This window comes from Centruroides vittatus, unplaced genomic scaffold (genome assembly GCF_030686945.1).
Source record: "Centruroides vittatus isolate TY-2023 unplaced genomic scaffold, ASM3068694v2 contig_1154, whole genome shotgun sequence".
Classification (NCBI taxonomy): domain Eukaryota; kingdom Metazoa; phylum Arthropoda; class Arachnida; order Scorpiones; family Buthidae; genus Centruroides; species Centruroides vittatus.
Window position 1 is genome coordinate 2,819,827 of NW_027120741.1, and position 138,517 is coordinate 2,958,343.

At 28.3% G+C, this 138,517-nt stretch overlaps 2 protein-coding genes across 2 annotated transcripts; both read right to left on the minus strand.

Moving 5' to 3' along the window:
- Nucleotides 1–429: 429 nt before the first annotated feature.
- On the minus strand, nt 430–87,847 carry LOC136979143 (GRIP1-associated protein 1-like). Its single transcript, XM_067275073.1, has 23 exons — nt 87,621–87,847; nt 81,645–81,711; nt 76,616–76,677; nt 71,204–71,338; nt 68,237–68,387; nt 63,469–63,517; nt 60,868–60,962; nt 60,279–60,349; nt 60,111–60,158; nt 59,805–59,836; nt 59,686–59,733; nt 53,819–53,996; nt 50,930–51,064; nt 47,504–47,599; nt 45,491–45,637; nt 41,647–41,871; nt 38,418–38,549; nt 37,868–37,970; nt 31,504–31,631; nt 31,317–31,427; nt 24,358–24,460; nt 3,518–3,666; nt 430–1,117 (listed from the first exon to the last, which is right to left on the minus strand). The coding sequence occupies exons 1-23, from the start codon at nt 87,660–87,662 to the stop codon at nt 1,025–1,027; spliced, it is 2,400 nt and encodes a 799-aa protein (XP_067131174.1). The 5' UTR covers nt 87,663–87,847; the 3' UTR covers nt 430–1,024.
- Nucleotides 87,848–100,070: 12,223 nt separating this feature from the next.
- LOC136978962 (mucolipin-3-like) lies at nt 100,071–102,296 on the minus strand. Its single transcript, XM_067274827.1, has one exon. It carries the CDS (start codon nt 102,186–102,188, stop codon nt 100,545–100,547), a length of 1,644 nt encoding a protein of 547 aa, XP_067130928.1. The 5' UTR covers nt 102,189–102,296; the 3' UTR covers nt 100,071–100,544.
- Nucleotides 102,297–138,517: the final 36,221 nt, after the last annotated feature.

Here is a 138,517-nt window from a genome sequence, read left to right on the forward strand (position 1 = left end):
TTCAGGTTTTCATCACATGCCTAATGCCTAAATAGGGACTAGATTTCTATAGAAAGTTCTCCTGGCAGGCACCACTCTTCCAGTGATAGATTGCCCATGTGTTGCATTGTCTTATTCCATCAAACCTACAATCCTGTTTTGGATATGTCAAGTCCTGTCCATCTCCACCTAGCCTGGTCAAATCTATGATGAGTATGATTAAAAAAGTTTTCTTAGTGCCCATAGAATGGAAAGTAAAAAAAAAATTGTTTTGAATTTTAATAAAATTTAAGATTTTTAATAAAATCTTAAATTTTGTTACTTAAATAATATAATAATATAGGGTAGTAGGGTATTATAAACAGAAAGAAATTTTAATTATTAATTAATTAGTAATACTACAGTTACTATACTACAGTTAGTATATAGTTCTTTAAATAGAAAAAGAAATTTTATTTAAATATTAGATTTTTATTAAAGATTATAACAAATTAGATAACATATTAAAAACAATAATCTTTTACAAATAAAGTAAATACATATATTTATATATTTCATTATTATTTTCTTTATTGAAATCAAAATCATAAAGACTGTCATAAATAACCACTGTTTTTGTAAAATAATTATAAAAAAATTTCATAAGTGAATTCTTTTTATAGAAAAATATGAGAATATGCAATTTATTCCTAATTTTATTTTCACACCAAAAGGCTTAAATTAATGAAAATTAAATGATTTAAAAGATGAATGGATACAATTTGAGTTTGTCTTGTTAATACTACCCTGTGGAAGTGCTTGCAGTATTTTCATATTTTTGAAACAGTGAAATCCTAATATTTTACATTAACTAGTATACAGTCTTTAAAAGTAAATAAATAGCAACACATTTGTGATGTTAAGCCAACAAAATCCCAAGTCAAGGAATATACTTTCCCTCTTATCATATTGCATTTTGTAATATCTACAAATTTTATACATAAACAAGCTTTTGTTTTAGTTTTATATTAACAAGCATTATTACAACATTTAAACAAATATATTTCTATGTTGTTGGTCCCATGGAAATCATCAGTTCTTCGGGTTCTTCATTAATTTTATTCAGACGAGATACCTCGTTTGAAAGAAACTCTAAATCCTGTAAAAAACATAAGATGATGGTAAATAAATAATATTTTACAAAACTTCATACTATAGGCAGGCCTCTACTTACGAACTTTCGAAGTTACGAACAAAGCCGACAGATGGCGGGTTAAAGTGCAGTTGGCTATTTTTTATGTATAGTCAAGTTTATTTTTGAAGTTTTATGTTAAAACATTTACAGTACATACATATGTACATTTGTAGATGTTTTAAATAAGTAATTTTAATAAATAATGTACTGTACATGTGATTGATTTGAATTTATACTTCCCTTTAACAATCTTAATTCAACATTATTCAAGTAACCTAAACAGGTTACTTGAATAATGTTGAATTAAGATTGTTGAATTATGTAATGTTTATTACATAATTGTAAAAACAACGTTGTATTTGAGTTTTTGCGCCAAACATCGTCTTTTTGAGTTACAAACTTTTCGACTTGCGAACGACCGCTACAAATGGATTAAGTTGTAAGTAGAGGACTTACTGTATTTATTTTAGATTTTTTTGTATCTACTATACTTGAATAAAAAATTTGGCCACATAAAAAAATAAATGTGCTTTTTTAGAAAAAGTAATATACTTTTTTCAAAATATTTGATAACAGCTTTACTATATTGAAATAATTGTTTTTGTTCTAATTCAAAAATTGTAACAGTAACATTATTAGAATTTTCAGAGTAAAAAAACAATTAAAACTTGAATGACATTGAGAATTTCCAATGAAATTCTATAAAGCTTTACCAAATCAAACTGATAAATACTCAAAGGCATTCCTCCAAAAGTGTAAAATCAATCTATTATACCAGTGTTTCGATGTATTTGAAAATTATTTAACTTTCTTTCAAATAACTTTTTCTTTACCAAATGACTACGTCAGCAACAATTTCCTGGAGGTTTATAAACAATTGTTAACTGGCATCAAAGGGGCATTAATAATTTTAGTTGATAATCTATAAATCTGTAACTTTGAAAAAGGCATTTCTATGAATTTGTGTTTTTGAATAACTTTTTCTTCTTTTGAAACAAATGATAGATCATCTATCAATTAAGAATCTAAACTAATAATAAGTGTGTGGCAATTCTCAAAATAGAACAACATCAACAAGTATCTCAATATAGTGAAGCTGTTATTAAATATTTTGAAAAAAATATATTACTTTTTCTGAAAAAAATAAGCACTTTTTTTTTACTAAAGTGCAGTTTTTACAAGGAAATTCTATAATAATAATAATTTTTAACACCATTTGATCACAAAAATTTTGATTATTTAAAAAGAGTTTTTAATTTTTTAACTACCATCACATCTTTAAAAATCTAACAAAAATATTTTTTTCTACCTCCTGGAAATACATTTACCGAAAAAAAAAATAGAGACAGTAGTGTCGTATTTTTGACGAGAAAAATGTATTTACAATTTTATTTCTTTTTTTTAAATTTGCACCCAATAAATTTTTTTTTCAGATATAAAATAATAATGTAAATGATACCATATTTAACAAATTTTTTTAAAATGTTCATAAAGTAAATAAAAATTAAAAACTGAAAATCATGTTTGTCTCAATTCCTGTTAAACAAAAAGGGTTAATTGCTACATTGTGGTTTAACACCAAGACAAATCATATGCTATATAAAAAATTCAATTTGGTTTGGGGTACTTCTCACATTTCACTTTGTGGAGGTACTTTACTCAGCTATACACTTTAATGCAATTGTATCATGTAGTTTAATTTAAACAATAACATGTATTAATATTTATTAGATTTGTTTAATACCAATTTTCTGATTTTATAATTAAATTTATAAAAATTATGGAAATATTTTTCAACAAGGCTATAAAATGAGAAATGTGCCAATGAAGTTTTATTTAGCTTGCATAAAAATCAAATGAATGATTAAATAATTATAATTCTAACAATTTTACACCAGATTAGGTAAGGAATTTAGAATTATCATCATCCATTTTAATGAAAATTAATTGAAAAGGAAAGAAACCTATTTTTTATTTTCATATCTATTATTCAAATTAAAAATATTAAAAGATCATTACATTTTTTTTTTGAAAAACTGCTATTTCAATTTAATTAGTATTTTTTCTTCCATTAACATTTAACTTAAATTATCTATTTTTTGTTAAGAAAATCTTGGTATTATTATTGCAAAATTGTTTCATATTTTAAAATTTATTTTTTAAGTAGAAAAAAAAAGAATTGTTTTTTGATATTTCAAACATTTCTCAACATCAAAGAATAGCAATTAAATAAAAAATCCATTGAATTATTTTCAGAATATCATAAGATTTAATAGACAAATATTTTTTAAATTTCAGTCCTTATTTATTGAGTATGAAATTATTTCATTCACTTATTTTTTAACTTTAACAAAAAGTTCTTACTTTTTGTAAATGCATATTTTTTGTTAAAGTCTCTTCTAACATTCTTTGCATGCGACGATTCCTTTCCCTCAAATTCTCATCTCCTTTATCCTTGATAAAATCCATAACTCTTCGTACTGTTAATTTATCATGTGAAATCAGATGAGAATCTAAAAATTTCAATAAAATAATGTATAAGTTAAAGTATCTTCTATAAAAGAAATATATATATATATTAATCAAACAGACAAATGAATAAAAATACTATACAAATTTTAAAACACTTCTAAATACATACATAGTATAAACATAGATATATCTTCTATAATAATAATATATTATAATTATTCTGGTATTCTAATTTTCAATTTTATGAATTTCAACGAATTCCCAAAATGTATGACACTATTAACTAAGTAACATAACAACACACATACACAATTTTTGTTGTTACAAAATATTAAATATTATATATATATTCATTATTATATTTATATACCAAAATTATTGACATGTATATAGGTGCTATAAGACAAATGCTAATATTAAATTTTCTTTCTGAAAACTAAGTATATTTTAATTTGTATAATTCTTAAGATTTTGTAAAGTTTTGAGTATCATTTAAAATAAAAGAATTTTCATTTAATAGAATTAATATGAATAATAATATAGTTTTATGAAAAAACATTTTTTATTTTACTTTTAAAATAAAGTATGAAGATTGTATAAAATATAAATTAATGTTGACCAGTGTAGATTTCTATTACTGTGTGGTTTAAATTAAAGAATAGGTATAGTGCATAAACTGAAATTTACGAAAATATTGTATTATTTCTATTAATTCATACATGCAAACTACAATTTTTTCATTAATCTATAATCCTGAGTACAACTTTTAAATTTCAGTGTATTGTTTGTTACATATTTTGATTTTTCTAACATGCCTCTCTAAAAAATTTCTGATCTGTCCACGTGACAGATGATGTTAATCCCTATTTGCTGCCTCCCTTTGATTTTAACTTTTTCATTATTAACAATCTTTGAGAAAATAATGACGAAAAATATAAAATTTAACACTCAATTTTTTATTCTCATGAAGAATGAAACAACTTCACTTTTTTTTAAACTTAAGATGATACTTTTTTCCTTAAAAGATTTGTAGCATCTGTTACAATCAGATTTGACATTCTGGTTTTAAACTTCAAATTTACAGAAAATTATGGTTATTGGGTAGTTAAATACATAACTGAATAAAAACAACACACAGTGCCATTCACTTCTGTGGTGAAAACATGCCATGGTTACTGGTGATGTGACTGTGCATCATATACTGTAAATGCTTGTCATTAGGTGGGATTTGGGCTTGAGTGAAATGATTTGTGTATATATATTGGGTTGTTTGGAAAGTAATTTCGTTATTTTACTACCAAGGGATTAGTTGTATTTTTACTCGCAAACTTCATTTTAAACCGTATTGTCATTATATATTTTGACAGTTGACATTTCAAGGTTTATTTATAAAAAATTTTGTTTGATTCTGTACAATTTTTTTTTGGTGTCCCATCAAATATGGAAAATCGAAAGCAGCATTTTCGACATATTTTTTTATTATTATCAAAAAGGTAAAAATGCTGTTCAAGCAAGAAAAACAAAAATATTGTGTGACGTGTATGGAGAAGGTGTGTTGACAGAATGAGTGTCAAAACTGGTTTGCAAAATTTTGTTCTGGCAATTTCGATATTGAAGATTCACCACATTCTGGAAGACCAGTTGAAACTGATGAAGACAAAATAAAGGTATTGATTGAAGCAAACCACTGAATAACAAAATGAGAATATTGCTAAGAGATTAAATTTGTCAAATTTCAACCATTTATGATCACTTGAAACAACTTGGTTTCATTTCAAAACTTGATATATGGGATTCTACATGTTCATAAAGAAAGAGATTTGCTCCATCACATTAACATCTGTGATTTGCTTCTCAAATACCAAGAAAATTATCCATTTTTGAAGCGAATCATAACTGGTGACAAAAAATGAATTGTTTATAACAATGTTGAACGCAAGCAATCACAGAGTAGAAGAGATGAGCCAGCTCAAAGCACTTCGAAAGCCGATATTCATAAAAAAAAAGTGATGCTCTCTGTTTGGTGGAATTTTAAGGGAATTGTTTTTTTTTTTTTGAACTTCTACCAGACAATTCCACAATTGATTTGAAAGTGTACTGCCATCAACTGGACAAACCAAGTGATACCATCAAACAGAAAAGGCCAGAATTGATCAACAGAAAAGGTGTAGTGTTTCACCAAGATAATGCTAGACCGCACAAGTTTGGTAACTCATCAGAAACTGTTACAGCTTGGATGGGATGTGCTACCACACCCACCATATTTGCCAATCTGGCACCCTTGGATTATTACTAGTTCTGGTCTTTACAAAATATTTTAAATGATACAACATTTACTTCAAATGAAGATGTCAAAAATCACTTGAATCAGTTTTTTTGTAAGCAAAGATCAGAACTTTATGAGTGTGGAATCATGCTACTACCAGAAAGATGGCAAAAAGTATTGGAACAAAATGGTCAATATATAATTTATAAAATATTTATATATTATAAGAAAATTGTTTTTTCCCCCCATAAAAAAAAGCAAAATTACTTTCCAAACAACCCAATAAATCAACCTGATATGTTAGTCTTGCCAAATGATCTGCTAGATTATTAATTGGGCTATGGGTGTATTCAAAAATTCAAAAAAGACACTTCTGATTGCTGCCAGCAACCTGCAAGTGTCTTTTTTGGAGCTCAAGATGGCAGCCACCACAAGACTCATAATAGCTCTACTTTACATTGACAATTTTGAATTTAATTTATTTGTTGATGAATGTACTCTGAATAAATTAAGATCAAGTTAGTACATTAATAGAATATTATAATATACCAGTATAATTACATAACATATCACATAATTTTTTAGTTGTTAAAGTGCAATCTTAGGATTGAGTTCATTATGTATAACTCCTATGGAAATTAAAAAATATTCATCCCTCTTTCTCTTTTCAAAATATTCATTTTTCATTAAACCGTTTTCATTAAATAAGTTCTATTTTACATTAAATTTATTTTGGAAGTCCACATCATTTGCCATTTTTCTTGTTTTTCTTTTCTGGTGTCCCAACAATCAGCATTTGCATTCTCTCAGAAATGCTAGCAGTTGCATCACTTCAGGCAATATACCACTGGATTGATGCTGAGATTTTGATTATTATTATTAAGGTCTTATATTAAGGTTAATTAATAAATCAGAAATAAAGCAACTTGGCTAGAGGTAAACAGATGGTTAGGCCACCTTCTACTAATAAATTTAAAAATTATAAATAAGTTATCAAATACACTAGTATTACCAAACAATCTGCTGGAGTAACCATTATGGTTATATCTTTCACCTTTCCACTGGACTTACTGTATAACACACCTCATTAAACCTCACTGGTACCTAGTGACAAATTTCATAGGTAAACAAATGTTTTCAGGCTCCTCCTGAGCTCAGAAGGAGCCTGAACATGCCTAAATTAATTTGATTTAATACCTCTGGAAACAAAGATCAAAGGGATGTTCAGGTAATGTAACTGTCAATGCATCTGCATGGTAAGCAGGAGTTACAGTTAAAGTCCTAAGCCATTTTTTTTCTTCCAGAATATTCTAAATTCAAATTAAATTTATCATTAGATGATGGGCCTAAATGCATGCCTCTAGCCAAACTGTTTTGTTTCTGATTATTAACTAACCTTAACATAGCCTGCTAAATAATCTGGTAGATTGCTTCATGTATGATAATTTTGAAGAAAACATAAAATAATCAAGTTTCTCAATAATCAAAATATAATATTTCTAAAATTATTTCTGAATTATCTATAAATAAATACTTCAAGATATATTTTATTTAGTGAAAAAATTATAAAATAATTAGAACAAACATGTAGCAAATTAAATAAACAGAAACTGATGAAAGATAATTAACATAATTATTCAGTTTGAATAAATAAATAAATTTCATTATTACCAAAAGAAAAATGAATAGGAATGAAGATTACCAAGTAAATTGAATAGGAATTTTTCAAGATAAAAATATTTAAACAAAAGAGATTGTTTATGTACAGTACTCAGAGCCGGATATAAGGGTGGGCAAGCCAGGCGACTGCCCGGGGTGCCAAATTTTGAGGGGCACCGATATAAAAATAAAATTTTTTTACATTCATTATTTTTTTAGATTTTATAAATTAAAATTGATCATTTTTCATGACACATCGATTTTTTTAGCAAGCAATAAATTGTTTTTTCTTTAATAATACCAAATAAAGGTCACAATGCTAATTATTTTATTATTGTCAACAGATATAAATAATATTACAATTATTCAAAGAAAACTATTTGTATAGTCAGAATTCATAACAACTAAAAAAAAAAACAAAAAAAAATTAATAGACAAAAACAAAAATTTACTAATTAAAATAATGAAACCTAAGAATTTTTATGGCTTTTATCACACAACATTGATGAGACAAATGCTTTTTAATCTCTAAAAAGTTTATTTTTATTTATTTTGAAAAGATAATTTGTAATCAGTATCACATATCACAACAATCTACTCAAAAAATGGACGAGATCAAATTTATAAATTACAAATATCAACAAAATTATGAATAGTCAAAGTGATACTGGTGTCTGTCATATGCCTTAATGGTTAAATAATTTTGTCTTTCTGTAAACTTTGCATTAACAACACTTGCCGTGCTTTAATTAACTATGTTATTGAAATTTGACAAATAGCATTACAAAAAATCTTGTATGTCACACGTTTGCAACAGGAATAGCATAACTTACTTTTCAAAGTTCTCGCTCCTTCGTTGCTCGAACTTCAAATGCACTTGTTATGCTATTCCATATGTCGCATCACTTGTAAGTAAATAACTATTGTATTATTTTTTAAATAAATAAATTTTTTACACAGTTCTTTATTGTGTAATTTTGATTTTTTGCCTTTTTTTACTATTTTTTTTAATTTGCAGTAAATTTGTATATTCTTGTATGAAAGGGCACCAAATTTTGTTTTGCCCGAGGGTGCTAAAAACCCTAGAACCGGCCCTGACAGTACTTTATAATTTCTAAACCATAAACAACAAAAAATAAGTTTTTCTGTATTTGCATTTAAAACATATTTAAGTGGAGTTTCTCTGTTCTTTATAAAATTTCAATGGAAATGCTTTTATGTGCTCAAAGTATGTCTAGTTTATCACATTCTCTATTTTAATTGTATTAACTCCTATAAATTTATTTCCATTGAAATATATAATAATACAGACTTTAGTTTTAAAATATTATTAATTAATACATGTAACTAATAATATGTATTATTTAAATAATTATTTTAGTATTTTATTTTTTACTTTAGTAATTAATTCAGTTAGGACTACCATTTTCAATGGATACATAATTTTCCTTAAATGCTTATGACAATTGAACAATATACTTAAAACATTTAGTAATAGAGCCTATGGGTTTTTTTTAATTATTTAAAATATTTCTACCTAAGTGTTTTGGTGTTTCACATTATATTTTTATGCATGTATATTGTTTAAATCCAGATTAACAGGTTGCTAAATGATCCTAACATGCTCAAGGTCAAATGTTATTCTTGAACAAAATGAACTACTGTGATATGCAATTTTTTTGTTTCATTTGCTCTTTGCCTGAGGGCATTAAGAATGCATTTACATATGTTATATAGACAAATCATGCTCACTAATAGTTCAGATCTGTCCCAGTTGCATAACTTCACATGCCTTCATTGAGCTAGTTCAGGAATTTTTTTGATCATACCTTGTAATTGTAAGAAACAAAATATTCCATCATATTAAAAATGAATTTCAATCCCTCAATGATAAGCTCCAAAAACCAGCATTAGATCAACTAAAAAAATAAAAAAGGAATAATTTTAAAATATAAAAAATATTGTTGTCAAGTTATCATGGACATATATAAGATATGATTATAATGTCATTCTGCACCAGACATCACAAATATTGTTATATTTCATATTTATTAGAGTATATAACTCATTCTCTAGAAATGCTCCTGATTTCCTTTTTTTGTGAGATTAAAAATCTGAAAAAGATTGATTTGTTTGTAGTTTCTTCAAAAGATAAATCAGATGACTGTTTTAAATCATTACCAAGATAATATATTATCTTGGCAATGATTTAAAACAGTCATTTAATATATTAAACATGAAATATTTAAAAGTCAGGTAGTCATTTGGTTGTCTTTCCTTGTAAGTAATTTGGATGATATTCATATAAGGCAGGGGAGCCCATTATGATCCACCAAGTTTGGACTATTATTTTGAACAATTCCAACTTTTTTTTTTTATACAAGAAATGACTAAGATGCATACATCTATCTTACAGTCCAAATTACACATTGACAAAAAATAATGCACCAAGAAACATTTGTTGGAATCAAATGAAACTGTATGTGTGTGAATGTAATATAAATATATGTAAGTGATTACAATATTAGAGTGAAAGAAGTTTATTGGAGAAAGCTGTACACTTCAAAGGAAGTTCTAGTACCCTTTGGTACTAGGGTGCCTCCAGCCTGCAAGATATGCTGCAAGATATCATAAGTAACCTGTATGGCTCCAGGTTACTTATGATATCTTGCAGCACATTTGTCCACAGATGTTGCAACTGGGCTTCTAGATCCTGTAGACTCACAGACTGCTGAAACTGGTGACCCAGCTGGTCCCGTTAATACTGGATTAGCAATAAATCTGGAGACTGGGCAGGCTAAGGAAGTATGTCAACTTGGCAAAGGCATTCCTGAAAATCCTTGCTATGTGTAGGCAACAATTATCCTGATGGAAAATGCCTGTTGGAAGCCCTGCCATGAGAGGCAACACGTGTCTGGATGCAGGAAGTCTGCACATATCACTGAGCTATAAGTGCTCCTCATATCACTACTAAGGATGACTGACTGCTGTATGTGATGACCCAGATCATCACACTGGCAGTTGGGGCAAGCAAAAAGCATACAAGTCTCCAATGGCTGGAATTATTTGCTGGAAGACTGTGTATGGTGTGTAGTTTTAAATGAAAAAAGATGTACACTAACAAAATTTAGCCTCTGAAAACTTTTTTATATGGGGGCAGAAGCAGCACTGTTATGTCCTCAGATGGAAAGACCCAGTATCCAATCATACCATAACTGCAATCATTTACATATCTGCCTGAGATATAACTGCATGCTGAGTTTTGCAGAAATTTAACATTTCTATGTGGATGCATTATTTCTTTTTTGTCAATGAGTGTACTTATTTTCAAAAATTTTTAAAGTTAAGCAAAAAGTTAAAACCATTTTAGGAATATTTAAGAAATGACTTGCCTTGTGTTAATTAGTGATTATTTTAAGATAATAATCATAGCTCTATAGTGTTCAGTGCTCTATAATGTGGTAAAATAGTTTCCATATTTAGTTTCCATGTAATTTCTTTTCTTTCTATAATGCTAACTTGCTAAATTAGCTAAAATCTTGTTTCCCATCCTGTTCATAGATGATGTGTAGACAATATGGTAGTCAATAAGACATTCCAAAGAAACTTCAATAAGACTTTCTATAAATTACACCCAGAATGTGTTCTTTTGTTAACTAAAGCCCTCAAATGTCAATCATTTCTGTGGGTTTTAACATCAAAAAACAAACTGGTGCAAGATGTATTTGTGGATAGTCTCAAATTAGCAAAGTTGAACAAGTCAGCAGCCAGGGCTTTAATAATTCTATTAGTTTTATTGATATGTAGTACAAACATGTTACATTCCATTACAAGTTGACTGAGAATTTACTACATAAAACCAATAGTTATTAAAGGTCTTAATTTTCATCCAGAGAGAGAAAAGGACTAAGATTCAAAACCCAATCAAGAAGCTAGATTGAGAAACCTAATTTATAAAACCCATGTCCAAGAACAAGGCATGCTCCTTGTTCAGTTCCATCCATCCCATTGTTATATCCTTTGTCCAGCTGCTCAGTCCATCACCAGTTCTTTGCTCTTTTCCCATTCAGCATCTCGTTATTGCTGGCTGAAGAGCTGGCAACAACACAGGAGGTTCAGTGAATCAGCTCAGTGAATCTGACTGATACACAATCACAATACAAAAATCACATGATTACATCATGTGATTTTTGTTAAAATATGCCAATGATGTGATTTATCATCATTTGGACACTGAAATTTTCAGTAAATTATGCATGTATTATTACTACCTGGAAGTATAAGAAAAATTTGAGAGATTATATTTTATTTCTTTGTTTTTTAAGACTTTCACTGCTACCATTGAAAAAAAAAAGTTGCACTGAATATGCTGATTTGTTTTTTCATAAAGTACATCACTATTATACACAAATTAAGAATTTAAAAAATTTTTCATTTCCAGTAATCTTTATAGAATTATGTGATGATGCAAAATTGAGTTACCCACAGGGACATAAATAATGAAATTTATCAGAATTTGAATTTATGGGAAATTTTTATATTCTTAATACAAATAAATGTATAAAGCAAGTATATTCTCTTAAGTAATTCATATTTAGAAGTCATATTATATTTATTCATTAAAACAATTGAACAATTGCATTTAATAGTTTTCAGGATTGAAAAATTTGTTTTGATTAAATGTTTTTCAAAATTTTTACAATTTTACAATTTCATCTTCAGATATATATATATATATATATATATGTTTAAATAAAAGTAGATATAGTATAACCTCTGAATAGCAGACACCATTGGGACTGAGAAGTTTGCATGCTATTTAGAGGTGTCTGTTATTATGTTATCTAAGTCACCACAAAGCTGTTAAGATCATAAATGACATCATAAATGCAAGAATACCAAATATATCTTCTAATACTTAAAAGTGGCTAGCAAATTGCCTTCATAATACAGTCTTTGAACTTTCACCACATAAACAATGTTGTGGTAACAACCACTCACCACACCAGTATATAGTTAATCATGCACTCTGAACCAATTATGATGTATAGATAATGAAAACAAACAAAAATGAAAGTTTTCGAATTCCTTCTGAGTTCTTCATCAGGTTTTTTAATGATTCCTCAATGGTTCTTTGTTTTAAAATAAAATTCGAATAAAAATTTGAATATAAGTTTGGAAAAATTATTAAAGTCACATTGTGCCTGCGCAATGAGTTGCCCTAAAAGGAGTCAACAAATGGCTAAACCGTGTTATCAATCAACTCCTTCTAGGCCATTGACAACTGTTTCCTCTTTATAATTTATGTACATAGATGTAAAACTGGATTTAAAAATGTGCATAGCCTCCAACCATCTGAGGTGTTCCGTGGGGGCATAGCGAGGATGAGCTTGGCCTGATTAAAGTCTGCTAAGATGTCTGGATCTGTTGCATAAGTAGAGAGAGCCATGGTGGTTCTCGCATGACATATATTGGCCAGACGTTCTGGTAATCTGATCCCCATGGAGCACTAGTTGACCTTATGTATACCAGGTCTCTATCATATCTGTTGTCCCTTATGGAGACACTATATACACTGAGGAGTCTGTTCGGGTTGGGAGAGTCCTTCCCATTACGTAGCATGTCAAAAATAGTTGGGCACCTCCTGTAAGTGAGACTCACCCAGTGTTTCCTGCAACTTCAGCACATTAGGATCTTAAATACAGGTTAAAGATGATGGGGACCCATTCTACGTTGTCAGATTGGTTATTGGTCGGCAGGTCAACTCTGGGAATGTGTCCTGAGTGCATTCGTTGATAACATTCTATCAGCCCATGCGTAACATTGCAATAACTGTATTCTGTGGCTAAGCGCTCTATACGATTATTGCATGAAGAAATGTGATTTCTTCATGCACACAAATGCAATTTGACATACCTGAAGAGCACTTTTGAGCCATCCACTGTGAAGTCTCTCTCGGCTAATTTTGCTCCCTTCTCCCACTTCTGCAAAAGTTCATACACAGAACTTTTATGCTTGCCCATTAAATTCCCTAGTCTGTAACTGAATATAAAAATTTAAGGCTGCTCAAACTTCTACACTTCACACTGTTGCCAGGTCTTGAGAGGAAATGTCACCAATAATTTATTAAAAAAGTAGCCAAAAAGTTACTGAATAAAATTAAATTAGCTCAAAAGATAGCCAAGACGCTAATAATTTTTATTTTTGTCAATTTAAAAAAAAAATCTGAATTTGGCATAAAGTAATTCAACTTGGCAACAATGTTTAAAAAATGACATCTGGAGGTTTGTCTAGCTTTTGTTCTGAAATTCGAAATGGTTTCTTTGGTACCTACAATGACACCAGTGACTGCATATATGATGGTATTCTTCCAAAAATTATGAATGTATTTTAAAAAATTGCAAGAAAATCCAATAAATTGAGCATTTTTGCTGGTTTTTGTTCAAAAACTATAAAAGGTTTATTTTCGTTGGTTAGAAGCAAAATGTGTTATTTTCAGAACTCTCCTCGGATTCTCATATAAATATGGGGACTACTAATCACAATATATAGAGAAGCCCATAATGACAATAAATTTAAATTTTCCCAACAGCACAAATCCAAAGAATTAGTGATAACCATGAGATCTGTTTCTATTTTAAATAAAAGGACACGAATCTCTGGTTCTAGCGTTTAACGTTGGAAAAATGTTGCTATTAGTTAAATTTTCTTTGTATTTTTACTAGTGTTTATTTTTATTTTAAATAAGTAAAACAGCAAAGCCATTTTTGGGATGAGAATATGTCTCAGAGAGTGCGAGCAACACATGAGCAAATCTTGCACTCACACCTGTTTGTAGAAACAGTCTCAGCATTTTGTATTTTTTTTTGACCCAGTTCTCGGTTTCCTGACTACCTACAAGTCTGGTTTATTTTATGTGTGCATGATTTGGGATACCAAATACCCTGGGCCAAATTGCAACTCCTGACATGTACTCACTCCTTCACACCTCTAAGGTGTGTAGCCATTGACAGCAGTGTGATTTTAGAAACATAGTCTTGTCAAAAATATTTTATAATGTATGCAACATATTTTAAAACATACATTAAAATATTTTTTTTTGTTTTTGTAAGGATCTTGAAGAAGCTGAGTTTCAAAATATATTTTTTACTCCTGAAAGCTACTAAGAATGATTATTTTAGTGGATCAGTTAAAATAGAATAAAATTTATTATATCACACATATATTATTTTTATGTATTATATTATACTAATTTATAATTTGTTGATAATATATATATATATATTTTTTTTTATAATTAAATTATAAAATATATATATATATTTTTATAATTTAATTTAAATTTAACACAGATGTTAGTCATTTCACTTTTAAGCAAATAATACACTTAATAATAATATTAATGTAACTTTTTTTTTCTTAATTAATTTCAATATTCACTAATACTTAAATATAAGTTTTAAGAAAAAATGCACCCAAAATTACAGATACAATACAATAGATTAATATTTTGAAAATTATCAAATTCATTTTATTTTTCTGTCTGTTCTCTGTAAGCTTTACACATAAGTCTGAGAATTTCACTACAACACTTCTAACATCCATTTCCAACGACAATGACTTTATCTCAATAAAGTTTTTGTCGACAATGTTTCCAACGACAATGACTTTATCTCAATAAAGACTTGCAGATAAAAGAAAGAAAGAATTTCAGCATCTCTTACCCACATAATTGTTTTATTTTTATTATACATTGGGAGATCAGTTAATGAACAAATCAGATAATGAACACGTTAGTGAAAGATTTTTATGTTCAGACAACGAACACATGTTCAGGTAACAAACACAAGAAGAAGCGACATAAAATAATGAATACCAATTGGTCTTCCCTTGTCTTCAGGCAACAATTTGAAACTTTTCAGAGCACGGGAGACATTGACATCGACAGTCAACCTGGTATATACTGGTCGGATAGTATTCCTCCAAACTTTGAAACTCTCCCTTGTGATTCCAGCCATTTATTCTTCTGACAGAAATAATTCTTTTATAGTATTCATGAGACTGTTGGGTGAGCATGCTTTAAGTTTTGCATGAGTTTTTATTTTCAAAAAGTGAGTGTATAATAGCAAAGGTAGAGAGTGGGCAGATGTCTGATGTTGCTGGGCAGTATGGCTTGAACAAGTCTACAGTAGGCAGCAGTTCAATCTTATCTAAGAAAGATACTGTATTATCAACAAGACCCAAGCAGCTTAAGGAATAACAAAAATCACATCTGAGAAATAAACATTGAAGAGCTCATAATGGAACCTGAAACTGATCTGATGACAGAAGAATGCCAAGAACTCTTGAATGAAGAACACCAAGAAACTCAGTGAGATATGCTTTCTTCTGAAAAAGAGGATTAATGCCGATATCTGCTATTAAAGATCTTTTTAAGAAGTGGGAGGATGTCAGAACAATGGTATTAGAATGGCATCCAAACCAGATTGAAGTTAATAGGCTTGGGGATCTCTACAATTACAATGCAATTAATTACTTCTGAAAAATTCTGGAGAGAGAAAAGCAATCGACATTAGACAAATTCTTTAACAACCACAAATGGAAAAAACATGACTAATAAAAATGCAAGACTGTGTATATATGTATTTTTATTATTACACATAAATAAACATAGTAAGAAAGTACATATTTTTTATTTTTTGGGGTCTCCAGAACAAATTAATCAAATTCCCATAAAAATCTATGGTAAATCAATAATTGGTTAACGAACAATTCGGATAGCAAACAAAGTCTTGGAACAGATTATGTTCGTTAACCGATCACCCACTGTACACAAAATCATAGCAAAACATTCTTCTTTTTAAATTCATTTTAATTAATAATTTGTAACTGAAATTAAATATTATTTTCAGGTTTTAATTTTGATAGATAAAGAGAAAGAGAATGAATTATTTATTTTAAAAAACTAAATGACTATTCAATTTGATAACCTGATAAAACATTTGAATTTACTATTCAAAAGTTGGGAAATCAAACAACATTATACACTGTATTTCCTTGATTATAAGACTTTCTTTTTAACCATTTTTACTTGTCCAAAATAGCAATCAGAAATTATGGTGAGTAAACCTTATGATATGTTATTTATCAATAACAGATATTTTTGGCTAGATTATTCAATGATCACATTAGTTCAAATTAGGTTTGCTGGTAATGAGAATTTCATTTAAATTTCTTTTAAAATTTAAAATGCTTTTATGATGACATTATGATAAAGCATTAAAAGGAAAAGTTATTATAAGTACAGGAGATTGCAGAAATTGGGCTGCCAATACAGAGTCTTAAAATATATTGTTTTTCTAGCTTCTTGTTATTTAAAAAACCTTAAAACAATCAGTTTTAAGTTTTTTCCCAACTATAAAAATTTTGAATTTGATTCAAAATTGTGATGTATTGTAGAATCAATAGTATCTTACGAATCATACTCAGGAGGCTTTCCCAAATATCAGCAAAATTTACAGTAATAAAAATACTCTTATAATGATTGAATATTCAGTGCACGAATATTCTGCTGATATGTTGATATTCTGTTGTTTGTACAGTGATTTGTTTTGGTATTGTACAATATTAAATTTATTTTGTTACATAAAATAAAGAAATGGCAAAAATTAACTCTTTAAATGTTGCAAAACCTATTTGATGAAGTATCATCAAATTATTCAAAACTGACTCCAATCAATTAATCATAGTCAATTTTAATAATTTTTAATTCAATTTTCTAACAATTGTAAGGAAATTGAATTAAAAACTGAATGAAAAGATCAAAATGTCTTAATAGCTATTTATTACCTTTATAAGCCAAACGACTACCAGATTAAAGTTGGCAACTTTTTCTGTGACTATTTTAAATTAATTTCTAAATAATTTGGCACTATAGGGAAGTGTTAAGCACCATCTTTTATTAAATTTAATAATTATAATTAAATTAAATAATTTGGAGCAGTGATTCCCAAACTTTTTTGAGCCACCACTCCTTGGTTCCATAAAACTTATACCCCAACACACTCCAACTGTACTCAAACACCCTCTAACCCATTTTTCCTTGTGTGAAAAAGACTTGGAAATATTCTTAGAAAAATTTTTCTGTGAACTTCACACTTTGTGTCCTTACTGTAAATTGTTCTCCCTCACCTATGGTTACTGTTTAGTACCTTACTTCCAGCACCCACTGCTGCTCCCTTGTTTCTTTTTGACCCGTAGATGTACTCATTGTCCACAGGGGCAGTAGCATCCACTTTGGAAACCACCATTTAGAGTATCCTGGAAGAAAAGAATTGGCCCAGAGTGGGACTCAAACCAACAACTCCCAGTTACCATGTGGATGCATTGCCTGTTATGCTACCTGAGTCTCCCCTCTTCCAGATATTTAATTACAATATAACTATCCTCAGTTACTTATGGTGCCAAGTGGGGATGCCTTCAGCATCCTTGTCCCATAATCACACACTTATGGCACTCAGCTGACCATCATTCAACCCCAGCATGGTGTGTGTATATATATATCAGTGGTGTGTGGTGACATTTGATAATAGGGAAGCCATGTTTCCATAAAAGTTTTAAATAAATACTGGAAATGACAAAAATAAACAGTTTATGTATTTTAATTCTAAAATAGATACATTGACATGAAACAATATTATTTTTTTAAACTAACTCTATTTGGTGAATTTTTTCCGCAAAGTCACTAATTACTTTATCATAAAAATCGCTTGTCATTGATTCCATCAAAGTATTTAAAAGTTCTTTTTCTATTGAAAGCAATGCTAGTGATGAAAATATTTCCTCTGACTCAGTGTTCCTTGCAAATGTATGAATTCGCTTCATGGTTGAAAAACTGCACTCAACAGAGGCACCATAAAAATTAATGATATTTAATCATATAATTCTTTTAGTACATCTTTGTTCAGATCATCATTAATTATAATATGTTTTATGTCTAAGAGTGACTTGCCAATAAAGTCTGGGCATGAATATAAATATTTAAATTCAATACATATTTTAAATAAATCAAAAAATTCTCCATAAAATTTACTTAAAAGAATTAAAACTTGCTTCAGAAAATTGTTTCTTTTTTTGTTTTAAATAATGTTTAAAATTATTAACATCTAAACATGATAAAAATTCTAAAAATTTTATGTATGAAAATCTGTCAATGTAATTATAATTAAAAGAAAATTATAATTAAATATAGCTTTGTAAAGAAACCTACATAAAAATAAAATTGAATATTCTTTACTTTTTAAATCTTAAAACAATGCACTTAGTCAAACAGCTCCCTATGAGTGGCTAATGGATGGAATGATTGGAAGTGTCATACGATATTTTGGTGTATAGCATCCACCAGCTAAACCGTGAGAGGTTAGTGCTGGTTTAGCTGGTGGATGCTACAATTTAAATACAGCATGAGAGGTTAGTGCTCTGTAGAGCACTAACCTCTCACGCTGTATTTAAATTGTAAAGTAGCCAGATTATAGCGCTAACCTAGCACTATAATCTGGCTACTTTACACAATTCAAATATTTTTGCCATGGAAGCTGTCCCGTATTCGACAATACAGCACTTCCATTGGGAATATGCATTCAAATATATAATAGCAATCTTATCATTGTTTTTCACATGTATAGAAATTTGTAATAAAATGCATAATGTGGTTATAATAAAATACTAATTTTAAGTAATTCAAAGTATGTTAAAATATGAAAATAATTGCACAATATGTATTTATATTTTAGAAAATACAAAGAAAGCGGCGCTTCCACAGCTTTCATGGATGGCATGCCACTGATATATATGTATTTTGTGTAGGTTTTTGTGTTGTTTGTTTGCTTGTCACAGAATCTATCAGTAATTATTCTTTGAGATACATTTTCTTTATAATGCCTGCATTGAGTATTTTTAGAGCACTGGAAGGAATGATTGATCTGTATTAGGTAGGGTTTTTGTCATTGTTTTTAGATTTCGTGTGTGATGTCTGTGTAAGATGCTTTGGCATATCTTGTGAGTTGTTTGTTGTGGGTGTAAAATGTTTAGCTAGGTCCTGGTGCAGAGATTCTTTTGTACCAAAAGTTATGAATGTTTTCTGCACCAAATATTTTTCCAACTGTGTATTCATGGTACTGCATGTTGAATGTCATGTGTGTTATTTCTTTATTTATTGTACAATTAAAGAAATGTCCATGGACAATTGATTTCCACTCCCATTTTAATAATTATACCCACATTAAAAACTATACAAATAATTCAACAAGAATTATGATAAAACAAAAATAATTAAAATTAAATATGTATAAAGTTATAAAAATAATAATATATACACAACTAGTTATATTTAAAACTGTTTGCTAATGTTGATTGTTATTTCTACCATTAAAACATAAAAAAATAAATTACACAAGATGAACATTTAGAAGAATTAAAAACACATGAATAAAAAGGATTTTTTAAAAAATCATGATTGTAATAAAAAAATAGAAATGTGGATGAAAGTTATAAATGCTAATTAAAAAGTGATTAGTTATTGGTTTGTATATAAAATTCGTTTGCAGGTACTTTTAATAGTAGTATAATCTGTATGTAATATGGGTTCTATTAGTTTTGAGTTTTTGGCTATATGATAAAAGATTGATCTATGGGAAATGGATAAATGATAATATGCAGTATGTATATAAGCATCATTATGAGTTCTTTTATTGGGGACTATCAGACTAAGCCAATAGTAAATAAATAAATAGTATACAATAAATGAATAAAATAAGTATTTTCAAGACAGTATGATTGGTGTCTTGTGCATGTTTTCTTTTTCCACTTTGATCCAGCTTGCTTCATAAGACCAGACCAGTCTGTGAGTTGTTTTTCTGTTTTGGTGTGTCATTGTACTATGATTGTATGGTGGTCTGGTATACAGTTCTCTGTAGAAATGTGCCTCATTGTTTGTGAATAATTTATTTTGTTGTTTCTGTAGTGTATGCTTTGTATTGTTTCAATCTGTGGAACTTGGCTGCTAGTTTTTATTTGAGTGTGCCCATGTATTCTTGTACGTGTGCATTGCTATGTGTGTACTTTAATTTTCCTGAATACATATTTGTGTTTCTAGTCTTTGTCAGACAGGCTTATGATTTATCTGTTTTGATAGTGTCTGCTTGTGATTATAGTTTAAGACCATGGTACGTAACTGCAGTGATTGCACCAGAATAGACTAATTTATGTATGTCTGTAAGTGTTATTTCTAGTTTAATGTGTTTTGGTAATGTATGTATTTAGGAAGAATAGAGTTCTCAAGTTCTCTCTATTTGTTATGTATGTATTTTGGGTATTCATGGTATTTGTGCAAAGTCTAAGCCTGTACATTTAGTAAATACTTCTTGAAATAAATTTTTGTGTGTATTAATTAATTTTGTGCCATAGTGTCACTACTTGTAAATGTTGTATATGTTACTGGCAAAACCCGATTTTACACCAAACTAGTTTTGCCTAGGCCAAACTAGTTTGGCGTAAGCATGTCAGGCCGAACTAGTTTAGAGTTATTATTCAAGTATATTAATGGTTAAATATATTAATGTTTAATTTAAGTTCATCATAAAACATAAATAAGTGTATTTTTAATTTTAGTTTGATTTTAAAAGTTATTTTTATTATTTCGTTTGAATTTTTGAAAATATTTTCAAAGGTTAATTACCTTTAAAAGTGCATGGCTTAATAAAAAAAAAAAATACAAACTAATAAGTATTGATTAGTTTATTTTTATTTTACAGTTTTGTACAAGTGTTGTGTCATTTCTAATCAATATCGTTTTTGGTTAATGTTACCCTAGGCATCGAAGATGGAGGCTCGTCTCCGATTCCAGTGATCAGAAGACAGGGAACAGTGCAAACGCATGTTCTAACCTAACCTATTCTAATAATTTGGTTGCTAATAATTATGGTAATTTATTAGAATAGGTTAGGTTAGGTTAGAATGCGCGTCTCCATTGTTCCCTGTCTTCTCATTGCTGGAATCGGAGACGAGCTGCCACCTTTGATATCTAGGGTAATATTAACCCCGTTTTTTATAATTAAGTAGACTATGTTTAAATAAATATTGTTCATCTAATTGATTGCCTTTTAATGTTATTTTAACCATTAATAAACTTGAATAATAATTCTAAACTAATTTGGCCTGACACGCTTACGCCAAACTAGTTTGGCGTAAAATCGGGTTTTGCCGGTAACATATATATAATATACATAACCAAATACATAATTTATAGCAAAAATCTGCTGGTTTTATCAGATTATATTAAGACTAATTAATAATCTGAAACAAAGTAATTTCACTAGAGGCAGATGGTTAAGCTGCCATCTCATGATAAATTTAATAATTATAAATTAATTAATTTTAATTTATAGTACTCTGGAAAAAAAGATTATTACCTGCATGGTTATATCTAAGGGCCAGATTTGTGTGCAAGTGTTTGTGTTTTTCTTAAATGCTATGATATTGAAACCTCAATATAAACACAATTTGAGTCCAAGTGGATCAATTAAGGTTGTTCGATTTTTCACATTTTTCATATGTATTTTTAAAAGTGCATATAAAATATGCATTTATGATTTTTACTGTATATTTTTCAGATCTGACCATTTTCAAGACTAAATACATTTTTATAAACTTTATAGTTTGTTTGCATAATTACAAGTGCTATTTTTTTCAAATGATGTATAGTCCATTTCTGCTATTTGTACAGTTCACATCAGAAATATCACTATGCCAAGCAATTACAGATGAGCAAACAAAATTCAAACATTTTAAATTTGAACTAATATTCTTTCAAAGTCAAACAAATGAACATGTTTCGCATCATCATGGAAATCTCTCATTTTCAAATTGTTAAAATCCTATAAATGAATTGAATTAAAATTATTGTAAACATTATATTTATCAATTTAATAATGTTTTTGAAAGTTTAAATCTTTCAAAAAATTGTGAAAATGTAACATTTATTGATTTCCCTTATATTTAATTAAAATAGTCAAACTTCTGCATATGAAACATGCAGAAAAGATTTTGCTATATTGAGTTTAAGTCAACAAACAGTATGGCAAGACAACAAAAACAAATGCTGAAGTGCTAAGAAAGTGTATACAGGAATTTAGATCCTAAACACCTAAAAGCAGATGGAAAAATTCTTTATTGTAATGTATATCACAAATCATTTCCTCCTAGAAAATGGCTTCAAGTGTCTCAGCAAGTTGAAACATTCTTACATCAGTACAATATGAAGCATCAGGATAAGGCAAAACAGCAATTGATCACAGATAAATTCTAGTTATATTGAAACTAACTTAGTTCATGATATCAGTTGGAAACCAAACACTACTATCAACTTCAGCACTAAATTTATAATTAGTTAATAACAATACAGCATTTACTCCTTTCTCATCAATTATACAGGACTATACAAAAATGTATAACTATTTTAGACCAGTGATGTATGTAACTTTAAGATGAGAGAAACTAGGTTAATGTGGTCTTCCTCAAATATTGATATCTTTTGCATAAACAATTGTATATACAGAAATAAATTCAATAATGATCAATTAGCTAGTGTATAAAGTTATAAAATTTTACTCATGTGTACTTTTATTTGTAATTAATTTGATTGTGTACCTCCTACAGGAAGCATTAAGAAGTGTTGTGTAATGTCATAATTTTTAAATCCCTCGTGTCACCTTTGTCATATCTTTATCTCCTCTCATCTAAAAAGAGTGATGTAATAGAAATTAATAAGTTTAGTAATAGGACTAAAGTACATATTCGATTCAACTAAAAATTTCAGTGTATATTGCTGGCATTTTTAACATGCATAATGCATATTTCAGGCATTTTAATGTGCATATAGCAATGCATATATCTAGTATTTTTACACATTTATATGAGCATATTTTCTGATTTTACATGAATAAAAGTCTGACCTTTACTTGTATCTAATTAATTAATAACTCTGAAAGTGAATATTGGAAGGAGTTTAGGTAGAATAACTGATAATGCAACTGCATAATAAGTAGGAGTTGTAGATTTGAATTCATTCTGAGTAGTTACTTTGTTTCCTGAGTATTCTAAGTTAAAATTAAAAATTAATTTATTTATAATTATTAAATTTATCATGAAATGGCAGCTTAACTGCCTATCTATAGCGAAATTACTTTGTTTCAGATTATTAATTAGCCCAATAAAAATCCAGCAGATTGTTTGGTATTACTAATGTAATTGTTGTGTTTATGTTTATTATTATTATTATAAAGTTAAAAATTATAAAAATGAATTGAATAAGTACAACAGCAGCCAATTGTAATTACAGAAACTTACTGTTATATTATTTTCTTTTGACTTTATATAATTTAGAAACACAGTTAGAAACAGCTTCTTTAGTTATATAGAACAATTCATAATTGAACTGTACATAACTACTGCTCTGATCATGTTCAAATTATAATACGATACAGATAAACTTGTCCACAGTAATAACAGGAAAATAAAAAAAAAACATAAAGCAAATATCTATACAGTATTATGAGAAATATATATATATTCAAACTTAAAATCTCTTTTAATCAGTATGATTGTGTTTTTCAAACAAATTAGTTAAAAATTAGAGAAGTAAATTCTATTGATCCTATAAACAATTAGTGTTAATTCTTGTAAAGTAAAGAGTATTCTGATTCAGAGAGCAATAGTTTAAACTCAATATAATTTACAATAATATACTTACTCGGTTCACCACCTCTTCCTTCCATGCAATAATATTGGATAATTGATGTTTTCTTCATTAAATCTTCAGCCATGGCAGCATTACTCATTTCTAAATGATTAATCTGATAAAATTAAATATTCAGATTTTTATATTAATATTTTTAAACTTTAAATTTGAAAAATTCAAAATAATTTTGATTTAAAGTTATTCAGTATCATACAAACTCATAATACTGTATTGTTGCTATTAGAAGTCCATCCCTAATTTTTCTATTTCTTTAGTTAAAACTGTTCTAATAAATCTCTTTTTGGTACCTAAACAGAGTGTATTACCCATTTATGATTTACCTTCTAACCTTAGGATATCCCCATTATACTACAATACGGTATATTAGAGTAATTTATATTTTAATATACAGCTATTCCCCCAGTATAACACTTAGTTCTGAAAAAGTGCCATGTTATGCAAATCTGTGCTATACAAAATGTAGGGTTAAGTTCCAAAAGTTAACAAAATTATACTATTTCTCATTACTAAGAGAAATATGGTTATTAAACAATAAATAATTACATTCACAATCAAATGTATTGTAAACATCGTAAAACAAAAGTAATTTTCTTTTTGGCAAAATATCACAATCTAAAAAAAAAAAAAAATTGATATTTTAATTTTCTTGTACAGTGGAATCTTGGTTAAAGACCAAATCTGTTAACGAACTTTTATTTTACAAAAATTTTGTCTCGGATAATGGACGAAATTCAGATAATGAATGTAACGGTTTTTTGTGTCAAATTTTAGTTGCTGTTAGGCATATGTGTGTAAGCATTGCTTTTCCAAGTGTTTGTGCTGAACTTCTTTTTTCAGTTTTGTGATTTATATATTTCATCAATATGGCATCCAAGAAAGAGAAAAGTGATAGTGACAATAGGAAACGACAATGCGATATGAAGGACAATGCACTATTGCATTTGAGAAAAATTTTGATTAAAAGTGTAAGACAATCAACTTTAGATCAATTTCTTGTTCCTTACCAAAAGAGACCTCAACTTGAAGAATCCTCCAATGAAGTGCTACCCATTATTTTTTTGGAGGGGAATTCTCCTTCTAAGCCTTAAGTTCTGTATATCTCCATTACTCTGCCACCAACTACAAGAAACGAAGGTATGTACAGTACTATTTTATTAAATAATGTTTACATGTTTGTTGCTGTAATGATAGATACTACGTTTTCCTATGTTTTCATCAAAGAAAATCTACTGTATTTTACAAATAAAATCACAAAAATTTTGAAGGCTAGAACAGATAAATTGTATTTGCATTAATTTCTATAGGAAAAATTGCTTTGGTTAATGAACTGAGTTGCGGAACAGATTAAGTTCATTAACTGGAGTTCCACTATATTTATCTAAGGGATCTTTATAAATTTCTTTATATGGAGATATGCATTTCTGAAGTTCTCTCTTAAACTTTATGCTTCTTTCAGTAGAACAATTTAGAAAGTAGAGTTCCAATTGTTTGGCCAAGTTTACCCTATCTTGCATGCTTTTTAGGGTGAAATTTTGAACCCCAAGGTTTTCATCTGTGTTATTGTCCTCTGAATTAATTTGGTCAATCTAAGATACCATTTTTACTAAATTTATTTCATAAAGCTCTTCTTCTTCCAATAGTTCTCAGATATCTTCAAGATTAATATTATTTGTGTTTGTGCTTTCTATTATGCTTTCTACTGGAAGTTTTGAACTGATTCTAGCCATAGATTTTTTCAACAGGCATTTAATGTTGGTGGTTTTATTTATATAAAAGACAAAGATATGAGATTAATACAAAATTGTGAACAGTTTTCTTGCCTTTAATACTTTGTAGATTTGTCATCTATTTTATTCACAATCCATTGCAGAGTACTTGATATAATGAGTTTTAAATGTGGTTGTGATTCCCTGATCTAACAGCAGAAGGAAAGAAGTTGTATTTAGTGGTAATAATATTATTTCAACATTCAGATGATTTAAATTTTTTGGGTGGATTTGTACATTATCAATATTAATAAAATTGTGAAATCAACATTTTTTTGCTTTAAGTAGTTTTATATATTTGAAACAAAATAGCTTAGAAACCATTTCTTAAATAAATCAGCAGTCATCCAAGCATTTCTTATTTGTGGTCCAATATATCGGTAAGCATAAAACAACATTGAAAATTTCAATATTGTAAGATCTGCAAGCAAATCTGAGACAAGACACATGCTTGCTTGAATAAAAAAAATTTGAATGACAGAGTTTACACTTAAAAATTGTGAGGTTTTGCACATGAATATCCTCAATTCTCAAATCATGTTAGATGAAACCATGTTATATTAATGCCATGTTGTATAAGTGAGAGATACCTGTATAATAGGGAATTCAAGTTTTTTCTTTAAATACTGGTAATCACTTTCTTCCTAATTGCTTCAATAATTTTTTGTATTGATTTAAATTATTGTATATTTATAGCAATAGCAAGAATGGGAACTAAATTTGTGGAAATTTTTCTATAAAAGAGGAAACAGAATCATTATCCAATGTGTTCCTGAAAAGAATTATCTTAAATCAGGAAAAATAACATATAGTAAATAATGGTTTTAATAGAAGTCTGTTTTGGAAAACATTTAAGTGGGCTTTTAATACAAACAATACAGTAATTATATTTTTTTCACTAAAATCTAGTAAACTTTATACTTATTTTAAGAATATAGAATTATTTCCAAATTAAATTAATGAACAAAAAATTCAGATTAAAACTTATTAACAATAAAAATAATAAAACTTGTAAAAGGAATCTCATTATTTTCAAAGTTTCTGTAATGAGATAAAATTATAACAACAATTTACCTATCTTACATTGATCGTGTTAAGAATAATAAAAAAAATATCCCTACACAGAGCAATCTCACAATCTCAGTGCTAATGATTTAAATCAAGTGAAAATTAATAACTTCATAAATTATGACAGAAGACAACAAATGATAAAGAAAAACATTTAATTTGTACTATTAGACTATAAAAACATTCTCTTATCTTAATAATATAACAAACAAATTATTTTTATTGAACAGCTTTAAATATATCATTAATTATTTTTAACTTAACATTCAGATGCATTCATAAATATAACTTCTATTCAGACAACAATGTTATTAATATCTATCCAAAATATGTAAGCATCAAATGCAGGCCTGGGAGTGCTGTTTCCCCTCTGAAAAAGTGAGTTAAAATACAGAAAAAGTGAATAAAAAGTGAGAGCAATAGTGACAAAACAAAGTGAAAACACAGAAGGAAACTCAGCAAAATAGCAGTAAAAATTGTTATTTTCTTCTTATTCTGTTATGGTTAAACATATTTTAAAAATTTCTGTATATACTGTAATACAGTAGCCACTCATTATATCGTGCTTTTTTGGTCCTCCAAATTTTAAAAGCATTTGAGTCAATAAATTTTAAATTACTAATTGCCACTGAATTTCTATTTGCAACGAAATATGGTATTTTATTTCTACTATTGTCCTTGAAACTACCACTGAAAGTGAAACAATAAATTCAAAAGCTAAATATGCAGAACAGGTGGATAGAATGATTATCATTTGTTTCCTTTTGATATAAAAGTTGTTTATTTATTAGTTTTAAGTACTGTCTCCTCCTTTACAACTTTCTGTAAATTTGAAATTTCACACGTTTATGTGAATTAATGGTATTGCATCAATTCACATAAAGGTGTGAAATTTTGAATTCACCACATAATGTGTAAGGAAAAGATTTCTTTAATTCTGAATAGAAAGTTCTAAAAATTTTTATACAGTAGTAACTTTATTTTGCTTCTTAGAGAATTTTTACTCTGTAATTTTATAAGTTTTGATGTTCTATTATATATTCAATATTTATTTTTTTAAATTTTCAATTACAGCATTTATAATTTTTATTGAAAAATATAAACTACACGAATTTCTAATAAGCGATTTATATAGTACTGTATAATAAAATCGCAATTGATATTTTGTTTTTATATCGACAGTATTTGTCTTTCAATGTCATTGTTAAAGAAACAATAATGCTAAATGGGTGTTCATGGTATCGATGTTTACATAAACGTCAATTAATTTGATATAACCATGAATAAAATTCAGGATTGAAAAACTAAGCTTATTTTATATCAGAAACACTTGCTGATGAAAGAATAGAGATTCCATAGCATGTATAATCTGTTTAGTAAAAGCCCAGAATTTTTATTACTCGGTTATATTGTGTTTTTTTCTGTCTACTGATAACGAGTGGCTACTGTATTTCCAGTAAACTATGAATACTCGAAAAGTCTTTGGCTTCTGTAAATAATCAGTCATGAAAGATAATGTTCTTTTATTAAGATTATTCTGGATGTTTTCAGCTTCCTTCATTTTTGCTTCCTCTTGTTTTTGAACACAACACTAATAAGCATCACACGTGCTGCTTGTACTTCATTCATGTTCTTGCTGTTAATAGCCTTCTCCAGTTTTTTTGTTTGCTGCTTCTAACAAAACTTGGCCTGTCGCATGTATTTCATTTTCTTCTACATTTTTCTGGTTTAAACTCAGCTGTGGAGGGACTAAACATGTATGACTAAAGCCCACACAAGGTGTGGGCTTTGGTCATACATGTTTAGTCTCTCATTAACAATCAAAAGTGAATTAAGCATTCTTTCCAACACTGATGCTCTATCAGGAGAAAGTGCCCAGCGTAAAATTGACCCTCTCTCTTATGGGAATGGGATTTTCAATGCTGATTTCACTAATTTGGCTATACTGGGATATTTATCATCATCAGAAACTGTTTATTTTTTACTGCTTTGAGATTTGTAAATATTGATTTCAAAATAAAACAATAAATCTGAAATAAATATATTCCAAATAATATAAGTAAAATAATATTTTATTAATGATTTCATAAATAACAAGGAACTTTTTCCTGCAGGTGAATAAAAACCAACATCGTTGCAACATTGTTAACCTTTTGGGAAGCATGTGAAAATTTTTCTCACAAGCAATCACATATTGTACTTTTTACAACACTTCAAATATTTTAATTTATTTGGTAAATTTTATATGTAAATATGAATTTACATTTTCGTTTACTTTTTTAGTCTCTCAATTAATGCGTAATTATAATCAGCATAAGAGAAAAGATTAAAAAATGGATATTTCACAAGTAAAGTAATCACACATTTTATGAAAATAATACTTACTATATGGAATAATTATACTTGTAGTCAATTTAAACATACATTTAGGAAGATATAGATGTGATTTAATGTTAACAATATGCTTTGCAATCATTAAAATAACTATTTAACTCAAGTTTATGTAATTATTTAAAGATAAATCAACCAAAAAAATATTTTTGTAAACAGCAACTCCATAACCCGATTGTTAATTAAAATCAAATAATCTGCCAAATTATTGGGCTATAACAAGGATAACTAAATGGTCAGAAACGAAATAATTTGTCTAGTGGTAGGAGGTTACACTACTATCTCGTGTTAATTTTAATAATTATATATTTTGAATTTAAAAGTGGCAGCAGTGTTGTCAGCTTGAGAGATTAATCCCTCCATGTAGTGTGTTTTCCCCTGCAAAAGGATTTTAGTGATTTTCTTAGAAAACAGCCAAAACACAGGGACGCTTAGAATACTTATTTGTAAACTCCGTAGAAGGAAATGCGATTTGGAAGAGGTAGATTTTGGTGAATAATGAAAATATGGCATGAGTACATAACTTTACTCAACACTGGCTTCTAAATTTGTAATGAGAAAGATTTTTTAAGCGCATAAAGGATTTTTTTACATACATGAAATAAATTTTTGTTTCCTATAACCTAACAACACTGAGCAGCAGTTGCGATTTTGAATCCTGCTCAGGACTGCGTATTTTCTTCCAGAAAATTCTATTCCAATAGTCTGATAATTTGGCAGATCATTTGGCTTTAAAATTATTTTTGATTTATTCTGCATCTTAATTAGGCATGTGAGAAAAGTGAGAGACTCCAAGGCCTGAAAATGCAATCATATGATGAATAATATTAATTTTCTGCTGTTAAATGTAATAATTCCATTTCAACATACCAAAAATTTTGGATGTTTCAACAGCTAGAAATCACAAACTCTGCAATTGGATATAAAAAGGTTGATCATCTGTTATTAAAATTTCAAAGTGGTGTTAAAAAAGATTGCACATCCAATCTTTATGCAGATTACCACAATGCATAAAGATCAAATTATAGCTAATTTATTGTTGAAGTGCATAATTTATTAAAGTGGCAAGCACAATTCACTATTCTGCAGTAGAATAAGTCTGCTGAATGGTTTTCAAAGAATTGAATACCAATAAGAAATGAATTTAGGAAACCATGTCATGTAATGACTTTCAAAATACATACAAACAATCAAATCCAAAATATTCTAATAATCAAACAATAAGGAAGGTTTAACTGTTTGGCTAATCATTTAACCTGATAGTTAATCCAGCCTTAATGTTTGATATATACTTTATCTCAAATTTCTAACATAACCACATAGCTAGTTATGAAAGTTATGAATGATAATATTAAAAGAGAGCTCTTATCTCTTCAAAAATATTTCATATCCAATCATTATCATTTCTATGTAAATTAGAAAATCAAAGTAAGAAAGTTATTTTAATTTAGTATATGTCAACTGAAGTGGCAGGGATATATGAATTTTGTGTATTTATTATTAACAAGTATTTGTTCAATTTATGTGCAATGATTTCGCACTAAAGTAGATTCTGGCAATTGCTATTACATTTTTGCATTATGTACGTTTTTTTTATTTCTTGAACAATTTCCAGTTTTATGAATTTAGTTATTATGATTACAAATCTTTAATTTCAACTATCAAGTCGTATGATATGACAATACTTGAAATTAGAAAAAATTTGTATATGTTCAAGTTACATACCTTTTCTTCTAAAGTCCATTTTTCTTCTTGCAAAATTGCAACTCTCTCCAGTAAATTGCTAGTTTCCTGTTCCAGATGTATAGGAGTGTTTCTTTCTGAAGTGTGATTTGGCTACAGAAAAAAGTAACATATAAAAAAAAAATGATTTTTTGATAAATTATTTTGTATAGTTTACAGAAAATTTTACCACTTCTGAAGCAGCTGCACTTTCTTTACTGCTATCTAAATTTCCACCAGACCATATACTCCAAGAACTTATACTACTGGTATCACCTTTTTGTTTATCAGGTAATTCTACTGACTGAAGTATGTCATCTATAATAAAAAAAAAATTATTTTATATTTAGAAAAAAAATTCTGTTAATAGCAATATTAATTTAATATAAAAAATAAATCTTTCAATCATGCTACAAACTGAGATCAGTCAAAAAATAATGCACCATCTGGCAACACTCACACATTGATGATGCAATCATTCTCAATTTTTGTGTAGTTGTAATGAACAATAAGGCAAGTGCAGTTGTGTTTGTTTGTGCACTGTAGATGACATTATTCTGAAGGAGCAAATGATCAAAATGGACAATGTAGATGACAAGTACTGTCACACATGATAATCAGCAATCATTCATCAAAATCAAAACATCAATAGAGATTCATGCATCACTTGTAGGATGGAACCAACACAATAATAGCCATGTACTATCTTCTTACTATTGCACAAGTTAACAATGTTCATATTATATAAACAAACTACTTCAAACAACCTTTACTCTGCAGTAAAATTAATTCTTTAATCTAACGTTTTCGGTTAGCTTTACTAACCCTCTTCAGGATTGCCAAAAAAATCGTTATTTCGAAAATTACGTTCGAAAAACTCTTTACAATTTAGAATGTTTTTAAACTTTCCGGCTGCGCAATCTCAGATCATTCTTTCACAGCTGCATACCGGCCGCTCTCCAAGCTGAAGGGATTCGATATGATTCTTTAAAATTAATGCTTTGTTCTTTTTCATTATACTTGTTAATACACCATGCCTCCGTATATTTAAGTTGCCTTATATTTGCCACTTTCTGTACAATTTTCGCATTGTCCCAGTTGATAGACACCTCGTCCGGATCCGCTATCGCATAGTTGGCTAACGCCGTAACTGGTTGCCTGCATCTTACATTTCTTTTATGCTCCTCTAACCTTACTGCCAGCGATCTCTTCGTGGCCCCTATATAATACAGCTCCGTACTCCTCCTTTTATCCTGCACTGGTATTCTGTAAACCCCTGGAATTTTCATTCTGTCTATGGGCGCTTTGTCGTTCCGTAGCAACTGAAATATAGTAGGGTTCCCTCCTGTATGCTACTTTTTTATTCTTCTCTATTCTTATTCTTCTATATATGTTGCTTAATTGAGCTCTATACTCCATTATGGTAAATTCTCCCTTTTCTTTACTCTCGTTATTACCTTTCTCTATTTCCTGCACCAACCGTTTTATTTTGCTACTCTTTATTCCTACATTTTCTGCTATTTTCTTGATGTATTCTGCCTCCCTTCTTGTGTCTTGCATCCTGCTACAATGCGTGTACGCTCTTCTAAGCAGTGCTCTGAAGGCTGCCAACTTGTAGTTCGTCGGGTCATGGGAAGCCCATGGTATCATCTCTGGAATGTACGATGGTTTACGATACACTTTAGTAGTTATTTTTCCTTCTTCCTCCACTTCTACATCTATGTCCATGAAATGTATTTTTCTATGGCTCTGCTGTTCTATTTCTAGTTCTAGCCCGAAGATATTGTTATTCATATCTCGACTGAATTTTTCCACGTCTGGCTTCTCGTTCCATATAATACATACATCATCTACATATCTTGCATACAGCACTATTTTTCCTTTATATTTACGCAATTTGCTACTTTCCAGAGATCTTACTACTAATTCGCATAATAACCCTGACACGGGGCTACCCATTGGCACGCCCCTATGTTGCTTGTATGTAGTATCTTCAAACTCGAAGAACGAAGAAAAAGTGGCTAAGTGCGCCAATTCTAGTACTTGCCTTCTTACTTTTGCTGCATTTTCTACTTTTTCTAACAAGGCAATGTACCCATCGGTAAAGTTGGAGCCGTGTTTTGGGCACTTGAGAGATTTTTTGTTAGAAAAAGTAGAAAATGCAGCAAAAGTAAGAAGGCAAGTACTAGAATTGGCGCACTTAGCCACTTTTTCTTCGTTCTTCGAGTTTGAAGATACTACATACAAGCAACATAGGGGCGTGCCAATGGGTAGCCCCGTGTCAGGGTTATTATGCGAATTAGTAGTAAGATCTCTGGAAAGTAGCAAATTGCGTAAATATAAAGGAAAAATAGTGCTGTATGCAAGATATGTAGATGATGTATGTATTATATGGAACGAGAAGCCAGACGTGGAAAAATTCAGTCGAGATATGAATAACAATATCTTCGGGCTAGAACTAGAAATAGAACAGCAGAGCCATAGAAAAATACATTTCATGGACATAGATGTAGAAGTGGAGGAAGAAGGAAAAATAACTACTAAAGTGTATCGTAAACCATCGTACATTCCAGAGATGATACCATGGGCTTCCCATGACCCGACGAACTACAAGTTGGCAGCCTTCAGAGCACTGCTTAGAAGAGCGTACACGCATTGTAGCAGGATGCAAGACACAAGAAGGGAGGTAGAATACATCAAGAAAATAGCAGAAAATGTAGGAGTAAAGAGTAGCAAAATAAAACGGTTGGTGCAGGAAATAGAGAAAGGTAATAACGAGAGTAAAGAAAAGGGAGAATTTACCATAATGGAGTATAGAGCTCAATTAAGCAACATATATAGAAGAATAGAATAGAGAAGAATAAAAAAGTAGCATACAGGAGGAACCCTACTATATTTCAGTTGCTACGGAACGACAAAGCGCCCATAGACAGAATGAAAATTCCAGGGGTTTACAGAATACCAGTGCAGGATAAAAGGAGGAGTACGGAGCTGTATTATATAGGGGCCACGAAGAGATCGCTGGCAGTAAGGTTAGAGGAGCATAAAAGAAATGTAAGATGCAGGCAACCAGTTACGGCGTTAGCCAACTATGCGATAGCGGATCCGGACGAGGTGTCTATCAACTGGGACAATGCGAAAATTGTACAGAAAGTGGCAAATATAAGGCAACTTAAATATACGGAGGCATGGTGTATTAACAAGTATAATGAAAAAGAACAAAGCATTAATTTTAAAGAATCATATCGAATCCCTTCAGCTTGGAGAGCGGCCGGTATGCAGCTGTGAAAGAATGATCTGAGATTGCGCAGCCGGAAAGTTTAAAAACATTCTAAATTGTAAAGAGTTTTTCGAACGTAATTTTCGAAATAACGATTTTTTTGGCAATCCTGAAGAGGGTTAGTAAAGCTAACCGAAAACGTTAGATTAAAGAATTAATTTTACTGCAGAGTAAAGGTTGTTTGAAGTAGTTTGTTTGTAGTAATGCAGCGTACAGTACATAGTTCATATTATATTGTAACTTGTTTATTCTGCTACAGATCCCTGTTTTGTTTTGTCAACTGGTTCTATTTTAATTGAACTGCACAATTTAAAAAAAAAAATCGTTGTTGTGACCTTTCAACAGAGAGAGGAGTGATTGAAATTTAGAACAAAAAATTATACCCTAAAACCTTAACTATAGGCCACAGCCTATACAAGGTTATATTTGTAAAATTCACATGACCTGTGCACAAGGATGACTAATACATGAAAAACCTGATTACCGATAAATATTGTAACTATAATATAAAAGAAATATATAGTAAAATTCAGTAGCTTCCCATAAAAACTAGAAATTTTATTTTTATAAAATTTATTTTAAGCTAAAGAGACAATAATTAACTCTAGTATACATAGCACAGTGAGAGTTACATAAATAATGCTATTCTTGATGATGTTCCTTTCCTATTGGTTTTTATTCTGGAGTTGTAACTTAACACTGGCTATAGCTGCATTCTATAGCCAAGGTTTCAGGATAATTAAATTTTTAATGAAACTCAGTAATAATGATGTAGAAATATTGGATATGTAAAAAATGCACAGTGAGGAAACCATTACAGTCAGACGTGTATATGAACAGAACAAAAGATTTAAACGTAAAAAAAAAAACAATGTAAAACGTCTTTGTAATCCAGAAAATTATGGTAGACGGTCTCACAGCAATTCTTGGTTAGAATTATGACTTTATTCTCAAATTGAACTACAAATGCATTTCGGGTTGGTATAATATATTCCAATCCCTCCTCAGTGTATTTTCAAGTACATAAATTAAAATACACTGAAGAGGGTTCGGAATATATTATACCAACCCGAAATGCATTTGTAGTTCAATTTGAGAATAAAATCATAATTCTAACCAAGAATTGCTGTGAGACTGTCTACCATAATTTTTTGGATTACAAAGACGTTTTACATTGAAATCTAACATACAGCAATCCAATTATATTGTAAAAAGAAATTTTCCATCATCTGTTATATATTCTTTCTAGTGAGTTAAAAATCTGTCATTTTATACTATATCAACAAAACACACTGTCGCAAAAAATACACACACATGCAGCTGGTAATAACATCCAAGTTTATATCAAACAGACACACATCCTCCATCACACCAACAAATGGTCTCATCTCAAGTAATTGGAAAAATTAGAAATTTTTAAAGCTGCTAGAAAGGTCTCTACCATCAATTTCAAAGAGACATATTCCATCTACAAAAATCTATTTTTGACATTGTCTAATAAATACTATTAATCCTACTCATCTAGATTTTTACATTTTTGGACTTGGGACCTCGAAATGTTGAGAAATGCAAAAAAATTCAGGGGTAATTTCTGTATGTATGGGGGGAGGCATGATTTTGTTCAGCCTGTTTGAAGCTTAATAGGGTAGATGTACCAGTTTTGGCCAGTATAGTACCAGTTCTGGCCAGAAAACAAATTTAACTTAAAAATATAATCACAAATGAAACAAACTTTTTATTGTTAACTGTGTGAACAGTTAACAATAAAAGTTTGTTTCATTGGATAGATTTGAATATGTGGTGATTATATTTTTAAGTTAAATTTGTTTTCTGGCCAGAACTGGTACACTGGCCAAAACTGGTACATCTACCCTAACTCCTTTTTATTGAACATTTCTGAAATTTTGCAAAGAGGTTTGTTTATTAGGGGGGGATTGATGCTATTAACTTTTGGTGATTAAAGGTCGAGGGGATGAGGTGATAAAGGGGGTCATGTGTATCTTCAGTAGGGTCAGACTTAATGACAATTTTCCTACTTATCAGCATTTACAATTTTTTTTATAATATCCAGCCCTACTCTGAAAATGAAGTTTTTTGCCATTTTATAATACTTAAAAATATAAAAATTTAAAAAAATAAAATATGATAACAGATGGCATCACCAAATGTTGCCAGAAAAGTTAAGCAACTTGTTGCTGGATTTTTTAAATTGTATATTCCATCATAGAACTTAACCTAACTTGATGATGACCATTTAAAATGATAAAAATGTTTGTTTAAGCATCAAAGTACTGAATTTTGGTGTTCTGATTATGCATTCTTAAATACTCACACTTTAAAGCTGATATGTAATAGTAATCAAATTCTGTACATGAAATGGTAATAAAAAAATAAAATATTTATTATAATATTTCCACAAGGATACATCATTGAAGAATAATTTCATCACAAATGCTGCATATTAGAAAGTTGTAAAGCCATCTCTGAAATTGGTCAGTTTGCATTCATTTTGAGATTGGTTTTATCACTTTCTAATTTGTAATATTGGTGATGAAACACTTCTTTAATGATTATCCTTCTGCTGTAATATCATAATGAATTATTTTTCACTACTATTCCACACTGGCTTTAAAGTATGTATGTCAAATATTTTGCAACAAAGTGTATAATAAAAATATTACAATTAAATGATATTTAAGATCATAGCAATTTGATTAGATACTAAGAGCTTGAGAATTTAGAAATTAAGTTAAAATATTTAGAGGTAATTAACATACAACATTATCCAAAACTTCTGAACTGAGGTTCAAGTTATTTTATTAAACAAAGAAATTCAAGTTTCTCTTTACTTCCATTATAATAAATATATATATAGTAACTTTTTTTATATTCCTGTTTAAAACAAAATATTTTTAACAGAGTTATGAAATTATGATTAAAAATTAAAATAATTTCATTTCATTTCAATATATGTATAAAATAATTCCATGTAAATTTAAATTATTAACCTTTTTTAATTTTATCACTTTAATTTATTCTTGCATTTATTAACAACTTCCAATGATTTTCAATAAGTTTCAATTCATTATAAGTTTCAAAACATATCTATCTATTTAGATGATAAATGAACACTATTTTAATTTTTTTAAATGCATTTGACCTAACAGAATTAAAGATTATTGACTTTTTCACTTATAGGAAAAGTACAACATTCATAAAATTATATATTTTTAATAACCTGTATAATTTCATTAACTAATAGTTAAGAACTCACCACATCTACCTTGAGGAGACTCATTTAATAATTCTTGTAATCTTTCTTGCAATTTTTCTGCTCGACGGCGCTCAACTTGTAACTGTCGCTTTAATTCTTTAACCTGTTGAATAATAAACACTCTTATTTATATACATATATATTCAGTCACTGACTTACAACAGCTAAAACTAGTATATTTCTAAAATCTGTATTTACAGTATTTTATTTTAAATGGACCATTTTGATAAATCTAAGTTTATTTTTTCAAATGTGTTATTTCTTTATTTTTAAGACAATATGCAAATATTTTGTGCTTACATTTACATTTATTTATTTGATTTTGGATTGACCACTTTGAATATATCTGAACTTTTATGTATATATACAATGCATTACTTTTATAACAAAAGAATTAAGGAAAATTTACTTTGATGTAGTCTGTTAAATAACAATATGTAACTTTGTATTTCTTACTATACTAAGTGTGCCATATGTATCTCAATCTAACAAACTAAGTTGAAGTGAAATTATTCACATAAATTCATACGTTATCATTTTAAACAGTTACCATTGATAAGCCTTTTTTTTCTTGAATTTTTCTTTCTTCTATTACATCTTTGGCATCTTGTTTCAATCTGATTACTTCCTCTTCAAGTTCTGACTTTTGTGCAGTAGTAACATCAAGCTGACTTGTCAGATCCTATAAAATTGTATACATTATAGAAATATACTTTTTCTTGAAACAAAAGTAATTTTTTTGGATAATATTTTAAAAACAACAGACACATCAACAGAGTTAGATAATTATCGAATAAATAGAAACAAAATACAAAAATATTACTAAACATTTCTCTGTCACATTATCCAATTAGTAAGATTTGCTAGTGATAATTAATAATGAACTCATAATCAATTGACTTTTTGATTAAAGGTGTATTTGATATATCTTCTCTCTTATACCAAGTAAAACACAAAAATCCTTAAATCAAAGAGGCATTTACTTTTAATTTTCAAAACAGAGATTAAAATATTGAGAAGATCTCATTCTCAGCAATCTCAAAACAACAACAGATTTTTAAACATTTTTAAAAAATTTGAGAAACAAGTAAATTTGTTTCCTTTGTTTTTTACTATTTGTTTTCAATTATCTCTTCTATAATTTTCAGAAGGAATCTTTACCATTGAAAATTTCTCTCTTAGTACATTAATCTGTGGTTCTAAATTATTCCTTTCTGTGCATTATAAGTTTTTCTAAAGAGACTAATTACAGTTGTCAACTTCTGATTGACTAAGTATAATTTTTCAAGACCCCATCAAATATTGAATTTTGCATCTTACCAGATTGCTACCCCTCCTAGTTATACTCCCTTAGAACCTTCTTAACATCTCATCATGATCCAAGAAACACATTGGAATTTCTAGTATGTAAAAAATTCCCATTTATTCCAATAATGAGATGCTATATTATATTAGGCATCTTCTAATGCAAAATTACTTGGCACAAATGGGACATTTCATCAAAAAGAAGTTTCACTAATTTGGCAGACTTGTTTAATCAATCAATTTTCAATCAAGAATGAGATTTCCTTGATAATCAGTTTGGACAACACATACACATTAATCCTGCTCAAAGCATTGCTCATCCTCCAAAACAGTCCTATAAACCAGTTCAGTTCTTTTTTTAATCCTTTTCTCATTGTAGGATGTAAAATGGATATTTTTATATGGACCAAGTAATTATATGCAACTATGAATTCTGCTTATATATATTTATTGTACATAAGAAAGTAGATCACTAAATTACTATTTAAATGTCATTCATAATAAACTGCACCAGCTTCAGTAAGGTCAAATATTTTTCTGTGGAATGGCAGTTGAAAAACAGCAACCCACTATCCATCTTCAGGATGTCATTTTTGCTTTGTACCTGGACTCATCTAATTCCTGCTTAAACTGTTTTATTGCTCTTTTTAAAAATTTTAATTTTATCATTTGTAATTTTTGTTATTTATTTATATATTTTATTATAGTTATTATTATATTCATTATCGAAGTAGCAGTAGCAGTAGCAGTAGCTTTATTCTCAGTTGTTATATGTCAACTTCAAAACATTTTTGACCTTAAAAATGTTTTGAAGTTAGTGAAAATTAAAAAAAAAAAATACAATAAAACATACATAACCAATATACTTGAACAGATATTCGAATTTCCATTGTTCCATTGCCAGTGATATTCTTTTAAAGGTTCAAATTCAAACTTGTAAAAATAAATACTTTCAACGGACACTATCTAATAAAAACTATTAAGTATAGTGTGAGAGTTCGAATTGACCGGCAAAATAAAAATGTAAATTAGTCATTATCTTGACATCAATAACCAAATTCCAAACCAAAAACTGACCCGTCTTAGGGGATTGACCGTACCTATCCCCTCCCCTCGAACTCGAAACTCGAAACTGAGTCACACTCGGAACTAAAGACAAAATTCGCTTATTGGCGAGAAAATTAACGAGGGGACGAAATAAAAAGGAGGGGAGCAAGAACCAAGGGGTCGTCGCTCGTAGTTCCCGCCTCTAGCCGGACTCGAAGCCTCTGCTCCGAAATTCTACAAAGCCACTACGCCAAAATTCTATGATCGAAGCCGCTACGCCACTACGGATTTTTGTATTGACTCTGTCATCCGACTCTAATACTTGTTGAGGTATGACGACCACTTGTTTGTAAACTCTCTCTCGGGTTTGAACTTTTCTATGTTAGTACGTAACATCTCTGTCAATGTTGTTCGGTGTAACTGTTCTTTAACGTTTCGTAATAAATTTTGTTTGTTGATTTAACTGGTGTCATTTATTCAAATCTCGCCTCTGTCTTATCAACGATCCCACTCTTTCCTCCTCCACTCGACCTGACAAGTAATTAGCTCCAGACTGGACAAGCCATCGGAATATGCCAAATGCCAAAAGAATATGCCAAAAGAATATGACAATGGAATGCTGAATATTCAAATACCTGTACCAGCATATCGGTTGTGTATGTTTCATTGTGCATCTTAAAAAATTTTACTGATGATGACCTTAAAAAGACCAAAAACATTTTGAAGTTAATGTAAAACTACTGAAGATAAAGGTTAGTGCTTCTCTAATTACTTGATTGTCTTCAGTTTGGATCTAATAAAAATTGCATTCATTATAATATATTTTTGTACATTTTTATTTTAAATATTTAAACAGAACATTTTTCAAATTTAAAAGTTTCATTCAAAAACAAAAAAAATTTCAGAACATTTTAAAGTTTGTGCTGCTCATTCTGTTCAAATATCTGTAACTGATAAAACCTTAAATAAAATAGACAAGTGATTTTAGTTAATATGAAAAACTTACAATGTTTTTTGTTACACATTAAGTTATAAAATATTATGTGGAAACTTAATATGGGAGAAAAGAACCTTTTCTATCAATTAAAAGTTTTGATATATTGTTACATAAATATATTTTTTTTAAGTACGACAGTTATATAAGCTTAAGATAATTTACCAATTAACATTTTTACTTTAATCTTTTAAATTTGAAATTATTGCAATAAATTTTAACAACATAAATATATCAGATATTTATATTGGCATTGAAGTGTTGTATATCTAATTTGATAAACAAAAACCATTTTAAATATGGAAGATACTCATACATATATAAATTAAAATTTCAGAGTTTAAAGAATGTATTATTAAAATATTAAATTAAAAAAAACTAAAACAATTAAGTTTAATATATCGAAATGCATATTACTACTAACTGAACTTACTTTTAATGCTGCTTCCATTTCAGTAGAAAGTTTGGAAAGTTTCTCATTATGTTCCTGAACTGATTTATTAAGAGTAGCTTGATGATGAGATTTTGCATCGTCAAAACTTTTTTCCAATTGTGTTAATTTTTGCTCTAGAATAGTTTTTTTATCTTCAGCAGTTTCTAATTTTAATTCCAAGTCTTTTACTAATGATTTATAGTAATCTAACTTTGAAGATTTCTCCTAAATTAGAATAAAATTGTTATTTAGAAAACTTTATAGTAACATCTGAAAAATCAAACAAATATATAGCAATGTGTGAGAAAAATATCATAGATATAAATATATATTTGGAAAAGTTAAATTTTTATAAAATATAGATACTATCAATATAAATTTGAAGTAATATGATTTAAATAATAAACAAAATGCTAACTTTTTATTTAATTTTAAGTAATTATTATTTCAATGATATATCTTAAATAACTACATTTATAGATCAAATTTCATTAAATTCAATAAAAAAATGCATAAACTATTATGTTTAAATTGATTAAGCATCTCATATTTCAAAACAACAAATACTGTAGCTTAGTTAAAATTCATTTTTATCAATTGTTTTCAATAGAAGCTAACTAAATATAATAAAATTTCATTAATCATTTGCATGAATAATCTCTTTTCTGTGTGAACTTTTCCAGAGTCAAATAATATTCTGATATTAATTTTTTAATATAAGTTATATATAACCAACTGACATTTGATTTTCTAAAAAATCAAATGTCAGTTGGTTATATATAACTTATATTAATATTAATTATATTAATAAAAATCACAAAACTAAAATATTAAACAAATTTCAGAATATCAATTTGCAATATAAATATAAAGAAAATATAGTAAGTGCCACTTACTGTAATCACTTTTGGACTAGTTTATACTGATAACAACTAAATTATAATATTATGAAAGTAATTAGACCACAGTTAGTGGAAACTCTAGTTTTATTAAATCAGATAGTTTAAAAAACATGTTAAAACAATTAAAAATGCTTAAAAATAAATTTAATAATTAAACTTAAGTTTATTAATTATAATAATTATTTTAATTCATCCAGTGTTATGTTTGGCTTGCTGTTTTTTGGCAATATTTCATTAATAAAATGCTCTTATTCAACACATGCTCTTATTGCACTTTCAAAATTCAACACATCTACACTTTTCAGTACAACAATGTACTCAAAGAGTTTCTCACATCTGAGAATTTGTTGGAGGCTGTAGACTGTCTTCATGTTAATTTTATTTAATTTCATCAGATAATTTTCCAGAGTCTTCTACAGTAACAATATGGCATATTAATAATGATCCTAGCAAACACTAGAATTTTCTTGTCAACTGCCAACTAGTTTTTATACTTTTCTTTTAAAGGACATATCATCTAAAGTGTTGTTTATGATCTCCTTTTCAACAGACAATTTCATTTTCAGATGTCTCTGTGCCTATTTTTTTTTTTTTTTTAACTTACCCCTTATAAAACAATTCTCAATGATCTTCTCAGACACTTGACCCACAACATTGCCAAAAGCTGTATTGCATCAATTACTGAAATTCTTTTAGCAATAGAAATTGTATTAATTTATCTTTAATTATCATCTAGTTCTCGTAAATTTTTGCACACATTTCACTTCTGTAGAGTGCCTTTAAGTTAGATATATTAGGCTATATCAGTTTGACAGTGCCAAACACATGGCTACAAAAGCACTACCAAACTGATTACAAGAACAGGACTGTTTTTAGACTAAAATTAAACTAATTTTAAGAAATTATCTAATTTTACTTAAAGATGGTTGATTAAGCTTAGGTCTTGTACTAAGATTAATAATTACAAATGAACTTTGAATTTAACTAATTAATTTAAAAAAGTCTAAAAGAAAAATTTGACCTGGAACAGAACTTGAGCTAATAACTTCTACTTTGTCAGCTTTCTGCAATTAATATGTATGGTCATATGATTCAAATTAATGTAGATCTGAAAGTGAAGATTGGTCAGAAAGATGTCCTCCTAGCATAATAGCATAATTATTATTTATTGCTATTATGTTATGTAGACCTCTATCAATTTGATATTACCATCTGCAAAGTAAGCAGTTGTTGAGAGTTTCAGTCCTACTCTGGTTTGTTCTTTTCTTCCAAAATTTTCTAAACTATTTAATTAAAATCAAAATTAATTTCTAATTATCAAGTTTTGCACAAGATGACTCCTTAACCACCTTCCTCTAGGCCAAATTTTATAATTTAACTAATTAAAATTAGCTTAATCATACCAAAACATAATCTGCTTTTGGATATTACCAGTTCCACATCTTGCAGGGCTAAATGCAATGTGTAAATGCAAGATCTTTTTGTTTGCACACTTAAGGCCTAGCAAGTTTCATTAAGAAAAGTAACTGCATAGTCCTCAGTAACTGCACAAGTTACACATGCATGGTGTAATGGTTCTTTTAGATATTTGTTTGGCTAATAAAATCAAAGTTTGATTTATTATGTATTTATTTACATCTTTATGAGAAAACATACAAAATTATAATACAATAAACGACTTCTTCTAATAACACTGTAGTGCATAACACAGAGACACAGACTAAAACCTTTCACAGTGTTGTATATGATAGAGAACCAACTAACCTGATGAAGGCCTTGGTGGAGGCCTTCATCAGGTTGAGAACTTATCTGGTTGAGAACTTCTCAACCTGATGAAAACATTAGTTGGATCTCTATTGTATACAACACTGAAAGGTTTTAGTCTAAAATTATAATATTTCATTTATCTTTTCATGTAACTAATTAAATATCAAATTGATATTGTTATTGTATTATATATTATTTGACTTTGCAATTGTTAATTTCAAATATAAATAATACTTTGAATTTGAAATAATACTTTTAAAATAATTTTATATAACATTAGACTATCTCTAAATAAACTAACTGAATGCATATTGGCTCATATAGTTCTATTATTATTAATATATTTAAACTATTTTTTTCTTTATAACTGAAACCGTGCTTCATACTTTGTTGCTTCAAACACAATTGAGTGTTACGAATTAAGACAATTGGCAGTTTTTTCATCTTTTATTCAGTTGAATGAAGATGAAAAAACTGCTAAGTGTCTTAATTTGTAACACTCAATTGTGTTTGAAGCAACAATATTTAAACTATATTAAATACCAAATAATTATAATAAAACTTTTAAAATGCATGTATGGACTCTAAGTTTAAAAAACTTTTATAAATTTAATTTATGTTCAATTAATCTACTGTAATACTTGTAACATTTTGATTTTGAAACTGATGACTACAGTTTCAACAGAAATGTAGTTTGCTTTGAAGTTCTATGAAAAACTTGTACTTTTATCCCTCTTTAAATGAACTGATAGCATGTAAAAATATTACTAATACACTTTCTAATATAAATTTATACCCTAAAATATGAAAGGAATAGGGATTTAAATTTTTTTGGTAATTATTTCATGCTGAAAATGAAAAATAGCAGTTAATGAAACATAATTCATTGATACAACATCACAACAAAAACCTTTTAACAGTGTTGTATTTGACACTTTACATTGTATTACTCACTACAGTGTTAATAGTAGAAGACGTTTATTTTGTATAATTCATTGATATATAAACAAAGTTCAGTTGGAGATATATTGCCATTTTCTGTGATATTAGTTTTTGCTTATTTTTGTTATGTTTATGTGATGTTTCAAAACTTATTTTGGATACCATTTATATTTTTTTCATGAAAATATAATAAGTTTTTAAAAAAATTTATTTTTAATAAAAATTTATTATACCTTTTCTAACTCCAATTCTTTCTTTAAATCATCTATCTGTGATAAATATTGCTCTCTTTGTTTGACAATTTCTTCAGTAAGTTGATCTGATGTTTCTTGTAAATGTACAGCCATTTCATCAAGAAGAGCCTTCCTTTTTTCTGCTACCTGTTAAGCATTTTAAAATTATCAGATACTGAAAATATTTTAATAAACAGAATATTTCATTCAAGCATTATCCAAATTAGAGTTTGAATAAATTATATGGATTATTTAAAATCAAAGTGTCTAAATATACCTAAGTTAAAATTTTAAATAGTAATAAAATAACAATGCTTATTACAGTATAAAATTGTAAATTGTAGATTCAGATTAAATTAATCTGAATCTTTTAATTTTTAAAAAGATAATTTCAATTGTATCTTTGATTCACTTATTTAATCTTTGATAACTAATAGTAATTTAATTCCTTAACAAAGTACCAGTACCTCATCAGCTTTTTAAATTCTCATTTCTAAACATTAGAAAGTAGTGAAAATGATTAATAAGTAAATACATACAGTAGAGAACCGAAAATTGGAATCAATTGGGGACTGGGGTTGTTCAGATTAGTGATTTGTTCCGATTACCGATTATGTACGAATAAATATATTAACCTGTCCGATGTTCAAATTTTTCTCCGTTGCGTGTCGCTTTGTGTTGAATTTTCGTCGATTTTAAACCTAACAAAAATTTTTATAATAATAATCGAGGCTATCGTATTGTTAAGAATTATTTCTTTATTTTGTACAAACAAAATAAATATATTGAAGAATATAAAAACATGAAAATTATACTTTAGAAGTAAATTTAGTATCAAAAACGTTCGATTCAGCATGACACAGTCCGACTGAAAATCGTTCCGATTACTGGCGATTCCGATTACCGGGGTTCCAATTAACGAGTCTCTACTGTATTTCTAAATACTTCTAAATACATATATATTTGTAGAAATTTTTCCCTCTTGAGAAAATATCTTGGAATATCAACAATCAGTGCTTTGTAAAGCTTTAGTGCCTTTATCTTATGTCATTACTCCAAAAATTAGACAGTAGTAGATTCTATGATTTTTGAGTTCATACTATGCTAAATGAATGGCATAGAATGGCATAGTAGTTGTAATAATTGCTATCTTTCTATGTCAAATTTCACAAAATTAGTGTTTTAAGTGAAATTCACGAGGATTCCAGTCTTTAATACAATACAACCCTCATTATAAGCATATCTTTTTTCTGAAAATCTCTCATAAATCAAAATCTTATAAACAGAGACTAACTTTTTCATCATTTCTTATGGTTAAAATTTGGGTCTCATTTCATCATAACCCATTGAGAAAAAGTGCACTAACACAAAACATACAAAGTAAGACAATGGATGAAAAGTGATCAGAATGTGATCTTGTCTACGTTATCCAAATAAGATTAAAGTATTACAAAACAGCTACTTACTTATCAACAAATGATTCTAACTAAAATTTAATAAAATAAATGAAAGTGTTTATTTAATTGGGTTGTTCGAAGATATAAAAAGAGATGACATAAAATGAGACACACAAAGTTATTAAAAATTTCTTTACTTAATGGTAAGAAAAACCTATGGTAAGTTAAGACAATAAGTAAATAGAAAACAGGTAAAATAGAGAAGATAAAAGTTTTTTTTAGTTAAATTAATGAAACTGTGCCTACAGATAATTTATAATGCAGAGATAAAATTCACAAAACTGCAAAACCCTCAATGAATGAAACACAGTGTAAATTAAACAAAGAAAACCTACAAGTCATCTAATCATAGTATATGAAAATTTCAATATTTTTGTATTCACGATTAAAAGATTTTGTTCTTATACATATTTATTGTCATATATTGTATCAAGTATTTTATCTCAAAAGCTGGGAAGAGAGATAAAAGAAAAGAATTTATTATATCAAATTTTTGTTTTATAAGTTAAAGTACTTGTAATAATATTTCATAAATAAAATTATTATAAAATCTTACTTTAGTGGCTTCAGCAACTGTATATTCTGCTGATTTCTTTTCTATGGTCATTTGCTTGAGATCATTCTCTAATTGTTGTGACTGATTTTGAGATTCCTAAGAAAAAAATCAAATATTTATATAATAATAATATTGAAATAAAATATTCAATGGATTTAATATTCAAGATACTAAATGAAGCATTTGTTTTTTTGGCATTTACAAAATTATGGCATTGCACACTTCAAATATTAAAAAAATAAATTAATTTATTTATTTTCATATTGTGAAAAAAATGTTACAGAATATAATTACATTTAGTTTTTTTTTAAGAAGTAAATTATCTTAAAAAGTATATAAACAGCAAATAATACAAAAGAAGATTAGGAAAAATATTTTAGATAAATTGAAAATTGTTTCAAATAAAAGAATAAAATAGTTTAAATATTGGGGTTGGTTTGTAAAAACTATTTTTTTATTACAGTCTTATTGGCATAACAAAGCTTTAAAGGTAACTTTGAAATTTACATCACACACACTATATACAACTATACAATCTCATAAAATTGCAAAGTTTGGCTTAAGTTGATTTTAAGTAAGTTTTTAAATAATTTTTAAAAGTTTTATATTTACAAGTGAAATTTAGATTTGCACATAACAAATTTACTTTTATAATAATATTTAATAATTAAGAAAATAGCTGTTTAAATAGTTTAATAATAAATTATAATAGTAATATTGATAGTATAAATAAAATTATACTTTATACTTGTAATGCTGATTGATAATATTTAAAATGAAATAAATGTGAAATAGAATTATAAATAAATAAAAATTGCCAACTTAGAAAATAATTTTGTTAAATGATCATAAAAACATTATACATTACAGTGATTGAAGAAGAGTCAGATAGACCCAAAATGTGTATTGTGCCCTATGATGTAAGAAATAAACAAGAAAGTCAATAGAAGTACAGCTGCTTTAAGTCCAAGGTTTGTGAATGATTTATAGTTATAATCGTGAAGAAAGAAAAATACATGGAAAGGTAACATTCAACAAATAAGAAATAATTTGTATATTTATTTAAACGTTATTTCAGGAATTTAAATTACATTTCAAGAGTAATCCAAAGAAAAAACAGAACTTTCAGTTTTTCACTTTTTCAGTTCACTTGTGCATTTTGTGCACATTGAATGGAAAATTCTTTTAAATGGCCTTTATCAGTCACCACATTTTCTGCACTGTACCAGTCTACACCATACAGTTTTAGATCTTCTGTAAGTCATCCTCCAAGTTTTCTTGGCTGATACCTTTTCCATTCCTCTCTCTCAGCAGCCAATTATTCATTTTTTCTATGTTTCTGTTCTACTATTTTTTTTTTTGAAACACTGAATATCAATAAGTTGAAATTACAAAAAAGGAATAGATTTGTAGATTATACCCTGCAAGTAAGCAAGCATCTACTCTTGAAAAATACAGAGAGTTGCAAAATGTTTGAAAATTTGGAATCCAAAAATTATACTTGTATCTTCTATCTTATAAAGTTAAATTGAAATCACCTCTGAATGTCTAATGCCTTTAGATTGAAGTTTAATGTCAAATTAAGAAATGCTAAATTGAAGCCTAAGTTTAATTGTTTTTATGGAGCACCATTAGGACTACTACAAATGAATGTATAATCAGGGTGAAATTTAAACCAAGAAATATTAAAATAATATTTCCTGTAAATTAAAATAATAATAATAATAAACTCAGTAAATTTTCTGTTTTTATTGAGAGCTAAAAGTATATACAAAATCAAAGTACTTTAATACAAATAAAAGCAGAAAATTTATTAAATATATTGATCCTGAAATTATTGCTGTTAATTAAATATCAGTAATTTTTCTTTTCCTAATTTAATGTAAAATTGGTGCAACAACTTAGAAAAATCTAAAGTAAAAATTTTCCCCTCACAATTTTTATTTGGATTTTATTAAATACTAGTAAAACTATAGTTGAGATTTACAGATAAACTTTAAATTTCTTCAAATTAAATATTTAAATTTGTTTACCTTTTAATGATTCACAAGATCCCGCATTACATATACAAATGTAGAAGGGAATAGTAGAACCATAAATGTGCATTACATATGTTTCATTTAGAAAAAATTATTCCTCTGTCATCATTTAAAGACAAAGTAAGACAATTTCTTAAAAAGGCAAGCTATTTCCTACTTTCATACTAAAAAAAAAATAACAAAAGTAAGAGACTATGAGTCCTGCACTAAATATGATAACAAGATTAAAATTTTCTCATTTCAAAAGAAATTTTTCATTCCATTTCAATTTTATTTGATGTAATGAAAAGATAAAAAAATAAAAAGATAAGAAATAATACAATAACCAAAGAGCAAATTACAAATTATATAAATAAATTGTGTCACCAAAACTTACATAATGTCAATAAAATATCAAATTCACTTTGCAATTATTAATGAACACTTAATGTTAATTTCTTGTTTTAAAGGAATTAATATCAATGAATTAAACAAGTAGTAATGTTGTAATTTTGACTGATCTGTAAAAATTTGAGAGTATATGATGCAACACAGAATGGAAAACAGTTCTATCACTTAAAAACAATCAGCTAACCAATCAGTCTTTAAATTTAGAAAGTGTTTTGTTTAAAAATTAACATTACAATTAGCACGTATCTCAAACAGCAATCTCTGTTAAAGTCCAATAATCTCAAACATTTGTTCTTAAAACAGTGTTGCCCCACTAAATGGTTGGTGCAACTCTGTTTTAAGAACTTAGTACTATTATTCTTAACATTATCAAATGCCAGATTCTAATACAATTTTAAAATTTAATTTGAAGTTATACAAAGTCATATAAATAAAACAATGTTAATGTTTTATTTGAAAATCATTATACTAAATTTAAATAAGAAAATGATTGCATCAAGTAATTGAGTACATTATACTTCACTTTAATATTTCAGCAAAATCTTAATTCTTAAATCTTAATTCTTTGTTCATAAAAAATGGTTAAATATGGAACTCATATTACTTTTAATTCTAATGTAGTAAAAAAGTTTAAAAAAATAATCTTAGAATCATGCAAATGGTAATTTCAGTAAAAAGCTAAATTATTTTGAGCAGTAAAATAATTAGTATTTTGCTATATTTGGTTTGAAAAGTGTACAACATTTTATTATTATTTTATTTATTAACTATAAAAATGTAATACAAATTTTAGTGATTATTTTTCATTACAGCTTATATTTTTAATTTTTTTTTAGAAATTTATTTATGTAAAGCCATATCACTGTGATTATAAAGAATTCATCCTAAGCAATGATTCCCATTAAAATAAAAAAATCTAATAACTGGTTGATTTGCATGATTTCAAGTTACACATTTAGTTCTTAAAATGTGTTATCATAAAGAAATAAATACTTACTTCTAATTGACAACTTAATAATTGCACTTCTTTCTGCGAATCTTCTAGTAACATTTTAGTTGCAAGTAAATCTGATTCCATTGCTTGTTTCTCTTCTTGTAATTGTTTTACTATTTCATTGCTATGTTCACTTATCTATAATTTAAATAAAAATTTCTAAATTAATAAAACAACATACAAATAATTTTAAAGTATTTCAACTATTTTACTTATTTGAAAATTTTTTATAAAGCTTTATTAATTATAAATTACAAGCTTTATCTAAAAATTTAATATTCTCTAAGTGTATATATATAATTCCTGGCTGAAGAAAAAGTTTTTAAATATCAAAAAAAATATTTTATAATTCTTGTAACAACATTGTATTTAATGAAATTAGCATGTATGATTTTTACAATCTTTCTTTCTGAAGAAGAAACCTTATGTCAAAATTTGAATTATATCATCAAAGAAAACACAATAATTAGAGTAAATTATTTTTCAAAAAATAATATTAAACAAAGTTGCCATAATTTAATTTATAGGGTAAATTTTTTGCTAGAAAGAATATTAGTCACATGAATCCTGAAATTATTATTTAATATTATATTTGTAAATATATACTTAACAGAATCAAAAACTTTGGATAAATCTTTAGAAAATATGTCATCATGAACTAATAATCTTTCAATAAATTATAAAGGAAATTTGATAAGAGCATTTCTAACAGATGTACTGAAAAAATTACTATTATTATGTAAGTACACTTTTACAGTGAATATTCATTTAAGATACAGATTAAACAAAACTGAAAAACTGGCAAGTGGCAAGACTGAAATTGTGGTCAAGTCCTTTCAAAAATATGGTATAAGTAAGGCAATGGATGATACTGAAGATTATTGTATAATAGTGCCAGTGAAGATAATGATGCTTATGGCAGTATTGAATCTGAAGTTAAATAATACTGAAATAATAAGAGTGATATCCTATATCTTTCTTTACTGTTTTTTGAATTTTTTTTTAATCCAATGGAAATATAAAATTCAATAATAGTAAATTTTTTAAAAGTATTTTAGAAAATACTTTTAAAAATTACATTCTAAAATTTACCTTTCCAAAATTAAGATTCATCTTTCACGCTGTAGTTTCTTACAAGACAACAAATGTGGTAATTAATTGCAAATATTGGAATTTTTTATAATTATTAAGTACAAAACTAGAATTAGAAAAACACAAAAATCTACAAAACTGTAATCAGTCACAATTATTATACTAAGCAATGCATAGTAACATAGTATGTTTTCAACTTCACCTCTCAAAGATAAAAAATTGATTACATTATGTTTTATTTATTTTATTATTTATTTCCTTGTATTATTTTTTAAAAATTACAAAACTTCTTGGTATATTAAAGCAAGCTGGAGTTCATATTTTCCAAAGATGTAGTTTGTAAAAGGTGCCCTATAATTATATACATTAGACAAAGATAGTGTGCTAACTTTTGCCTAACATACACCACATATCTAGATAATAAGCAAAGCACAAATAGAATTTTTGCCGTTCCTTTTATTTTTCTGAAAAAATAATATAAAGTGTTGTAAATAAATAAATATTCTCAAAAAAAATAAAAATTCTCAACCTCACTTCAAACATAGTGGCAGTGAGAGATATAGACAAAACATAAGGTTGCATCATGTTACAATAAGTGTAAAGAAATAGTTCCTTCCTATAGTAAGTGATGAAGTTCCAAGCATTCTGCTATGCATCAGTAATGCATAGTAGAATGCTTGGCAGTTACATGAAGCTTATGTTGGAAAGCTAGACCACTTAGCTTTCAAAAGACTTACATGCAATTTGTGAAATTCCCAACTTATGATAAGGAATGCATTTCATAAGTTGATTGCCCATCAAAAATGAAAAAAAATATACTCAAGATTCAATTATTTTATATCATTTTGTTGGTGCCTAAGAGAATCAAACTATATGTTAGCTTGAGAATCAAACTATCTTGTGCATGTTATGTAACATGCACAAGATGTGCAAATTGTGATGTTGGACTATAATGCTTACTAAGTGCTTTGTTACTTACAATACAAAACCATGTCTTTTAAATTCATACTGTAGCATATTACTTTTCACTTATAAATGAATAAAATACTAATTTTTAAAAATTATTACATTTTCATTTTAAGATCCCTAGTATTTGTTGTATTGTATTTGTCTAATGTCTTTTATATATTATATATATATATATATAATACCTTACTTTTTGAAAATGAACTATATATAAAATATTTCACCATAATTATCATGTTCAGAAAACTGTTATGCACCATTACAAACTTTTTAAAAATTCAACAAAAGTTAATTCTGGCATATCTGGTCTAATCATCTTAAATAAAAAATATCTAATAAAACAATCCTAAAATAACTATTTAGTAGCTTAGCTTATAAAATGTCAAATCCAACATTTCTGGTCACTCAACTGATCATACAATTCAGTTAAAACAAGTCAAACAAAACAAATGTCAGTTTTATTTTGCACACAAGAAATGTATATCTCATTTGCATAAAATTTTAATGCAAATTATAAAATTTATTTACAAAGATTAATATGATTATTTCCATTATTGTTGGATTCACAATATTTTTCTTAAAAATCATTAGTTATGATTTTAGTCTGTGGATTGCAATTCTCAGTGTCTTTCTTATGCATTAGATATTACTTGAACCAGATATTAAAATAGCAAGTATTGAAGTTGTATTTAAAATGCAACAAATCATATCACATAGTTAAAAATAATGGAAATAAAAATTAAATAGAAAAAATAATTAAATATAACTATAAATAGAATTCTCTTTCACTGAATCACAATAGTCCCTAGTATATAACATAATGTTAAATCTTACTTGAGATTTCAATAAGCTGATTGATTCTTCTAGTTGTTGAATTGTTAAAGAAGATTTCTGCTTTTGTTCTTGTTGAATTTGTAAAGAATTTGATAGCTGAGTTTGAAGTCTTTGAATTTGTTCATTCAATTGCTGAATATCATGATCCTTTGAAGACTGTAAGGCTTCATAAGATTTCCTAAAATATACAAGATACATTATATAAAATAAAACCTTAATGAGAGTTTTAATTTCAATATGAATAAAATCAAAATAAATTGTATCTTTATTAAATTACAAATCAAAAATTAAAACTTCTTTTATAGTATAATTTAGAGAATTATTTAAATGTTTTTGTTCTTTCTGTAAGAAAAACAAGTTAAATAGTGTAGAAGCAATTAGATTAAGACTATTACATAGTACAATTTTTATTTTTCTATATTAAACTTAAATAATTTCTTTGAAAAAGTTTTCATTATTAATGTTTATATATTCTTATCTCTCATTACCATACTTATTCAATTGAGTTTAATTATTGATATCAGATGAATTAATTAGTTTTTAATAAAAACAAAGCTATTCTAGAAATAAAAGTGAGAAATTTCAATTTATTCTGGAGTGATTCATCAATTCTTTGCCATAACTGGAATGTTTTTTTTTTAAAGCTTTAGTCTGAAGACAATTTTGATTAAAATATCTTGTCATAAATAATTTGGTTAAAATAAATAAAAATAAGTATTCTATTGCTACTGATAACTTTTAGTATTGAGCCAAATCCAAATTCTCTACAAAGATTTAATATTTTGGAATTGGAAAATTTAACTTTGGAAGAAATTAAGAGAATGCATTTCATATACCTAACTCAACAAATTGTGTTATACAGGGTGAGCCAAAAGTCACTTTACCATTTAAAAATGAAATAACTTTTTTACTTTTAATTATTTTATAAGTTTCTTTTTAACATTATAATGTATACATGTTGGAGATTTTTTTGGCCTAAACAATTTTAAATGACTCCTGTTATCCTCTTTACAAAGGTGAGCTCTTTCTATGGCACTCTCCATAACTGCTTGCAAAGTGACTCTGTTTATCATCCGAATTTCCTGATGAATATTGTCCTTCAGCTCAGCAAGAGTTTAGGACTTATTAATAAACACTTGCTGTTTCAAATATCCCCATAAAATGAAATCTAAAGCTGTCAGATCAGGGGAATGTGATGGCCAATGAAACTCTGCATTTCTAAAATTTATTGTTTCTCCGAAAATTTGCCTTAACAACTGCATGTTGTTCTGGCGTTAATTTACCCATAATTTATTTCTGAATTCTGTATTTTAAAAATCTGAAAAAAATATAATATAATAATGGCAAAAAGGTTATTTAATTTTTAAATGGTAAAGTGACTTTTGGCCCACCCTGTATGCTTAACACTGAAGTAAGATCAAATACAGAATAAAATAGTTTCTGCTTTTATTAAAATAAAACAAAAACAACTGGATGGATTGCAGAAGATGGATATATTAGCTGTCTTAGTTAAAAATTCTTGTGAAAGAAGGAAATCACTTCTCCCTTTCTATAACTTCTTTAAAGAAACAAGATATACAAGATAAACTTCATAATAATTACTTAGTATTGAACCATTCAAAAATTATAATTTTATAGAAAGACAACTGGTTAACACATAATAACACAACTGATTAATTTTTACTGAATTCTTCTTTACAAAATTCAATATCTTAAACATAAGTGATAAGGGGAGTGTCAGATGTTTGGGTTTCTGATTAAATGAGAAAGTAGTTGTTAACACAAGCAGCTCCTTTCCTTGTCCAAATAATAGGACCCACTTCTCAAGTGTTTCTGAAAAACAGACCTCTGAAAATTGAGTGTTTAGCTTATAAGGCTTTGGAAGTTCCTCAAAGTGATAATAGCTAAGTGGATAAGACACTAGGCACCAGAGAAAAACACTGCAGGTTCAAAACTTTGCAATTTTAGTTGTTTTTTTTTATGTGTAACAATTATTTTAATGTATTATTCCTCATGTTTAAAGCTTATAAAAAAGGTTGACTTAAAAATACATATAATGTGTCTGCAAGAGCAAATAAGCTTTGGACATTACAGAGCATGGATGAAAAAGACAAGTCTATTATGAAAATAGGATGTAATGTTTTTTTTTTCTAAAACAGCTTTTATTAGATGAATACAATGCTTTTATGACAATTATCATCTTAACTCATGTATATTTATCATCATCTCTTGCAAAGATTAATATATTCTTACACTATATCAATAAATTCCTAAAACTTCTTCTCTAAGCTAAGCTTTTCTGTAGATTTAACTCTTTTGTATCATTAAATGAAATTTTTATTTCTTCATATTTTTTTCAGATTTGGTGATATTATTATATTTGAAGTGTAACAAACATGAGAGCATGAGGAAATGGTTCATAACATTAACAATAAAAAAATGCTATGGCTATACCACCTTACTTTTATAATTGATCTTTTTTGTCCATGTACAGTGATGTCTGAAGCTTATTTTTCCAACTTTTCACATCTACTTTAATTTGTTTTATAAGCTTTAAACATGAGGAATAACAGTAATAATAATTCTAATAATACAGTAAAATAATAAAATAATTGTTACACATAAGAAAAAAAATCAACTAAAATTGTTGTAAAGTCTCAAATCTACGTTGTGTCACTCCAGTGCCTTGTCTATTCAGTTATCACTGTTTAAAGGAGACATTCCAAAGCCTTATAAGTTAAACACTCAATTTTCAGAGGCTGTTTTTTTGAAAGTGCTTGTGAAATGGGTTCTATCATTTAGGCAAGGAGTTGTTTGTGTTGATGGCTACATGTTCACCAAGTTTTGATCAAATTGGAAACCCAAACATCTGACCCTTTCTTTGTATGTTAAATGACAATTCTTCAAAAAATTTAAATATTGTAGTAACCAATTGAAACTGCCAATGATTAAAAAATAAAATAATTGATTATATATGAGACATTATTGTTTGAAATAGAATAACATAATAAGTTAATAGTTTTAAAAATTAGCAACAAATATATAATAGAATCAACACTAGTCCAGAAATCTTTAGGACCTGATTATCCTCCTGGAACATTATATATATTAAACAAGAAATAAATAAAAACAACAAAACAAATTTAAAATTCTAATCATTTTATATTAATATTATTACAAATTAACAAGAAAGAAATGAAATGTGTAGACAATAAATTAATAATAATAATGTTGGTATATATTCTTCCAGATCATTCAGAACTACTAAAAGACAGATTAAACAGATTTCTGGAAACATCTGTCTTCTAACATATTGATATTAATTTTGGAAAATTTTAATTCAAGAGTTGTTCAGTTATTAGATAATTGGTAGAATGGGCCAAATAAATTAATATTTGACATTCACAAATCTAAAGATAAATACATAATGAACTAGGTCTGGAACTAGTAAAGCAAATTCATGACTTGCAACTATATATATTAAATGATTGTATGCAGAATGATTGTTCATCTGAATTTACTTGTATTACAAATAATGGAAGAATAGTTATAGACTTAAATCTGTTCTGAATTAATGCTTGACTCATGTACTAAATTTAGAGTTTCAAATTGTAATGTAATAGATCATTTTCTTACAGTTGTAAGTTTTGGCATTTCATTTTATCAAAAAACTAGTTCCAAATCCTTATTTTGTCAAAAAATAAATTATAATTATCAGAAATTTTAGATTATTTTGTATTGAAACAAATGTTTCTGAAATACAATAACAATGAAAATATTAAGTTTCTTCATTAGACTATGCTGAAACAATGTGATAAAATGAAAAAAGATAAAAAAAAATCATTGGCAGTTAAAATATATTATTACTTTACAGTTTTTTGGAATTTCATATAAATTATTTGAAAATTTGAAGGGTGACTGGAAATACAGATTTACACTACTGATGAAATGGCATTTTCTTGATCTATAACTAATGATCAAAATTTCTTAGCTCAATCTGTCTTTCACTTATGCTATTAAAATATCTTAAAAATTCCTTCAAGATCTAACTGTATGGCAATGAACATAGGAATGCATATAAAAATGCTGTTAATACAATTAAGATTATTTATAAAATACTGAGAATTTGTTTAGTGTATGTATTACTTTTCAACAGATCACTACTATTAGAGCAATTCTTTGTTATTCATCTCCTAAAACATTGAACAATTTTCTAAGATGCATAAAATCAATAAAATTTTTCAAATATTACAATTAAATCTATCTGAAGACTACTGACTAAAATTGATTTAAAATGTATAGTGTAAATCAACTTTTTTAAATGTATTGTTAAAGGATAAAATGGAAATAAGAAGTAAAAATAACTTTCATATATTAAAAAATACTATTGCATAGTCTAATTATATAAATTTACATTGGTTACTTTTTGATAGTAAAAATACTATGAAACAATAAAACAAAGTATATTCCTCCTGTAACAAGAATTTAACCTTATTATTAATAAATAATTTGAATGACTAATTTTAATTTATTCTAATACAGAAAGCAATATTATACAAAAATTACTTTTATAATCAATTTATTTTTAGTATTTCATTTCTCAGTAATAATATATTTGTAGTTCTATAAAAGTAATTTTTATATGTGGGAAAGCTAGAAAGTTTGTTAAAATACTAAAATATATAAATTCAATAATTAAAACAATGGGATCAGTATACTTAAAAAATACTAAAAATAAAAAATTATCTTTAGTTTTATAACAAGTAAAAACTACTTTGACTTATTCTGACTTTGAGGAACGATACGAGTTTAAATGGATGAATCAATGATGAAAAATGACCTCAGTATTTTAGTATTACCAGTTTTATTTTGTTATCCTTTTTACAATTTAGAAAGTCCAGATGCATTTTGCTCAATAGTTGAGCCTCTTCAGTGGAACAATTAAATTATCAATCGTTGCATTGCTTTTATGTCAAGCAAATCTAACCCAGCACGCATTGACAGCTATGCCGGTATTCAAATTCATAGCATTTGCATGTGTGATGATACAAAAAATGTTCTATAATTCTTCTTTCAGTACAATTTTCTTTTTTGTATAATATTTTTACATTATTATTATTAATATTACAATTAAATTCGTTACAATGTAAAAATAACGCTGACTCTTTTCTTTTTAATCTGATCACCGCTTCGTGTTCCTTTATCCTTACTCCAAGCTTTCTCCCTGTTTCTCCGATGTAAAAATTTGGAATTGGACAAGTAGTTTTTACTTGTTTTAAAACTAAAGATAATTTTTTATTTTTAGTATTTTTTTTTTTTTTTTGTTAAAATACTGTTCATTCTACAAACCTCGTGTGTTTAATACTGAAGTTATTACAATCTAAATTTTAAATTATAATTTAAAGTTTCTGAAAGATATCTTCAAAATTTTAATTAATAATGATTTTGATAGTATTAAAATGGTAACAAACAATTATTTATTGTGACATCCTCAAAGTACTGGGCTGTAATTTTTTATATCTCAATGCATAATGCTTTTCATTTTAGTGGTTTTGCCCCTGTACATCATACTTTTCCTGTTAACAAGATAGTCAAGCTGGTCATCTATCTAACTCTGTTCTGAAGAAAAGTTTTGAACTGAAATAACATGATTTTTGGTCAAAACTAAAAGTTTTTATATAGTTAATTGGGCCTCTGGCTCCTAAGTTTTCCATATCTTGTCTCAGCTCTCATTTATCTAACTCCATTCTTGAGATTAAGGAAGGACAGACGAACAGATGGACACCAGTGGGAATTTATAGGTATGCAATTTAAAATTGCAGCCCAATAAAAATATTTTATTTTAGAGTAAAATTAAGATTCCTTACTTAGTTTCAGTATAAAGTTGTTCTTTTTCCTGCTGTAACTGGACAATACTGAAATTGTAAACAATAATCATCAATATTTTAAATAAGAAAAGACAAAACATTAGTGACTGAGAAATTACCTTTCTTGTTTCCTTCTTAATTTATCTGTGAGCTGAAATAGAATACAAGTAATAATATAATAATTATGTAAACAATTTTGATTATTATTTTACATAACTAAAATTACTGAATATTTTAATATTTTTGAAATTATTGAAAAAGTAGTTAATTATAATTACACATAAATTCAATTTTTTCTATATCAATAGGCATACCAATTATTATTATTTGACATATAATTTTATTAATATTAGAATATTAAAAAACAGGAAATAAATTATGCTTTAATAAATTATTAAATTGAAGTACATTTAAAATAATCTAACCTTATGAATTTCTTCTTGTAGATTTGAAATTTCTTGCTTGTGTGTTTTCTATTATTTTAAAATATTAAATTTTAACAACAAATATAATTACTAAATTATTTAAATAAATGATTATTTTTTCATACATAAATACTTTTTTCATAAATAATAATAAATTTGGAAAATAACCTTCATTTCATCAATTTGAGATGCTAGCATCTTTTTTTCTTCTTCTTCTATATCTAACTTCAATTTCAGATCTAAAATAGTTTTATAAATACAGTTTAGTATGACAGAACATTTAAAATAAAGAGTGATGCAAATTTGTTTCTTAAATATATAGAATTTTATTTATTTAACTAGATAATCAATTACTTTTAAAAGAATTTTTTCATTTAAAAATGTTTAAAATGAACATTTTAAATATAAATATGATTGGTACAAATTGGCAGAATAGTTTTTTCAAGCAATAGTTAGTTGCATCAAAAAGTCAGTTAATTAAAAATTACAAACTATCATCATCTTAAGATTCTCTAATTCAATAATAATACACTTCAAATCAAAAATTTTACTAAATAAACTTGCAAAATTTTACAGAATTTGAAATATAAGAACTATTCAACATTAAGAAATTTAGCATTACTAAAAATGAATAGTACTTCATTTTAATCTTAATCTGATATATCAGAAGATAATCTATCTTCTAATATCTTAATTTTAAGTCATAATCTATTTTTGAATTTATAATATATAATAAATTATTTAAAATTTTCATTACCTGTAAATTGTTTTAATTGCTCTTTCAAAGCAACAATGTTTTCATAATTTTCTGATGTCAATGGATCAGCTACTTTTATATCTCCATCACAATTTCTATTAAATTCAAATAACATTTTTTACTTTATAAAAATAAAAACCAAAACTCAAACTACTTATTATAAATCATATACAAACAATAAAAATTATTTTAAATTAACTCTTTACATTCTCAAAATAAAAGTATATAAGTTTTTACTTCAAAGAATGCTGAAAATTACAAAAAAATCTTCAGCTATTTTTAACTAGAAAATTTTTTAAATAAAAAATTAGATCATATTAGTTTTTAATAAAAAATAGTAATTAGAACTTTTTCTTTTGAAATATTTTTTAAAATTGAAATGATGCTCATTTTAAAATGTTACTAAATATTTTAAAGAAATATAATTATTTATGAAATTACTATAAAATTACAAGCTACAGTAAAGGTTATTTCATACTGAACAAATAGCAACACAAATGAGGAAATGAGAAAATGAGAAATGTGAAAAGCAATTTTTATTCACTTAGCAAAATTGATCCACACAACCAAAAGTGAAAAGTGATTGGAAATTTTAAGCAGCCAATCATTTGCAAGCAAGAGAAAATGTCATGTCAAAAAACAAAATTGCTGCTTCCAATATTCTGTTGTTAACAACATTTGTTTATTTATTGAAAAAAAAAGATACATCAAAAAGAAAACAATGCTGGGTGAGAGGAATATTTAAAAAACGTGAATTACAACATCTACTCTATTGCATTTCTGCAGCCATCTTGAAAACAACAGAACCATGTAACAACTAGCAGGAATGCAATTGATGGTGAATTTTTTCGCTAGCAAAAAAAGCTGGACAGTTCTGAATTTCAAAGCAATTTGCAAAATGGTAAAATTTGCCAGAAATGACCATGTCTGATACGTTATTTGCTCTGTTTTCTACTTTTGCTAGGGAATTGCATTCAGCTTGAACTAAACTTAACTATTTAAGTTAGTAAAAATAAAGTTAAATTGTTTAAATTTTATTGTTCTTTTGTTTTTGCATTAATTTTTCACACTTCTTATATTTATGCTTCTTTCTACTGTTTCTTGCTTTAAATTTTTCAATAAGAGCCACTATCTCACATGGATCTTTTCATTTATAAGATTCAATCAAATTAATTTGCATATACAGTAAGATCCCCACTTAATGCAGTGGATGTGTTCCTAGAAGACAAAGCACTAAATGAAACAGCATTAAACAAGGTCATTTTAACATATTTTTGGTCACGTGTTTCCCTTTCCCTATTTACAACATAAATAGGGAAAGGGAAACACGTGACCAAAAATAAACAAATTTTATGTTAATTTTAAGTTATATTATTATGCAAATTAATATAAAAATATATTAAATAATACATAAACATATGCACACAGAAATGTAAAGTTTATTTCTTGTGATGAAGGCTCTTGCTTTTCTGAAATTCTTGTTTTTTGTGATAAAATCGGGTAGTTTCATTTGTTGCTTTTTTCTTTCCTGAAGCAAATGTCAGTAGCAGAAGATTGCATCCAAAACACCTCATTTTGCTTTTGCACTCTTGAAAACGAATTGCCTTTCAAAATCTTGATCATTTGCTACAATTTGATCAACAATTTTGACTGTCATTACCAAACTTTTACTAAGGAAATCTGTAGAGAAATTTTTTGGGTTCTTCGTTTTCAGAATCACTGTTTTCCAGTTCTACACGAATTCCTTGTTCTGTCAGTTCTTGAAGGTCGTCGTTGGTAAGGCTCTCACCAGAAATCTGCAGTAACTCTTCCATATCCTGCTCATCTACATCTCCTAGTCCTGCTATATTGATTAGGCACTTCTCGTTGAGAATTCTTGGATACCTTCAGCCATAACTTCTACACTTTGTTCATACATTTATCAGTTAATTCTTGCCAAACCAAGTTAATATTGCCTATGGCATCCATGATGTTATATTTTTTCCAAAATTGCACCAAACAAACACGGATTTAAGGAAAGTACAGCATTACAACGAATTGCCACCTTTTGCTGATTGGTTCATGTTTGGGAATAATTAATGAAATGCTGTGATAATTTAAATCAGCATAAATTCTGAGCTTTCAAGCAGACCATGTTATATCAAATCAGCATTAAGCAGGGTCTTACTGTATATTGATTCTACTAATTTACTAACATTCAAATATGTATGTTCAAATATAATTCCAAAATTTTTCAAAACTCTTTTACATTTATTCTTTTATATTGCTTAGCATAGTGTTGTCATTTTTTGTTTACATTTATTTTTAAATGTGTTTAAATTGAAAAATTGTAGTTATTAAATATGAAAGATAAAAACAATTTTAATTCATAGTAACTACACTTACAATATTGTTTTTGTGTACCTTCTTTAACTTAGACCCTCTTTCAATCCTTTATGAGAATAAAAACATGCTTTCTTCACTGCAGACACCAAAAGTGAAAATAAAAGTTTCACTTTTGGTGTCTTAAAAACTTCATATATACTTTCATTTGGAATAATTATCATTGTATGGAATGTATTAGATTATTAAAATCAATATTAAAAACAAAATATTTCAAACCTTGTGGCTTTTGAAGAAATAATTTCAGTTTCATATTGTTTTCTGCTTTCTAAAATAATTAAAACAATATAAATATCATACATATTAAAATGTATTATTACAAATATATATGAATGGTATTATTTATTCTAAAAATAAATAGTATATATTAAATTGATAAATAATAAATTGATTATTAAAGTTACTAATCAATTTTTGAAAAATTATATATTTTTAAATTTTAATCTATATATTAAACTCTGTCAATGTCTATGCATATTTGTATTTATATATGTGTACTGTACATACATACACAGGTCATTTATCTATTTCCAGTTTACAGTTGTCCCTTGATAATTCGACAGGTATGGGACCAAAGGGGTGTCGGATTACCAAAAGTGATTACGTATTTGACATTGTTTTGCTAGCAGTAGCCTATAATATTCCTGCAAGTTATGAGTAAAATGCTGCCTAGGTGAATATGGAAATGAGACACCCATTTCAGTTAACTAAAACATGTTTATTAAAAGAAATATGGAAGCCAATAAATATACATACAGTATGTATGGGCATAAATAATACAGTACATACAATAATTTATAAACATTATAACTAAATGCTACAACGTAGGTAGATTAATTATGTACATATGTAAATATGTACATACTGTGCTCACACTTTGAAGAGGGGGACTACGGTGACCTTGACGGGAGGTGCGTCTGACTACTGAGCATGTCGGATTACAAAACGTCGAACTATCAAGGGACAACTGTACTTTCAACAACTTCAATTGTCAGTTTTGGCACATCATTTCTGAATTTCATATAATTTGTCCATTCTTATTCAAATTTAGCAAAAATTTAAGTTAACATTTAGGATCCTAAATTTTGATAATTATCATTGTATGACAAATTGCTGGGGTCAGAATCCAATAATATGTTTATATCACAAATTATATTCTGTCTTGACTACTTCACACCAAAATATAGTGAATCATAATTTCAATGATCACTGAGTGTCAAGTAGCATTAATCATTTGTTCATTTGATATTTTTATTTTTACATATTATCATTAACTAACAGATAAAATGACATTGTTTTGGATTTCAAAAAAAATATACAAAGTGTTGGACAGCACATTTTTAATAGTTTTTAAATTAGGTTATTTTTCAATTTAAAATATATCCTTCCTTATAGCATTGGAAAAATTCTTTTTTGATAGTATTCAAACTAATTTTTAAGTATATCAATTGAAAATTATGGACAATCTGGTAAAAAAGCTTGTTTTGAAAATTTTCTAAATCGTGATGATCTGCATTGAGGAATGAAATATATACTGTTTTAAACAGAATTTCAAAACTGCATATGCCTCATGTCCGTATCACTTTAACTGGCAGTCAGATACCCCTCAAACGTAAACATGAAATGATGCCTGTAAGGGAATCCTCCTCATTTTTTTCTGTCTTGTGCTGGATTTTCATTAATATACCTAATACCTAAAAATTCACAGAAAATTGGTCAATTTGTTTTTTTGATTTTATAAAGTATTAGCTGTGACTCACTTAAAGTATGCTTCAGACTCACTTTTGCTTTTGAAATTTGATGGAAAATTTATTGATTTTATTGTCTGCCAACATAATTACAAAAAAGCAGTTTAACTGTAATATTTTTCATTTGAAAGTGTTTATTTTTTGAAAGCAGTGTTTAATAGAGGAATAATTGAATTACACATCTTGGATTACATATATCAACTTTAACTTTAAAGGTTGTTACATAATTATCAATTTTAGTGCAAGCTCATTAGGCTTACACTAAGACTTGCTTCAGGTGATGAAGCAAGCACTTTTTTTTCAGAAGAATTTCAATGTTGTCTGAAGAAAGATATAATGAGGGATGGTTTTATGTGGCATATAGAAAGTTTTAAAATGTATGAATATTAAATTAATATGCCTCAATGTCCTCAATTTATCATAATCTTATTTTGTCCACTAGTACGTATTTATTAACAAAACTTATTAAACTGGCTGAGTTGCTGTATCCTTAAAGCCAGTTTAATAAGTCCTGTTAATAGATACATACTAGTGGACGAAATAAGATTGTATGGATATTAATTTTAGAAAAAACTTAATGGCATTTTCCTATCAGGCATAGTAGAATGCCTGATAGGAAATCCCCAAACATTAAAAAAAAGCAAACTCCTTTGATTTGAACAGGAATTTAGATGTAATCTGAAAAAGTAAGAAGAAAGTGGAGAGTCAACTCAAAATATAAAATACAAAAAGATTTATTAACAAAAACTGACAATATGACAGAATCCCCAACAGGCATCCTACTATAAATTAAGAGATAGTAATAAATTCCACAATTTGTATAATGATATTAGTACAGTTTGCACAGAAATTTCAGGTCCATATACACAACCTAGCCTGCATAACAATATTAAATCATCAAAAATGTGTTGGTTCTACATAATTACATGAAAAAAATCTGTAACAGACCGTCTAATGAACTAATAAAAATAAAACAAATCAAAAAGATTCATACTCAGATATATGCAAATTGAATATAATAAAATTATACAAATAAAACAAAAAAATGTAAATTTTAGAAATAATAGTACATTTTCATTGACTGTTGATCTCATTTTTTATATAATAATAGGGTTTCTCATTTCCTGGTCTTTTGCTTGTCCTGGAATTCCAGGATAAAAGTGAACTGTTTCCCAGAATCCCGGGACAGAATTAATTATTTTTAAGATATACAAAATATCTTGAAATCAAATGATACAATTATTTTTCACTTTTTAAAGTAATTTAATACATTCTGCAACCTCCAAAATCATATTAATAATGCTGTGTAAGATATATATTAAAAATTAACTTTTGAATTACATAGAAATTTTCACAAATAGAAATAATTTATTAAAGTTTGCTGGAAACTGCATACAACAATAATAACAAAAATGCTTTAAATTGAGTTAAAATTAAAAAAAAAAACTTAGATCAAACTTCTAACTTAAGAGGTAATTTTCATTATTTAAATAAAACATAATACAAAATATTATTGTAAATTTTTATAATAAGATTTTAAAAAGCAAAGATGGTCAATACTCCCATCACTCAATCTGGTTCTTATTTTAGTAATGAAAAGTCCTGCTACTGAAAATGCCTTTTCCAACTCAATTGATGTGAGTGGAATTGTGTTTAATGCATTTAAGAGAAGACAGATGTTATGTGTTTTTTCACCTGTAGCCTGGAAGATTTCTAGTTTGTTTTCGAGATTGTAATACGTCTTTTGCTCTCTAGTATTCTTGATTTGTCTACCTCAGCTGCTTTAATAAAAACATCAAGCTTACAGCCCAATAATTTGGCAGTTCATGTGTCTTTAATAATCAGGTTTATGAAGAAAAACTTCATACTTGCAGACTTCATACTCATTTGTATCCTTGCCCAATTTGCACAACCTGGTGTTACACAGTTATTGAAGCTACTGGGCATGGTTAAAAATTAAGAGAGCATAAGCACAATTATTCCATATATTACAGGTTCTGACAAGTAAAGAATTTTCAGTCTTGTCACAAATAGGCTACATATTGATTATTGACAATCTGTGACATGCCATAATGAGGAAAAATTTTAAAAAAGTAATAAGTAGGTTTAAAATTAATAAATACAAATGTATTCTGACAGTTTATGAGTTAATTATACTTTTTATTTGCAAAATTTCCTCAACCTTAACACAAAATAAGAAAAAAGTGAATTTTTAAAAAATTTGCAGGATTTCCCAAGCTAAAAAAATTTCTGGGACATTTCCTGGGTTAAAAAAGCAACTGGAATCCCATTTGAGAAACCCTATATAATAATATATAATAACACACATTTATAAAAAAATTATTTTATTATAATACGCTTCTTGTCTAGCTTGGTATATACTTGTGAGCACTATGTTGGCAACTTTGTTCTTAGACTTATTACACCATCACTGGACACAAGAATAGCCTTAGAAAATCAAAAATAAATTGGTTTTCTAAGGCTCTTTTTGTGTCCAGTGACAGTGTAATAAGTCTAAGAATAAAGTTTCCAACATAGTGCTCACAAGTATGTATAAAATTTATTATGTTTTAAAACTTTTCCAACAGTATATAATGCTACTGTTATTGAAGTATAGTAAATCAATAATATTGTAAAAGTTATTTTAAAAACAAAAAAATGAAGATGTAATAGAAATTATCATAACTAATACTTTTATATTAGAGAAAAGAATAAAATTATGTAATGGTTATTTAAAATATATATTCCAATAGCCAGCTAGCCAAGCAGTTAAGATGTCACACTATTGCTTTAGAGGACCTGGTAGTGAACCTTGGTGGGCCAAAAAAACCCATAAATTTTTTGAAGTGGTGGTCCATCCTGGATATGTTGGGCCCATCCTTCATCACCTGGTTGCCCTATTGCTGTCTTAGCTTAACCCATAATTGGCTTGATAAAAAAGCCATCAGCCAGAAAGAGTAATTAATATACTCTTTCCAAGTCACATACATGCCAGATTATCACATTCCATTATAGTTTAGTAACATCTTATACAATTTCTGAATAATTAAATATAATTTATTGACTAAAAACTTTTTATTTTTACAAATAAATTATTTATCATTTTTCATTTCATAAAAACTAGCATAAACAAGTTACTTTCAGTATACATTCCATTGCTTTTAATAATGATTATTTTTAATCTCAATATTACATTTATTGATAATACTTTTAATAAGTTAATATATTTCGAAATTTACCTGCAAGAGATTTTAAAAGTGCGGCATTTTCAGCTTGTAAATGCCTTATTTCATTTTCTAAATCGGAAGAGTTATTTTCTTTATTCCCATCGCCATTTTCTATACTTGCTGCTTTTAATTCTTTTTCTAAAGCAGCATTTGTTGAAATCAACTGTAACAAAATCATATTTTAAATTTCAAATATTAAAAAAATTGTAAGATTAATTACAATATCACACATTTAACAATTAAAATAAAAAAATAGATAATAAAATTTAAAATATGCAAACTAATAAAAAAATATGCTTTCTGAAAACAGATCATATTTATTAAATTAATTTAAATATCATATCAAAAACACAAATATTAAAAAGAAAATTTTTTAAGTTGTTGAGATATTATTCAATAATGCAAAACTTTTGCATCAGAATATTTTTAATTACTATAAATTTAGTATTTATTCCTAGTAGCTATATTGGAAAAAAGAAACATCCACTAATAATTAGAGGCATAACAGTCAAGTTTACCATGAAACTCCAAGAACCTTATAATGTCAATTAAAGTTTACAAAACAACAATGATTACAAAAAATGAAAATTACAACATTAAAATATTTACAATGTACATTTTCACACACAAGAATAAACTAAAGTTCGAACAGTCTACCAAAATCCTTACAGGTCCGTCGGAAAACATCTTGCGAAGCAATCTCTGAGATTCAGCTAGTTGTAGACTCCTTCAACGTCCGGCGATGAAATAGCAAAATGAAAACAACCTTCTTAATCAAGTTCATTTGACCAACCACCCCTCTTCCTGCCAAAACTCTAACCTTTAATAAGGATTAAAGATAGGATTGATCAGCACTTCATAGCTCTGTTGGAGGTCCGGCGATGATAGGAAGCCAATCAGTGATCCTGCTTTCGAAAATAACAGTCGTTTCTCTAACGTTGACCATTACTCATTTGAAAATAGGGGAATAAAGGTGGAAATCGTATGTCCAGACGATTCTAATCCCAACAATAACCAATACCAGTCTTATAAATTAGTGAATCAGAATGTTCCAATATATCAAAATCAGTTTTACAATCAGATGTTCTGACCCCTTTTTTTCTGATAAGCACCTTCATATCATTTTGCCATAGCAGGCATTTGAACACAGCAATTGACATATCACACTGTAAAACTAACCTTAGTAAGAGTGCTGTGTAATGATGGATGGGCAACATGTGAGCAATGTCACCAAGCCTGGCAATTTATTGCTAGATTTGACAATATTTCAAGCCAGTTGGCAATTTGGCAACAATTTTTTAATCTGGTAATTTTTCTATGCTATTACAAATTTATTCAAGGTATGTTGAATTTTTTTCTAAAAACAGAACTGGAGTCATGCCTAAACAAAGTAGACAATTACAACTGCCTATTCCCAGATCTGAAAGGCATCTGTAAATCAATTTTTGTAAACATTTTTATTTCTTTATATTTGAATTTAAATGTTTAGTGGATGAAATGAATATTCTTTAAAGCAATGAGCTTTCAGGCTTTCATTTATTACCAAAACCTCTAAAGTATGGATAGATGCAAGAATCGGATTAGATTTGGTTGGAAAATTATTGGTATTGAATTGTATTGGCAGAATTCATTATCATATCATATTTGTTAATAATATAAACAAAATATACACATTAGTAGTGGAAACATTATATTTCAAACAAATATTTTTAAGTCATTTAATGGACTATCTTTAGATTACAAGACAAAAATTTCATTAGATTTAAAATATGCTATAGAGATTTAAATAGACTTTGAATTGTATATATTACAATTATATACAATATGAATATAATAAAATAAAGATTAATTATAATGATTTTTAAATACAGATAAAAATTTATATGGCATATATGGGCAGTACCTAATAAATATAATAAATGTCTTTTTTGTTCTATTCTTCATTTAACTTTGCAAGCTTATATATATATATATATTATAATACAGAGATAAACCTCTTATATAAAACATTGCATAAGAATTTATATATTTTTTTTGGTTGTTATTAAACCAAAATAAAAACTTATATTATAATTGTTTCAAACTTTCTTATATTTTATTAAAATTCAATAAAATCAAATAATAAATACCTAGCTATTAATATCATAAGTAAAACAAATCATCCAATTTGTCAATAAGAAAATGAAAAAAAACAGTACTATGAAAAAATCAAACACCATGTATAACAAAATATAAATTAGATATTTCAACTATCATTATTTCTTTCTAATTTTAATTATATATCATCATCAATCAGATTACAAGAAAAACACTAATTATGCAAAACAAACACTAAAGAAAATCAACAGACATCCAATATAACAGCTGTATTGGATGCATCACACTTTTCATGTCAATTTTTGGTGGAAAAAATATTCTTCAGAGTATAGGATGCATTTAGCTTATGAGACACACCCTAATTTTTGTATATATTTTAGATACAAAAAAAAAAAAATGCATTTTATAAAGCAAAATTTAACTATACTATTAAAGTCAGATATGCAATGTAAAAATATATACAAAATTTTTTATTGTTCTAACAAAAATTAAATAAAAAAATATATCTAGAAATAGTTTTTCATTTTTCAACAGCTCAAAATACAGCTCAAGATTTTAATTTTATATAAAATGAAAAATAAATTTTATACCAAATGCTGTTCACAGAAGTTACATTTTGAAATCATTCTGAAGATTGTTAAATAATGTTAAAATATTATAATACTGTAAGCTATGAATATAAATTTTTAAGCACTTAAAAAAATTTAAAGAATATACATCCAATAATTCATATTTATAATAATAATAAAGTTATGTTATATCCTTCTAAAGCCACTTCATAGGCATTTAATAAAGACAGATATTAAATGCCATCTTTATTGAATTACAATTGGCAATATTTTCTTGAGGAATAACAAATATCTACTACTATACTAGACTTACGGTTGATAATTCTTGTACTAAAGTAGTATTTTGTAGACGAAATTCATCTTCTTGGCTTTGTAATTTACGTTGTAAACTTTCATTTTCTTGTAAAAGTGTTTCTACCTCACGAGCTCTCTTACTCCGATTTAATGTCTGCATAAAAGTTTTTCATTTCAGAAATTTAATGATAATAATAATTATTAAAAAAAATATAAATAGCTATTATATAACAATAGTTAATGGTAATTGGAATCTTTTAATTAGCATTAATACCTATATATAAAAGATTCTAAACAATTTGAATCTTTTAAAAGATTTGCAATGCATTTTCCAAATTCAAGTTTTCCTATATTAATTTATATGATAATCAGCTTTGTAACAGATAAATAATAAATTATTTATTTTAATAATAAAAGTAAATCAACTAAATTATAATCCAAGACATAAATATAAATTATTATTATTTGATCTGTAATAATAATTTATATATATTTGTTGGATAATTTCAATGCATTTCCTAATTTATTTTAAATTAGGAGATTCATTGAAATATTAAATTATGATAAACTTGCATTAATATGAATTGCTAGGAAACTAGTAGTTAGTTTGCTTTATTGAAAATTGTATTAATGATTTTCAGGATCAAGGTTGTATAATTTAGGGAGTTCAAGCTCAATAGAAAATTGAAATCGCTTTAATTGAATTAATTTACTAAATAAAATTAAATAAAGTTTATTCACAAAACCAAATTGTTCTAAATGATTTTTAAATCAAACAAAATGAGAGGAGATGGTATTTGCCATTTAAGTATGGAGCAGTATATCAAAGTGGTTAAACAAAACAAAGCTAAAGGAATCTGTGATATTTTTCTGTTGAAAATAGTTTGAAAAAGTAGAAAATATGTTTGATGACAAAAGAGTGAAAAAGGAACCAAATCTGTTGCAAAGTAGCCAAACCTAGCATCGCTGTATGTACTCCCTGATATGCAAACTTGCAAGTATTTGCATGGGACTGCAACCATGTAAATGGATAGACATTCTTAAGTTTTAATCCCTATTTTTTAAGTATAGTAGAATGGTCCACTAAAACAAGATGTTTGAATTGCTCTGCAATTGGAGGTCAAACCCATCTCTGCTTACTAGGAGAAGGATTTATTCTACTCAAAATAAAACATTTATTACAGTATCACTTCTTATTGTTCATGCAAAAAGTGTAAAAAGCAACCATTATTAGAAACAGGTTTACTTCTTGGGGGTTGTGAAGGCAATTTACAGTTTGGTTTAATAAATCTGGTAAAATTTTTGTTTGCTTTATCATGTAAAATTAATGTTTGACAATGGTATTTTGCTAGAAAAATAGCAAAATTCACTTTAACATAAGACTTGTTTTATCAGTGTTCATTTTAAAGCAAGTTGATTGTACAGTATTAAGCAATTTTAAAAAAAAAAAGAGTGTAAAAAATTATCTGATTTAAAGTTTAGACTTACTTTTATTTATTTACATTTTCATTTAATATAAACAGCCCATCTTAATTAAGTGATAGTATATAAACTTATCAGAAAAATTATTTTCAGTAACTGAATCTTTGTCACTTTGCTTTAATTTCCTTAAAACTTTATATCCTCATTTGTTTATGTTGCTTTTGTTTTAATACACTACTGTGTTTGTTGTTATTTCTGTAATACAGTGAAATTCTGTAATCTGGCATCATTGAGACTGACTTGTTACCAGTTTATTGAATATGCTGCCTTATCAGACAGTGGAAATTTTTCTGTTTTTTTTCGATCTCCTGGATAAATTTCTGATATCTTTGCTTGTAAAACTGTACAAATCTGCCTATACATCTCAGACATTTGGAGCAAGTTGAAATTTATAAGGCCACCAGCAAATATACCACCATTAACTTCCACAATGTAGATTCCTTCCTCCCAACATAGAAGTCATTCTATGAATTGTAAACTTACTATCTTTCCCCCTCTCCCTTCCCTCTTCACACACATATGGCAATCCCCCATCATTTCAATAGCTGTGGGGACATTTAGCCTGATGTTATCCATTCAACGTGGGTAAAAACATTAACTCTATCCTACTTTTTTCAGCTGGTTATTTGGTCTTGCAACTGGGTAAACTTTTATAATCAAGTTTATCCAGTTGTGAGTGGTTCTGTAAATTTTTATTTTTTAGTCACAGTTTAACTAGAATGCTGGTAACCCTGGGGTTTCCACCAGCAATAGCCTCCATAATGAACTCAGCATACTGGCTAATTGGGTTTGCCAGAATACTGAATGCTGAGTTAATGGAATTTCACTGTAATATAATTCTTTTTGTAATTTGAATTTAAATAATATTAAAATCTATAAAGTATCAAAATGATTCACACAATTTAAAGGTTATGTGTATAAATTACGATAATTTATTTATTAAATTAAGCAGCATTTCTACATATACAGTGAAACCTCCATTAATGGACACTCCCAAATAGTGGATACCTCTACTTAACATAGATTTTTAAAATCCCCAAACCCTTCAAATACGACATTTATTATAGTCACCTCTAAATAGTGAACTCTCTAAGTAATGAATAATGTTGTCCATAATCTATCTTATGAAAACAAAGTCCCGCCAATATTCTGAAAGAATTAATTATATACAAAATATTTTAAAACTAAAACAAAGAATCAGTTTAAATACTCTTTCAGAGGATGAATTTTAACCGAAGGCATTGAATAAAGACTGGCTAAAAATAGGAATAGGGGAGGACAGCAGGTTGTAAAAAGCCAAACAATATTCATTATGTGTTAGACAAGACTAATTTGGTTAAATGGTCAATCACCATTTACTATCATATATAATGTTATTAAACTTGTTTTATTGTCGGAATTAAGCTTATGGTACCAAGAACCCATAAACTTTTCCAACATTATTCATTCATTTGACAATAACAGTAGTACAGCAGTAATGAAAAAGAAACAGTTTTAAGGTTAAGACAACGGCATTTATTTGGTGAAAGTTCAAAGATCATGTTACGAAGGCAATTTGTCACCACTTTAAAGTGTAGGAAAATACTCAGTTTTCTCAAATTCATGATGTAATTTATGATCTTAAAAACTTTGTGGTGACTAAAGTAATTTTTAATAAATCATTTATTGAAAAAAGCAAAAATATTTGAAAAATTACATCTAATTGATAACTACAAAGTAGACAAATCATTATATCGATTTTTATTAGTTGTTTAGATCATAAATGACGTTATTAATGCAAGAATACTGAATGCATTTCTTACCCCCTTAAAGTGGCTAGCAAATTGCCTCCTTAATTTGAGAATCAAACTTTCATTGCCTATACCCTTCTGTTCATAACAACAGTTTCATTTTTCTTTTTTCATTACTTCCACTCAAGTCATTTTTGATGAATTAATAATTAATCAACGTTTACATTTTGTCGTAACTTTTATGTTCCATTTAATTAAAATATCCTATAGAATCTGTTTGCTATTTAGATACTGTATTATGTTTGTTTATAGAAAATATAGTATGTAATTAACTTTGTAGAAATTCTTAATTTAACAAAATAAATTCAAAAGGCTTCATACACAATATTTTTAAAAGTATATAAAAAACAAATATATAATATTTATTTGATTAAATTTATAAATTACATGGAAATCAGTTTTTTAATTCAGATGATGAACAAATCCACTTTTAAATTGTTGTATTTTACTACATTAAAACTACAGTATCATTGCTAAAAATCAAATATGCAAATTTATGAAGTTATTGTGTGCTAAATTTATATAACTACTGTAAAAACTCAATTATCCAAGTCCCAATTAACCAGGGTTCCACATTATCTAAGGCAAATCTGTAAATAAATACATTACTTTTATACCATAGTTCATAAAAGAAAGTATAACAACATGTATTCAAATATAATTTGGTTCCTGTTACTACTTATCACTTAACTTCAATGAGAGACAAACCATTCATATTAAACTGTAATAATACATATTTTTATTCTTAAAACTATTGTATGTATTAACTATATAATAAATGATGTAAAAATTGTTGTCCTTTTATAGATTAAATTCATAATGCTGGCTCTCCACTTAGCACAATTGCATTGCTGTCCACCTGATAATTAATAGAGCGATGCAATCGTGGCCCAATGGTACCGTACCTATACACTTTATGCAAAACAGAAGATGATTTCCAATGAATTACAGGAATTTTTTTAAATGATGGCAAAACTTTCAACTTAAAATAAAGTTTTATATTTTTCTATTTAATTTTGTATTTAATTTTTTAAAATCTAATATTTGCTATTTTTTGAATAATTTCAAAATTTCCCTTCCACACCACACTGTATATAGTGCTAACAAGTTTAATAACATTAATATGCATGACAGTAAATGGTGATTGACCATTTAACCAAATTAGTCTTCTCTAACACATAATGAATATTGTTCAGCTTTTTACAACCTGCTGTCCTCCCCTATTCCTAATTTTAGCCAGTCTTTATTCAATGCCTTCGGTTAAAATTCATCCTCTGAAGGAGTATTTAAACTGATTCTTTGTTTTAGTTTTAAAATATTTTGTATGTAATTAATTCTTTCAGAATATTGGAGGGACTTTGTTTTCATAAGATAGATTACGGACAACAGTATTCTTTACTTAGAGAGTTTGCTATTTAGAGGTGAATATAATAAATGTCCTATTTGAAGGGTTTGGGGATTTTAAAGATCTATGCTAAGTAGAGGTGTCCACTATTTGGGAGTGTCCATTAATGGAGGTTTCACTGTATATGTATAAGTGCTTAATTTAATAAATAAATTATCATAATTTATACACATAACCTTTAAATTGTGTGAATCATTTTGATACTTTATAGATTTTAATATTATTTAAATTCAGGTAAAAATATGATGTCACATACCCTTGGAATTATGAATGCTGCATGTTGATTAGCTGCAACAAAATTGCCGAGCAAAAATATACATTGTTGTAGCACTCTGAAAGCAATTCTACCAGGTGATTTTCCTGCACATGAGCAATGACAAAAGCAATTGAATCGCCTCAAAATTGCACTAAGTGAAAAGCCAGCATTAAGGTATAAAAAGAGGTTTAAAAATGTTACCATATAAATCTTTTATATTTGTAATTTTTAATCTGAAATGGCCATGCCTATCTGTTTTATCTGAGTTTTTGATTATCTGAGGTACCTTACCTCAGATAATAAGGATTCTATTGTATTAACAAAGTCAAAATTCTAAAATTGAAAGTACAGAGAAATGAAAATACAATCTTTATTTAAAGTATTCAATTACCTATAATTTAATTTACAGATTAAATATATAATTAAAAAAAAGTATTATAAAACAATTATTTTTATTAAGCTAATTAAAATTATAATATGAAAGTTTAACAAACAAACCTTTTGAGATTTAGTCAGTTCTCTTTCTAATTCATCCACTTTCATTCGCAATACTGAAATTTCTACAAAAACATACATTATTAAAGAAATCAAAAAATAATTTACTTAATAATTTTAAATAAATTTAATAAATATAATATTTAATGAAAATAAATTCATATAAACTTTATTAAATTTTTTATTCACATTTAATTTCATTAATGCAAAATTATTAATTAGTATGTATTATCTTAATAAATTTACTTAGAAAACACAACTTAAATATGAAAAAATTTTGAAACACATTACTGAATATATTCTATTTGTCATTTTAACCCTGTAATTATTTGGTTTTATTGAGCTACATTACTGCTACTATTAATAATTAAATATTGAGTAATTTGGCACTAGAGGCAAGTGTTAGGTGCCATCTCTTATTAAATTTAATAATTATAATTATCAGGCTTTCAAATGTTTATATATGTTCTATTTGTCAATTAAAAGTTTTAACCTTTCAAATTAGATACATAAAAATTATTATTTCCAGTCTATTATATCCTTTACAAGACATATTTTAAATAAACTTTATTATTTAAAAACTTAAAAGTTGAAAAAAATGTGTTTTTTTAATAAGATACTGATATTGATCTTCTTTGGATACAGTTTATTCTTTTATTTTTAATGTAACTGAACTAAATCAGCTTTCCCCTTTGATCATATAAAGGAAGATCTGCCATTTTGTATTATTCATAGTAAGAGAGAATTTAGTATATAAACAGAAAAAACAATTGCTATTTAATTTTAAGTTTGCTAATTAAACTTTACTAATGTAATATTTCAACTTTTTAATTTTAACTTAATACTTAATTATTTAAAGTTTAAATAATAATCTTTTATGTTTTAAGTTTATAATTTTTCAATTTTGGCAGTGGATGTACCAAATTTCAAATTTAAAAAATAACAATTTTTTGTAATATACACAAATTATATATAAATAAATTATTAACAAATATATGAAACTGGAATAAGCTAAAGAGTAAATAATACAACACATTTGAAGAGTCCTATAAAATTGCATTTATTCTGGACAAATGCTTTCATCTATCATATATTCATCAGATAGAAGATTGGAAGAATGAGAAATGCTGCAGAGTAAGAAACAAGACTGACTTTATGAAAACAATTGAAAAACAGTTAACTTGACTCATTCAATTAGAAAGAACTTTATACCTCTTTCACCATAATAGAATTTGTAAAATAAATGAAGATTATATATCAACTAGAAATTCCCCCATCAAGAATGACAGAACACTTTTTATGAGTGCAGTCCTTGACAAAGCCATTCTTACTCGATGTTGCTCAAGTTGGACTTCATGGCCTTCAGAGTCTCAGTTGTTCTTATTCTTTTAGATCTAGAATTTACCTGACCAATTTTACTCTTGTACTTTCCCCTAGGCTTTTTTTGGACTAAACAGCAAATATTTTTAATTCTATGTTGATAAAACAAAGATTGTATGTATGTATACAATTAATAATAATAATTAAATCATGAACTAATGAACAGATCTATTTTCTTATTTTCTGAAACAATTTTAACATTTATTGAACCCTTTTTTAAAACATATTATGTATATACATGCATTAATACACATAATTCCAAAATATTAATTTTAGAAAATCTATTATTAACATATATTTTCTAATTTATTTTATGTTCTTTAATTTATTTATTAATCTTCATAATGCAACATCACATTATTTATGAAATCAGTGAAAAATTCAAATAATATTGATTTCTAACAAATAATGTATTAGAGAAATAGATTAAGAAAATTAAAACACAAATACTTTAATTTAAAAAACATAATTCAAAATATTTCTAATATAATAGCTCTTAAATTAATACATTGGTATAATGATATTATTTATATATATATAAAATACTTTTACAATACATTTACAATACACATACAAATAGGATTATTGATTAAATTATATTTTTGTTCATGTTTTTTGGGTTTAGGGAGAAGGATGTTGGGTGTTGAGACACCCTCACCATATACATCTAAAATACAGTCAGTTCAAAAAGGTTAGAATAATTTAACTCCATCACAAAGTGCCAACCCTTAAATAACAATAACTAGGACAAAATTTAAAAAAAATTATGGTAAAATTAAATAAGGAGATATTTAGTCTGGTCTTTTAACTATATTTTCTTGTAAAAATTACTTTCTAAATAAAGTGTTAAAAAGTCATAATTTTTTACTTAAGTCAGTGATGCTCAAAACATTTAGAATATTTGAAATCATGTTCAAAAAGTTTAGAATAATATGAAATAAATTAATAAATATTTTGTCCAATTATAAGTAATAGTGCTTGTAATTTACTGCAATTATGTAAATTGTATCACAATATAATTTGTGTGTAGTATTGCATAAATTACAATTGTCACAAAAGCAGAGGAAACACCATGGGCACAAAACCACAGTTAAGCTTGAATCAAAAAGCCAAAATTATTGTTTCACATGAAGAAAATATTAAAAATTGTAAGGAAAGTGAAGCAAAGAATTGTTTGCAGTCTACAGTGCAAAAAGTTATTCAAAAATTTAATGAAACTGATAGTTTAAATACAGAAAAATGCATTGGTTGTCAATAATTGCTTCAAAATCAACAGAAATCAGCACTTTAAAAAATTTTAAAACAAAACAGACATGCAAGCTTGCAACAGATGTTACAAGAATTGAAATCTGTGATTGGGAAACCAGTTTCAAAAAAATGGTTTACAATTATTTGAAGGAGATGGGTTATAAAGCAACCAAACCAAAAAATAAACCTCATCTAACAAAAGTTCAAAAGAAAAAACAATTAATCTAATGCAAAAAATATGTTTTTACACCCAAACAATGACAAAATGTCATTTTTAGTAATGAAAATATGTTCTATGTTGATTTAAATAACGGAGAAAAAGTTTGGTACTTAAAATGAAAAACAAACAATCCAGATTGTTTACAATGAGTTATTAAATTTCCCATTAAAGTTATGATGTTAGGTTCACTTGACTATAATGGACTTGTAAAATTGTGATTTCTTAATGAGACAGTAAATGGTTATATTTTAGAATATTTCCTCATCCAAACAATAAAAAAGCATTTTTAAGGTGATGTAATCTTTCAACAGGATGGAGTTAAAGATTCATAGATGCAAAAAAAGCAAAAAATGGTTTTCATGAAAAAATAATGCTCTTGAATTGGCCTCACCAATTCAAGAGCTGTAAACTCACCAGACATGCCACAATTGAAAATATTTGGTCCGTTTGTAAAAAATGATTGCAAGAATCAATAAACAAAGTTTAAAAGATAAACATACAAAAAATTTGGTCTGAAATTAGTCTTGAACAATGTCAATCATTTATTGATAGTATGCCAAAAAGAATAAAACCTATAATTCATAATAAAAGAGAATTAACTAACTATTAGAATAAAATATACTATACTTTTTGAATAGAAGTTAAAATAGTCTAAATTTTTGTCCATCATTCACTTAAGTCAGTGTTTTCCAATCTGTGGGGCATGCCCCACTAGGGGGTGTGAGATTATTGCAAGGAGATGAGCAGCTTTTACCAAATTATCATCTTTTAATACAAACAAACATAAAAAGTCAAATTGATGACAAAAAAATAAATCAGCAAAATGGTTATGCCTAATTTACAACCCTCATTCGAACAACTCAGGTACGAATCCCCTAAAAATCCATCTACACTCTTGCCAAAACGTCTCAACATGATCAAGCCCAGGCAAACAATATACTTTATTTAATAAGGTATATTGTTTTGTAGACCATTAAATAAATTATAAGAACAGTATTTATAAAATTAGATTATTACGAAAACTGAGGGGTGCAACAATTTTTTTTTTCTGAAAAAGATTATACATGGAGGTGCAGAAAGTTTAAAAACCACTGATTTAAGTAAAAACTTATGACTAACACTATTTAGAAATTAATACTTTTAGATGAAAATATAGCTAAAAGGCTAGGCTACATATCCCTTATTTAGTTTTTTCATAATTTTTTATTTTACCTAGTTATCATCATTCAAGCATTGGCATCCTGTAATGAAGTTATATTATTCTAAACTTTTTGAACTGACTATTTACAAATAATAGTACTAATTAAATTTTACTTTTGAAAATATTTTAAGGGATTGAATTGGGACTATCCCCTAAAACATCATCAAAATGCATTTTATTGGATTTAGGTATGTCTTCAATTTTAATATTCTACCTTAATTAGAAATGAGTGAAATTTGAGTTGTAAGATGTGAGAATGTGATATAAAGCAATCTAAATAAAAGTATTTAATAAATAAATAAATAAATAATAATAATAATAACTGAAATTTAAATTATTTCAGTATATCATTTATAAAAAAATATCTGTACATATGAAAAAACAATTTTGGCTGGTATTTATTTATGAAAGCTAATCAAATTTTTAAAGTAACTGAAAAATATTTCCAATTTTTTGATTTGTTAACTGTTTTGTTATAAGAGATATATGAATTTATAACATAATATGATTTCAATAAGCAAAGGAATTAATTTTGTGGTTGCATAAATCTGTGCAAACTATAACAATAAATTCTAAATAGTCATATCAACTCAAAATTAATTTGTTAATCAATTATAGAAACATAACCAAATGATTTCTTAAATAATCAGGCTATAATCCACTAATTTAATGATTAATACTAAGTAATTTGCTACTAGGGGTAGATGTTAGGTGCCATCTCTTAACTAAATTAATAATTATAATTTTAATAATTTATTAAATAATTTAGAACCATCTGAAAGAAAAGAATATATGGAATATATGAAATATATTCCATATTGTTATATGGAATTTATGAAAACTAAATTAGCGGAGTTATAGCCTGATTATTTAACTGTTGTATTAGCGATTGTTTGGTTATGTTTCTATATGCATATTGGGCTTCATAGTGTTTGATACACTTTCAATCAAGTTTTGAATAAATATGAAAATTAAATATTTACCATTTTGTTGTTTTTGGCATCTTTCTTCTAAAGTATAGTTTGTGCTTCTTAACTCAATGAATTGAGCCTAAAATTATAAAAGAAAAAATATTTTTTAAGTAAAGTAACATAATAAATCATACAAAATTATTCCAAAATTATTCCAGATAATACAGAATAAATGAAATGATTTGTATAAACTAAAAGAAAATAATTTATAAATAAAATACACAAACAAATAATTTACACAAATAAAGCATTTCATTCTCATAGAAAAAAACACTCCCATTATGTAGACACTGACAATCAAAATATAAATGGTGAAATACAGTAGACCCCCCTTCCTAACACGAAAGTAGACCTTCCGTGTTATATGAATCCGTGAGGGATTCATATAACACAGAATGTACTGTACATGTTATATGAATCTGTGTTGTATGAGTCACTTAAATACATGAGCCAATCACAGCCCGGCATGTGTGCAGTTTAGGGGCTATGGCTGTTTGAAAGGTTTTCTTCTATAAAATTAATCAATTCTAGACTAATTTGACAACATTTCCAAATCACGTATAATTTTTTGGGAATAATTCATATAAACTATGCTGTAAACAAAAAATTATAAGATTACTTACCAAATGTGCACCGTTCGACGACGCCATTGCTTAAGTTTGTTTTCGTCACGGAGCAGCTCATCGAACAGTGGACGCATGTTTCCTAATCAGCGAATTTTTCGCAGAAAAATAACTTAACTTTGGAGACATCATTAATAAAAACATAATTTTTATGGCCATTGAATAATAAATGTTTTTTAGTAGGTCCAGTGCTTGTTTAAACTCAACGGTTTGTACAATATTCGCTATTGGTCCAGATTCAACCAATCCTGTTGCGACACGAGTCAGCGATGACGTTTTACCATGTTATACAAGTCTCTTTTAGCGTGTTATACAAATACGATTGCAATTTTTTCACTGTGTTATATGAATCCGTGTTATATGAACTTGTGTTATAGGGGGGTCTACTGTAGTTTTGGATAACGTTCAAATAAATTAATTAAATGTTTGACAACAATAAATTAAAATAAAAGCACTTCAAATTTTCAGAAATATGGTTAATACACAAAATATTATATGAATCATTTTTTCCACACATATACTTTAATCTACTTTATTTCTTTGTATCTTAATTTTTTCAATATTTTTTAACTGAAGAGATTTTTAATATAATACTTTCCATCATTGGAGAAAAGTATTTTGACAATAAAAAATTAATGCAAAGTTTTTTCTACATTTTATCTTTGATATTTTTCAAAGAATTTTTATTTTTATCAGGAGAGAAGAAACATTAAATAAATATATAATAGTGTCTAAAATTAATGTGTGAAAGTCATTTTTGAAAAACAAATAAACTATGAGAATTTTTATTATTATTTAATGATTGTAATTGATCATATATCTCATCAATTATATCTATTATGTATATATAATAAAGCTAGCAAAAATATTCAAAATAGACACAATTAGTCTTCATTTTGATAAATCATGATCATGAAAGCATGAAAATTTTAACTGACATGTCATCAGTAGAAATAATAAAAAAAATATGATCTTTTCTTACAGCCAATTTTCACAATAATGAGTCATTTTGATTGGATCTTCAAACAATAAATTCCATTTTCAACAGGAACAGAAACTTGCTCATGGACAGTTCTAATAAAAGCCAATTAACTGCAATGTGTCTTCCCAGAATTAACTTATCAGATCAGATTTAAAGCAATTGAAAGACAAAGCTCTATACAAGCAAGTATTATTGTTTATAAAGAAAGAATACAGGACACAACAATATTACAAATATACCCTATAAAAGACTCAAAATCTTGTCCCATAATATTGAGCACTCGTAATAATTTCTGTACATATAGCATATATTAGGTGGACAAAAATATTTGAACACACTGATAAAAAAGAACAAGTGCTATTTATATCATGACAAAGGATACAAAAGTTTGCTTCTGCTTGTGTTATGATCAAATGGAACTGCTTTGGTCATTTGCATAACTTTGCATACTTCTGGAGGTTAGTATTTGCTGCAATGTCATGTAGAAAGGAGCTCACTGATTTTCAGTGTGGCATAATTATTGGATGCCAATACAGTAATCAGTCTGTACATAGTATTTCCAGCCTTCTGGAATTTCCAAAATCCACTATTGAGAACATTATTCACCAATTAAGAGAAACTGGAAAATATGAACCTGCACACTAATGTGGAAGGTTTTGGAAACTCATTGACTATGGGAGGAGAACATTAGCGCAAATTGTGAAGAAAAATCACATGCCAGACATTTCTGGTATTGCCAAAGAACTTTCAGCAAGTATTGCTGTGTCAATCAGTGACAAAACTGTCTAACAGGAATTACACAGCCACAGTTATTATTGCAGATACCCACAACCCCAAAATCCACAGTCCAATACAAGCTGGTGTAAACAACGTTCTTGGACCATAGATTGGAAAAAAGTCACGTAGAGTGACAGATCATGCTATACACCAGGGATAGTCAACCTTTCTATACCTAACGCCCACTTTTGTATCTTTGTTGGTAGTAAAATTTTCTAACTGCCCACCAGTTCCGCAGTAAGTTAACTTAGCGCAACTGCAAAGTACTTGTAATTTTTGAGAGGCAATTTAGTAAAAATATGTAGTTAAATTTATCTTTTGCATTTGTTTATAATAATCAGAAATTTTTTTTGCCAGTGTGCCAAGTGTTTTTTTTTTACATCACACTGAAAAAAGTAATAAATCTGGCAATTCCAACCCCACCATGAAACAAGCTAAACTTGAGTGATGGCCGTTTTGTACTATTCAACATGATGCTATCATATACCCGTGATCAAAAAATGGGAATGGTTCAATAAAATGCAGGAATTGAATTCATTCATCACAATTTTTTCATCCCCTCAAAGTAATCTCTTCCCATTACAATGCGCTTATGCAAATATTTTTTCCAATCCCTGAAATATACTTTAAAGTCATTTTCATGAAACCCTTCCAGGACTCACAGAAAATCTTGTTTTATGACAACAAATGACTCAAAACAGTAACCACAAGATAGAAATTTTAATTGAGAAAACAGGAAACAGTCACACAGTGCCATATCAAGTGAATATGGAGGTTGCAAAACTGTATATTTTTGAAATATTTGGCCAATTCATGAACAACAAGAGCATTGTGGTTGTGGGCAGGTGTATTATTGTGGTGCAAAATCCACGAGTTTTCTTACCACAAATCAAGTTGCTTTCTACAAATTTCTTGATGCAAATGATCAAAACACTCAAATAATATTCTTTTTTAACAGTTTGGACAGTGAGAAGGATTTTGTGATGCACAGCATCATGACAATCGAAGAAAACAGTCAACACAATCTTAATTTTTGACAGACTTTAACATGGTCTTTTTGGTCTTGCTTCATCTTTCTAGCATCATCATTTGATTGTTGAGCTGTTTTGGTGTCAGAAGTATAGATCTACGTTTCATCATCCATTATGATGAGTTTTAAGAATAATTTGCCTTGAGAAAGCATTTTCTCAGTATTGAACACATTGTTATTTTTGGAAAAAATTAAACATTTTCGGGAAAACTTGAGAAGCAATGCACTGCAAGCCCAAATGATCTTTTAAAATTGCTTGACAAGATTCAAATGACATAAACAGGTTCAATGATGTCCCTAATTGTTACATGATGATCATTGAGTACCAAATCTCTGACTTGAGTGACATGTTGTTTATTAGTTGAAGTGGATTGTCTACCGGAGTATCTTTTACACATTCTCTGCCTTCCTTCAGCATCTTATACCACTTAAAAATTCTTGTTTTTGATAGACTGTCATCAGTAAAGGCTTTTTTCCAACATTTTCAACATTTTTCTAGTAGTAATTCTGTTGAGAAAACAAAATTTAATACATGTTCTTTGCTCAATTACACTCAAAACTTTGAAAAATTGCTGGTGCAAAAATTCTTTATACAGAAAACAAGTTGCAAATGAAAACAGATGATGACATACAAACTGCTGCTAGATGTCAATGAAAGTTGTACCAAACAACAAAAAAAATTATGACAGTATCCTCTTGCACACATGGTTTTAATGAACTGTTCCTAATACTTTTTGATGACAGTAGTATTACTGTTTTCAAATGTATTACTTTTCCTAATAATCAATCTTCTTTACACACCGGGATTCAATACAAAAACACACTTATGTAAGAACCAGATAACCAAAGTGGTTGATATTTCCTAATGATGAAATGATATTTGCAGGCCCTTTATTTTCTCATTAACTTATTGATTTTATATTTGTTATATTAATCCATAATCTATTTGGGCTGCAATTTTCAAATTACAGACTTATAGAATCCCCACTGTTATCCATCTTGTTCATCCTTTCTTAATATCAAGAACTGAGTTAAATAGATGAAAATCAATACCAGATATGGAAAGCTTAGGAGCTGGAGGCCCCAATTAACTATATATAAACTTCCAGTCTGGATCAGAAGTCACACAATTTTTTAAAATTAAGATATGATTAAAAATTGCAGCCAGGCATTGTGATGATGTCCAATAATTGCTTGTAATCTATTAAAATCTGTGTAATCTTATAATCTATTACTCTTTTTTATAAACTAACAAATACAGTCAGTTTATGAACTTTTTTTAAAATTTTATGGACAAATACTCATTTTATTATATCTAAAATTTATCTGCATATGTTTACTGAAATGAATCTTTACTCTGCTAAAAGCTAACTTATATCATTTCAAGTAGTTTTGAGTCACTGAAAGAAATTATAACTGATTAATTTAAGTATTTTGTATTTTAAACTACAGAATAATATTGTAATTAAATTGAAAAAAATAAATAAATAAGTAAATTAATAAATGAAATAGGCGTTCCTTCTACTTTTCTTGCAGAAACAGAATGCCTGAGATGACAGTCTTCCATTATTTATTCTCTTGTAAAGAAATGAATGTTTCGTCATGTCTGTATAATATAATCAATATAGAACATAAAAAAATTAAAAATATAAATAATGATTTAATTATCATTTTAGACTTAAAAAATTTTTTATGTATTTCATAAACATTAGAACAAACAAAAATAATAAATTAATCATAAATATTTTATAAAGACATAACTAATATAAATTTGATAAACAAATTCAAATAGATAAAATAATCTATCAAGAATAATGCAACATATATATACTCCATTACTTATAATGGTCACTCTTGAGAATTTCTTAAAAAAAAGGGGGGGAATAGAACAAATATAAAATTTATTAGATCTTTAATTTTAACAATTAATTTTTAAAAATATATTAAATTATTAACATATTTAATACATTATAAGAAATGATTATAAATTTCATAATTTAATTATTCTTTACACAATTTGTTAGAAAAGAACTAGAATGAAATGAGTAGACTTACTCCATATACAGATAATAGTCATTAAATAAAAATTTCAATTGCAAATACAAAACTGCCAAATACTAATAAAATAATTTTTAAACTTGTTTCAAATTTTAAACATTTTACAAAAAAATTTAATAATTTATTCCATTGAAAATTTGATAATTATGTTTTGTTAAGATGTTTTTTCTGTTTCATTTTAAATAATTCTAATGAGAAAAAAATTAATTGAAATGTAGATTGATTCATTTATATTAAATCAAAACAAATGCTTCTATATTAAATTAAACTTGATTAATTATAGTTTATAATACGTCATTATTTTACAAAAGTGAATATTTACAGCAAGCACGACGACATAAAAAAAAAAAATAACGTATTACAAAATAATCTTATTCTAAAAGTTAATCAGAAGAGATTTATTATTTAAAAAATTAGTTTAAATTACACAATATTGTGAACGATCAAAGATTTATGTAATTCCATACATTTTCTTTTTTGTTTTTTTATTGCAGTAATTAGAATTTAAAGCGCATTACCTGCAAACGTTGAAACTCGTCCTCTGAAAGCGAAGCGGTCATATTCGGAGAAACTTCTCCCGATCTCTTCTTTAAATTTAGATTTTAACGAAACGAGTTTTATTTAAAATTGTGCCAAAGTTTATAAACACATGGTTTTGTTGCAATTCATCAAAACGATTTTGTCAACATCCGATTCGTACTAATTCACCTCCATCTGATATAAACAAACCGCAGCGCCATCGTTAGAATATTTTACTAAAATATATTTTAGTAAAATATTATAGAATCGAACAAATAAATTATATTTTTATTTCCCTTCATTAAAAATTTAGTTATATAAATTTAAAATTTAATAATATAATATATATATAAAGAACTTTAGGGTTGGCAGCTACGACATATATATTTTACGGCCGGATGGCCGAGCAGTCAAGGTGACAGCCTTCTCTGTACCCTTTGATCAGTCCTTCAACTGCAGCGGTATTGTACCAACGTGCAAGACCGTCTCAAGGAGATTAATAGAATTAAAAGGGTTACAAAATCGCTACAGTTGAAGGACTGATCAAAGGATACAGAGAAAATAAAGGCAAAAAAGTTACTAACTCAGAAGTAATTAACAAATTCACATACAATAGGCGTTTAGGAAGTGTGATTAATGAGTTAACTTCTTATAAAAACTCGAGAATGGACTTTAAAAAAAGCACCCAATATATATAGTTTACTACAGAACGATAAAGACAACGTAAAAAAGGAAGAGAAAGTCAGAGTATATAAAATACCATTTGAAAACAAACAATTAGGAATCGAAAAAGATTATGTGGGTGTGACTAGAAGAAACCTGGCTGTACGTCTTCGAGAACACAAATACAACGTTGACAAAGGACATAACAACAATATTAGTAATTATGGCGCAAACCGAAGGAGCTGTAGTAAAATGGGAAGAGGCGATTGTCATTAAAATGATGCACTCTCCATCCATTGCGTTGGAGATGGAAAAGGTCAAAATTTACAAAAGTAAAATGAAAAACAGTTGCTTAAATGCTAGGTATGCTAAGGCGCTTCCAACAGCGTGGAAATATATAATAGAAAAAAAATTTTTTTAAATCCTTAAATCATGTTTCTTTCTAGTTAGCTTTGTTTTTATCTGTTTTATTTGTTTATTTAACATACAGATTTCTTTCAATTTATTTTAAAATTTAAAATATTCGGAAAACGGTACGTTCCATTTTGGAAATCTATATTCTTAAGCCTGGCGATGGCCTATATCAGCGTTTCTCAAAGTGGGCGATAACGCCCCCTTGTGGGCGGTGAGCAAATCTAGGGGGGCGCTGGAGGAAGGGTACTAAACGATGATCAAAGGTAAAAGTTCCCTTTCCTCTGCCAAACGGATAAGAGGAAACATTGCATTTAATGGTTTCCAGATGTCGAGAACAATGTACGGTAAGGGCACAAAGTGTGAGATTCATACAAAAGTTTTCCTAAGAATATTTCCAATTCTTTCACACACGGGGGGCGTTGGGTATAAATTTATGGAACAAAGGGGGCGGTGGATCGAAAAAGTTTGAGAATCACTGGCCTATATTAATAGGTTGAAAACGTTAGTAAAAATCGAATTTTAAGCTTAGCAAAAAGTTAGGTGTTTGTGAAATTAGTGTAATGGTTTCTATGTTCTGTTTTCTAACTGATTGATTTAGTATGGACGTAGCCTCCCCATTAATAACACGTTGCCATTTTAAGTTAGTAGCGAAGTTGCGAATGAAGTTTTCAACACGTAAACGTGAACGTCGGACGTACGTACAGTGTCACTTTCCTGTAAATCTAGAAGTTTGACAACGGCGTTTGAATCGTCGAGCATGATTCCACTGACGTTCCAAACTCCATTGTCAAACTTTAGGCTTACAGGAAGGCGGCGCTGAACGTCCGGCGTTCACGTTTTCGCGTTGAAAATTTTGGGCGCAACCTCGCTAATATACTACATTACATACGTTTACATGTGTTTATATTATCGCTAAAGGCACCTACAGACGTTCAACATAATTGACAAATCTTCAATATTGCAAGCTGTTTACATTATATTCAAAATTTTTAGTGATGTTTAAAATATTTTAAGAGTGATTGTATTATGTTGATATATTCATACTATATATTGTATTATAATATATTATAATATACTATTATATTATATATTATAATGATTATATTTTAATAAAAGTTACAATGTACAATATTTTTAGAATGGTTTAAAATATTTCAGGTGTATTTATTTTCAAGGTGACTGGAATTGATCATTGAATTGACAGTCGATAAAACATAATTTTCAATATTTCAACACTGATTGATTGAAACAGAAAACGTCTGAATATTTCTGTCATGTCACAGAAATGACGACACCACAAAAGGGAATGCACAGTAGTCTGTGTTCGAGCATACAGAGAACAGATCAGAAATTCAGGATCTCATTTACTTAAAAGGTTAACTAGAATGCAAAACAGATAATACTTTATTACAGTAATACCCCGAACTTACGCGATAGGTGGGACCGAGCGATAACCGCGTAAGTCGAATTCGCGTAAGTCGAGGTATAATTTTGCGTATAAATACATACAAATTATTTTTAATTGGAGCCGGAGACTAAAAAAAAAACAATAATTTAGAAAAAATGTGTAATAAAATCTTAGATAATACACATGTATGACAAATTATATTATTAAAATCGTAAACTGAAGTTAGGCCGCGTTTCTTTATGCAGCGCTCGAGAAGCGCTTTACAGCGACACACTGAAACTGGTTTCTAATTGGCCAACACTGCTCGTGACGTCATTTCGATACACTGTCGCTGCATAAAGAAACGCAGCCTTATTTTAATCTAGAAGGCTTCATAAAATCTAACAAATTCGTCTGACAGCTCAAAGATTTTTTTCTCCCGCAAAATTTCCTCGTAGCATGCTAATAATTTTTTTATTTCTCGTTTTGTAGAAGAAATGCGCTCTTCGTTGGAGTCTATATTTTCTAAACTTTGTAAGCCTTTTTCATTTTTGTATCGAAGTCTTTAATAATGTTAACTTTACATTCCAAAGATAAAGTTTTTCTTTTCTTGTTTGATGCAGAAGAATCAGTTCTACTTCGTTTGGATGACATAGTAGAGTCTCTCAAGTCTCCGTAGATATAACAAACACAGAAATAAATAACACAAAATAAATTGTAGCTATGCGTCGATTCCACGCGACACGTCCGAACATGTAAGCTGAATAATAGTGTGGGGAAGTGAGTAATCAAGAGTTGCGTGGCGCTCAAACAAAAGACGAATCGACGAAATTTAAAAATCACGTAACTCCGGGTTCGCGTAAGTCGAGGTATTACTGTATATATTTTGTCAACGTGGACATTAATTATTAATAGGACAATTATACTGGTTTTAAGCTTTTACACAAGAATTGAGGAAAAAGTTTTTAAAGAAAACAGACTTTTTTTTTATTAAGCTACCAGGTAGCTTAATAAGGCTGCAGGTAGCTTAAAACCAGTATAATTGTCCTATTAGTAATTAATGCCCACGTTTACAAAATATATAATAAGGAAATAAAGGACAGTAAAGCAATAATAATTAATAAGATAATACTTTATTGACAATATTCGATCTCGTGAATATTTGTATACCCATATATAGAAGACTTGTCAATTATATTGTACAACTGTGGGTACCTTAAAATCACATTCGTATAAAAATTACAACAATCACTAAATAATTTAATTGATTATGTTAATTTATAGGTTTTTAGATGAAAAATAAATTCAAATATATTAATCTGAACATATTTAGCTATTTAAAAAAATCATTTCAGTAGTGACTTTATATAATAATAATAATAAAATATTTCGAAATACATACAAGTGAAAGATTAAAATTTAAGGGCGTATATCTAAAAATCCAAACAAATTTCAACATCCATTTTACTACTTGATCAAAAAGTATCGGGAATGGTTCGTTAAAACTGCGTGCATGCAAGGGGTTGCTGTTGTTTTTTGGCTAGACTTTCATAGATATCTACCAGCAATCCGTACATCTTCTGTTGTTCTTTGCAAATAAACGCTTGTTTTGTGTATAAATAAGGTGACCAACTTTTTTATAATGAAAAGGAGGACACATAAATTGAAGGAAAAAATATTGTAAATAAAAGAAACATTTTATTCATTGTAATAATAATACACTATAATAATCTCTACTGCATGCGCAGTGGCGTAGCTAGCATGGGTGACACCCGGGGCGGATATCGTAGTGTCACCCCAAGTCATACCGTGGGTGTCACCCTTCTTAACTGTTTTATAAAACAGTATAGGATTATTGAATTGTAATATGCCCGCACTCGAGCAAACTTAAACACTACATCGAATAAGCGATATCATCACATAGGTTAAAGAAAAAAAGTCAACGGATTGACTAGCGTGAATCCGTTGACCTTTTTTCTTTTTTTTTCTTTTTTTAGTCATGGGTTGTTGAGTCGGTCGAACTTTCCATGAGACGGCCGGATGGCCGAGCGGTGAAGGTGGCAGCCTACCGCTCTGGGGGACCCGGGATCGAATCCGAACGGGTCGAATAATCCCCAGGAATTTTTCGGGGGTGGTCCGTTCGGATATGTCGGGCCCTGTCCCTCACCACCCGGTCGCCCCATTGTGGGCCTGGCCGAACCCATAATGGGCCTTCTAAAAGAGGCCCTCTTAGTGCCCACAGGGCGGAAAGAGTTAAAAAAAAAACTTTCCATGACTTAATGTTAAAGCGCGTTGTCAAGGTTTATTTCGCGACTTATTTTTTCACAGTCGGGTGTCACCCCTACACGCACCGGGTGCCACCCCTGAACGGGTGACACCCGGGGCGGACCGCCCCAAACACCCCCCTCGGTACGCCTCTGTGCCTGCGTATATGCCGTGTTGTGTTTCGGTAAAAAAGTAAACAAAGCTACTTGCATACAGCGCACTCTCTCAAGGTCTCCTGTGCAGAGCACATGCGTTTCATAATTGCGTTTTGCTGCACTGTACCGAGCCTTGATGAACCGTCATGTCAAATACAAACACATCACATCACATTACATGCAACGGATCAGCTCGGCATCAATCAAATATCAGACTAAAATCGTCATATTAGATTTTAGCTAAAAGTTTAACAAATATGCAAGCTCCATATTCATCCGATATGGCACCGTGTAACTTTTTTCTGTTTCCTCGACTAAACTTTCCGCTTTGTGGTCGCCGTTTTGAGTCGATTGATGCCATAAAACCAAATTTCACTGAAAGTCCTAAAGGGGTTTCACGAAAACGACTTTAAAGCATGTTTTGAAAATTGGAAAAAACATTGGCATAAGTGCATTGCAGTGGGAGAAGATTAAGGCGACAAAATAAATTTTGATTAAAAAATTCAAATTTTGCGTTTTATTGAACCATTTCCGTTATTTTTCGATCACAGGAGTATAGTAATGTTTTCCAGCACCGGCTCGTAGAAAAATATTTGACTGTAATGACACTGGCACATTTAATTACAGATGACATTAATTAAATAGTAATGTAGAGTTACTGTACGTAACAAATTACAGTAACTCTAGATAAGCATATGCAAGCATAATAAATAAGCATAATTGATAGGAGTGTATAATTACTGGTCCACATAATATTATCCATAATTTTACCGGTCGGCGATGAGAAAAAGGTTGAAAAACACTGCCATATACAACACGTACCGGTACATCTTATTTTTCATACCCACTCAAGGTGAACAATGGCCCACCAGTGGCCGAGTGGACTGTGTCTCCACTCATAGCAGCAGTGACCAGACCCTAAACACTGGGAAGTTCGGTTGTGGGTTCACGCCTCGATTGGACAAGCTGGCAGCTTGAAGTTTTCCGGGTTTTCTCCTTGCAGATGACGCCTAAATAGGGACCAGCTCTCCATTAAAGTCCTCCCGGAAGGCATTCTATCTCCTTTCGTGTCTCTTCCGGCCGTCTTCCATAAGGCCAGCTCTTCTGTCGCCTTGTGATCTCTCTCCTATCTCTCTTCTCTTCGGAGTAAAAGCGAATAGCAATACACTCCTCAAAGGACAAAAAAAAAAAAAAAAAAAAAAAAAAAGAAAAAAGAAAAAAGGAAACAATAAGAAATTTTTCTTGCTTATTATCATTGGTCCGTTCCTCAAGGTTTATACTGTACACAGTCAATGGTGATATTCAGCGGGTTCGCACAGGTTCGGCCGAACCCGTTGTTAAAATTTTCAGTTTTCCGAACCTTGTTAAACATACGGAACATTTCTCAGTAGTTTTGCTTTTTTTTTTAAATATATTAAAATATACGTATTATACTCTGTAATACTACTAAACTGGAGCCTATATCCCGTTCGCACCGAGCATTTCAATCTAGATTGTGAGCAAGGTCGGGGACTATGTCTTGGTGCGATCTCTCTCGACCGAAACGAGGTTTAATCGTGATCGATTCAAGAGAGTTCTTGAAACTAGATCCAGTCATAAGAGAGATACCACAATCTCACGCGCGCAAGATAATACAAGATGGCTGTGGAACACGTGTCGGGCTATGGACAGCGAAATAAAAAGGATATTGTATTTCGAGAGATTATGACATCTGTCTATTGTCAGCAGTGTCATTCGGGGTAAAAAATTTCTCTGCCTAAAAAAATAAAAACTAAAAAAAAGTCGACAGCACTAATATACTATTGTTACCTGGTCTTCGCCCAGGGCCCGTTCCAAATATGCCACTGACTATTAGATATATCGCAAGAAAAGGTATTGTATTTGTTTCTAGCCAAAACTTCCATTTCGTTTGTCGGTGATTGTCAGGGAAAAATTTTCTGCTAGCGAACCCTTTGTTAACTATTTTGAATATCACCACTGTACACAGTGTTCCCAACCGTGGCGACTTGTCGCCACAATAGCGACTTTTAGAAGAATGTAGCGACGTAGCGGCGACCGCAGACAAATCAGCCAAAAGTAGAGACTTTTGAAATTTATTCATTTATTTTTTGAGAAATTTAAATTTACAGATTTTTCTCTATAGCGTTCTCTAGCAACGACTAATATTATTTCGATATACAAAACTGTATTTCTAGATTTTCGACAGTGTGCAGAGCTAGGAATCTGTAAAGGTAACATTTTGTAACAAAAATAAATCTGTCCGGGGATTTTTTTTTTTTTTTACATTGCTAAATTGAAAACATGGTAACTTCCGAATACAATTTTAGTCCCAAAGTATTAGGAATATAGAGACTTTCAAACCAGTGTATAAAGACAGAGATGGAGTGTATTACCAAGGACTTTCTTATGATTATTTTTACAGAAAGAAATGAAATAAATTTATGGAAAAGAGAGTTTCGCTGATATTTTCAAAAAAGCAAAAGTGTTTACTGCAACTCTTGCAAACTCTTTTCAACATCAAAATCTAAAATAATAACTGGTTTGCAAAATTGGAGATTAATTAGTTATTTTATCGGACCATGAAGTTTCAAAAGAACACATATCTGCCATGTGTATTACGTATAATAGATCAATGGCGTTGTTTGAAGTTTTTCGAGTCGCAGAATTTGAAGGAAAAAAACCAAACAATGTCAGTTTATTTTTAATTAAATGCAGAATCCTCATGTTAAAGCTTATTTATTATTTTTTAAATTTATATTATCTATATTCAACGAGTTTAATGCCTTCTTCCAACACGAAGTCTTTAATATCTCATCTTTACATAGAAAGCATTCGTTTTATTATTTCCCTCTAATTTTATCAAAGTATTATCTACTTATGATGATATTATTGAAACATTTAATGTATATAATCCACATAATCTATTGCTTTCGAAAAAATTAATGTTGAGGTAACCATAAGAGCACTGATTAATGATTTAAGTAATACTGACAATGAATTATTTTTTTTACTATAGACTCTAGTATACCTTTTAAACACAGCCGTTTATTGCTAATATTCGAACGTTTTCGGTTATTTTTAATAACCTTTCTCAAGAACAGTTATATTCGAATGCGGTCGTAAAAATTTGAACACGTCGCCAATCGAAAACGAGCTTTTGAAGCTTTTTGTTCAAAAGCTCGTTTTCGATTGGCGACGTGTTCAAATTTTTACGACCGCATTCGAATATAACTGTTCTTGAGAAAGGTTATTAAAAATAACCGAAAACGTTCGAATATTAGCAATAAACGGCTGTGTTTAAAAGGTATACTAGAGTCTATAGTGCAAATCTACGCAGTCTTTGAAGAGTATATAGAATTATTTTTTTGAAATGTCTAGTTTTACCAGAAAGCAATGAGTGAAGGAAGCGTTTAAAAGACTTCCAATTACAAACCGTTTTTTAAATAAAAATTTAGATTTTTGATAAAAATAATATTTGTAATGTTAATAAAATATGCAATTTAAAATCAATTACTGAAATTATGAGAATTGACATTATTGTCGACACACTTGAAAATGAATACAAAAAATTAAACTTTGTTTAAAATTTGATGAAGCCCCTGATAATACTTGTGATTTATGGACCCGAATAGCTAAAATAAAAAATTTCAACGACGAGTATTAAGACACTTTGTGCCACATGTAATGTACAATGTTTAAAAACATTGTACATGTGGCACAAAATGTCTTAATTATTCCACATAGAAATGCTGATGTGGAACATGTATTTTCAACGTTGACTGACATTAAAACCAAAGAAAGAAATCGTCATGGAATTAATTTAACTTTGACATTGTTAAGAATTAAAATTGAGTTATATAATAAAAATGCGTGTTTTACTAATTACAAAATTACTCAAGAACATTTTAAAAAATTAACAAAACTATGTACAGTATTCATTTAAAAAAAGACGAAAGCGACACCGATTGAGGTTTGTTTTAAAACCTATTATTATTTTTCGTTTTTCTATTTTTGCTATATATGTAGTATTATAATTATATTATTGTTCATGTTAACAATTCGATTATTTATTGTTAATTGATTTTTAACACAACTATTATGTGTACAACTTTTCTTCTATTGTATCAATGAATTTGTTTTGTAGTAAAGCCTTTCAACGATTTGGAAATTTGTTGTTTATTGAGTAGGTACAAAGTAGCGTCTTTTCAAAATATCTGTTGCGAAATCAGACTTTTATTTTAAAATGTAGCGACATTTATTTACGAACGGTTGGGAACACTGACTGTACAAACCATGCTTATACTAAATATTTGAATTTCGCTTAAATGATTAATAATTTACAAGAAATCCTCATTAATTCGAACTTGGATAGTTCGAAATTCCCTTAGTTCGTAACTGTTGTCCCAACCGGGGATATAGAAATTTTCATGTTAGAGAATTCAGTTAGTTCGAAATTCGAAGTGAAAATTATACTCGAACTGTTATATGAGTATGCATATGTTAACTCGTTCGTTTAGATCCAAGTGCCTCTTCCATGCTGTAAGAGAACAACTCTAATCTGGTCAATACGGCTTTGTTTTTACAGTAATACATTTTTGGGTATCACCCTACCCATTACCTATCTTTTTTTTCTCTTAGCTCATAAAATACGACTGGGTTTCGGGATTGAAAGATTGGGCTACATGTAACATATTGAAACACAGTATATGAAGAGCTCTAGGCTATTACATTTGGGAGACTTTTTGGGTTACATTTCGAGGAACTCTGCTTTACTTCTTATAAAACCTTTCTGGTCACCTGAAGTTCTCACTGGATACGTGCTGTTTATCTTCACATTTATACATTATTATTATTATTTACTTTAATTAACGAAAATAGGCGTTACGTATAGGTATCCATACTCCGTTTGCTTAATAAATTACATCAGTTACATATTACAGTATTTGCATATTTTACAGATATATGTAAATCTCGGATAATTCAAACTTGGTAATTTGAAGTCATAATTATTTCGTCCGTTGAATTTTGAACTAATGAGGATTTCCTGTATTGATAATATTCTGATGTTTTAAATAAAATTATAGTGTAAGAATTTAATATTTAAGGAATAAAACTTTTTTTTTATCTAACAAAAATTATTTAAATATGACACAATTTTGAACAAATTGTTTGATTAAAATTTTATTATTGCTCCTGGAATGAGATGAGATGAAATACATTATAAAATATTAACCATATGATTAAATAAAAAACTCAAAGATCAAATAATTTTTTTATATACTGTAATTGTCTGCATAACACCTAAATTTTGAACAATTGCAAATATATCACTTTTAAAGAACATCTTATTCATGAGTAATTTCATAAACATTACAATTTAGATTATAGAATAGTCTAAATCAGGAATGCACAGGGATGGCCAGATGGCGAGGTGGTTAAGGCATCAGGTTACCATTTTGGGAGACCAGGAATTAAATCTGGGTGATTAACCCCAGGAATTTTTCATAAGCAGTCTATCCTATATATCTTTTTTTTATTTTATAGATATGTTGAGCCTCATCTCTCACCACCTGGTTGTTCCCATTGTGGGCCTGGCTGAATCAACAATAGATATGGTAAAAGTCCTTAGTGCCCAAGGCACTGAGAGGGAAAAAACCACAGGTGCACAACATACAGCTTATAGTCTTCACATGCACATGACCTGCTGCTTTGTGTTGGTAAAAATTTTTTTGTTAAGTTTAATCAAATAGTCATAGATGCATTGGTATTATGCATTTAATTTTATTTAATTTAAATCAATTTGAGTTCAACATAAGTTCATACTCTTGGAATTTCCTATAAATAATTGTTTGATATTCATTTGAGTGCATATCATCACACTCCTGGTTATTTATAACCAATTTAAGGTAATGCAGTTCTCAAGGCAACTTTTAAGTTGTGCACCTGTGGTATAAATCTTAATGTTATATTGAATATTGTATTAATATTTGCATTAAGTACAAATGGCTAATTAAATGCAACATTGAATACAAGAAAGAAACACAAAGAACATTGACTATAATATACAAGTATCCCTTGTTTAACATGGGATTTGATTAATGTGCAAAATTAATTGTGGCAATCCCTTTATATATACAGCAGAAGTTTTAATTGATGTAGCTTTACCAGCTGTATTTACTTAACATGGATGCTGTATTTGATTAACACAATTTTGATATATAAAGTAGCATTGAGGGATTAATTAATTGCGTTAATCAAGGGATACCTGTAATAGGGTAAATATAAATGACAAATCTAATCTGTTTATATATATGTACAGGTACATACAAGCTGAGGAGGCTGTGACATCAAATAGATAAATAATACAACAATTTACAATTTCAGTTAATTTTTAGAACATTAATTACTTTATATCCATTTAAATATACTAATCACACTTATTACATATTTTAAAAATTCATTAAAATAAAATTGTTATTAGTTGTCATTATATTTTTTTATGTATATATGTAATTAAAATATATATACAGAATATATTACATATTATACAGCAAATACAGTTAGTAGTTTTATTAAAATGTTCATTCATGCAAAATTCAGATATCAGAGATATATTAAAATAATTTTAATTTGCAAATACATAAAAAATTTTCCATATGAATTGTTTTAATCTTTTTTTAAAAATATTAACATTAACTCAAAATTATAAATTAAATTTTGAAAACATCCATTATCATCTCATTGTTATGTATAGATCTACAAATTTATCAACAATACTTTTAAAGTATTATGAATAAATCTATAAATACATAAAACCAAACTTTCAAGAAAGAAGTGTTTTATTTATCATCATCTCTATCCTGCAATTAATTTAAATGTTTCAATGGTATGTATATATGTCTGTATATATATATTTCAGACATAACTAATTTTATGTTAAAATAAAATAAGATTGACAGAAACTATTTTATAAAGATATTAGTGAAAATTAATGCAACTAAATTAATTTAAAAATATCTAACTTTCCTCTAATTTAACATCTCTAGAAATGAAATAATACTAATTGTACTAGTTCAATTTAAAATCATATAACTTAATAATAAAATTGTATGCATTTAACTTGATTTAAAGATATTCACATATGTAATAATTACTACTATTCTCAATGTCATATTTTACTGGCTCTATAAAAATTTTTATCTTTGTCTAATTTAAAAATATTTCTTTCAATTATTCATAAACATAAGTTTTATATTAGTTATGTAAAAATAAATAATTGTTGTATATAAAAATATATAATGATTTATGTTTTATATGATAATTTTTCAGACTTGTTTGTTTTGTACATGCATTTTATACATATTTAAAACATGTTATATCAATAATTTCATACTTAAAGACTTTGAAATTATTAAATATTCTTTTTTTTTTATTTTCAAACATAATTAAGTAGGCCTATAGCTTATATTAAAATTATGTTTTAAAATAATAAAAAAATTTTTGACTTGTTAAAATTTACTCTAGTAGAGATTAGAAAATAAATATGAAATAAAAAACAACAGATCTATACATAGAAATATATTTTAAAATAAATGCAATTTTGAAATGTTTACATATGATAAATTTCAAATCACTTTATCACCTCTTCAGTAATATCAAGAAGAGCAAATGATAAAACTACTAGTTGTAATTTCTAATTAATCTGAATATAATATTGTTAAAAGCTTTCAAACATTACATGCATACCAGGTTACTAAAGGTGTAAAATAATAATACATAAAAGCAGTATGTCAGGACTAAAAAAAAGTCACATCAGTCTTGATTTATTGTAAAATAAGTAAGCTAACAATTTCATCTACTGAAATAAATCATAAATGCAATATTTCAGATCTATTGGTGACATTTTAAAATTTAGATAAATTACTTAAAATTATATACTGTATATTAAAGTTTAGATTTTTGTTAAAACCTAAATGTCAGATAAATTAACAGTGTATAGTAATTATATAATTACAAAGATTTAGATATATTTTCATCATTTATAATAACTGTAATTCAGATTTTGGAATCTCTCCTGTGTAAACTTCCTTAATGGTTTCATATGAGTCCATTATAACCGATATAAAAAGAGAAATAACAACATAAATAAAAAGACTGATAAAAAGATAAAGATAAAAACGACTAAACCACCAGATTAATGAATTTTGTGTGTTAATAATAGCAAATGTTGCAAATAAATCATCACCATTCATCATAGAAAAAAGACATTCTGAAGTACTGCTGAGAGATTGAAATTTAATATGGTAAGGACCTAATACTAACCAACCACAGAAACAAAATCCACTATATAAAAGAATAGCACAAAGCATAAAGCGCATTACATTTGGCAAAGCACGTTTAATAGTTAAGATTAAAATGTTATATTTTTTGAAAAATCCTAAATAACGTAATACTCCAGCCCATACAAGTAAATTACCAGTTCCAAGAAAAATGGAACAATTATCATACTGATCGCCTTCTATTGTTTTATGTTCAAGTTCTATTTTAATAGCAGATCCTATTATTATAAGAATATCATTTATAATTATCATAACATACCATAAGTCAATAAACTGAACCTGTTCTTCAAAAGGTAGAATTTTTCCATAACATCTATTAAAACACTGAACTATTTTTCTTCTCAAAATTTGTGCCCTATAAAGAGAACGGACACACAAAATCAATGACAACACACAAACAATTATAACAATCGCATTCAACAGCTGTCTAAATGCATATATGTATTTATAATCATTTTTGACATTAAGACGACAATCTCCTTTTACTGCAGACATATCCAGCGAAACAACCATTTGTCCATCATGTTTACTATTATCATAATTAACGAATATATGTAGTTTATAACAGTCCGGAACGTCAGATATGCTTGCCGGTTTTAGATAAATTGCATTCAGGGAGAAATTTAACTTAACGTTTAACAAACTATCAAAATTGATAGAAAAATTTTTCTCCTTAATATACTTCTCTATTGAGAACGTGTGCCATCGAGGATCACCCGCAGGATAAATCGGTAAGATTTCTAAACACAATCGTTCCGTACTCGTGTCGAAGACGACAGTCGAATTGAACGACCATATCTCGCTACTCCGATACTGAATTTTACATAATGTAATTGAAGAAATTTCACCATGATCTGTGTCATATCTGAACGATCCTACGGATGACAGATTAATTGACGAATGTTTATCGATCACAAAATTGATACTGTCAAAGAATTCGGATTTAGTATAAACTGCATATGCACCAAACGACGGTGGATAAACAACATTATCTCTTCCAGCTTTCCAATCTTTAAGAAATATGTGACGAAACGACACTTCTGTATTATACTTTTGTAGTTCGTATTTATAATTATCACTTCCAAATAATCCAAGTTGTACAGTAATGATGATGATCTTGACAACTTGTAAACCTAACTTCCAAGGAATTTTTCCTTTCGTCCTCCATTTTTCAATTGGATTCATTAAAAAGTATTTTAATTTATTTTTTAATTTGTTTTGTACCTGCTGATAAACAACATCATTTGATTCAGTTTGTGAACTAATAAACGTTTGTGGATTGTTTGAACCGTACGAACAGCGACGATTTTCCTGATCGTCTAATAAACGTGACGATTCATTCATTTTTACGATATAATAAGAAATACGTACGTTTAGAGATAAACGAAACAACCCATTATTTACAACATACGCAAACACCAGCGTTAGACATCCATTGTTTCCATTTATAGGAAAAACATGGCGTATCTAAGAAGCGCTCTCTACCTCTTTTGTTCAGTTTTCATAAGAACAAAAATTAAAATAATAGTAAATTTATGGCTATTATGTATGATTTTAATATATTTTAAAAATTTTATTACATATTTAATTTTTAATTCATAAAATATTTTATTATTTATATTTTTTATATCGTAGTTATACTATACATAATAAGTTAAAATCATGATTTTATATTTTTTATGTTAATAAGATTCTTTTTATCATAGAAATTATAAACAAATATGAGTAAAAACTTTTTTCAGATTATGTTATTATCGATGTTATTGACACATATATCAAAGTTTAAACTCGTATATTTTAAGATGACAAACTCCACATCGACTAGCTGTAATCAAATAAAATAGTAGCCTAAATATTATGAAAGTATAGTAATGAATAATCGTATATAAAAATGTGATCTAAATATTAATCGAATCAAAATTATTTAAAACATTATTAATTGTTTTTTTAAAATTAAATAACTTTTCTTTAAACTCTTTTCTCCCTTTGGCTACTAAGAGGACTTTTTTTAGCAAGCCCATTATGAGTTAAGAAAGGATCAAAACGGGGCGGCCGGGTGTGAGAGAAGATGGCCGAGGGGGTAAAGACATCGGCCTGCCTCTCTGAGGGACTCGGAATCTAATCCGATCAGTGAACCAAAGGAATTTATCATAGATTGTCTGTATTATATACTCTGTAGGTTGTTGTCTCTCACACTATATATATATATTCATTTTACAAAGTAAAACAAATCATTAAATCAAAGATGTTAGACTTTAAGATGGAACTATCGGTTTCATCATATATGGTGCTACAATCGGTGAAAACATTGGCGTAGCCAGGGTTTTGTTATGAGGGGCCTAGTAGAGGCTGTAATTTTCTGGGGAGGGGCACCAGGTTAACTGGGGGGCCGTGCCCACTCATGCCCCTTCCTGGCTACGCCCATGGATGAAAACAGGATCAACTTCATTTTCTTTTTTTTTTTTTTACTGCACATTATGATTCTACGAGTACATTAAAAACAAACTTTTATCTAAAACATTTTTTCGAAAGATGCACTTATCACAAGTTATGAGCGTTTGAACTTTTGTGCGGCCCTCCATACCATGCACGCATGAATCTGTGAATATCTGTAACGTTTACCGAGAAAAGAAAATGCTAAAAAAATGATTGTTTGATCATTGATGATTGTTTTTTTTTCGAATAATAAACTAATAAAAAAAACTAGTGCTACAGCATGTTGGTCATTAAACTTGTAATAAAAAGATATTGATCTCGATTCCAACAAATAATAATGATGATTTTTTGACCATTTTTTCTTCTTTTTTCAATGAACTTCACAAATATTCATTCATGCGTGCATGGTGTGGTGGCTACATTAAACTTCAAACGCTCATAATTTCTGGTAAGTGCATTTTTCGAAAAAATGCTTTAGATAAACGTTCGTTTTTGATGTAGAATCATAATGTGCAATAAAAAAATGAGGATTCCCATTTAAGTAAATAAAGTTTATTCTGTTTTCTGAGATTGTAGCGCCGTCTATTTAATGAAACCGATAGCCCCATTTTGAGGCGTCATTGAAGTTTAACAGTTTTGTTTAATGATTTTCCATGTAGGATGTACAGTATACTTTTTAAATTAGTCCAGTGGACTGATTAAAATGGATCACCAAGTATACATGTTACGGTCAGTGGTGTGGAACGTAAAATGATGTCTGTTCAATTACGTGAATGGCCAAAGTAAAATCACAATGATGTCTTTGACTAAATGTTTATGTCAATGTCCAAACACATTAAACATTCACGTCTTTCACAAAATATGTTTTTTCAGGCGAATACTGTTGAAAATGACATGGCATTGATGTGAATGGTGGTCAATCATTGGTCGTTGTTGAATATTAATATGGCGAATTGTTTTTTATGGTTCGGGTTTTTTTTTATAGCATCATAGACCTATGATTAAAGACATTTATTTATTTATACAGCACAGGCATGCACAATATATATTTTTTAGACCTTTCAGGTCCTGTCATTAAAACAAACAAACAAAAAAAAATGAATAAATGTAAGCCTAAGTAGGGCATAAACTCTAGTGTAGGACCTATATTGCTTATTTATTTATCATTAGGCCTATGCCTACTGATGAATAAATAAGTAATTTCTAGTGTATATAAACTTAGTCATATTCAAACAACTGAGGCTTGAATTCTCTCTACTAGATATACAGTTTTATTTGTACACTTTTTATTTATGATTTTTCTGTAAAAATCTAGTTAACCTTGCCGAGCGAATGTTAATGTTGTTCAGTATGCAGCTATGATTATCTTCAAATATTTTGTTTACTCATTTTTATCAATAATAAGTTCCAATAGATATTTGATAAGATGGGACTAGATGAGAACCGATTCTATTAAATGATATAACAATAATTGATAACTAATAATTAATAGTAAGTTTTATAAGTACCTGCTAGCAAGTTTTAGAGAATTAGTTGCTGTTTTATTTTCAATTCTCTTACGATCATTGGAAATAATAACTGGATGATCATTGTAAATTGAGAAAGATTTACAACGATCGTCCAGATATTACATAAAAAATATCCTTAATAAGTTAAACCATATTAGAGTTATAATTGAGTCTTTTGGGAATTCCATGTTTAGTTTTACAACATTGAGATGTATTATTTATTTCATAAAACATCTAAGCAACCTATTATATTGTTATGGGATGTCTCTTATTATTGAAATTGTATAAATTTTTTTTTTTTAAATTTAGAAAAGAGATGAAATTAAATACACTATATTACATAAATTTAAAAAATATTTGCTATCAATAAATTGTTCAGCTCCTGTTATTATCGAGCTAAAACTTATATATTAGAAGTTTACAAATTAATTGACTTATACGTAATAATTTTTTTAACGCCTTTGCAAATATAGATATGATCAGTATTGGGTGATAATTCATGATTCTATTTCCCCTCTTTTTATTTACAAAATTAACGGATGATATTAAGCGAAAAATAACTAAAAATATTCCGCTAATCTATAAATGTTTATTTTATCAATTGTTTAATCTATGTGTTTCAATAAATATGATGTAAATATCACTGATATATATAGTCAGCAATATCAGTTATCTAACGAGAATTGAAATATCGAGTTAAAGCTGTTAGGCTATAACTTTGTAGAGTTGTAAAATATGAAATATCTATGTAATACTTTGTAATAATAATAATAATAATAATAAAGTTTTTGTTATTCTTATCAGTTTTGCAAAAATAATAAATAAAGCAATGTTTGAAACATTGAATGTGCTCTGTTTCCAAATTCTATTTTTCGATTTCGATAAGACATTTTTCAATAGACTGCGGGATGGACGAACTGGTAAAGCGTTAGCCCACTGCTTGGGGGGACTTTAGAACAAATCCGGAGGAGTCAAAAAATTTCGGCAATATTTTAGGGTGGTCTGTTCCGGATATGTCGGGTTCTGTCCCTCACGACCCGGCCGCTCCATTGTGGTCCCGGCTGAATCCACGATGGCCTAATAAAAATAAGTCCTCTTAAAAAAACTTTATTGATTTGTTAATGTGAGGTTCAACGTTGAGGCTCTTTGAGCTATATCACTTGTATAATATGCTCAATTTCCTGGTCTGATCTTTTTTGGAATCAATTCATAGCAGAAAGATAGAAAATTCACAAAAAATTGAAATCAATCAGATTCATATTCCTTGACACACAATCATCCGATTCACAAATGTTTCTAATTTACCATAAAACAATAAGTATGTATAAAATTCATAGTAACACACAAAGCCATGAAGAGCAATCTGGGACCAGAGCTTTCCGGATCTCCCTGTATTTTATGATGTAAATTTCTGGTTTATCACATTTATTTTTTCTCTTTTTATGCTCTTGAAATTACATAATTAATTTTCTAGACTTTATACTTAAAATTCTATTATACTGATTCCTGTAGAGCTCATTTTTTCTATGTTTTCAGCCTCGACTTTTTGAGGGATCCGGATCAGAAATCCGAAACAGCTTAGAAATTTTTATAAACAAATGGATCCGTGTATATGTCCAACCTGCCGTTTCATCTGAATCATGATGACGACCCTCATGGTTCATGACCATAATGATTTTTTCTCTCCAAATGGATATTCATCTCACCATTCACGATCATTATGGATAGACTCTTACTGTTCGCGGGAAAAAACGATTAAACAAAAGAAAAAAATATAACGTATATAAAAATTTCATATGAACATTTTAGGCTTAAAACATTATTTACATTAAATTAAACGTAGTGATATTAATTTTAACAATAATATTAGGCCTACATCAATATGTTTCAACAAATTTTCCAAATTAGTTTTCGAACAAAGACTTGTTTGAATGTGTTTATTAAACAAAATTATTTTCAAATATTTTCAAATTCACCTTTAAATGTCCCTTGCAAAACAAATCAGCAAGTTTACTTTCTACTTCAGAGAAGAAGTATTTCTCAATACAGTCGTTTTTTAAGCGAATCTCCGATATTATGTCTTCGAAAGAACAATTGATTATTTGAAGTCATTGACTATAATATTAATACTTATAATCGGGGTCATCGACGTCTTTGTTTATTTAAGTTACTTGAATAAGTAAGAGTTCGGTTCATTGACATCAGAAATGACGTCATAACAAATGACTACTGTATATCTAGTTACAATGAATGGTAAGCTTTTAGAGAGAGAGATTTTTTTAATATAAATATACAAGAGTCATTGACTTTAAACTACGAGAATAATTAAAAATATTAATAGTATTAAAATCAGTTTTACGGTGTTAAAATTAAACTTTGTAGAATCATTTTTTTTTAATGTGAAAAATGTGAAAATCTATATCTAGATTTTTCTCCAGATATCTTTATGATAATCAAATTTAGTCTTCAATAGTTTGCTGTTGTGTAAATGACACTTAGTATGTAAAATTATCGTCTAATTTTTATTAAAATATTTAGTGGGTCATTCTAAATTTGTTTACAATGATTTGGCGATGGCACAATCAATTAAAAATATACATTTGATAAATTTTATAAAATGGTGGACAGGACATTAAGTATAAATGTGGAAAAATTTATTTTAAAATAATCTACAAATAGACAATACTATAAAAATGTCTTCAATGGGAAGATTTTAACATTTTACATATTGAGTCGGATGAGTAACCTCAAAAGAAAGGTCGACTCTGCCCGTGAGGCTGTTATTTCTTGGGATCTGCAAAAGGATAAAATGAGAAAACACTTTTGTATTGTCACAAGTAATGTCATCTGGAAAAGTTTTTAATAAATTTATCTACGTTTACACTTAATGCCTTGGTTACTTTATCAGATATTTCAATAATTATTAATGTTCTGTTTAACTATAGCCTTTTTTGGTAGTAATTGCTTCGTTAATTTAATAATAACAGTTAATTTTTTAATATTTTTAAATAATTGTGATTTATTTATAATATAATAATTTAATATAAATTAAGTTTTCATTTATTTATTTTTAATTATCGCATGTTAGAATACACATTCTTAATTAAAGTAGTTAAATATTACAATAATCATAATAGGCGTACTTATTATTTTTAATACATGTAAAATCCATTTTAATAAGTGGCAGAATAAATATAAATATTTAAAATAAATTTTAAGAAATTATTTTTAAGCTAGTAAAATTTTTATTTTATGTAATTTATTTAAAGTATTAATAAAAAATAATAATAATGATAATCCCTATTATTTTTCAAATCTAAGAAATAAGATTGTTTTATCAATTTAAAAATATTCAAGTTTTAATCGAATGATATAATTTGATGTGTCTATAATGAAATTATTTTCAATGCAAATAAATATCAAATATTTCATCAATTTATTGTCAAATCAGATTCTCTAATAGAAATTAAACATATTTTATCTTTAGTAGTATTTCGACTCTGGGTTAAGTTTATATGTTTATTAAAACAATTCTCTTCGATTTAATCCCAAAATTAATTTGTTTTGGTTTTTTTCTTATTCTTTCTGCTCTGTGAGCACTAAGACCTGTTCTTTTTGGGGGGTCTATCTTGAGATCGACCAATAGGGGCGGCCGGGTGGTAAGAGATAGGCTCAATATATCTGTGAAGACTTCGAAAAGTTTCTATGATTTTTCGACCGCCCGAATTTGATCCCGGGTTCTCCAGAGCTGCAGGCTGCTGCTAAATCTCTCTGACTTCGCTTCTAGGTTTGCTTTTTAATATCTATTTCACGGAGAAAGTATATAAATACCAATCAGTTAGAAAAGTTTTTATTTATATTCTTAATATTTACAAAAGTAATATACTACAGCGTGTTTTATCGTAAATATTGACAGACGAAAGCTGATGATTTCTCGCTTTATAAATTTTTAATAGGACTACATAGTGAGCCTAAAAGTAGATTTAATTTCTCAATAAAATATGAAAGAATAATTTTTTTTGAACTTTGAAAGCACTATAACTTTTAACGAACATTTAAAAAAGTCATATAATGAAATTAAATATAATAAACTCCCAACAGGAAAATATTAAAGTAAATTAAATATTAAAAAATATTTTAAATTTTTGTATTTTTTTATATATGGGTTCATCATAAAATATTCTTATAGCAACGATCTTTTCTAAAATCCAAACAGTAATATAATAGCGTCAATAAATGTAATTTATAAATGTAATATTGAAGTTATTGACACTATAAAATACTATATAATGTATTCCAAAATAAATAAAATGAATATATTGTAAAATATATTATAATAAAATAATATTAACATACTCTTTAATCAATTATAGGTATTATTTTCGTATCGTTAAATTTAAATTAACAATTTACTAAACAAATACTAATTGCTGATTTGTATTAACAATACAAATAAGCGATTTTCTAATTTATCATAAACGTTAGGATATAATTTCTTTCAGAATATATAATTCGACACGAGTTTTAACACTAGGGAATAAAATTTCGGTGTCTGAATTCATCCACTCAATTTTTACTAAAAGTTATTTCATTGTTATGTGGTTTAATTAATTAAAATCTTTTAAAATTTTGTTTTAATTTTATTTATATAAGAAAAATAAAATTTAATTGACAAATAAATGCAAGACATGTTAATTTAGCATATTAGCAACAATCATTAATATAATTTCATAATTTCTGTGCTTTTCCAGTTTTTTTTTTTTTTTAGTTTTTACAGTTATATTAAAATATTAGCTAAAATAAACTTTTTAAATCAATAATGACATGAAAATAATTATTGTAATTATTATTACAAATTATCAATATTTATGGTTATGAATTCATAAAGCCAAAACTAAAGACTAATAGCAATAATCGTAAAGTTTATCCTATTTAAAATTCCGAGTATTAGGCTATACAATTAATTTTTCATCTGTCGCATGAATTTGGGGAAATATCAAAGACTTTCCAAGGTTTACAGATAAGATTTGGCGTTTCATTCCCATTCATTTAATTAAGAATAATGAAATTGGTTTTTATTTGAAATGTTTAGCATAAAAATTATAGATAGGCGAATACTCGAATACTAGAAAGTATTTGAGTTATCTCGTTGATAAAAAAATTCGAATACTCGAATCAAGGTCTATAAACACAAGCAAGGTTTATAGACTTTGCACGAATACCTCTAAATCGCGCCATATGTATAGACAGCGCCTCTTCAGACAGGTTATATATATATAATATATATATATATTATTATCAATTATGTATAACATCAGACGAATTAAAATCACAAATTTTCAAGACATAAGAAAGTATTATTAACTGTGAAAACAAAAATGCACAGTATAATCTGTGTGAAAAATTAATGTCAAAAATGAATTTGCAATATTATAAACATAATTATTAAAATGCAGTAATTATTAATTGCAGAATTGTCAGAATACTTATTATTTATAATTACATTACAATTTAGACATTTAATTAATATATTCATCAGAGTATATTCCTAGAGTTATTAATAAACAAAAAATAAAAATAAAATTTTAATAAAATATATTCAAGGAAAGTTAAAATAATTCAGTGACCCAATTTAATAAACGAATTGCTTGAATCTGAATATACATGTATTTTTAAGAGCGTATAACATAAATAAATATTTGTTATAGATTTATAGATTTTATTTAAGTATAAATAAAAGTTGCTATAAAATTACATGTTCAGTAATTAAAAGAACTACTAAAAGGAAAGTATTCAGATTAATTAACATCACGTAAAATTGTAATAAAATGAGGTTCATATCTGAAATCTTTATTAGGATTAACTTTAATAAATTTTATCATTGGTAATTTGAAATATGAGAAAGATAATTCTGTATTTAATAATTTCATAACAGATTTTGTATATTTTCAGAACACAAATTATGAATATGCCGAATTTAATAACTTAATTACCGTATTTCCTCATTAAATTCCCGGATTCAAATAAACTCTAGCCGATAAATAAACCCCGGGTTGAAAAGTATGGGAAGCATGCTAAAGTACTGCACTGTATTGGTTAAAAAACGATATAAGTTCTTTAGTTTTTTTCTTTTCATTTTTTATGACTCTCTTTTCTGAGATCATTACAGTTAATGGGCTTTCTTGTGTCCAGTAGACTTGATCTGCCTTTGATCCAATAACTTAGAAGATAGTCGAGCCAGACATATAGTTATATTGCGGTTTCGTTCGCTGCGATGATTTTCAATGGAATTATTTTTTTCGCTGTCGTTTTTTTTTTTTTTTTTGAAGAAACATTACATATGAAATCAGTTTACTAACCAGCTACTCCGGATCTTTTTGGTAATCCATGTCTTTTTCTTCTTAGAGAAAGATCGTACCTGTAGCCTGAATATTGAGATAACATAACACCTCTTAATGAGTTAACAAAAAAATCATGCCTCATAAACTGCTCAAACCAACCGTGACTGGCCGCAAAATCGGCTTTGTTCTTGTCAGTCACATAGAGGAATAAACTGGTCGTCTTCTGCGTGATCATTTTTCTTGTTATCCGCAATTTTTTTGAATATTTCTTCATATATCCTCTGGAAGATCCAATATTCTAAACTTTCGCTGATCCGCTTTCGTCCACCTCCACTCAACTTACTTTTCAGTTGAGTATGGCTAAAATCAAAAAGCTTTCCCTTTAATTTTTTATAATCAGGTATGTATCAAGAATGAATTCCGTATTTTTTGGCGGCAGCCTCTCCAGAATTTCCTTGTGCATATTTCAGAACTTCCAGTTTAAACTGAACGGTATAAATCCGTTTGGGAGCCATTTCAAATATGGTGCCAAAATGAACTAGTATTTTATACGTAATGGAAACCAAAAACTTCTCCTTGCCTAAAGATATCAATTTGGTTTTCAAACTTTTATTTCTTTAATAACTGATTATTATTAAAAATCCAGCAATAAGTTGTTTAACTTTTCCGGCAAAATTTGGTGGCGCCATCTGTTATAATATATTATTATTAATCGATGCTCTACTGTAGTTATATCTAACTACAGTAGAGCATCGATTATCCGACCCCCAATTAACCGACTTATCGGTTAACCGACCGCGTTCTAGTCGGTAAATTCAAATGTCCGCTAGTGATGTGGCGCTACAATATTTGGTTATGTCTTGGCTACTTTAATATTATTTTTGTTAAATTTTTGCATGTTTTAGCTGGCAGCACGGGCTCGACCATGAAAGGGAGGCTAGTATTTAAACCAGGCCTAATACACTATACTAATAATGTATTTTTTCATACTTTTCGGTTATCCGACATTTCAGTTATCCGACCAACTCCAGTCCCCAATTAAGTCGGATAATCGATGCTCTACTGTATTATGAAATGTAAATAGCTTGATTTTGAGGACGAATGTGTTTTATAAAAAAGTTGTAAATGCTAATAATGAGTAAAATCGTCATTAAGTCTGATTCTACTGGAGATATACACGACCCCCGTTATCTCCCCACCTCTAGATCTTTAATCATCAAAATTTAATAGCATCATTTCCCATTAACCTCTCTACAAAATTTCAAAAAGTTTCGACAAAAGCACAAGGGTTATTAAGCATCAAGGAGGGTGAACGAAATTCTGTCTTCCCCACACACAGTAGCATCCATAATTACACCCCAGAAGTTTTTTTGCATTTCTTGACTTTTCAGTGTCTTCTGAGTCCAAAAATGTAAAAATCTTGTGGGGGGAGTCATATTTTGACTGATTGCCATACTTTCCCTCTGTTATATATAACAGCGGGGAAAGTAAAAATGCTGTGAGAAAAGTAAAGCAGGTGGGGTGTGATTGTCGCATTGAATTGTTGGATGAAAAATGAATTAATAACCGATCGGTTGAGAAGTGCATTAGGAAAATTTACTTTTGGTCTTCGTTGTGTCCTCGAATTACAAACGGATGGTGAGTTTGAACAGAAAGATTGAAGTCAATAAATGTAATTGTCAATAAAGTTAATACAGAAATTCCCGTTAATTCGAATTCGGATAATTCGAAATTCCGTTAGTTAGTAACTGTACTTTTGTCCCGGCCGGGGATATAGAGATTTACATGTTAAAGAATTCGGTTAGTTTGAAATATGGCTACTTCGAAATTCGAAGTGAAAATTCTGTCTGAACTGTGTTATATGTATGTTAATTCGTTCGCTTAGATCGAAGTGCCTCCATACTGTGACAGAACAATGGACCAGGAACAACTCTAATCTGGTCAATATAGATTTGTTTTTACAGTAATACATTTTCGGGTGTCACCTTATTTTTTTTTTTTTCTCTTATCTCATAAAATACGGTTAGGTTTCGGGATTGAATGATTGGGCTACATGCAGCAGATTGAATTACTACGTATATGAAAAGTTCTAGGCTGTTATATTTGGGCGACTTGCTTCTTTTTGGGCTACATTTCGAGGAACTCTGCTTTACTTCTTATAAAACCTTTCTGGCCACCTGAAGTTCTCACCGGATACGTGCTGTTTACTTTCACATTTATACAATATTATTCTTGAGTTTTAATTAACGAAAATAGCGTAATGTACAGATATCCGTATTCCGTTTGCTTAATAAATTACACCAGTTACATGTCATTTGGCTTATTATAAAGATATATGTAAATCTCGGTAATTTGAAGTCGCAATTATTTCGTCGCTTAAATTTCGAACTAACGAGGATTTCCTGTAAATAGTTTTGAGTTTTAAAAATGCACAAGTAATTAAGATATTTTATTCAATTTTTACCCCTCTCTCCTGTTGCAAGGTAATAAACCCAGGCCTCGAAAATATCCCGGTTTTCAAATAATTCCCAGGTGATAAATACAGTACGTTTTAAAAATGTGTGGGGTTTCCGAGAAAGGGAGAGTTAGTTAAACTTGCGTCAGGATGTACGAGGGGTTAGAACTGTATGTGGGTAGTGGTAGACACACACTAACTCAGGCACCTTTACAAATGAAACAAGGTTTTTTCGGGTGATGCTCCTTCTCTCTGACGAAGACCAATAGAGTCCACGGATGCTAATTTGTAGCTGTTGGGACCTCGTTGAGTCGTTGGGGCCCCGGGGCGGTGTCATGGGTAGTCCAGCGGACGGACGAAGGACGACGGCGAAGAACAGGCAGGAACGAGGGAACTTCGTTAGGAATGATGGCTCGCAAAGTCACTTTGGACGGTAAAAAAGACAGAAATCCGCCATTTGTCCTTGAAATCCGAGTTATTTAAGGAATTTCATCCCTAAATTTTCTTCTCCGATTGGTTCTGATTCCCTCTCGTTGTTTCCCGATTGGTCTCCTCCCTTGTTTCCAGGTGGAAATAAGATCGGATCGGGTGACGAGAAAGGTCGATCTTAGATGTTCAATCCTACACCATCCTTCTGACCCGGACATGTTGACGGTACTTCAAAACCTGCGTTTGTATTTTTGATCGTTATGTTCTCTATTCTGACATTTTGGGAATGTTAACTGTCGAACGTGACGTTTTCTTTTCATCAAACCTCTCCGTTTCCCGACTCACTTGTCAGTTTAACTTCGATCCTTTGTATATGAGCGTCAGTATCAACGTTCGAACTTTCTGGCTTGACACTGATCTATTTCTTAACACGTGTCAGAGTCGCACTTGGGACTCACATTGTTTACTTTCGCGTCGTGTTCATTTATTTTAATTTCTTTCCTTCTATTGTTCATAAGTTCGCGTCGCGTTTTCATACAAAATAAATTATTTCTAGCTTCTCTTTTTTTTTCTTTCTTTCAAAACAAATAATAATAATTTTAACGCGAATTTTAGCGAGGATTCGGACCTGTCCAGAGCCTCACAAATGAACCCTTCGTGGTTTAATCGAGGAAATACGATAAATTATGATAATGTTTAAATGAAGAAAATTTTACTTCCTGAAAGTAAAATTGTAAAAAAAAAAAAAAAATAATAATTTATTTCCTCAGATTATTTTTATTATATAGCTTGCTTATTTTTAAGTAATTTTTATGAGTAATTTTTCTTTCTATTTCTTAAATAGTATTTCTGGAAATATTTCTTTACATTTAAATTATAGCAGGAATATATATAATAAATATGCTGTATGGTATGTTCGTATATCGTATTGCATATAAATGTAGTTAATTTATAATGATTTAAAATAATTTTCTACAGTAAGTTAAAATATACTGGGATGCGGATATTTATATTTCAATTTTGTTTTATTAATAGGCCTACAAACTATTTAATCTCCTTTTTATAGTGTGCTTGATTAGTTTATACATGTTTGAAGAAATTTGATATTCAGTTCATTAAAAATATTTAATACAAATTTTAATATTATCTTAAATAATGTCAAATATTTTAAATGATTTATTAAAGGTTTGTTTCATGGGTTGGGGAACGTTTTAAATACTCCGGTAGATTTATTGTTCAAGCTGAACTGTCCAGTTCTTTTCCTCCGCGATCCTGCCTTCGTTCTCTCTCATAAGGAGATGCTGCAAAAAGGTCAGGACATCTGCACCGAACATAAATTTTCCCTCCTGAAGCGAACTGTCACATCATCGTCGTTCTCCCACATCTGGCGATATTCTATTGGCCGATATGGTGGGTCTTTTGGAAAATCGTTTTAATTTCTTCGCAGAATACAATGTCAAATTTCTCCAAACGCGAAAAATATTCACGTTTGGAGAAATTTGTTTACTTAATAATTAATTACATTAAAAGAATTTTTGTGTAAATACACGATTGATATGTTTACATGTTTAATAGCATTTTCGGCCTGGTTTAACGGACTTATTGGCATTAAAATGCTTATTATGTAAGCATAACGTACTAATAGGCATTATTGAATGAAATTCACAAATATTTTAGATATTTTAGTTGTTTATATGTTAATAATAATTTTTTTCGTTTATGAAACTCTATTTTTAAACTGAATACTTTATATTTTAATACATAATAGTCGGACTATATAATATTGTTATGTAGAATTACAGTGCGTAATTTATTAAATGTTTGTGTTATTTATACATTTATCTATACAAAATACAAAGACATTTCTTCTTCTTCTTCTTGAGGAGGTTGGACGCTTGCTACATGGCTTTTGCGTCCCGTGGATGTTCCAAGATATTTATAATAGTTCCCACCAGTGGCCAAGTGGATAAAACCACTAAATAGTGAATATTATTTCGATTATATTGTTTTTAATTGATGTAAAGAAAATTTGCTGTGTTTGAATTAATAATAATTATAAAGCTATAATAATAAAAGAGTACTCTAACACTAAGTCAACTACGGTAGATGATTAGTTTAACATGCTTAATATAAAAGAATATCCATTTAATAGTATCTGAACTTTTCCTGTTACTTTATATAGAGTTCAACTCTGCAACAAATATAAAATATCACAGAATTAGGTTATGAGCGCACTTATTGATTACATAATTAATTTTACATATATAGACTTGTACTTGAAAAATATTTCGTATGTCCTAATTAATTTAATATCTTATAATTCTAAATTTCTCTCAACAATTTGATAAAAATAATAAACTGTTTGAGCAAAAATACCTGAAAATTTAATATTCTGAATTAGACAATTAACTGATTCCAATTACCTAATAAATTTTAAAATATTCTTTGGTACTAATAGAACGATATGATTTATTCTGTTTATGATTGAATTAAATCATAACTTAATTTAATGTTTATAATTATAATTAATATAACTATATAATTATACGACATTTTACGACATAGTTCAACTCATAAGAGCTGAACTATATCGTAAAATTAATGGTTAGATTCGGTATTTGCAAACTATTGCTTTTATATCTTCAGTGCTAAAAAGAAAAGTTGTTATAATTTAGATCTAATAATTTCCTTTTAAATGATGCACGGAGCTGCATGTTCTTCATTTTTTGTGTAAATATTCTATGTCCTTTGTTTACAATTATTTTGTAAATCGTATTGTAAGAAATTAAAATAAACGAGCAATTATTTATTGTGACATCGTTACAATGCTGGGCTGCAATTTTTAATCATATTTTTAATTTATTTAATTTAAAATATATGTTCTCCACCTCAAATCAGTAGTGGCTTAACCCTGTACATTATACTTTTTCTTTAACAATAGAGTGGTGTCGGTCATCTATCTAATACCTTTCAGGGAAAACTTTGAATTGTGATTTCTGGTTTGCATTGGAAGTTCGTATATAGTTAATCGGGGCCTTCTGCCCGTAAGATTTTCATATCTGGTCTCGTCTTTTATGTATCTAATTCCATTCTCGAGATTAAAGAATGACGGACGGACGGACGGACGGACGTGGAAATTTATATGTTTACAATTTTTTTTCAAATTGCAGGCCAATGAAATAAATAACTTCAAATTAAATAATCAGAGAAAATTTCATAATCGATTGTGGTAATATCCATCTTCAAAAGATGTTTGTTTATAACGAAAGTAAAAGTAAAATAAAATACAAAAAGCCAGCAACCAGTTGCGTAATTTTCTTGGCAAAAAGTTTAAAATTGTACGCGGTGCCATCTGTTATGAGGTTTTATTTTAAAAACTTTCTATATTATTAATTATTATAAAATAATAATAATTATATTATTAAATATGAAAAATAGCTTAATTTTGAGGATAGAAATTAGTTTTATTTTTAAAAAATACTTTAACCATCAAAATTTAGGCTAATTAGGCTAATAGCTCCAATGCCCCTAATATACAAGCCTTCTGTAAAATTTCAGAAAATTTCGACAAAAGGCACAGGAATTATTAAGCTTAAAAGTATCATTACTACACACTAATATTCATCCATATAGAAAAAAACCCCAACTTTTTTGCATTTCTTGACGTTTGAAAATCTGAGTCCAATTCTTGGGGAAAGGAATCACTTTTTGAACGATCGCCAAATTTCCTCTGTTAGCCTATATATAACAACTGGAAAAATAAAAATTAAAAATGTATGCTGAAGGAAAAAACGTAAAAATCCGCGTAGTCTGCTGAGTTTACGACTATAACAGTATATAAATATAGAATTTTATATGACAGAATGAAAAAACCTAGATCTAAAAGCTAGTTATATATATAATCTTAAATCTTTTTTTTTTTCAGTTTTCTTCTGTTTTCCCCTGAGACTACTTGATATTTTATAATTTGAAATGTAACCAAACTGTTTACGTAATATTAATAAACAAGATTTTCGTGTAGATAAATATAATTATATTGATCATATTTATCTATACGAAAATTATTATTTTTTATTTAATTATTCAGACATTTGTTCATTCATTCAAGCGAATTAGTCGAAAAACTTTTCTAATCCTGTGCTTATCTGTTTCATCTACAATGTTATTTCCTTTACATCCAGAACTGTCGGATCCGGTTTTGACGGCCCAAAATGCCAGAGGCACCAGCCAGTCGAGCTGCGAAAGGTCAAAACTATTCACACATTCTTCTGGCGCCAGAGACCGACACTTCGTGTAATCAATAAGAAAACTTACAGTAAGAGTATGTTCCATTACGGCCGGCTTAACAATATTACAAGAAAAATAACAGTTTGTTGAGTTTTTGCTATAAATTCAAATATACTGAAGAATATAAAGCGGTAGTATATTATTATAAGGGCCAGATTTATATGCGTTTATAGTCACAATGTATGCTCATATGCAGTGTATGCACGTAAAAATGCTAGATATATGCATTATGCATGGTAAAAGAGATCGAAATCTGACTTCAATTTGCAAATTGAAATGCATAAGTACAGTACTTCTGTCTGAGAATCTTTCTAACCATTATTACGTCATACTTTTTAGATGGAAAGGAATAAACCTGTGATAATAAACGACACAAATGTCTTAAAAATTTTGACGTCACAAAATACGTATTAGAATAATGTTTCATGTAGGAGTGTGCAATTAAGTCAATTACGAATAAAATTTTATTACTTTTCAGGCTATCTAATCAATCATTACATAATCAGTGAATTATATGACTCTGGTCCAAACTCCAGAACACACTTTCTTAATAATTCAGCATCAGTTTCCGTTGTTTACCGATACTGTTGGTTGAAGCGAACTTGATATAATGAATTAATTTCTTAATGTGAATTCGTCCTGGCAATTTTTTAATGTATTAATTTAATTGATATAATGAAATTTATTCTGCACATGCTCTATAAACCGAAGTTTGACTACTTTACTCACAAAAGATTATCTTCCTTATATTTAATTAACAGTAAATCTTTCAAAAACTTGTGCAAATATAAACTTAATATTATTAAATTAATGAATATAACATCTACAATAATTTTAATCCAATTATTTCAGAGGTTTTTGAGAATTTGAAGAATGAGAGATTTCTGTGGGGACGTAAAACGTGTTCGTTTGTGAGACTTTAAAAGAATGTCAGTTACACGGTTTAAATTTAAAACATTTGAATTTTGCGTGCCTATCTGTAATTGGATGGCGAAATGATATTTCTCACTGAACTGTAGACCTTCATCGCAAAAAAGATTCACTACACTAATAGCAGAAACAGACTATAGGTCATTTGAAAAAGTAGCACTTGCAGTCATGTAAACAAGGTCAAAAATTTTTAAATTATTTATTTAGTCTCGAAAATGGACAAATCTGCAAAATATGCATCAAAAAGCATAATTTTGAAAATTATCGGAAAACTTTAATTTGATGCACTTGGTCACCTGTGTTTTTATCGAAGTTTTAACATCTTAAAGAAAAAAAAATGTATGAGCATACAAATCCAGCTCTTAATTGTTAAGAAACGGTTAATAATCGCAAATTATGTTTGTATGCCGTTTGCAAAAGCAAAACGATTGTCTACCATAACTAAAGTTACTATATATACTTTGGCCATAACTTAGTTACCATCCATGTTTAGTATTTATTATTTGATTGTCTTTGTAATGTTATTAGAATTTTTTTTATATATCCGTAAAAAATACACCATAGGAATGAAATAGCCATAGTGGAAGTAAGATTGTAGTCTATTCGTATTTCGTCCTTACAAGTTACGTTTCTACCTTTTGTACCATTTTTAAATGTGGTGGAATTGGAGCTTCATCCTGATTGGTCGATTTCGATTCCGGTTCTGGAGCTGACAGAAAAGTCAAGTCTGAAAACCGGCATAACTATGACCAACAACTCTTATCTAGTCTTATGCTTCTATATTCAAGTATATACTGTATTCTATAAATAACATAAGAAAAATTTCAAATCAATACTTTCTAATTTTGAAATCTTTTTATGATATTGCTGCTACTGTTATTATTATTTTTTATTTATATACTTTGTTTTCACTATTTTACACTAAGAATTGTCAGGTTCAAAATTTTGCCATTTTGGAAACTAGATTCTCAATAGAGAAATAAAAAACAACTGAACTACACATGATACTTTACGAGAATCCATATAGAATTTGAACTGGCATTTCTCACAACGGTAAGCTGGTGACTACAGCTTAGTTTACTCTGTGATAAAAGCACATCCTATAAAGCTTTATCGTTCAGCAAGTCCTTACTTATATCTTGATCAGGGGTTCTCAAACTTTTTCGATCCACCGCCCCCTTTGTTCCATAAAGTTATACCCAACGCCCCCTAACCTATCAGTGACCCCAACTTTTGCCTTTGGTCACCGTTCAGTACCCTGCCTCCAGCGCCCCCTAGATTTACTCACCGCCTACAGGGGGGCGGTAATGCCCACTTTGAGAACCCTTGATCTAGATGATCGGGCAAGAAATCATCGTTCCGTTCCCATTACTGGCTCCATGGTAACTTGCACCAGAGACGAAATCGATTTTTGTCTCTCCTGCTTCCGGAATGGTTGCCAATAGAGCTTCTAGCACTAACACTGTTGTATGGATTGTTTATGGATTCGATTCGAGTTCCCCAGAGCAGTTTATCCGTTTGTATGACCAATTCCAGGATTTATCATCGGCGATCCGTCCTAGATATATCAGACCTATCCTTTATTTTCATTATAGGCCTGGCGAAACCCATGATAGGTCTGAAAAGTATCCACAGAAAAAATAAAAAATATACTTATATGTGTATACCAAAATCAAACCAAAACCAAAACTCAAAATTTTTTTATTTCCACAGATGTTTGACTTCAGCAAGTTTTTCAATTGACATTTAACAATTTTATACTGTAATTTAAACTTTTTTTTTTTTTTTAACTCTTTCCGCCCTGTGGGCACTAAGAGGGCCTCTTTTAGTAGGCCCATTATGGGTTCGGCCAGGCCCACAATGGTGCGACCGGGTGGTGAGGGACGGGGCCCGACATATCCGAACGGACCACCCCCCGAAAAATTCCTGGGGATTATTCGACCCGTTCAGATTCGATCCCGGGTCCCCAGAGCGATAGGCTGCCACTTTTACCGCTCGGCCATCCGGCCTCTGTAATTTAGACTACGAGTTATTGAAGTAAAATAATAAAATAACTCGAATGTACAATACTTTTAAATTGTATTATTTCTGTAACTTGACATTGTATGAAAGTTTTAACAGTTTTTAAATACTTAAAAAAATACCATTTTTTGAAATCACGCTTTTGGTTTACAACTGTTACATGAATTTGATATACTTATAGAAATGAATTATTTTTAATTTTATTACGACACCATAGGAATGGAATATTCATCGTGGAAGTAACATTGTAGTCTATTTGTATTTCGTCATTACAAGTTACGTTTCTACATTTTGCGCCATTTTTAAATGTGATTGAATCGGAACTTTATCCCGATTGGTCGATTTCGATTTCGGTCCTGCAGCTGACAGAAAAGTCAAGTGTGAAAACCGGTCTGCTGACTCAGAGTAACTGCTCTAATTATATCAATTCGTGGGGAATCAAGCAAACATTTTAGAACATGACTTTTTAAGAACATACAATTACAAGTTATAAAATCATTTGTAAATCGTTATTAATGTCTTTGATTACGGGTTTCTATTAATTTTTTTAACGATAAAAAGAATAAACTCTTAAAAATATAAGGGAAATAATAAATAAATAATTCTACGTTCTACTGTGAATCATTTCTTTGAATCTTATGCTTATACTGGTATGTTACGCAAGTTATAACAGACGTTTTTATAACGTAAAATAAGTTACGTCGTGCGCAAACTCTATATTAAATCCAAATTAATATCCTGATTCCGATATTAAGAAATATTGTGTAATTAAATTTAAAAAATGTTCTTATTTTAAATAATTATATAGGCTATATTATATGTATAGGAACACTTGTTAATATAAAATTATTCAAATTAATGATTGTTTATAATCGTAAAATAGACTTAAACGATTTATTATTATTATTTTTAATTTAGTGACTCGGATTATCTTTTTTATTCTATTGTATTAAGAAATTTTCAATGCCTATAAATCTCTACGCGTGAAAAAATAGAATAAGATTATTAAATTTAACACATTTGTCAAGTTAAAATTGCAAATTTGTCTGCGATTACCAAAACAAATCATTTTTAATGTTAATGTTCTTATGTATCATGATACATTATATAGACCTACATTTATTTCAATTCTGTTACTAGTCTTCTAACAGAATTATGAGCAAATAAAACCTACTTTTTATTTTATATAAACTGTAATCATTAGCTGAATACAATATAAATACAGTAGGCCCTTATAACACGAGTTCATATAACACGGATTCGTATAACACGGCGAAAAAATTGCGATCGTGTTCGTATAACACGGTAAAACGTCATCGCCGGCTCGTGTCGCGACAGGATTGTTCGAATCTGGACCAATAGCGGATATTGTACAAACCGTTGAGTTTAAACGAGTACTGGACCTACTAAAAAACATTTATTATTCAACGGCCATAAAAATTATATTTTTACTAGCTGACCCGGCCACGCGTTGTTGTGGCTCAAAATGTATCTATTATAAATGTATCACACTTCCCCCGTGGGGAGAATTTCAAAAAATTCCTTCTTAGTGTACATTCTCTTGACGTACCCTATTAAAACGCAATCAAAAACGCATCTAAAATAGTATAATAAAAGCCGAGTTCTTCACAGTAAGTCTTAATCCCGTCATTTTTCCCGCTGGGGAATATCGAAAAATCTCTTTTTAGTGTATATTCTGTTGACGTAACCTATTAAAACGCAATTAAAAACGCAAAAAACCGCATGTAAAATAGTATAATAGAAGCCGAGTTCTTCACGGCAAGCCTTAATCCCGTCCATCTCCCCCCACTGGGGGGGATTTCGACATGTATATTATATAAAAACACGTGCGTATTCGAATGCAACGTTGTGTCAAAATTTCAAAGGAATCGGTAGGAACAAACGAACGTTATATTTTATTTATATAGATAGATAGAAAATGATCTGCTTCAGTCCATTCTCACAGAAAAGCAGAATGCCTCACAGAAAAGCAAACTTAGGTCGTCGGAAGTTAGCGCCATCTGTTGGACATAAAAGCCTTAATCCATATATAAATATATTTTTGAAAGGGGGAAATGGTGTAGGGGTATGAAAAATAGATAGTAGCCGATTCTCAGACCTACTGAATATGCATATAAAATTTGGTAAAAATCGGTAAAGCCGTTTCGGAGGAGTACGGTAACTAACATTGTGACACGAGAATTTTATATATAAGATTAATGATGTCTTCAAAGTTAAGTTATTTTTCTGCGAAAAATTCGCCGATCAGGAAACACGCATCCGCCGTTCGATGAGCCGCTTCGCGACGAAAAAAAGCTTAAGCAATGGCGTCGTCGAACGGTGCACACTCGGTAAGTAATCCTACAATTTTTTGCTTATAGCATAGTTTATATGGATTATTCTCAAAAAATTATACGTGATTTGGAAATGTTAAGTCAAATTAGTTTAGAATTGATTAATTTTATGGAAGAAAACCTTTCAAACAGCCGTAACCCCTAAACTGCACACGTGCCGGGCTGTGATTGGCTCATGTATTTAAGTGACTCGTACAACACGGATTCATATAACACGGAACGTATCTACCGTGTTATAGGGGTCTACTGTATTACAAATAAAAAGTGTGAAGAAAAAAGTATTAAATTTTAATTAAAACGTGCAAATTTTTATGAACATATATTTTATAAGTGTATATTCGCCATACTTTTCCTCTGTTATACAGTATATAACAGAAGAAAAATATGGCGATCTGTCGAAAAAAAGAACCCAAAGATTTTTGCATTTTTGAACTTAGGGCACCTTTAAAACGTCGAGAAATGCAAAAAAATTCGGAAATAATTTCTGTATGTATGTATGGATGTTTGTGTGTGTGTGGAGGGGCGCGATTTTGTTCATCCTGTTTGATAATAACTCCTGTGCTTTTTGTCGAAAATTTCTGAAATTTTGCAGGGGGTTTGTTTATTAGGGGGATTGATGCTATTATATTTTGGTTAAAGGTCGAGGGAGTGAGGAGATAAAGGAGGTCGTGTGTATCTCCAGTAGGGTGGGACTAATGACGATTTTACTCGTTATTAGTATTTACAATTTTTTTAATAAAATCCATCTCTGATCTCAAAATTAAGCTTTTTGCGATTTTATAATACATAGTTAAAAATATAAAAAGTTTTTAAAATAAAATATGATAACAGATGGCGCCACTAAAATTTTAAACGTTTCCAGGACAGTTCTGCAACTCATTGCTGATTTATTTAATTCTGGACTGCGAAAACATAAAAATTAAGTAATAAATTAAGTAATAAAAATGACATTCTTAAATGAATATCTTAATTATAAATTATAAAGCTGTTTGTTATAAAGAAAGAAAAAGCCTATAATGTATGTGTATTAAATAACTACATCTGTATAAGTTTATTAAATAGGATTATAATAGTGTAATATATTACCAAATCAAAATAAATGAAATAATGGGAAAAATATAATAAACTAAGATTAAATTTAATGTTTTGATATTAACAAAATTACTACTTTGAAGATGATATCTTATTGAGCGCTTGTAAAAACCATAAAGATAAGGTGTGCACTTTATTAAAATTTTAACATTCTTATTAATTTATTTATATATAATTTTTATTGTAATTTTTAGAGTACTAAATTATAAAAATTGATACTATTATTTTTATTTTTTTATTTTTTAATTCAAGAAATAAAAACAGATCTAAAAGGTTAGAAAATACTTTAAAAATATTTCGAAATCTCATTAAATTAATTGAAATTATTCTGTGTGTGAAAAATGAAGAGACTAATCTAAGAAAACTTAGATTTTAAAATGTACAGACCATACCATACTGTCACTATGTCTCTTTTTGTTTTAATGACTGTATATTTCAATTTTAATAATTGAATTTCATTCTTGCACAGTAGACAAATTCCGGCGTCATTACTTTTCTTAAAATGGCCACATAAATATTTTATATCCGTTCCATTAAAGCCATTTAAAATTCATCTATTCTGTTTACGGCCATAGAATATTTGTTTTTCATTTTTTAAATTTATATTAAACTGAAAAAAAATATATTTGATCTGTTCTTGATTATTTATTGTAAATTAAACTCGATCTAACTTTTAGATGCGAAATTAACCAATAAACTTAAGTATTAATTCTAAAATAAATTACTTAGAAATTTATTACGGTATGCTTTTAAAGAGAATTTTAAGATCTATTTTAATTTAATAAAACGAAAATATTTTGAAAAAACATATAAAATTTAGTTCCTGATTTGAAATTTATCTAAAAGGAAAGGAAGTAAAGAACCAAGATAAAATGTGTTACTGAGATAAAATAAAATTTAAAGATATTTTTATCACTTCAAAGAACTTTTAAAAAGATACTAGTTTAAATTATTTTTTTTTTAAATGATACAGTATGATAAAAGAACTTTACATGAATTTAAAAAATATCTAGCGAGTAATTAAGTAAATTTATTAAAGTTTATATAATTATTAAATTATTATCATCGCTATTTCTGTATAACAGAAATTACTAACACTACTTCGAAAGTGCATTATATATATAACATAATAACATATGCTAAATTTAGAAAAATTCGCAGAAAAATGAAAGTAAACATGTTCTATCTTTATCCAAAAGTTTGCTAACGATACTAAATACGATTGGTCAGTGTTGATTTCACGTGTTTAGTGGCCATAGTCAACAAATGAATATGGGTCTTTTCTTCGAAACATTTTAATAATTTATAATTTATTAAAAATTAATTCTTAAATCTGATACGGCTCTTTAAAACTATGCCTTGTTTGAAATAGTGTAAAAATGGGAGTATCGTTAGTATCATATATTAAATAGGCAATATACTTTAGGCTACAATAATTGTAAACTCGATGTGCATAATGTTGTATTTATGTAAACGGTAATTAATTAATAATTTATTTTTCATGTTTTAACGTTAATTTTATTACCAGTAATTATTTTAATTTTATTACATAACTTTTACGTAATAATATTTTGTTATTTAGTATAAAATATTTAAAATATTAATTTATTTATCGCTAATTAATCTTTCAGGAAAAATTATTATTTAAACGTCGAAGCGAACTTATATTTTATACATAAATTTATATTAATGAGAAAGATAAAGAAAAATTAATAGAAAAATAAAGGAATTATGATAGTTTATGATTTCAGAATAACTGATTGGATTTTTAAAAATTTAATAAAATTTTCATACATTTGAAATGTAATATTTAAAATATTAAAATTTTAAAGACTTATTTTATACTCGTATAGTTAATACTTTAAATCAAATAGCGTTTAATTATTTCGATTACCTACATTGTAAAGAAAGATTCTAAAACATCCAGTACGAAATATATTTATATAAATTACATTGTAAAAATACAAAGTATTAAAGACCTATACGAATAAATTATTGTTGTTGTCTTCTTTGTCGTCCTTTTTCATCATCACAGGAACAAAAAGAATAATTTATTCGTATAGATTTTTAATATTTGGTACTTTTACAATGTATTTTATATAAATTGTAAATCCAGTTGCTATTAAATATACTATAAGGCTACATCAAATTATTTTGAATCAAATAAATTATGATATAAAAGATTTTGAAATATGAAGAAATTATGTTTAAAAATATTTATGTTTAATTGAAGAAACAGAAATATTTCATTTTTCTCAGAACATTATTGAAACTTTTCTTTTTAGGAAGTTCTGTATAATAAACAAAGAATTAAAAATTTTACTATAAATATTCGTTATGAGTGAAATTGTGATCGATCCTAGCTTTAATATATGATTTCATTGCTTTGATAGGTCAACTAATTGACTAGCCGGACGGCTGAGGTAATTAACGTCTCAGTTCTGGGAGACCCGGGATCGAATCCGGGAACTTTTTGGGATGATCCGTCACGAATATGTAGAGTCTCGACTCTCAACACCCGGTCACTCCGTTTCGGGCTTGGCCGAACCTATGATGGACTTAATAAAAAGTTCTCTTAGTGCTCACAAGGCAGAAAGTATCGAGGAGAAAATTAATTAATCAATAATATCGCATACATGCTTACTGATTTAATAAGATAAGGAGCACAGAGACACTAGAAGCGGGCTAATTTCATACCATCTGTCAAGATACTTAGATTTTTATTTAAGAACATTTTATGATTATGGTAACAATTTTAGACGACCAATAACGTATCAAAGAAACCCATGAAAGGCGCCTAAAGATTACTATAGCATGTGAAGATCAATCGTATTATCACGGATATTAATGTCTAATTGTGAGATTTCATCATAATCATCTACAGCAGGTATTCCTAACTTTTTTCATGTATAGACTCCCTTTAAGAAATTTTTTCCCGAAATATGGAATATAAAATATATGGATAGTTTTGAAAATGATAGTAAAAAAATCTCGAAGAACTTTTAAATGATTGTTTTCACTAGATAATTAAACAGTATTACAATATTATATACGCATGTACATGTACAGTACTGTACAGTACAATATGTATCTATCAATAATTTGTTCGTCGACCCTGTTGAGTAGCCCTTTTCTACAGGCTACAGTAAAAAAAAACCTTTAAAATTCGACATTGTACGAGTATTATATTACGCAATGTTAAACAGATTTTTAAACAAAGTTTGAAGTATAATCTCTTCAAACTACATTACATTTTTATCTGATGACATCTGACATCTAAATGTGAGGCACGTGATCTTAATTAATCGCAGTCGAATATTGAAACGAAATGAAAATTTTTAAAATTTGGATGTTTTAATCGAAAGTGTCCTGATTGAACGGCGCGAGAGGAAGAGGTGTCACGTCTGGAATCCTACGGTCTCATGATAGTGATTTATCAAAATGAGATTTATTACATAAATTTAACTGTAATACTTCTTGAATTTGAAATTATGTAGACTATACATACACAATAAATTTCAATATATTCGATTAAATATAATTTATTTATTTTTTCAAAATAACTTTATAACTTTAATTTTGGACACTAACTTTTTACTTGGGCACGAAATTAATAACATATACTGAAAGAAAGACACATGGGATACGAATACGAAACATTTATTGCGTAAAGATTTACATTTTGATATAGAAATATTTTATCTTGAATTTATAAAAGTTTAAATTAATCTTTTAAATGAGGCGTATCTCTTTCATTCCAAACAGCACCTTATCCATCCACCTTTTAAAATTTTTCTGCTATCTTTTTATCTGTTTCCTAATGTAAAGAAGTTTCACAATGAAAATTTTTATCGTTCAAAAGCAGGTTTAAAGCATAAAAATTTAATGTAGAAAATTGAATGGCATTTAAAACTGCTTGTTATTCACACTTTCATTATTTTATTTCAAAATTCGTCTTATCAACTGTAACCAATAGGAAATAGTGATAACGGTCACGTGATATAGAAAGTAATCCATTATAAAATTTCTGTTTTACGTAAGAGATGCGGCTTTTGTGTAGTTGAAATAGCATTTCGGCTAATTATTTTATAATTTTGATATTTATTACTATTTATTTATTACTATTAGTAGGTTATTGTGTCTTCCAAATAAACATTGTTTATCTGCATTTTCAAGTTAATTGTCTCTTATTATTAGCGAGGTTGAGGCCGAAGTTTTAAACGCGAAAACGTGTACGTCGCGTTTGAAATTGTAAAAACACGATTTTGTCGTGTGTTTTTACAATGTTTTTAATCCAGAAATTATTTACTTATTCAATTTTTTTGCAAATAATGTGAAGTGCCAATAGAATTTTGAAAGTTGTGTTTGTAATAGTTTATCATAATACTATAGAAGTAGATTTGTTCTTTCAAGGCATCTTCCACCATCAACAGCATAATTCGTTTGTAAATTTCTAGAAATAATTTTTCAAGTTTCTTTCGGAGGGTCATCTCTATACGGATTTATAGCCACCACTTCCCTCAACAAAAGTATAGTAGTAATCACAACGCAATTAAAGTCAAAATAATTATTTAGCGTTATCCTATACATATTTTTAAATAGTTTAATTTGTGTTTTTTACCTTCGCTGGTCACTGTAGTCATTCTTGAATGCATCACCATTTTACAACAAATCTCGCGATACATTGCGCGACGTAAACATATATTGCAGTATGTTTTACCTGGAGTTCAGACGTCAGACGAGTACTTCTGCTTGCCATACAAGTTTGAAGTTCTGACTTGGGCCGCAACCTTTCAACTATATTCAAAAATAATATTTATTACAAGAATCTAATTGAACACTGACCAACAGACTAGCCAAATAGAGTTTTCCGGGTTTTCTTCATCTAAATAGGAGCCAATTTCCCACAGAAAGAAAGTCTTTCCAGGAAGTGTCACCTCTGGCAGATCGCTTTCGCGTTGCGTTGCCGTTATCCCATAAAACCAAATCAAAACAAGCCATTACCTGCGTGTTTTCGCACATCATCCTAAGAAAACATTGAATCATTTTGTAGCTTCAATATATTTATATATATTTTATATTTTAATGTAAATACTGTCGGCCAAATTTTTAATTTTAACATTGAATCAACTGAAAAGGAAAACACACGATCATCAACAAACATTCTGTGATTTTCATCCATTCGACTACCGGTAGGCGTCTTAAATTACATTAACATGTAATCTAAATAAATAAAAATGTAAATGTTCGTTTGTTCAAAATCTTAAATCTCCGAAAGTTCTTCATCGATTGCTTTGAAATTTTGAAACAACGTTGCATTGGAATACGCGCGTGTTTTTATATTAAATAGATGTCGAAATCCCCCCCCGCGGGAGAGTGGGACAAAATTAAGGCTTACCGTGAAGAACTGGGCCATTTTAGATGCGGTTTTTTGCGATTTTGATTGCGTTTTAATAGGGTACGTCAAGAGAATGTACACTAAGAAGGGATTTTTCGAACCCCCCGCGTGTTAGAGGGACAAGGCTGACTGTGAAGAACTCCGCTTCTATTATACTATTTTAGATGCGGTTTTTTGCGTTTTTGATTGCGTTTTAATAGGGTACGTCAAGAGAATGTATACTAAGAAGGGGTTTTTCGAATTCCCCCCGAGGGGAGTGTTATACATTTATAATAGATACATTTTGAGCTACAGCAACGCGTGGCTGGGTTCAGCTAGTCTTGTTAATAAAAATATATAAAACAAATCATTTTCTTTGAATTATCAATTCAATGTTTAATCGTCTGAAATCAATTATAATTTTTATGAGTTAATTTGTTTTAATCTTAATATTAAATTAAAAATGTGTAGAAATAGTTTTCATGTACGGTATTTTATTAAAAACATCTAGTGTTTATATATAGGCCTATAGTTTAAGCTAGAGAAATTATAAAAGTGCATTTTTTAAAAATTTAATTACCAAATTAACATAAGCTTGAAAAGAAACTTTAAAAACTTTTCTCTATTGAAATTTTGTAAACACAATTCTTCTAAAAAGATAGTATTTTATGTTTGTTGATGTCGAAAGTTTAAAATTTGTAGTTATTATTATATATTAAATGTTCAGGATGTTTTTGAAGGATATGCTGTAAGTTGCATAAGAGTTAATAGCAGAAACATAAATAATAATTAATTTAGTTGAAAATTTTTCGTCACATTTATTTTATTGGGAGAAACTTATTCAATGTCACAATTATAATAAACGCTTATGATTCTTAACACGTCAAATCTCCAACCTTCTTTAATTTATGTTTGAATATTGTTGTTGAAGTTAATAAATTTTTGTTTGAAAATGACACAGTTTTTTCTTAATGTATCAGATCTTGTGTAAAAATTAGCAATTTTTATTGTACGCAATTTTTTCTAAAACGTAAACTGGATTTAAAAGATATTGATTAACTATTTCCTACTTAGAATTTTGTATTTTAACTGATATTTACTTTACAGAAGACAAATTATTTTATTTTAAACAGATACTATAGCTGTAATAAACATATCAAGTAAGTAAAAGGAGATAAATTTGAGAGATGGAATCAAGTTTTGCAAGATAATTATTTTTATTTTGTCTAATTTGTAGTATTTATTAAGTTAGAAAAATTTATTTGCGTGATAAAATCGATTTAATTACTTTCGAAATGATTTATAAATGTGATAAAAGGCTTTGAACATTTAATTCAGTTTTGATTTATTAATTGTTGTCACGCAATAACTTAAAATGATATAAAGAAACAGGTTTGACATAAAATTATATTATTTTATTAAAATCAACCACATTATTTACAAAATAATCCAAAATCGAAAGCGAAATTTACAATTCAAATATTAAAATTAGTTGTACGCCAGCACGGAAAAAACATCGATTGGAGGAAAAGAAACGCAACAAGAACATATAATACAGATCACGTTGCGAGTTGTAGTCATGTGTTTCATTTATAAAATGAATAATTCTGCATACACCTCAAAATCATGCACTCAAAATAACTTATTATTGATTACAGATAAAATATTCGATTATATTTGTAATAAAATCATTTTTATTTTTAGAAATAAACAAAACAAAAACACGACATATTCCTTTAAAGAAAAATACAAATTAACTGGTTTATAAACGATATTTTACTTTTTAAATGCTAAAAATATGTTAAAAATCAACTTGTATTATTATTTTAGCTGATATAATTTTATTCAAAAGCGATTAATTTAATTGAATATTTTATAATTTAGCCCATACTTATTGTTAGATATAATAATTAACTACCGAATAACTAGAACATACCATTTCATGTATGTTAACAAAGGAGATATGACCGCATTTACGAGAAAATATAGCAAATAGTTTAACTCCTCAATTCAATTAATCTAATTTTGATCGTTTAAATATTTAAATTCAAGTAAAATGATTAAGTCTGCAGTCGTAACAGTTATATTATTATATGTGAATTTATCGAAATTCATCTATAAAATAGAAATTTGTATAGTTTTAAATGAATGAATGATATCATAGATCCAAAATGACCCAGAACACGTGCAACATATTAAACTACGCAACTGGAAAGGAACACACCCTGCATATTTTTAAAAACCGGTTTTGAATAAATGAGAATAACAATCAAAAACACATTTGCAGCTGAAAACAGAAAGCTTAATTTCATTAAAATGAGTACATTTATTAGACACTATAGCTAATTTTTATTGAACAAAAAACAAAAACTTTTCTGTAAATTATGTTATTATTTAACTTTAATTAATTTTAAATTCATCATTAATATCTTTAGCATGTTCGAAAGTTTTTCGAATATTTTAATATCATTAAATACGTTGAAAGGGAGTTTGCACAAATGTGTCATGAACGAAAATAACTGATCGTTCATTCTTTTCCATAATATTTATTTACAAATAAATTTATTATAATTTTTTACAGCAAATATTTGCCGTAAAAATTGTTGTTTTTACATCAATTACAAGTAAAATTTAAAAAATTACAAATAAATAAAAAGTTAACGAAGCAAATAAATTTGCAAATTTAAATTTAATAATATAAGACTGAAAATTTCTCGATGTATAACTTATTTTTTTACCTTAACAATTCCTTTCTGCAAGCAAATTAAGTCAATGACATCGTAAGTAGTTTTTTTTCATTTTTCTCTTACTTATAAGAGTTTTTTGCTTACGCGCCATTTTCTTTGGAAGAAATGACATCGGTTCGCCCGACCAAAATTTAATTTCCAATAATCTTTACATAATAACATAAATTTAAAAAAATAACCGGAAATTAATAAACAATTTCAACTTCAGACATTATTTTCAGAAGCGTTTTTTTACTGGATGAGAGTAGGTTCAATATCCGGAATGGCAGGGAGGAGCGCCGCTGAAGAAAGAGCTAAATTGGATATAAAGTATTTCGTTTCTAATTACTAGAAACGAAATTTAAGGTTCTACGCAGAGCCTTTGCCACAGTCATGGTGTCAAATTTAAATTTCGGTATTCTTACTACAGTAATGAGTTTATAAAAGATTGGTTTTGGATCCCTGTTAGTGATAGGATAACTTTCAACTGCTTAACGAAAAAAGATTTCACATTAGTGTATTCTATGTAAACAGAGAGCTAGATAAATAGAATATAGGTAATATATGTAATGCATTTGTAATTATTGATAATCGTAAAAAATTAATCCAAATTAAATATGCAATCAGTCGTAAATTTTTCAGTCGTAAAGAATGTTTTGCTGATAGCAATGATTACTAATGAAAAAAACCAAAAAGTCGTATAAACTGGCTGAAGTTCAAATTGGAAATTGTGGAACCACTAATGTTTTGCTATCATTTAAAATGTCTGAATATTTCTATCACCTGCCCGTATAATTTTAATTAATTGGAAATCTTTTTTCTGTTAGTAATTATGAAAGATTTTTGACTCTCCGTCTTGTGGGCATTAAGAGGGCACTATCAAGCTTATTGCAAGCTCAGTCAGATCCACAATGGGGTGCCTTGATGGTGAAGGACGAGGCCTGACATATCTGGAATTCCCGAAAAATTCCTAGTTTTCGACTCGTCCAAATACGTTTCCGGAGGGTGAGGCAGACTGGAGTACCGACATAAACTGATCTGTACGGTGCTGAACTTATCGTTAACTATTCGAACCATGTTCTAGCACCTGAAACATCAAAGTGCCAGGTGAGAGATGCCATATTCCCTGTGTTGTTTGCGCGATGTTGTGTAGCGTGGAATATTTTGGTTCAGTTTGCAATACTCAGCTTGTGTTTCGTGAAGATAAGCGTAGTAAATTTATTCTACTTCTATTCTAAATCTAAACTTCCGAAATCATTTAAATATAGTCAAAAATTTACGTTAATGCCATTAGATTTTACAGATATTAGATGTTTGAGAATTTAATAAAACAATATAACATAAGTATTAAAAGCAAAAGAAAATAGTTTTCATTACAAACACAGGTTGTAAAAGAAAACAAAAACGTCTAGGACAGAATGCTCGCCAACCGTTTTTGTTTTCCTTTACAGCACGTGTTTGTAATGGGGACTCTTTTGTTTCACCTTTTTAGATGCTTCGGAACAGGTCCATGCGCAGGATTTTTTTTTAAAAAGAGCGACTTAAAAAAACATACTATTTGTTCATAACATAGTTTATTAATTTTTACAATATACGCTAGTATATAGTAGAGTACCTAGACATCAGAGTAGCGACATATGAGTCATCGCCACCATGTTCTGTCAACTGTCATCACGTGGTCTATGGATCTATATTAAGAAATGACGATATTTTTTAGTTTAATAAAGCATTTTATTCGTAAAAATGCTTTATTAAACTAAAAAATATCGTCATTTCTTAATATAGATCCATAGACCACGTGATGACAGTTGACAGAACATGGTGGCGATGACTCATATGTCGCTACTCTGATATCTAGGTACTCTAGTACAGAGGTGGCCAACAAGTCGATCGCCAAGCCAATTTTGGTCGATCGCTAGCGATGTCTTGACTTAATGTATTATATTTTTAACCGAACGCAACTGTATGCATGCAGTTATGACTCGACTCATAAGCAGTGAGTGCACTTCGTACTGAAACAGTGTATAAACATAGTATGTATTTCACACTTTCCCTTCTCCACTTAGACTATGCCTATGACAAGTCGATCGCGACACATTTTTCGATAAAAAGTAGATCTTATGTACACAAAAGTTGGCCACCCCTGCTCTAGTATATAGGGTAACAAAACACAGTAGACTAAGGAGAAACTGAACTGGTACAAAATGAATGTGAGTTATGTAGTGTATCCAATATATTATTTTATTAATATTGACATTGTATTACTATATTTTTCTATTTGAATTGCCAAACGGGAGGAGTGTTTTTACTCCTTACACCTTTACACCTGTTTACCTATAGAGCCGAGTGGTATGGGAATAAGGTCTGATATATCTGGGACGGACTATTCAAAAATTATTAGGGTTTTTCGACTCGACCGGATTTATTCCTGGATTTCCAGAGCCGCAAGTTGACACCTTAACCCAGTAGTTCTTAACATGTGTAAGAACCACTGGAAACATATCTGGAATTCCAAATTCCAAGGCACGTTTGAGGAACACAGGTATTCCGCAACCTACCTCGAGTATTCCACGAAAAAACGATTTTAAAGTTTTTATTGCAAATTTATTCCAATGCTCTACACTGCAGCGCCGCTAGCTGTTTGAGCGCCCGTGTGCAATACCGATTATGCTGCCCCTGTTTAACTACGACTACCTACGCTGAGCTTGCCAGCAATACCAATTTGCTGCCCCCTGGACGTGCCGCCCGCGTGCAGTGCACACCTTGCACGCCCGCTTACGGCGAGCCTGGCCCTACAATATATGTAATATCATATTGGTAGACAATTGAATGGGTCGCTACTATTCTCAGGAAACATGGAATTGCTTATCAATTTTTGAATATATTGATGCTAATGCTCCGTGTAATAAAAAGTATATGAATGGTGTTCCACGGCCTCAGGAAGGCTGAGAACCTGCCTTAATCACTTGGCCATCCGGCCGTCCGAAATGGGAGTGATCAAACTTTCATAATTCCATGATGCACGGCATTGGTTCGGAACTAAAGAAAGATGAGAAGAAAAATGAATAAAAATGGGGTAAAGAATCCGTGCAGGCGGTTGTTGATGCTTCGTTTGTTTAAAAGTTATTCTCATTATTTAAATAAGCATTTACAACTTTGTTTCTTTTCATCTTTGACGAATTTTCCTTTGCCTCATATATGGAGCAAAATAACGGATTCGTATTCTTTACAAAAAACTCTACCAAATTTTGAGTTTTTTTTAAATATTTTAAAAAAATTCATACAACTATGTTATAGGGTTCCTAATTTTCTCAGGTTCTCGTTACCCTCTGGGTGTCCCTGGGTATGGTTGTGAAAGACATAGAAAAAGACCGTCTTAATGCCCAGAGGGCGGAAAGAATTTACATAGGCTATATAAATATCTATAAAATCTAAAAAATCTAATACTAAGACTTGTAAAGCAAAGAATCAAACTTATGGAGAACAAATATAGATTTAGTTTTTGATTTCTTAAAATAATCTTTTAAACATGACTAAGACAATTCATAGAAAATGAGTCAGGATACAGGATACACGTGTATCCTGTATCCTGACTCATTTTGCTACGTAATTTATTATTAACATTGATTTAATTATAAGTTATATCTTAATGATTTTCTAAAGATCATTTCGTAAACAGCTATGTTTTACATTGTATTAACTCCCTAATAAATTTTTTTGCAAACTTTCTAATACTCTTCTATTGCTTTTCTTTGATTAAACCTTTATCGGAAACGCCAGATAATTATACAGTTTCTTGGTACTACGTCATTAAAAAAATGTATTTTTTAAACCGTAGTTATAATTTGTGTATATTCGTCTAGATATGAATTAAAAATTCTAGACGTTAATATAGAACAATGATTTTTAACCGGAATACCGCAGCATTAGAGTACCTCAATGATACTTCAGGAGTGACGCCAAATATAATGATGAACAGTGCCATAATGCTTTTAGTGCGTATTATCAAAAGTTATTGAACATTCATATGTAATTAAAATAACAAATTATAATAATTATAGTAAAAATAATGTATACAATTTAATCTAATTGTACATAAATTTATAATGCATATTAAAGTACATAAATAAATAGGAATGTCGTAAGAAAAAATTACCGAGTTTTTGGGAATCACTATTAAAAATAGATTGAAAAAACACTGATATATTAAATGAATTGCAATGCAACATATCTTAAAATACGATTCAAATCAAATTTTATTAAACTTGGTGCGTAAAATATTACATAAAATGTTAAATAGATCATTAAGCTCAAAATAAATCTGTTCGTCTATTCAACAATAATGATATATTGTTCCCATAAAATATTAAAAATCAAATATCTTATCCTTAAGTAACTCTTCTCGCAGACATATAATTATTTGCATGAAAAATAGCAACAACATATAGTTACTGGAAACTAAATATAAACGTCTAAATTTAGGTAATGAGTACAGAAAATAATCTCAAGTTTTCTGCAAAGGTTATTGCTTGTACGCATTACCCAGATTCAATGTACTGTACTTTTATTCGGTTTTTGATAAGAAAAATTTATTTCTTATTTCTTTTAAAGGAAAAAATAATTAAGTATTTAACGAAAAAATCATTTTTTAAATAAAAACAATTATTTAAAAAGTATATCGAATATGCGCTTTAATAATTTTAATTTTTAAAATAAGAAGCTTATTCTGTTAATTTTGAGATGAAAAAAAGAAATCATATCAAATCATGTAACAAAGAAGTTCAACAACAGTTATCCTTATTTAGAACAGCAAGGAAGTGAGTTCGAAAATAAACGATTGATTACTAATACTGAAATCTGTAAAATGTTATACAGGGATTATTGAAAGGTGAATAAGGACCAATAATTCTAGTATTTATCCAGAAATACATTCAAGAGACAATCGAAAATTTCAATAATACTATAATATTGTGAATTTACGACATTAATGTTCTTATTATGTGAAATTTTTCATAAATAAGTAATATTTATTAAATAAATATATTCATACATTTTTAAAAACACTACAGAAATCAAAATAAACTAATTAATATTCATGTTAAAGAAATTCGCCATAAATTAAACTATTATGTTAAAGACGGTAAGCATAATAAAATTATGAACATAGAAACAAAAAGTTATTTTAACATCTTAAAATATTTTCATTTGCAACATTAAAAATATGAGACACAACGTAACAGTACACATTGAAGAATATATGCAATGATTTTTTTTTTAATGTAAAACTTTTACATAAAAATTTAAGAGTTTAATCAGAGAAAATAAGAATGAAAAAAATTTACAAGAAACTGAAGAGAAATCAAGAAAATCAACAATCTCTTGAATATTACTGTTCAACTCAGACCATAGACAATAAATACATGAAAATATTTTGTTTTTTACTTAAAGAAAAAAAGTTAACAAGTATTGTGCGCAAATATAACAGTTTTATTTACCTGGCAGCAATATGAGTTAGTGTTTTTTTCTAGTTTTCTGAATTCTTATCGAAAGCTGAAAACTACAGACTAAATTCACACTTTCGGTAAGCATATTCGTGTTTATCTGGTTTAATATCAGAATAATATGAAGATTAGTATATTATGCTCATTATGGTAAATAACATTGAGTTTTTTGAGAATAAATATTCAGAAATTTTTTCTAGTAAGTTAAGAGTTAA

What these genes read in the sequence shown, in the direction of transcription:
- LOC136979143 (XM_067275073.1), bottom strand. Translation starts at nt 87,662, where the DNA reads ATGACCGCTTCGCTTTCAGAGGACGAGTTTCAACGTTTGCAG. An exon ending in TTAAGAAGGAAACAAGAAAG is followed by an intron (nt 59,734 to 59,804) that starts GTAATTTCTCAG and finishes TTACAATTTCAG; the next exon opens with TATTGTCCAGTTACAGCAGG. An exon ending in GTCTCCTCAAGGTAGATGTG is followed by an intron (nt 31,632 to 37,867) that starts GTGAGTTCTTAA and finishes TTTTTATTATAG; the next exon opens with ATGACATACTTCAGTCAGTA.
- LOC136978962 (XM_067274827.1), bottom strand. Translation starts at nt 102,188, where the DNA reads ATGAATGAATCGTCACGTTTATTAGACGATCAGGAAAATCGTCGCTGT.